Source organism: Anas platyrhynchos, chromosome 1 (assembly GCF_047663525.1).
Source record: "Anas platyrhynchos isolate ZD024472 breed Pekin duck chromosome 1, IASCAAS_PekinDuck_T2T, whole genome shotgun sequence".
Classification (NCBI taxonomy): Eukaryota; Metazoa; Chordata; class Aves; order Anseriformes; family Anatidae; genus Anas; species Anas platyrhynchos.
Genome location: NC_092587.1, coordinates 124,393,258 through 124,537,436, shown reverse-complemented (window position 1 = coordinate 124,537,436; position 144,179 = coordinate 124,393,258). Strand labels below are relative to the sequence as shown.

The 144,179-nt window shown below is 40.1% G+C and overlaps 1 protein-coding gene and 1 long non-coding RNA gene across 2 annotated transcripts; one reads left to right on the top strand and one right to left on the bottom strand.

Moving 5' to 3' along the window:
• The first annotated feature begins 24,052 nt into the window (after positions 1–24,052).
• On the top strand, positions 24,053–102,593 carry LOC140001380 (uncharacterized). The gene is made up of 5 exons (XM_072032834.1): positions 24,053–24,651; positions 26,129–26,236; positions 26,962–27,047; positions 60,319–60,379; positions 100,373–102,593. The coding sequence occupies exons 1-5, from the start codon at positions 24,053–24,055 to the stop codon at positions 100,416–100,418; spliced, it is 900 nt and encodes a 299-aa protein (XP_071888935.1). The 3' UTR covers positions 100,419–102,593.
• Positions 102,594–128,537: 25,944 nt separating this feature from the next.
• Positions 128,538–140,501, bottom strand: LOC113842251 (uncharacterized). Its single transcript, XR_005262259.2, has 3 exons — positions 139,337–140,501; positions 130,488–130,830; positions 128,538–129,109 (listed from the first exon to the last, which is right to left on the bottom strand). It is a non-coding gene; the product is annotated as an uncharacterized lncRNA (long non-coding RNA).
• Positions 140,502–144,179: the final 3,678 nt, after the last annotated feature.

Sequence of the window (144,179 nt, the reverse complement as noted above, 5' to 3'; positions counted from 1 at the left end):
CTCCCTGCCCTCTTTATACCTTGTTATCCCCCGTGGCCCAGGCTCTGACTTCCTTCCTTTTGAAAGCGTGTCAGGCTCGGGAACCCTGCAGGGACCTGAGTGCTGAGTGCTGGCGGCTGTCTTGTAGACGTGGGGCTGGACATCCCATCCCAAGCACTACAGGGCTGTAGCTTCCTGGAGGCTGTGAGACCACAAAGCAGTAAATGGGAGAAGCCTCCAATCACACCTTCTCAGGAAGAAGCGAGAAAATGAAGGATCGGTGTTTCGTTGTCGGCATTAACCAAGGAGAGAGGCCATACCTGCTGCGGGCAAGAACCTCATCATCCTACAGTGGTGCTCTGGTGGTGATCTTCCTTCTCTTTCCAGGGAGGACCTTGTCGGCAATATTATTTTCTCCATCTGACAGATGGAAGCAGCTTTTCTATTCATGTTTCCCATTGGAGCTTTTCAATAGAAGCTGCACAGGAGAGTCTGAAGAGTCCACCACTGTCACACCACAGACGCAGAGAAAGTAATGTGGGCTTGAAGAGCTTTTCAGGAGACTCTTGAGCCTGAACTTCATTGCCTCGGTACCTGTTGTGAATGAAAATGAAGAGCTGATAAGTCTTAATGAGACGGCTATTGCAGCAAAGGGAATTTAAATCCTAAGCATGTTTTGCCTCAGTAATATGCAAAATTTTCCATTTGGTCACTGGTCTTTTTGTTTCAGAACTGTTGTAGAAATGTAAATTAGGACTAGCAACAAACAGGCTTCTGTTCCTAAGTAGTTGCTGAAGTTATGGCCATCAGATGTGAGTTTTAATTATCATTGGGAGAATTGAATAACAACATTTTTTCTTTTGTTTCAGACTGTAATTATCTCATTTTACACCTTTACGGTCACTGCTTGTTTTTATGGGCAGACTTTGTGCAATCCCTCATAGTGTGTTAAAAAAGAAACAGAAATTATGAGCACCATAATTAGAACTGAAACTAGGAAAATATCTTCCTAATAAGTGCAGATATGATGAGTAATTATAATTTATGTTGGATTTCCTATGTCTCTGTGAGTTTAACAAACAAACAAACAAACAAACAAAAACAGGTCAACAACCCCATCCTTTCTTTCACTGAAACTCTCCCCTCCCCTCCTGGCTTCTGTGAACTGTGGCAACTCTAAGGGTGACTTAAGGGTGACTTAAGGGCAACTCTGGGCTGACTTCCACAGAAGAGAGAGGAAAGCAAGGTCTGGGCACTTTGTCTTTCTGCCTTCCACTTTCTCCTGTCCCATAGAAGTGATGCTTCCTATTGCTGCCCGCAGACCCCTGGTTCAAGGGGAAAAGGAACCCTGTGTTCCTGCTCAGCAGCTTGCAAGGATGCAATAACTGAGCTGGTGAATCAGAGGACCTAGTAAATGGGAACCCATAATGCTAAGTATGTTGTGGAGCTACAGGAAGCCAACACAGAGATGTTTGTCCCCAGATCCTCTTTCCAAGCATGTCCATCCACTCTTCCTGGCTGGTCTTGTAACCTACCTGTTTTCAAGATACTACAGAAGTGCTTTAAGCAATTATTATTAATAATAATAATAAAGAGACAGTTCTTTCAAAATTAAGTGTTTATGTTTGGGAGAGGGTGTGCAAGCTTTTTAAAAAAAAAAAAAAAAAATTGTAACTCAAGAGTTGTTTTACATTTTCCATCACTTGTCATGTAATTTGAGGTCTAGTGTTGCACTCAAGCAAAGGTTAAAGCTTAGAGGTTTGGGACCATCTGGTGGACCATCCACATGTTATCATTCTGTCCTTTCAGTGATGACTCAGACATCAAAGATTTTGTGCTTTTATGTTTTTTCTTTCTATTTGGCTTACATTGATATTAACGTACACATAAAAGTTAAGAAGTCAATAGATATAATATGTATCATTAGTATCTGTGTTGAATGATTTGTGAGATGAGTGCTTTTTCTCTGTCTTTCTCTCCTCCCCTGCATTTCCATGGAATAAGAAACTGGTAATATGCCTGAAAACCTCTTTCAAAATGTTGCTTCACAATCAGTAACTAGAAAGATCAGAATATTTCCTGAAAGTATGTGGTTTGCATAAGGTCACACTAAAGATCAAATGGAAAAATTGCACTGTGTACGAGTATAAATATATGGTTCTTTTGCCCACTAAGTCTGCTTTTTTGTCATTTTGAATATTTCCTGGCAAAAATCCTAATTATTATACCTTTCTGTACTTTAATATGCACACATCTGTATTTATATACTTACCCATATATGTAGTATGTGCAAAATACTTGCATTTTCAGATGTGATGGCAGCAGTTTAGTTACTTCAGAAAATTAACAGTAATAAAAAGTTGCATTTTTTTGGAAAAACAACAAATAGTGAATAAAGATTAGATTTTGAAAAACTATATAGAAAATACGCTGCTACAGTAAGCACTAGCTATTGTTCATCACAGCACTGTTGGGTAGTTGCCTACAGATGTGGAAGTGTGGCAGTTGTCCTTGAACACTACCAAGGCTTGCATGCTCCTACTTTTTCTCCAGATTGTTAATAGTGAACAAATGTTAACAATTGAACAAGAAGGTAAATAAAATAAATGGAATATCAGAATACCAGTCTTAATAATGCTTTGGAAGCTGTAGACCTACAATGTGTTGTCTGTTTTATAGTGTATCTGAAGTTCATCTGAAAGTTGGAAGGGTCTGCAGGAAGTCATCTACTATACCTAAGAGATAACAATGTAAATCAATTTTTGTGGCAATTAAGGTATGTGTGGTGAAAACAGAGATGCATGTTTAGATTAGTCAGTTATGCTAGGTATTATAGGCGCTGAAACTTTAAGAATTGATTGCCAAATTTGTTTTTATTCACATTCTGGGCAAATGTTTGGGAATGTGAGAAGAGTCATTAGCAGCACTTCTTTCAGCACATACCAGTGTAATGATTAGCAAAACATCTGAAAACATGCTATGCAGTCTTTTATAGAACTGGCTGCTCATTTGAGCCAATAATTTTGTCTTGCATTTTGTCATATTTTGTCTTTCCTCTGTTAAAACTATTCTAGTCTCCTAAAACAGCATTTTTCCACTTTTATTTTTTTTTTTTTTGGTCCTAACCCTTCACACTGGAGATTAAAATGAAATATATGATGGAACCATCAGCTCTCTGAATCAGCAGGAATATTCACACAGAGTTAATTGCACATCAAAGAAGCATTTTGAATGGTTATTGTAACCCCACAGCACTCTGGTGATTACAAAAAAATGCATTGACAGAAATCACCGTTATTCACAGTATTATCTTTTCTGTTTTGCTTATGGCAAGGCATAGGATTATAATTTATCATAGTTCACTTCTGAAGTCTGATGTTGTCATGTAAAGACAAGCAGAGCAGGTGTTGTTATGATGATTATTATTAACACTGTTATTGATATTGTTTATATATTAAAGCCTGTTTCAGAGAGTACCTACATGCATGCTTTAGTCCCATGGAGCTAAGAGAATCTCTGAGTTCTCCATGCTTGTTTAAATGTTATTCTAAACAGGGATGAACCTGAACATATGTTTAAGTGCTTCACTGAACTGGAGCCTACTAGAGATAGGAAAAGTCTCATTTTCTTCATGGGACAAACCTTTGTTCATTCCAGCTAGACCATGCAGGCATAAATCATGCTGAGCAACCAAAGAAGTATCTCCCTGCATAAATTCCTGGATTGCTTAAACTTAACACCTAATTACAGAGCTGGTGAACCTAGATACACTGAAGGCGGTTTGAAAGGCTGCCTGAAACATCATGGGCTGAGATGCCTTTGTCGGGAGCATTGTGCTGTGATGTGTAACGTGGGCAGATTCCTGTGGGATGTTGACAGTTTGTGGGAAATGAATGTAGGAGGAACTGGGTTACAAAGACCAGGCTTTTTTCTTTAATATTTTTTCTCTGTCATTGTACTGTTTGTGGGCTTGGGGATTTTTTGCTTGTATTGTGTTTTTTTTTTTTTTTTTTTTTTTTTTTTTTTGTGTGTGTTTTTTTTGTTTGTTTGTTTGTTTTTTTGTCTCTTTAGGGTAAGGGGAAGGAGGACCTTCTGGTTTGGAAAAATGTACCCAATAAATGCTGCATGTCATGAGTCACTTGTTCCTGAAGATTTGATACTACATGGTTCCTTCCTTCCCCAGAAGATGCTGGTTGATGCTCCTGAAAGCTATCGTGTTCATTTTTTGCTCATGGCATTTATATGGAGTGATAATCACTTGATAAGCCATGGATTTATGTAATAAATTAATTAGCTCTGCAGTGTTTCTTCAACTCTCTGCCTGCCAGTCTGTCTCCACTGGGACTTGTTCAGTTTTTCCAAACAGGTACAAATAGCTCTCAGTATTATTATTTTCTTATAAATCATTTGTAAGGAAAATGATTTCTCCTCTTCTCACCAGAAGGGGAAGCTTCCTTCCCTTTTATTCTGGCCTGAGGCATAGGGTGGATGAGATTTACTTGTCTCAGCAGTGGGTTCTCTGCATGCAAACACATAGAGTGTAAAGTTCAATAGCTTACAGCAATGAAAGGATAGAGCCAGAAGCTTTGTCATTGGAAAAGGGTGAATCTTACCTCCATGAATAACTCGTGACTCTTGTCTCTAATGTCAGCAGGGCATGAGATACCATATTTGAAATTGTAATGCCTTCAGGTATAGAAAAATAATTTTCATGCCACTCTTTCTCTTACTTCCCTTTTTCTCTTCTGTCTGTATTCTGGAAATGGCATATGGTATTAGATCGGGATCTGTTTAAGCTAAAGAAGGTACAGATAACATATTGACAATTATTTCTTGAACTTAATGAATCTGTATATTCAAATTTTCTTTATAAGGGTTCAGTCTATTTTAATCCTGCTAGAAGAAAGAGTTCCAGAGAATATATTTTTTTAATTTGTGTTGTATGAAAAAAATGCCGTCTTTTATCACTCCTTACAGATATTTATTGTGTAATACTTACACTTTCTGATTGAGAGAAATGTTGAGCAGGAGCACAGGATATTTAATTTGTATTAGAGTCATCATATTACAGCCTTAAGTATATTCCATTTTATTTTGTCTTTAAGTTAAATGGACTTAATCCTTCTTATATTTCCATATAGAAAATTCTTCATTCCTCTACTTATTTTAATTATTTTTATTTCATTCATCTCTGTTACTGTATCATCTCCTATAAATGTACTGACCAAAACTGAACGCGGCATCCCAATTGGCAGCATATTATTCATTTATGTATCACATTAAGCTTCTTATAATGTATTTTCCACCATATTTCTAATGCCTCATAATATATCATTTGCCTTTTTGTTGTGACATACTGTACATAAGTTTTTCTGCAGACCTGGAGTCACCCAGACCTTCTCCAGAGTGTCACAGTTTAAATGTCAGAAAAGTGTTTGCGACTTCCCAGTCACTGCTACTAGTGTTAGTCATTTTTTATTTAGCAGTTTGTGATGTGTTGCCATTCACCTGGTCTTGGTAGAGTCCCCCTCATGTTTCTTCCTCAATTTTGGCCAATACTTTGTGTGTGTATTCTGCAGATGCTTCCCCCTTAACCACTTAGGTTTTTCTTGGGATCATTCCCATCAACAGCACTGCTAAAAGACAGGAAACACACTGCCCCACTTTCTGCTAGGCCATCGAGATTGGTTGTTCTTACTCTTCATTTCACGCGTCTATGCTGTGCTCCAGCTGTTAGTGCAGAGCTGTTGCTGGAGCTCATGCAGGCACATCTGAACTGCCTTTGAACTTGTTAGCTCAGGTAAAGCTGGCAGCAGCAGGCAGTGTGGGAGGCTGTGAGCCCTCCTGGCTTGCACAGACTTCAGATAGGTAGCTGTGATGATCTCTGTGCTGATACACCTACCCTCCTGCAGTATGGGAGCTAGCTAGCCAGAAATGACGTACATTGCTCCTCAACCTTCAGATGCACCTCTGAGTGCAATTTGTTCATAGCCATCATATCTCAGTCAGGAAGAGGGTTTATCTGCCATTCCAGACTGACGCATGTGTTAAATAACCTTTCTGGAAAAAAATATTGTCACAGGTTTTGTGACAGTTCTCGTGTGTTCTAGCGACTGATGTGAATCCCTTGATTCCAGCTTTTATAGGCCTCCGTCTAACAAAATGCATCATCAGTTGTTCCGTATTAAGCTACTGTCAGAGGGATTTTTCCCACACTCAAATGCACATGCATACTCAGTGAAGGATCTCCGTGTACATACTTGACTGAAGAAATATGCTGTTTTGCAGGATGTAAGTCTTTACGTTTCAGTTTCTCAAAATCTGCTTTCTGTAGCATGTGGAGCAGATACAGATTCCTTGGTACAGTGCTATGAAGCCCACTTGCTGATATTTGGAAATGTTGGCTGTCCTATCTGTGTAAACTCAGGCCAAAGGAACATTCAGATTAAGCAACAATTTGAGCAAGTTTAAGAGGAAGGGAGAAAATACATGTCCAGTTAGTCACCAGAGGTACACACGTATGCATGAAGTAAATCCCCAACCTGTTTTAGTAATGCACTTAGTTACTGGAAATGCAACACGAGCTTACTTTCATGAGCAAGGATGAAAGAACTTGATTAACCTTTGTACAACATTTTCCACCCACACAAAAAAGTGACATCAGATGCCTCATATGGCAAAAAAAAACAAGTCAGCATTTGGGAGATTCCAGAGCAAGAGACAGAGATCCCTCCTTACCATTACTGAAGATTTTTCACTTAACTTGCTATGTGCTTTTTGTGGGTCACTAGAAACTCCTCTTTGTGGATCTTAATGACTGATGCAGAAAGACATCCCTTCAGCCCTGTACAGAAAGCACTTTCTGCGTACTATTTTATGTTAGTGTATGCAGTATGCAATAAGCCTTTTCCATTTAAACTGAGGAATATTGTACTCTCCCAAATGTTGCTGGTAAGACCATTAGCACCAAATAGGGATTGACATAAGGTCAGTCATTAGCCATTTCTTAAGGTTAGTTGTTAGTCATCAAGAAAGATCCTAAAGACTTTGGTGTAAGAATTTAAATGAGCATGAGTGGGACAGCGAAGTAAAGCATGGGGAGACATTGTGTACCTTTGTGCAGCATTGGGGTAGATTTCAGGCCACTTCAGTGCCACCTGCAAAGCACTGCAGGATTTCCAAAGTTCAAGCTTTCTAATCTTTGCAGAGCATCTCAGTGCTAATATTTTGTGTTACTTTCAAAACAGGTTGAGGCTCAGTTCCTGTGTGACCCAGCACGCAACAAGAAAGGATTTGGTTTGTATTGACATTTTTGACCTATGTGAACACAGATATTCCTCTTTCCTTTCTCCTGCCCCTCAAAGGTGTTTGAGAAATAAACTTTGAAGTCCTGGGAGAAGTAACATGTGCCTGTGAAGGGAGCAGGTGGGGGTGGCGGAGGTGGTGGAAGGAGTTCAGTTTGTCAACACAGGAGCCAGGAAGCCGGTTATTTATAACGTTTGTGGTGGAGAGGGGGCCAGCCCACGTGCTTTTAAAACTCATTTTAACTGCTTGCACGGTACAGTTAACTCTGCTGTTTGTAAACAAGTGTCACTTGCAGTCTTGGTTGATGGGGAGCGTGACAGGAGGCTGGTGGCTCGGTGAGTCCCTGCCTGGGCCTGGCACTGCCCCATGCCAGGGCCCAGTGTCAGCTGTGCTCCTGGGCAGGACTTTGCTGTCCCCTGGGGCAGCGCAGGCAGAGCCACACAGGACCTGTCCCTTCCTCAGAATTCAGAAATCCCTGATTGAAAATGTGGCTCTGACAGCACACAGCTGAAATTCTGAACTCATTCTTAAACCACAGAATAACTAATTTTTAGCTGGGTTTCATGACTCTTAACAAGGAGGAAGTTAATTGTGAGAGGCATATGACCATGAGACTATACTTGGCTGGACTGACTTCAAAAGAAGTAAATTTTGGGCACAAAAAGATTTGTAAAATCACTATTTCAGCACAGTCACATTTAGATTTTATTTTTTTCTTCTGTGTGGAGCTTATAGTGAGCTATTCTTGCTGCCTGAACAGCACTCAAAGTCCCATGATGCATGCATGACACGGACTTGACACTGCTGCTATATTCTTCAGTTCAACAGCTGTGTGAAGACTGTATCATCCTGAGCTAAGAAACTCAAAAAATAGCTTTATCTCAAGAGAGGGAGCCTATGCTTTAATGTTTTGCCATGCAAACTCAAATTGTGTACTTATATGTATATACACATATGTGCATACACATGAACAGATGCATATAAACACACTCGTGTTACATTGTTCAGTACAGTTTTGTTTTAATTACATTTTCTTATAGTCAAACAACAAAACAACAGCAATAACAAAAACCCACACATACATACATACGCAAAGAAGTCCTTCTCCATTTTTTTTTTTTTAATTTTTTTTACTTAAGGAGTGGGAAAAGATCTAAGCAGTTTAGACAACAGCACATCATTTGGAAGTCTGGCTCAACAGATGTGAAGCACATCAGCACAGAAGCTTCCCAGGCAGCATGAAGGAGAATTTCTGGGTGATACTTGGGCCCTGTCAGGGTTGGCAGGCTTTTTTCTACCAGCTACAGTGGAGACAGAATTTTTTCTCTTTCTGCAGAGCAGAAGCTAGGAACTAGAATAAATACCCAAGTACAGAACTGCAGGAATGTTCTGGTTTTAGTATTAGGGACCTGCTCTTGGCTCAGAAGATGGCAGAATGGACCAGAAAATAAATAATGGAACAAAAATCAGTGGTTATTTGATTGATTTCCTGGTGCTTCAGAGAAGATAGGAAATTATGATCAGCAGTAGCTCATACTTAACTTGATGGCAAGACTTACCTGAGCTTTCCCACACATAATATTGAGAGAATGCATTTGAAAACTTTTGCTCTCATTAAAACAAAACAACAAAACTAAACAAAACAGAGAACATCCATGAGAAAATTCAGAAAGGTAAATTTTGAAAGAAAAAAAGTTTAAAAGCAACAATCATTTAGAAAAGAACTATTAGAGGTCAAACACCTACGTACCCTAAAATTCAGGACACCATGAGCTCTTATAATACTACACGCAGTGATGAAAATTGCTGCATCCTCAGCAACATCATAAACTGTACTAGGTTACAATTATCAGAATTATAACTCTGGTATGGTGCTTAATGGAACTTAAAAGTTACAATTTGTATCCAATCTGTGAAGTCTTAAAAATATGGAAAGATTAAATGGATTTCCCATTTGTTTAACATGTGCATGAAAAATATATTTTCTAGCAAGCAACTTTGTTGCACTGCTCTAGTTAAGCAGACAGAACAGAAACCTATTTAGGGCTGCATAGAATGAGAAATATTTCTCATTTGTAATAATAATGTAATACTGTACAAACTTCCAGTACAGTCTTTAGTTTAGATTTTTAGTCAAATATTTATATTCACAGATAGAGACAATGTATAAGCAAAAACTGTCCTGGCCATACAAAATATAAAGATGGCATCTAGTAAATTGCATAGGTATAGAACCATAGAGTCATAGAATCATAGAGTATCCTGAGCTGGAAGGGACCCACAAGGATCCAACTCCTGGCTCCACACAGGACCACCCAGAAATCAGACCATATGTCCGAGAGCGTTGTCCAAATGCTTCTTGAATTCCGGCAGGCTTGGTATCAGAGCCCAACCTTTCTCATGGGGTGGTTCGTTTTTGGAATGTAGTGCAGCTCTTCCAAGTAGATTACAAACAATGTTTTCTCTGGGAAGCACAGGAGGCTTCTCTACCTTAATATTTTCCCACATTTATATCAGGCTAATCTCTCTGCTATGCTCTTGTGTTACCTAAAATAACTGACAGCAAACAATACCTTTTGGGTCTCCCACCTGTGGATTCTTGCTGATATTTTTACCCAGAATAAAATCAGGCAATCAAATCCCAGTACTTCCCTCTTGTTCAGTTGTAATAGTACAATTTTATACTCTTTATGTTTGATTGCAATTTCTTGGGATTTTACCTATGTTTTGAGCTATGATCGACGAGTGATAAATTGATATCATCTGCAGATACTGTCAGTCTAACGTATCACAATAGCTATGGCTAATTGTCCAAACTGATTGCAAACAAATGTATAGGAGTTATTTTCTGCAAATTTATTTTTAAATTTTACATAATTACCATGGACTAAAATATTGGTTAACTGACAAACAAATTAATTAAGACAAATGTCTCAAAACCATGATCTCTCTTCTAGGATAGGAAATGCTATAGGAAGGCTGGTAGTGGCTGAAACTTCATTACATTTGCAGAACTTATTGGTACTGCAAGTTTGTAATATTTTTTAGTCAATCCATTTCAAGCTAGTGTGTCCTTTCCATAATGAGTATGTATCCAAAACAGAAATCTGTGCTTCCTGAATTTCAGAAATATTTGGTTTCAAAATTCTGGTTCTATGTGCATTTTATGGACTTTGAATAGAATTGGATCAAAAATTCCAGATAGAAAAGTTTCAGTATGAGTGATTCATGTATGAAATTGCATACTAACATTGATCAGACTATGTTGCAAGTGTTGTGAAACTGGAATATTTGTTTTGAAATGGCACAGATACTGAAGCTGGAAAGCCTCAGCCACTTTTTTTTGGTTAACAAATTGTTTCTATCACTAAATAACTAATTTTTATATAATTTTTTTTTCTGTGCAAAATGTGTTCATGACTTATTAATGGAAAATTATGATTAGCCTCAAATTCATATTTTCTGATTTATATATTTGTAGGGCCAGAGGTGACATTTAATCAGAGAAGGAAGCAATCAGAGTTTTTCATTCTCAGCCTACCAACCCATGGTGCTACCCAAGTGCCCCGCAGAAGTCTCTCATGCACTAGTCAGCAACAAATGAGCTCATTAGATAGTTCTTCCTGCTAAAATAACCAGCTGATAACATCATATTTTAAAAAGAACAAACAATTCAACAATAATTTCTACAGCTATGAGAGTGTCCGCTATGTCAAGAGACTGTATCTACGATACACAATGGAAGTGAATTTAGGGAGAATTTAAACAAAAAGGAAACTATGTTGTGAAGAGGGACAATAAATGAGATCAAATGGAGCTGGGTCCATGAAGGCTGTCTCTCTGTAAATATGAAAAGAGGTTGTGAATGAAACTGAATTTCTCCAGGGCAGTTGGCTCCCCATGAGCAAGCACTGTGGGCTAACTGCTTTCAGACTGGGATTTTGCCAAAGTGCAGCACAGTGTGAAGAAGTTTAAGGCAGAATAAGCAAGTTAGGAGGCCAAACAGACTAAGAGAGTACTAGACATCTAGAAAGAGCATACTTTTTTTTTTTTTTTCTTTTTAATTTATTAGATGCTAGAAGACAGATTCTTTGTTCAAAATACACTGTGAAAGCAGACTTCAGCCATGCAGTGCTGGCATCTTCAGAAAGTCCTTGCCTAGATGTTAGTTGATTTTTAGTATCATACAAGTTGGGCACACAATGAGAAGTTGCAGAACACAGGCTAAAATACATAATTCAAAAGTCTTTATAAGGGTATATTAGGGCAACCTATACAGCACCCTGGTATTGCATGACCCAGCCTCACAAAAGACGCATGCAAACAAAACTTGCATGCAAAGTCCTTAGAAGGCAAACAGCACGTTAAACCACATCAAGGCCTATGTGAGCTACTTCTAAAATTTTAAGCAGCCTGCTGAAAGAGCAGTGGCAATCGTAAGAGAGACAGAAAGAGAAGATGTAATTGGCTAAAAATAATTTTACTAACAGAATGCTCTTTTGAACTACTTACTACAGCTTCATAGCAAGTGGTTTGCAATTTCAGGCTGTATTTAGCGAAGTGTTATTTGAAACAAACAAACAAAACAATGACACAAAACAAAACAAAAGGAAGAGCAGATATAATCCTCTGTCTATTAAGTATATATGACTGGGCCAGTAGTGTTACCAACTTTTGATCTTTTGGAAAAATGTAGAATGAATGCAAAGAGAGGGAGGGTGTGGAAAGGTGTCTGATGGTGTGTTACCGAACAAGTGGGAGGAGGTGAGAGTTGTTGTTATTAAGTTGTACTAATAAAGTAGTTACAAGAGTGATTTGCATCGCAGCAGACTCCTTCCTGAGCTAAAAGGAAGGAGAGACAGTCTCACCTGTAGCCCGTCAGCTCCCATTGTAGCTGCTGGGGGCTCTGGGATACAGGGCTGCTATCCGAGGTGAGATGCTGAAGATGAGATGCTTGGAGACATCACAGCAGCCTGGCTTCAGAACAAGCAGTAAGTTGCAGCAGTTTTAATTAGAAACTGTATTGTTTGAAAACCCCTGCAAGATGTTATCCATGGCTGATGTTAAGAGAAAGTAGAGAATTATGAGACAGACTCTCACATAAGGATTTTTTTTCATTAGTCCCTATGCAATCCCATGTCTTCAAAGAGTAGGTGTGCTATTTGTTTATTAGTTTTTATTATATTCAATGCAACCTATCTCACAGTGTCCCCTATTTTTATATTTCTGGTGTGACTCCATTATTTGTACTGAGAAAAAGTTCAATATATTGTAGAAGTTATTATAGGATGAATTATTAAATTTTCTTGTATAATATTTTAATAAATAATATCTAATGAGAAATATTAGATATAACTACTTTCACAGATGACTGGGGGGATGGCAAGCAATTTTGGCAGCTATGAAATGTTTGAGATTGTGATATATACAGGAACATTGAGGATTTTTTTAATACTAACCATGCAATACCTTGATTCAGACACAGTTTTGAAGTGAAGATCTGCAACAGTTGCAGCAATTTGTTGACACTGCATCTACCTACCAGCGTAGATGAAGTACTTTCTGTTTATAAATGTAGAATGACTATACAGATAAATGATATTTGCTTGTTGTGCAATTAAAAAGCTAATGTTGACATTTCAATTACCATCATTAGCCTTCAGTCAGAACACCCTACTGAGATGAATGTGAATGGCTTTCAACCACTCAGAGAAATCTTGCCTCAGGCTGTCTGAAGACTTGGGCATAATTCTGCATGCTGGGCTACTGTTCAGCTAACATTTGAAAGGCTGCTCCCATCACCACAAAAGGCAGAGTCTCCAATAGGATGTAAAGGATACTTTAGCTCACAGTACAATCCCAGTTTTTCGTACTGCAAAACAATTCCAAAATTTTCATGTGCTGAGAGCTGTAACAAACTGCGGTGTTCACTACATTTCTTCAAACAAGATCCACATTCCCCTGTTGCCAACCACTCCCCACTCTCACTAAAAACCTTCTCCTCTCTGCCTCTCCTGCACACCCTATTTCCAAACCTTCTTTGCTTCCACATCTCGAAATTATTGCTTCATATAGATGCAAGTTGCTGTCCACCAAATGAAGAGCCTGCTTTACTCATATGGACGTGAACTTCTGCAGTTGGGGCAGCAGGTGGGCACACAAACCAGCACCAGACCCACCCCAAATTAAGATGCAAGATGAACTCACCCCTGGATGCCAGTCACCTGCCACTTGTCCCTGCAGTGCCTCACATCTTCAGGATCCCTCCCCTGCTTCAGAGCCCTGTGCAAGGGTGCAGCTCCTGTGTCCTCCAGAGGCAGGACCTGATGCCTCTGCTGCATGGAGTGAGGCTGTGACAAGCTGCAGCCAGCAATGTTTGTCTCCTACTGGCAGCCCATAGCCTCCACCTCTCCGCTGTCCCATACCATGATGAGATGAATGTCCAAGATCAGGTCCCCTGGACAAGAAAATGCCTTGATAAAGATAGTAATTAAAGTGATGGAAGAACAGCCAACGGAGAAAAGAGAAAGTGGCACATCCAAAGCCAAGTTTGTAAAGACACACAGCTGACACCAGTCATCTAAATGTCCAGACGGATTGCCCAGCACATCAGAAAAGATTTATCAGGAAAAGTCAGGAAACACTGGTTACAAGAAGGGAGAATTTAGAACAGTTGAACCCTGTATGGGGAGAGATTATCATTGAGAGTCAGCTATCATTTATGTCATATGAGTTATCCAGACGGTGTATTGCTGGGTGAAGAGATGGCGAGTGGCTCCACATGAATCACTTGGGTTCTAGATAGCCTCCTTGGCTCCAGCTCAAAGGCAGATATGCATCAACGCCATAGGCATTTATATTGTGCTACCAATGCCTGTATGATCCCAGTGTATAAATTGTCCCATCCCCTGTTTCCTAGATAATAGAGAATTGATTTTAGTGCAGAATTACACTACAAGCTTTGTACTGGCATAACTGCCGGTGTGGAAGATCATATTCAAAGTCACAATAGACTTTTTTTTATTATTTTTTTCTCTCCCCTCTCTTTATCTTATGACTATTTTTCTCATTTTACAGTCTGGCAAAACTGATGCGTAAATAGTTTAGGTGACTTATACAAAGTCACTCTTCAGGAGACTATAAGTAAAAATATAGACTAAGTTGTCTGAATCCCTTTATAAGCAGTTTTTGTCTCGTGTTTTGGCCTGACTTAGTATCATCTCACATTCCAAGGACTTGTGAGCATATATTGTCTTAAACAATGCATGACAGTGGCTGTGTGACATTTGCCAGACCTCTGAAAACTTAATGCAGAAATCTAGTAGTGATTCTAATGTGCTTTTATGTACACATCAAATCAAATCTCACTTTGGTCTACAGTTGCATTCTAGTAAGTCAGGTTTATCCCTGTCATAACTCTGTTGGCTTTAATGAAGCAGCACCAGAAACTAGGCTTGTCCATGAAATGTTAAGGTAAGTTTCAGAAATACATTTTTTAGCCAATGTGCCACTACTCTCCACAGTGGATAAAATACATTACACATTACCTGGACATTGCATGAGACATAAACAGAGATAAACACCAACAATTTGAGTGCAATGTAGAAGAAAGTAAGGTTTTTATTCATCTGATTTCTTCATGTGCTGACAGATGTCAGCAAACTGGGTGCAAACTGTGTGTTTGAAACCATGGCCAGGCACATCCAAAAAGTAAGTAACATATAAAATGACAAAAAAAAAAAAAAAAAGAGAGAGAGAGAGAAAGGGAAAAAAAAAAACTAAAACACTGCTGGAGAGATTAAAAATACCTATTAAAAATTGATTAAATAAGAACACACATATTTAAAGTTCCTTTTTTACTTCTACCCTGCAGATAACAATAGAAAGATGAAACCATGCTTTTGGACCAGAATTCACTCTAAATCCAGGTGTATTTTTCTTCCAAATCCAACCTTAGTTTATGAGAAGATAGCAAAAAAAAATTCCTGTGAACAGTGTTTTTTCTATGCAAGGGAGGTCACTATGGCAGAAATTTCACAAGAACAGCTGGAATCATCGGATTTCCACCTTTCAGTTGGCTAGGGGCCAAAATGACCATTGATTTTTCACTTTCTGCTGGAGCCTGTAAATAATCTTTTTTTTTTTTTTTTTTTTTTCAATAGAAAAAAATAGTGTGTTACTAATTAGATGCAACAATGCTAGTCCTGATCAGATCAATTTTTGATTTTTTTCATCTTATCTATTAAGTATAGTCATGCCTACATCTTGCGCATTCAGCCTTACTTGAACTCAGATTAGATACAACTTTCTCATTTATTAATTTTTTCATTAAATGTACGGAGGATTTTTGTGTTATTATGAGCAGTAAAACAAAGCAATCAGTAAACAGGTTCAATTCCTCTATTTAAATACCTATAGAAAATAAGTTAAATAAAAAACATTTGACAGTGAATATGTCCAGTGGGAACATTTCCTTGTGTTTCACTTTATAGTGGCTAAACATTAAGTCAAGCCTTTAACTTGAATTTAATGTATTAAAGCAATTACAATCAAGGCACAAGGCTTTTTACTGGGAATTAATGACTGACTGGGAGAGTTGATGGGCCAATGTGAAGCTCAGGGACATTAACCTCAGCTAGTCATTAGTTTCCCTGAAAATTCTCTGTGCTGAAGTTGTTAGTGCTTTTTATAATCTTCTTATATATTAAATATATATAAACATTTTGCCCATCATCCAAGCAATTTTTGAAAGATACCACAGTAAGGAGACATTTAGGCAATAATGTTGTTTCCCTTGGCTTTTCTGATAAATTAAAAATGAACGGCAAAATTAAAAAAGAAACAAACCCAACCTATTTTAGAAGCAAAATATGAGATCCTTAAATGAACACTGGAAGGATTGTTGAAGAATGCCAGGACAATAATTCACAGACACAGACAGTGAGGCAGGCAGACAGCTTCTGCAGGCAGTGGCACTTGAGCAGCTGTGGTACTTGAGCATCTGTAGCAGAGCTGCTGGCAGCAATACATCTCCTCATTTCTTCCAGTGGTCCCACTAAATCAGATCACTGATGTCCCCTGCCCTGACACTCCTTGCCCTTGTTCATTGCTAGTACCTCACGTTTGTACATTTCCCCAGGAACAATTTGCCCCAAGACTCCTCCTGAATTAATTTTAACATTTGGAACAGAAAACGTTGATGGAAAATAACCACTTTCCAATTGCCAGCAGGTTGAGGGAAGTAAGCCTTCCCCTGTTGCTTGTAACTGGTGAGAAACACCAGGAGTGCTGGATTCCCAACTTTCATTCAGTTTTGGGCACTCCAGAACAGGAAAGACATGGACACACTGGAGAGAGTCCAGTGAAGGACCACAAAGATGATGAAGGACTGAAGCATCTCTCCTGTGAAGAAAGGCTGAGAGAGTTGGGACTAATCAGTCTGGGGAAGAGGATCGTGGGAATCTTTTCAAAGTCTATAAATACCTGAAGGGAGGGTGCAAAGAGTACAAAGCCCATCCTTTTTTCAGTGGTGTCCAATGACAGGGCGAGAGGCAATAGGCACTGTCTGGGACGTGGGAGGTTCCATCTGAACTTTAGGAACCACTTCTTTACTGTGCAAGCAACTGAGCCCTGGCCCCAAGAGGTTGTGGAGTCTGCCTGTTTGGCAGCCATCTGGGCATGGTCTTGGGCAACTGGCTCAAGCTGTCCTGGCTTATGAAGGGGGGTTGTACCAGATGACTTCCAGACTTCCAGAGGTCCCTTTCAACAGCCATTCTGTGATTCAGGGTCAAATGAGAGGTTTGAACACATAAAAGTTTATTTATCTGGATTTCTCTGGAAACCCTTGAGTAATGACCCAATTTCCAACATATTCTAGTTAGACAAAGGATCTGCATGTTGATAGACTCATGGGATTAGTTCCTAAGCTATTCCATTGAGTTTAAAACCAAAAAAGAACACTTGTGACCCTCGATTCTGACATGTGATATTGTGGTACTTTATATATAGCTTGACAGGCCATTTTTTGTGCATTATTAGTTATTATTAAGAATGTTCATTGCAGTAATATCTCAGGACCAATGGGGAATAGCATCCTATTGTGTTGAGGGCACTAAACAGACTGATGAGCATTTCTATGGTATTCACAGTCATTTCTTATGCCAGTTGAAACAATAAATAGATGATCCATAGAAACTACATGGAACTATAGAAAATACATATATATAGAGAGAGAGAAACTATAAGGAACAGAAATGGTGATGGCATTCTTTGTCCAGCTTTCATTTTCTGCCCTTGATGGTATTGATTTAACCTTTATGAAAATTAATCTCAGGAGAGGAACAAAGCCTGAAAATTTTACTTTTAAGGCTTGTAATTTCCAAGAGCAATTGCAAGCTGTTGCTCTTCCTGTGGGTGTTGGGTTTTTTGTTTGTTTTTAATGGATTGATTTTCTTATTTGATAAAGTGGTTACCAGCCAGTGCTGTCTAAGTCGGCCAACTTGTTATCAGGAGTCATACATTCATCTTATAATTGGCAATAAATTGTTCCATCTCCTACTGTAGCTTGTTTAAAAATCAGTCATTGTCACTAACAGCTGAAAACTCAGCATATGGAAATCCTGGAAAATGATGTTGAACATGGAGAAAATTTTATTCATCTTGATATTTTTGCACACTTGTGAAGTATTTGGGACTGATGTGTTCATGAGAAAATATAGGTGGTAAAATAATGTCAATCCTTTATTAGACCTAGTGACAAAATTATTCACTTCACTTGGGGAATACCCTCTATATTAACATATTTTAAATGTAACCATGTAACCCTTCAGCATGGAGAAACAAAGAAAAAAAAAACACAGACAAACATGATTGGGGAAGGGTCACTCTTTAATCTGAAGCCCAACTTCTATTTAGTACATGTTTTTCCATAGCTATGCTGATTTTCATCATTGATGCAGCCCTCACAAGCAAGCAAGGAAGTGGAGTGCAACCCTGGCTTGACCTGATCAGAAACAAAACAGGAGATACCACCTCCCTCATTGCTCCATTTTGGCCATGGTTAGGAAAGAGGAAGTTTAAAGAGGATCCTAAACCAAAAGCACCGGTACAGCCATTCAGCAGACACCAGGGAAGTTGTGACCCAAGTCATAATCTGAACTTTGTGGCTGATGCTTCCCTCTTGAAAGTGCTAAATTAAACTCTAAAGCCCAGAATGAGGCTGTATTGACAGAGAGGAAAAGACAATTCAGAAATATACTGTGTTGCCTGAAACAGTGGCAAATTATCCTGTATGAAACTATAAAAAGTTGTATCAGTGAACACACACGCACGCACACACCCCTTTCTCCCCCCTCCCTCCCCACCTTTTTTTTTCCTTTTTGGCACAACATGATATATTTGACAAAACATTTTCCACTAACCAAAATAATTGCCAGTGAGGAGGTTGTATTTTATCATTTGAGCTGCTATCCCAGCTGTTAGAGTTCTGTTGGCTCAGTGTTTGATATTTATTCATTTTTCTTAGAAGCATCAAATTCTCATCTTTGGAAGATGTTGACTGAATAGTGATAAGTATTTGGTACTCACACAACAAGTGACATCACTGCAATGCAGTTATGAGTTTCATAATCTGCAAGTTCAGAGCATTATTGCAGAAGGACATGGGGGTTTACTTATATCATACTGAACCATAAATAAGTTTTCCACTTGCTTATGTAAAACTTGTGAATTCTATAACTCTTTCCCCCCCTCCAAGATGCTTCACAATGCTTCCTCAGGCAGTTAACCATGTGATTATCCTATTCATTGCTATTATAAAATAATCAGTTAATCAATGTACATATTGCATGAAATGCTAGAAGGAGAGCCACTGACTTACAAACGGTTGGAAGACAGTCAGTCCATGAATTGGAGTGTTATAAGCTGTAATGACCGTAAAGAACTGGAAAGGGGGCCCTGTAACTCGTCTTCCATCTGGCAATGGAGTTGCTAAAGAACTGTACACAGGCAGAGAGAGATGTTTACAGAGAATTGCAATGACTCATTAGCATGGCAGCTATTTGGTTAACCAATTAAGAAATTATATTGATTTGCACAGCAGTTCTTAGAAACACAAGCCAGTTTTATTGCTGCTGCTTTTAATAAGCAATGATGTCTCAAACTAGGTCTGGTCTAGGGGAATGGTTGCATTAGAAAACCGATTAATGAGTGCAGAGATAAAAATTACTTTGTGTTGATGTGGACAAAAATGGACATAGTTCCTAGGGAGTTATGTGGTTGAGTCATGTGATCATGGACATCTAATTTTTCTAATCCATGGTTGTCTGCAGTCAATTTCTAAGTATTAAAAAATAGCAAAAAACAAACACAAACAAACAAACAAAAATAATCACTTCCTAGTTTGCTGGAAATTAGGTCTCTTATTTTAAATGAAAAATACAGTTCTTTGAAAACTTGTATTGGAATCTCCACATCAAGTGTATTGCTTTTTGGCTTCCTCTTGCAGATGGTTCCAGCATAACCCATGTATTTTCTGTGCAAAAAAAATAAAAATGATGTTAGATCTGCTGAAATCCAATGGAAGAAAAGCATGGTGAGGGTTTGAGCAAACCCATGATGAAGGCAGTTCTAAGCAATAATATTGATTCTATTATATACATTTAACAAGTTGCACTGATCATGAATCTCTTACATGTACTGCAAAGAAAACAGATGAGTAGAAGAGTTTTACCAAATGAATGTGTTTCCATGGAATTGACACTGACACTCTAGCCTTCCTTTGCTTCAGATGGATGTTTGCTAGTATGATCATATTCATTGTGAAGAGACCAGAAATAGTCAGTAGTGAATAAAGTGATATGAAGGAAAATCTCCCTCTTATTCTTGAATTGATAATTGGAGAATTTGCATCTCCAAAACAATGCATTTGGAAAGATTATTACAACATTAACTTGAAACAGCCAATTTCACTCATGCCAAGTCTCTTAAAATGCTGTTCACATTTTCAAAACATTTTATGAATAAATATGTCTTAGATATTCTTTTTCAAAGAAGCAGAAAAAGACTTTTGAGGGTCATTTTAATAGGAGGATGATAATTTAACCTGGGAGTAAAGATGAAATATGAGTGTTCGTTGTTGTTACATGCAATTGGTATTCATTCCCAGTGATTTCCAAAAAAGCAAATTCTTTGAGGGAGAACTCATTCTAGGGAGCTGATCAGCTGCCTTCTTCTGTTTTTTCGTTTGTTTGTTTGTTTTGTTTTTGGGTTTTTTTTTTGTTTGTTTGTTTGTTTTTTTGTTTTTTGTGTGTTTTGTTTTGTTTTTTTCCTAGTCATAGCTTAAAGCACAGATTTTATGGTGCCGTTTGCTTGGAAACAGTGTATGTTCAAAACACCTTCTATCCTTTGCAGAGGTCTGGCCATGCTTCTCCCACTACCACCATGTTATAGTTCCTTCCCACCACCAGTTAATTTCCCTCACTTTTCTGAATTCCATGTCAAGGAATTTGATCTCTTCTCCACTTCTGCTGTTCTGCAGAACTTTCACAGATGTTCAAAATATTTAAGTACCCTTATTGCACTGTGTTGATTTTCACTGTACATAGCAAATTGAAGCCTGAAATTAGGCTGCTTGTGATACATTTTGCAATGTGTAGTTAGTGCATAAGGGCTATTTAACACAGATTTCTCATTAGCATAATATTCTTGCATGTTAAATGTTTTATATGGCATTTCTGTAGCTACTATGGGCAATAAATAAAATGGCTTTCCCATGAGAAAATATTTTGCTGCTAAATGTAGTTATGAAGGTGCTTTAACTCCTTACTACTGTTCATAATCATCATGAGCTATCCTAGCTCTGACTTGTGTGTGCTATCTGTGAACATCAGAGCCCACTCTGTTATTCTTCCCCAAACAGCTGTTGGCTTTGTTATACCAAATTCTGATTTCCATCATATAGACTGACATCACTTCTTTGATGTTAAATTGATCAAAATTTGCTTCATCACCTCGCTAACTCTTCCAAGGGATTTTGCGTGTATACAAAGAAAACAAAGAACAAGCAAACAAACCAAAACCAAAACCAAAACCAAAAAAAAAAAAAAAAGAATAAAATAATAATAATAAAAAAAGATACTTTTCCAGAATTAGTTTTAAGAAATGACTTTGACACAGAGTGAGAGCTCTGTGCCAGTCATTCAGACTTGTTTAACCAAGAAGCAGAACAGGCTGAACAAAGAAGAAAGTGGCATTTAAGGTGACCTGCACTGCCCATGTTCTTCAAGGTGTAAACATACTTGGGCAGCAGCTGAAATAAGGAGTTGGTTGAGAAAAATGATAGGACAGAAAAGGTTTTGCATGGTCTGGCCTCAGACAGGAGGCGGGCTAGGTGGGACGAGATGTGGTAGATTAGACTCGCAGATACAAGATGGTGTTTAATAGGTTCTGGTGGAAGGAAAGAGAGAGATGATTTACCACCACATAAAGTAAATGGATGGTGTGTTGAGGTGTATCAGTAGGAGTACTGAGTCACAGCTCATCATCTGGAAAACTGGAAATTTTCAGTACTACAGCAACCCAGCAGTTGCTGTGTATATTCTGGGAGCAAGGAGAAAGTGACAAGTAATGCTTTTTGGAGCATATTGTAAAATAAGTGGGTTTTATCTTCTGGGTGTTCCCATCCTATAAGTTTTCCTGTCAGATTTGGGAGAACGACATTTCACTTTGCCTTTGGTTTGTCTCTGAATTATTGTAACAATGGAATTTATTCTTCCAAACCTGAGTTGCTAGGAGAAAAGGGTCGAGCTGTTTGGGAGGTGGGTGGGAAAGAGGAAGGGTGTGGGGGGAGAAGAAAAGGAAAGAGATTCTGTGCATGACAGATCTAATTTTTTGCATTTTGGGGCAAGTATGATAGCTTCTGATTAATATTCATTGTGAAGTGACCAAATGCTTGTTTTCTTGGTTTAAAAATCAGAATAAAGAGAACGTTTCTACTCTGGTGGGCTAGCTTAGCAGCTCTTAGCTAGCTTCTAGCAGCTTCATGCAAGACCTGACAGGAGTGATGACTTTTTTTTTTTTTTTCTAAAGGAACAACCTATGCAGTGGACATGCTTCAGTGAAAAAGACCAGAAATTTCTTCTAGAATTTTAATACAGTCGTAACAGTTATAGGAAAGACACCTGCAGACAAAACAGTATATTTGTGGAGGATTTAGTGGAAAATGACTTGTTTTTTCTAGACTGGAAGCATGTCAGTACTGTCTCTGTTGCTGATGCATTGTTTGAAGAGAGACAGTTCAACAAGCCAGTCCTTGTAAGCACTGACAGACCTTGTTGTAGGTAACTATGGAGTTTCAGGGTGCTATTTGTTGGTCAGTCACTCTTGTAATCTGCCAGTTATACTTAATCAAAATGTAGCTGAAGAGGCAAAAGTGGAAAACCTCTCCTTTTTAATATGTCTCGTATAATAATTTCAAGGAGCCAGAGGATAAACATTCAATCTAAAGATAGCACATTCATTATTACTTATTAGATGTAAAAGCTTGTGCTATATGTTTAACAACTGTCTTTGTATGTGGAGTTATGGAAACCAAATTGTAAATGTTCACATTGAGTTACTGTAAGAGTCTGCTGCTCGGATTGTTCCATTTCTGGAATGAAAGACCAGGAACTTTTTCTTGGTTGGAGTAGAGTCAAAATGCTTTTACTAAATGCATGTAACAATTCTTATCCTCATCTCTACAGGATTATTTATACTTTTTTGGGGTGCAAGCTTTTTTTGGTTTCGATCTTTTTGCATTAAGCACATCTGCACAGCTAGAATGTTTATTTGAGTAATTTTGTGAAATTAAATTGTTTAAGCTTTTTTCTGATAAGTACCTTTCTGTGTTGCTATTAAAAACACGTGCTACACTCGCTACTCCTACTACATACGGACTTCTGGTTTACTGCTCATTAAATATTCAGATAGTCTGGTGTCTCACTCTCCTCTTAAGAAGAGGAACTGAAAATAGCCTTAATTCTGCAAAAGACTAGACAAACGAAAGATTTTATTTTTGTAGTTTGCTTCTTAATACCACTAGACTACAGCGTGATACCATCGTTTGTGATGTCTGTGTGGATTTTGGTTTGCCTTGAGAAGTTTGGGGCCCCCAAATTTAGAATTAAAATAAAGTGTCTGGGAAAGGTAAAGGTTGTCTTGGCCAGAATGAAAGCTATTGCTGTGGAAAGAATGAAGGCAACAGATTTTTACTTTACCGATTTGAAAATAGCGTGGGTCAATATGACCGCATCACAGCACCGAACTCCTCCCAGCGCTCATGTAGCTTTGGTGGACTACTGGATCACACCAGCCTATTCTTTTAAGGTCAATGTCAGAGTGAAACCCATTTGATCAAAACAGATACAAGCCTAATGATTTAAATACGGAGGTTGTTTCCCAAATCTGAATACATCAGGCAGGAGCCAGAAAATGAGGGAATTATCAGCACGGGACAGGTTGCTCTTCTGTTAGCACAGGAGCTACGACAGCATGACAAGCTGAAGTTTTGCTGCAGTTTTAATTGCGATGCAGGCGTTTTTCCTAACACCCAACTCGCTGTATTTACCTGCCGGTTTTGCAGAATGTGCCAGCGCTTGGCATTTGCGAGCCCACCACCTCCCGCTAGGTCAACCCCCACCATCGGACGCCAGAGAGCCGCCAAGAACCGGGCTTCCAGCATATTCCTGGCTGCGCAAACTGCTTTTTTTTTTTTTAGCGGGCCCAGACGATGCGCCTCTTTCGGCTCCAGGGCAAGGGGCGGCGGGGCACCCGGGGCTCCTCAAGGGCAACCTGCGGGGGATCCGAGGAGCGGGCGGGGGGCGTGCCACGAACACGGGTGGGAGGCTGCCCCCTCGCGATCCGCGGCCCCCAGCGGGGCACATCCCCTGTGCCGCCCCCCCGGGGCGGTGCGGGGGCCGCGGACAGGTGTGGGCCGGCAGGGGGGCGGGCGGCGGGGCGGGGGCGGCCGGGTTTGTGTGTAGGCAGCCGGGCGGCGCTGCCCCCCGTGCGGCGGCGGCGGCGGCGGCGGCGGCGGCAGCGGGAGCCGCGGCCCCGCGATAAAAGGGAAGGGGCCGGGCGCTGCGCGCTGCGGCGGCACCAGCAGGGAAGGAGGGAGGGGACCGGGGAAGGAGCAGGAGGGTTGTGCCGAGAGAAGAGACACCGCCCGCCCGCCCGTCCGTCCGTCCATCCATCCTCCCGGAGGAATCCCGGTCGGCCCCCCCTTCTCCCTCCCGGCGGGAGGCGGCCGCGCATCGAGGAGGAGCCGCTGCCGCCGCCTCATCCATCCTGCGGCACCGGCCGGCGCTGCCAGGAGCCCGGCGAGCGCAGGTGGGTGGGTGGGCAGCAAGGGGAGCCCCTTGTCCCCAGCCCTCTTCGGCTGCTGGCTCCGGGTGTGGGGTTTGGGGAGGGGTCGCGGCGAGGGGCTGCGTGGGGTAGGGGGGGTGCCGGCTGCGGGGCGGCGCCCGGTGCGCACCTGAGCGGCCGCAGCCGGGCTGGGGGCCTGGGGGGGTCCCCTGGGGGTCCCCATGGCCGTCGGGGGCTGCGGTGGGTCCCCCTCGGGGCACCCCCGACGGGGGCAGCCGGATGGTTGCGTGGAAGCGGGGTGCGGGCAGGCGGCGGCGCTGGGCTTTTTTTTTTTTTTTAATTTTTTTTTTTTTTTAAAGAGCATCTTGTTCTTGGAAAATCGCGTTTAATTTCGCTTTCTATTCCAGTTTGTGATTTCGGGTAGAGGCTGTGATTATCGTTGACGTAGCGTAGTGTGCAGAGCGCTCCTTGATGGGCGCAGGTACGCGGGCAGCGGTAGTCACCCATGCGTTCGCTGTGGCGTGGTGAAATGAGTTAGTTTCCGTCTGTTAATGACTTGATAGCGTTTTTCCAAATAGATGTGTGCTGGGGAGTATTCGTGCGGGTGCTTCCAGAGAAGATATGAGCAATTCTTCACTGGAACAAGGGGGAGTACATGCGCATGTAGAAGCCAGTGTTCCCCCGGAGCTCGTATTCTGAAACTTCGCTTTCAGTGAAACCCCTGTTCTGAACGCTGAAAAGCTTTTTTTTTTTTTTTCCTTTTTTTTTTTTCTTCCAAGAAGACTTGAATTTTCTATTTTTATTTTTTTATTTTTTTTTTATTTTTTTATTTTTTTGCAAAGGATTAACGTGAGTGTTCTGGGTACTACGTGTTCAGTGTTGATGTAAGTGTTTAATTTGCCACAGTCTGTGGCGTATTGCTCAAACTGCAGTAAGCGTGGAATAAACGTAGTGCTTTTCATTACATAAAAAAGTTCAAGATCACTTTTACCTCTATGATACGTTCTTCCATACGTTAGCTTCTATTCGTATGCATTCTTTGCAACCTATGTAACAGCAACTGAACTCAGTGCGCAAATCATATTTGCAAAACTGTTCATTTTTCAGATGGAAGAACAAATCAAATTAGTTTTTGTATTTACCTAGCAGTTAAGTGCAGATGTTCTTGTATTCTGACTTGAGAAGTCACCTTGCTCTGTCAAGGTTATTGCCTGTCCACTAGCCAGCAAGGATAATGTAAAAATCTGTGAAGACCTTATCTGTCTTTGAGAGTTCTAAATGTTCTGTTGGGTTAACTGGAGTTGGGATTGTTTTATTTCCTGCCTTCCTGAAATTCATTAAGTAACAAATGACAAATAACTCAGTCCAAGGATTTTAACACCCTTTTTGTGAAAGGGAATGCTTTAGAATGGCTCTGTAGAGAAAAAAAGAGCGAGCAGAACAGTCATGGGAATAGGATTTGCAGCATTAAATATGGTTAATTTCTCTTCTATGACTACAGGTGGCAGTGTAGAAGCCAAGAACAAAAATTGGCAGAAATTATGTTCTGTATACAAGAAAATGAAGAGAGTGTACTCATGACTAAGCACAGGAACCTGGAAAACCACAGGTATGTAAAATGATTCATACAACTGCCTATAGTGCTCCCAGTATTTACTGTATTCCTATGTTCCTGGCACAATAGGTATTTCTGGACTAATGATCACTTCATGTATTCACAATAAGAGCCTAATCAAAATGCCATGGAAAAATCTATATTTGATTACTTAAAAAAATAATAATAATAATACTTTGAAGGCAGTATGCAAGGACAGGTGGGATTTTCAGACATTTATAGGTTATGTTAACTGTGAAGAATCATTATGATTGAGTTAATTTCCTTCTAAATAAATATATTTCATATTGATAAACATGGCAGTAATAGCCTGAAATATGCTTGAAGTGGTGAAACATCAGATACAATAGACAGTTTTCCACGTCTGTACCATTTTCTAATGAACACTGAAGAATCGAAAGCATGAGGAGAGTTATAGACATGTAATTAAAAAGACGTGATTTCAAATGATTGTCCAGTTGTGGTGCGTGTCATTGAGTGTTAAGTCTTCTGCAACTAAAAAGTTCTGTTGTTCATTCTTTAAAAATAAGAATTTAAAAGGCAGTACCTAATCAGAGCTCATGATTAGCTCTCATGCTTCAAAGCAAAGGGAAGTAGTAGGCTACCTGAGTAATTATTTTCTCATTAATTAGCAAAATTAGAGTACAGCAGAGCTTTTCTTGTATGTTTACATCATTGTGCACAGCTGGTAGAAATTAGTCCATGGGTCTGCATTCCAGGATTCCTGGGAAGCCATGGAGGATGGAACAAACTCAGAGCTGGAGCCTGAAGAGTTCTTGGAACTTGTGTATGGGAAGTTACCCTGGTAAGAAGTGTCAAAGTGCAACCATCACCGTGTTTGTTAATAAGTTTGTTCTTTTGCATTTGGCTATTCTTTCTCTACTCTAGGAAGGCATTCTCCCTAAATCTTAAATAGCTTCCAAGAGAACGTGGTTATACCACAGTGTTTACAGGTGACAGAGTCCCCTTGTGTCAGCTACCCTGCAGTAACTGGTTGTAGGTACTGTTTTAGTTATCCCTGATTGCAAAGTAAAAACACAGGTGCAGACAAAATGCTTTATTTCACTGTTAGAATGCACTAAGGTATGCATCCCGTTCAGTATAATCGATCAGCTGTCACCAACAAACCCTTAAATTCTGTAACCCTTGAGATTCTGTAATCTAAATCAAACAATTTTTTTTCCCCCAGTGATTGAAAAACATCCAGGTTATAATATTTTTTTGGGGCATCCAAGCCCTCAAGTTGTAAGCTCCTTGGGGGGGGGGGGGGGGGCTGTACTGGGGAATAGTGAGACCCTGATCTGTGAGTGGGGCTTGTGGGTGCTGTCAATGCCTTCAAAGTACTCCATGCCTTGGATAGAGTACCCTAAAGAGCTGACATAGTTACTAATTTCAATTTAAAAGAAAAAGTGAATGAATTTGTGTCTTCAGAGCTGTTCTGCAGGGAAGAGGAGTTCTAACCATCTTTGCCTGGCCATTACATTATTGCTCACCACTTGAGTGGGGATCCACTTAGGTAAAACTGGGGAGGAAAAAGCAAGCAGCACTAAGGTCTGTATGACCATGTAGTTTTTTATTATTACTTATTGAGCAAAACTTAGTTATATAAACTTATAAAGCTTATATGAATAGCCATGTTTAAGATGCCTGAACTGCTTGTGCAGTACAGGTCTAAGTGTACTTACAGCTTTGTTAAACATTGAGTTCATTAGTTTGCTCTAACATATTTAGAACAGAAAATGAAAATGTTATTGGTACAAAAATTTTATGGAGTCTTCCATTACATCAAGTGTTCACCAAAATATTAAATACAACTGGTAACTAAGCAGTGTGATGCTCAAGAGTTCAATCTAGAGACACTTCTCTATGCTAATTATGAAGTATTGACATAAATGAATGAAACTACTTGTTAAAGTGCCTTTTGCAGTGTTTAGCAGTTATGTGTTCACAGGATGATTCATAGCATTCAGCAAGTTGTGATGAGTTTCCCCAGTGTTACTGGAGATTACTAAGTATCTAATGTATTTGTACTGCAATGGGTTACTCTAAATTAAATTTGATGGTGGAAAAGAGAGGAGAACAATTTTCTATCAACTGAAAAATCAGGCCTATTTTATAGATCAGTTGATCAGTATTGAATTTGTCTTATTGTACAATACATTTTATACTTTACAATAAAATGTTTATTCATTTTGTCCATAAATACAGCAGTGTGTGTGGGGGGGAAAGCATCAAGACCCTTTGTTGCTGGAAGCTGTGTACACTATGTCAAGTCTGCTGTGTTGTTGGAGTTCTAACTGAAAGTAGGATTCATAGCAAGAAACCTGAATTTGGAATCTAAATGCGTAACAGCCAATTCTGAATCAGCAAGTTTTGGTTATATAGAACACTATAATGATTAGATGTTGGATGTATTTGTAAGTACTGCTCTCATTAAGGATACAGCAGATGCTATGTCTTAAACTGTCTTCTGATTCTGTTTTGAACTGAAAGTTGTGGCTGGTTTTATGTTCTGTCTTAAAACTGTGTAAACCTTTAAGCACAGTCCATCATTCCACAAGATCATAACAATCACACTATCATAACAATTGGTGTAATCCATTATCAGTTAACTGCCAATTGTGCTTTATAATCTATCTGGCAGTTATCAGAAATGTCTGTTAATGTTACCATGGCTTTACACAAGAGAAGTTAAAGTTTTACGCTTGTTAGTAGTTGTATAGGATTGTCTTGAAAAATTCTGTGTGACTGTACAAAATGCACTGGGCCTATGGACTAATGAGACTGAATGGCAGAAAGAAATGTATTTTTAATATTTATTTTGTGAAACATTAACAGGTATCAAGCAGTTCAGTATCAAAGGCAGATTTTTAGAAAACAACTAGGATGTCTATCAGGAAGGTGAGGATGATCTGAATCGGAGTCCCTGGGGGGAGATGCACAAAGTGGAAGCTTCAGATGGAGGACCTGAGAGTAAAACTGAAACACAAGGAATGTGTCTGAGGCCATTTAGCCTAGACACTTTGCCTTCTCATACTAATAAAGTAGCTACCATTTGCTAACTGGAGATCTGATATCATGTTCTTAATCTTAACATTATCAATACAGCTGTTGAATCAAAGGGATAGCTATGACACTTACCATAGCTGGAAGGGGCTCCTGTGAAAGTCACAACATGCTAAGTGCATGTGGAAATTAAAACCCCAGGCAGGTAGTCCCACAGCAATCTCTAGGCTGGATGCCACTGGACTTCGATGAGATGTAAATCCTAATGCAGGAGGATGTCAAACTTGTAAAGCAGAGATGATCCTGAAGTTACATTCTGTAGATGAGACCTTGCTCTCAGATGATGGCTAAATTTCCTTTTTCTCTAAGAATACCACTGCATGGTATTGTTCCTAGATGATAGGAGGGTATCTCCTGTTGTGATAAGAAGACTTAGTTTACTGGAGTACAACTAATGGGAGCAAATGATAAAATCCATTCTGGAACATCATGACCTTCTAACTGTATGCCAAAGTAGTTGACAAGCAAAAGGAGTCTAGACCATCTCCACCAGCTGGAGAAGTTGGTGGAGAAGTACTGGTGACAGCAAGGCTACTAAAATAGCTCTGGAAGCAAAATCTGAGTTGTCAGAAGGTTAAGAATAAAGACCTCTAAAGACCTCTGCAGCAGCATTCTGTACAGTAATCCCAGTACCCTGTATAAGAACAAGCAGAAAGGGCACACAGATCAAGAAGACCCAACTTCTTGGGCTGGAAGTCCATAACAATGCTATATGTAGGACAGACGTTGACAAAAGTCACGTGGTAAAGAGTGGAGAACTGCCTGAACGAATTCAGTCCTGTGTAGACAGGAGCCCAGAAGAATAAGCAGTCAGACCAAAACAGTTTCTATACAGCTGCTAGAAGACTAAAAGATTAAAATTGAGGTATGGAATACCTAGTTCTAAAGTGAGTTATTGACAGTATAGGTGTACCAGAGAGAAGGAAAGCTATCAGGATATTCATTAGCGGGTCATTGAAGAAGCCTGGGAAGATGGACAACCAAAAGAGTAAAATGCTTGCAGCTAACGTCAAAATTAAAGATACTGATTGGAGGCTCAGAACAAATGAATACCCCCTAGCAACTCCTTATCTGACTTTTTAAAAAAGTTTTTTTAAAAATAATTAGCATGGTTAAGCAGCTGAATAGAGCAGGCTGTAAGGAATGGAAAGATACCCTTCAAAAATGTGAAACTTGAGCAAATTAAGCATAAAACACATGGTGAAAATAGAAAAAGCCTGAGTGATTTGTAAAAGACAAAGAAGCTTGTCACAAATAATCTTTAAAAACTTCAGAAACAGGGAAACCATTGGGCTGGTAGATGATTAAGACCTAAAAGAGCTCAAAGAAGATTGTGTTGTATCAGGGAGGGTATGAGGTGTTTGTGTTCACTGTGCAGGAGCACTGGATGCGCTCAAGAGCTGTGGATCTCCCTGTATAAAAATGGTGAACTAGTGACTGTGGCATTAGCCTTACAATATTGCATTGGTACCAGTAAAGCTGAGGGTTTGCAAATGTAGTAGCAGTCCTTAAGGCTACCGGAAAGCTTATAGGAAAGAACGGGATGAGTACAACTGGCATTCATTCCAGCCAGCTTGCTAGTAATTATAACAGTTATAATTATTACAACATTGTAAGACCAGACCTTATGGATTCATGGACAAATTTGATTTATCAGGAAAGAGTCAGCACAACCTTTGTAGAGCTGCCTCATCAGTCTGAGTTCTTTGAAGACATTGAGACGGTGAGTAAGTGTGATCTAGCTGATGCAGTATGCTTAGGTTTCAGAAAGTCTTTTGAGAAGTACTTAGCAAAATGAAACTGCTATGACATAAGAGGAAAGGTCCGTCCTAGACTAATAATTGGTTAAAAAATAGGGTAGAAATAAATTATCTGTTTTCACAGTAGGGACAGCAAAAACGAAAGCCAGTTATGAAGAGCCAAGGAGGGATCTTGTGATACTTGTTAACTGGGAGTGAAGCAGTAGATGAAGCTGATATTGATAGGATGAAGTAATGCATGCAGGGGAGAACAATCCTAGTATTATTGAGTCTGTAAACTATTACCACTAAAGGAAGAGATTTTGTAGGGAGCTTGCCACAGTAAATCCAAGTATCACTTAAATGTTCAGAACAGGTAAAAAAAAAAAAAAAATAAGGAAGAATAGCTAACAAAACAGAAACCTGCTATGCCAGTCTATAAACTGTCATAGCTCATAAATTGCACCTCTGGGTGCAGTTCTGATCTTCATATTTAAAGGAAGGGAAGAGGGGGGGGATAAAAAGTGGGGAGATACTAAAACTAGAAATAGGTGGCAGTGATGATAAAGAGCAATTAAATAGATTAGTAATATTCAGCCTGGCAAAGAAACAGCTGAAGATGAAAATGAAAAAAGTCTATATAGAAGTATAATGGAAAACACAAATAGGGAATGCACATTAACTGTCTCATGTATTACAAGGCCCAGAGGGGATCAAATAAAATTTTCAAGTGACAGATTGAGAACAAAATAGTGTTTCTGTTGTTATTGTTGTTTTGTTTCCCCCCCCCCCCCACAGTGAATAATAGTTTAACTGTGAACCACTACAGATACTGGAAGTTTATCTGGGTTGGGTTTTCAGTGCAAAAGCTTAGAAGAACATAAGCCACAGTCTCTGAAAGTTAGAGAGGGGGAGGATCCTGTGTCCTGCCTGCTTTCCCTGTTTGATTGTGCTTCCATAAATATCTGCTCCCAACCTTTGCAAAAGATGCAATATGGGGGTTGGATGTATCTTTGGTTTGACTGAATATGGCAGTTGGTATGTAAAATAAAGACAAATAGCAGACTCCTAAAGAAAATGCTGACTGTATGCCAATCCTGATACATAACAGAATTATTGGTGAAGAAAATGTGTAGAGAAGAGTTTTTTTGTTTGGGGGGCAGGGGGACTAATAACTTCCCAAAGAAAAAAACACACACACACACACAAAACAGTTTTATTCTGAAACTGTAGCGGTCCTCATTATACCACATTGACAGCTGAAGTTTAGTGCCTATACTATATACTTGATAATCTTTGTTCCGAGTTGCTGTTGTGGTTTAACCTGTCTGGCAGCTAAACACCGCACAGCCTTTCGCTCACCCTCTCCCTTCCCTCTCTGGGATGGGGTAGAGAAATGGGAAAGTGAAGCCTGTGAGTTGAGATAAAGACAGTTTATTAAGACAGAAAAAATAATAACAATAATGATGATACTACTACTACTACTACTAATGTGTACAAACAAGTAATGCACAATGCAATTGCTTATCACCCGCTGATGACTGATGCCCAGCCTAACCCCGAGCAGTCCGGCCTTCCCACCCCGCCTAGCCATCTCTATCTATTGTTTAGCATGACGTCAGATGGTATGGAATAACCATTTGGCTAGTTTGGGTCACCTGTCCTGGGTCTGTCCCCTCCCAGCTCTTGCTGCACCCCCAACCTGCCCATTGGCAGGGCAGAGTGAGAAGCTGAGATGTCCTTGGCTTGGTGTAAGCACTGCTCTGCAACAATTAAAACATCAGCATGTTATCAGCACTCTTCTCATCCTAAGCCAAAACATAGCACCCTACCAGCTACTAGGAAGAAAATTAACTCTGTCCTAACTGAAACCAAGACAGTTGCCAATATTCAGCTTTAGTTCAGTGATTGTTCAAGGTATGTTGGGCCTCTGTTGCAGTTTATCTTCAGATGGACTGAGTTAAAAACTGAGCTGCAAAAAATAAAGCTTAAGTTAGAAAAGCTGGAGACAGTCTTATGCGCATAATAACATGAAAAAAAAATACAGGTTTTGAATCATGAATATGGAGGATAAAATCCCATTTCCTATTAATAGGGTGAGACTACACCTAGGTTCTTACCTTATCCAAGCATTCAAGGACTTTTAGTCAATAGAATACAATAGAGTTGGACTGAATGAGGACTTGGAGAAAATAGGTTATTAAGAATAAAGGATGACTTGACTGTTAGACGTGAAAACTGTATTTAAATATTAAAGGCATGTGAAAATTACAGAACAAGAATTATTTAGTAATTCAACCCAAGTAACAAAGTGAAACTAGGGAAGAAATAACATAATGGAAGAAAAGCCTCCCAGTGTTGAGCCCTATGAGCATATGTAAGCACAACTAGCAGAGAAGTGCAGAGCTGGAGCAAACACAGTACTGCAGGCCCTACGGAGTTACAGGAATAGATGCTGGTATGTATGCAAAGGCTAACTCTAGCCTTTATTAAAATTAGTCTTCTTGGATTCCTGTGGCTAGTCACAACAAACTAGCTTCTCTAGTGGGTGATACGGAGCACCCAAAGCCTGTTCTGCTCTCAGTTACCTTCTAGAGGAGTCTTTCTTTTCCACACAGGCAAGGGAGGCATAGACGACTGGCCTTGCTAAGTTGAAGTTGCCCTTTGAATACACCCATTCTGTATGCGAGTATGGGACCTGATTTTCTGAATGTTTTAATAGGTCACCTTTTTTTTCAGTGCTACTAGAATAAAAATACATAGGAAGACAATACTAGCTAAACCTATTTTTAAAGCTTTCGTGATGAAATGGATATTTCAGATTTCTTAAAATTCAGATTGTCCTGCAGTTTTCTATACTTACCTGACAGAGATAAGAGCCATATTAAAAATTAAAATAAAACATGTTTTTGTTTAAAAAAAGCAGAGATTTTTTTTTTCTTTTCTGGAATAAAAAGATGAATCACACAGGAGGAGATATGAAATTTTTTAAGCTACTGAAGTTAGGTAATAAAGCCTGTTTGAACAAAGGAATTCATTAATATATCCCACTAAACACCCCAACAAACCTTTTCTGTTTCTCAAGCATGGGAGAAAAATCTCATTAGCTTAGTTGTTTTAATGATCTCCTTGAATGCTTTTTAGTTTTCCTATATATTTAACAATAGCAAAACATACCTCAAACAGTCATTTTTTTTCCTTTTTAATTCCCTATAATAGAATATGATATCAAAAAAATAAAGTAAAAGAAAAAAATCTTATTTTCCCCTCTATTTGAAACTTTATGTTATAAGGTAATGATGCTGAACCACTGGCAGTGTGATATTAAAGGAGATTTTAGTCAGTACAGATGACAGTACGTTTTTTTTGTTTTTAAAGAGGTACATTATAAAACAGAATTTCACTAATACTGTACTCATGGGGTTAGACTTCCAAATTATTTAAAACTGTACTTTAAACCATAATGTGTGGTCTTAAACAGATAAGAGAACGCAGCAGCTAAGTACGCTCTCAAGCAGTATTTATCCCAATGTTATCTCAGGAAGCTGACACTACTGCGTATCATTTATTGGATGGAATCAGCTCTTTGGAAACTGCTTCAGTTAGATTTTTCTGATGCAAAGCCCTCTGAGAAGACAGGGTATGTAGTTAAGATTGTGAAACATCTGCGTATGAACCAAACCTTTTTTTATTTTCTTTTAAATAACAGCTAGACTTGTTTTTTTTATATATATATTTTTTGTATTTTTCCTTTCTTTATCCTTTTTTTTTTATGTTGTTTTGGAGAGGGTGCCTGGCTCTGCAGTTGTTCTCTAATGCCTCACAAATAGTTGATTGTATTTCTTAGTTTTCATCTGGATGGTTCTTACTGTTCCCGATAATTTAAGTGGTTGTGCACTCAATAATAATAATAATTCTGAAGTCAAAATGAAAGTCACATGCTGTCCTTGACTCAGATTTCAGTTACATGAAGTCTGTGTTGCTCACAAAAAAAGTTGTAAGCTCTTATGAAACCCTAGATAAAATGGAAGCCAGATCCCAAAGCAAAACAAAAAACTTACTTATCAGGTCTCTGCTGAGCCACTGACCAGGGACAGATGTACTTCTGACACTGCGTCCTATAGCCTTCAATCTTGCTAGTTCCTGAAAATGCAAAGAAATTCTAAGTCCACTAACTTAAGGGACTGAAACTGTCACAGATTGCTTTTTCTCCTTTCAGATGTGCCTTCTCTTCTGTTTTTTGTTTTTGTGTTGTTTTGTTGTTTTGTTTTGTTTTTGTTTAAAAAACTTCTCTGCAGTTTTACCACTAATCATCATCTAGATTCCCAGATACTATACTTTGTTGTTTATTTTGACCTATTTCTGTGTTTCCTGAAACTTGTAGATACGGTCTCACTCTTTCCTTTACTCCATGCACAAATAATTTCTAATTGGAATGAATATTTAACAGCATATGAAAGATCTAGACATAGCACTGACCCAAAACTTGTTATTTTGTGAAATTTAAAGAAGTTTTTACTTTGCTTGATACATGTGAAAAATCTGGGCTACCTTAAGTGGTAGTGTGCTGCATCAGTTTTCTGATGAGAAATGCCTTGTGAAGACTGTTTGGTTTTACAAATTTTACTTCACAAGATAAATGTGCATACAATCAATTATGGAGACCAAGCCAGTACTGTCAACTTCTTCACCCATGTTATCTCAGTTGCTTCCTGTTGTAGTCATTTGCTTGTTGAATTAGGAATTCGTTAAGGTGAAAGTTCCTGTGGAGTATGGTTAATATCCTTTTGAACAGGGGTGTTCTGTTGAGTGGTTCCTGATCTCTCAGACTGTAGTGTAAGTAGCTCACAAACTCTATTGCATGCTTGGTTTAATATAAATCGTCCCTGGGAACATGGTTGTTGGAAAAAGAAGTTGAGGATCTTCTGATTTCTCTGTATCAGTGTTGTAGCCAAAAGGTCAGTCATGGCTGTATTTGTTTTCTGTGATCATTTTCTGTGATCCGGTTCTTTGCTATACAGTTTATTCTGCATGTGTGGAAGGCAGGGTTGTTCACCCCACGGAGAATAGTCAGACTATTAGGCTACCATACGTAGAGATGTTGGCTTGTGTTGTGATTGTGCTGCAGTCATGAGGCTGTCCTTTCAGGAAAGCACTTCCCCATCTTTCCCTTCAGACTACTTGAAGAGATTCCTACTCATCTGCTGAAAGAATGAACACAGGTACCTGACTTCCAGAGGTGGTTTTGGATTCCGGATGGCAGGTCGGAGCAAGTCCCTAGCCTCTATAGCACAGGGTCAAAGCCGTAGAGGGATTTAAAGTCAGTGTCTGTACTTAGGGTTAGGTTGTTTCCATCTTTTTATGGGTACTCTGGATTGTCCTCTGAGGCCTAGTTCTCTTTGAGTTGGTATAAAATCAGATGTTTCTCAGAACTTTGCCATATGTCACATTTTAGCTATACATTTAGACTCCAATGTGCAAAAGTTTGTGAATTCCAGCATAGAGCCATTGAGTTTTCACGTGAAGTTAAGTGGGACATCATGACTAAGGTGAATGGAGATAAGTATGTAAATAAGACTCTTCAGGGTTTGAAGTCTTGGCGATTTCTGTAAAAGGTCTTTTTCATTTGCTCTGTGTATCTTTTTTTTTGTTTGTTTTCAGTACTCTTGAAACTGTTAAATCAGGACTAGTTTCTTTTGGATGAAAACCACAGCTCTATTATTGAGAGAATCTTCTATTTAAAATTCTAACTTTCAAGTTTGAGCTCCAGCATTGTCCTACAAAGCCAAAAAATAATTTCAAGAATTTCTTGCAAAAAGATCTTGTGAATCTTTTCTTTCACAATGTTTTCCAGTGAAAAGTACTTTCTTTTTTTTTTTTTTTTTAATTTGAACCATCTTTTCTCCCTCTCTCTTCCCTCTTCCTTCCCTCTTCCCCCTCTTTTTTTTTTTTTTCTTGTTACAGACAGAACCTGGGAAATTTCAACCTAATAAAGGTACTGCTTTACGTTTGTAGGACTAGGGCATGGAGGAGAGTGGTAGTGGTGCTCATAATGAGTTTTGAAATGTTTAGTAGGTAGTAGTCATTTCAAGAAGTCTGCTTATAAGTCCTTGATTCTGCAAGTCATAGAAAGCTTGTATGAACTTGAAGCCAGGTGGACTACTTACTTATTAAATACCTTGCTGAGTTGTTCATAAAGCATGAGTGGTTCAATAATTACTTTGATTTCATTTTAACAATTCAAATTAGAAGAAAGTTTTGTCCCATAGAAATTCCATTTTCATTTACTTCTCATTAATTATTACCTAAGAACATAGCAAACCTATAAATGATATAAAGTTGCGAAGCTGAAAAATTATTAGGGACTTAGAATTAAACTTAGCTGTGAGGTTTTTAGGTAGTGGTATAGTGTAAACAGTGAAGTTTAAGAAAAATATGTAACCATTATCAAATGCATAGATAGTAGGTGACTTGATGACAGGTGGTAGTTGGGTAAGAATTTTAATGCTAGCAGTAGAGGTTAAGTTGTGCAGTGGGAAGGAAAAGCTCATACCCATATTTTACATTTACCAGGTACTTCACAGTTAATGCAGTCTGTGACAAAAGTTGATCAAAAGGCATACAAAATATAAACAAAAGGGAAAAGAGACCAGGCAAGATACGATGACAGAATACTTAGATATAAAAAATGTTGTTTTACCAGTATTTTTTTCAAGTGAGTCTCATTACACAATTCCAGTTTTTTCATCTGAAAACTGTTGCCTGCTCTCTGAGTTCTTTTTTCTGTTACTCCCTGGTGGTCATGCTCTGTCAAAATATGTCCATCTAATTGACCAAATTTGAACTAGGGAGTACTTTTTATTTTATTCAGAAAATGCTATGGGTCTTCACCCTTAAGGGGTTTTTATTTTTATTTTATATTTTATACATAAGTGTATAAATCAAAATCAAAGATGCAAAGCTTCATCACTTAGACCAAGTGTTTATTAAACAGAACAGGACTTCCCTTGGATGATGGCTGTTCATTTTCTTGATTATGCGATGAATCAAATGTTGCTGTGTTGTTGTTGAAATTCTTAGGTATTTCTGTTGCCTGCTCTAGTCTCAAATGTTCTTTTACCGTTTCCATTGCCAGCATGTATTAATCCAAGACCCTTATAAGGAAGCTTCTATTCTATTATTTTAAGAAACTAGTTAGACCATTACCATTTAGAAACACTTAAGTTTTCCACCAACTCTACCAATAAAGATGCTTGTTCTACATGGCAGCTTGAATAAGTGATTTCCTTCTGTTCCAAGGCTGTGTCACTTTACTGTGTTGATGTGATCCCCTCCCTGCCCCCCCTTCTTCTCTAACTTTCAGTATCTACTTTTCAATATTAAAATGTTCATTATTGTCCCTCTCTAATAAATTTATTTATGTTACCACTTTGTCAGGCTAGACTTCTTCCCCTTGCTTTTAGGTGGCATTATTTTTTGTTTGAGTTTTAGTTGAATGGCATTACCTTTGACTTTGGTGAGGCATTCACAAAGGCTAACTTGAGCCTAGTAGGAATATTGACTGTGTTTCTTCTCTGGCTAAAGGAAAATGAATGGGATTTCTAGGGCAATTCTGTGTTTCCAAATTAGACTTTTTTTTTTTTTGAAGTGTCCTCCAAAGAAAGCCACAGCTTTTACAGAAGGTACCAGCTTAAGTAATACCCTCTACTGTTTCTTCAGTCCTATAAATGAAGGGTAAATGCTCCTTTCTAATTCTTGTAGCTGCAGCAAAACTGGATTTGATGGCCACTGGTGAAGAACTAGATGCATGGTTGCTGGATTTATCAGAACAGGAGAAATAAGAGGAACACTTGAGAATTATGATTTATTTTTTTATTGAGTTACAGGGCATATGTATTCATGTTGTTTTGAACTGTGTGTAATTGATACAGAATATACCTTACTTTAGTGATTGACTTTAGTTTCAGTTTATAGTGACTGTTGGAAATTAAAGAATGCAAATAGTTTAGCAGGGGGGTTCTCAGGGTGGCTGTCGCGTAACTGAACTACAGATACTTGGTGGCTGGTGTCACTAGCTTCATAATGTAGAAATTACCTTTTATCACAGTGCTGAAAAATTCATCCTGTTTTGGTACGTAGAAAGTTGTACTTCTGTCTTACCTGAATTGAGCAGTCTTCTGAAGCTGGTACATGGATTAAAATATTATGTGCTGTTACAAACCTGTCACTAATGAACTGAACTCATTTTAACATGGTTCAGTTCTTGGACTATATCCCCATCCTTGTTCTTGCAATGGAAAAAGTTGAGAATGCTACCAAAAAAAGGCTAGCATTGAGATCTCAGAGGCCTTCATACTCATCCCTTCATGTGTGTTTGCATAATGTCTGTTTATAGGCTATTATTAAATCATTGATTATAATATGATACTAAGGTTATATATGATCTTTCACAATGCATAAGTTCTGGGGCTTTTTGAATAAAATAGTATCTCTGCTCTAAAATAGCTTATTGTAGAATCATAAATACTGGACAACAGACGAAGCCCTTGCTGTGCGCTCTTTTACCTTCTCTTGGTTCATTAATTCAGAAAATTTACCTCAAATATATATGTCTGTGTATTCTAAAGATGAATTCCAAGCCTGAATTTGTAACACTTCTGTTATTTGTATCTCATAGAATTCCCACAGAAACCTGTTATTGAAATCTGATTAATAAGTTGGCTAAATTAATAGCATTTCTCAGGTTTTAATGAGAGTAGGTTTAATATTTGTAATTCTTGACTTTGGTATTCTGTTACTTATTTTTTTTTCCCCAATACTTCCACATATGTTTTCGTTTTCTTTTTTATGTTTTCATTTTCTACATTAAGTTTTGTACATATACTGGGAGAGGATTGAGGGTGGTGGAAGTATGGAAAGATCTGCAGAGAAGCAATACCTTGTGAGTTAGAGAATTAAATTGTTTATTTAATGTTAGTAATTTGCTTAATGCTATACCCAAAGTCTAGGTGGTGAAAGAAGACTTGGGGAATTCCTTTAAAAAGTGATACCAGAGTAGGAAAGAATGTTAACAGACAGTGATTAATTACTTATTGCAAGAGGGGAGCTTTTTGTATCTCTTCTTGGTTTGAGATGAGTTGCCGTATATTGAGAAGACAGAGACTGGCAAAAGACTTTCCTGTCTTACTAAGTTTTGAGATCAGGAAATAACTAAATTTACCATGGGGAGTTTACCTAACTAACCACAACCTTTTACTAATATGTTCATTTTGTCCTCACATACAAATTTTGAAATAAAAATGCCAGCACACATGTGTCACTGATGGGAAGTAAAAGGCAATATTTTGGTCATAATTGGTAGGAGGCGAGACTGACGTTCACATGAATTTTCCCCAATTGCAGGATGAGTACAAAATATTTCATAGAAAAATAAATTATTTCTAAAAAAATCTGTCATCCTGGCATTTGGAAATGCTTGTGCTTTCCTAGTCTTAATGTTTTGTCTTTAAAAGTGGTTTTCTAAAAAGTAGGAAATACTTCATTTGTTTGAAACGTTCAATGTTTTCTTTTGATTTCAGTCTCCAGCTAAAAACCTAAGACAGCCCTCAGACTCTTGTTTTCAAAGTCAGAAATACCGTTACACTCTTTTAAAAACCCCTCTGCACATCACAGGACATGGAATTTGCTCAGCGATGATTCTGCTGTGCTCCCTATCTTGCAAAGAATTAAGGGGTTGACAGAGAATCTATCACTTTGCCTAGCACTCTGTTAAGGCAGTTGATTATTCTTACTGATAATTTTTACAGTTTTAACTCCTTCAGTCACACTTGGAGATGCTTCATTTTTACCCCTTTAATCATTAATGGCTTTTCCTATGTCTTCTCCAACTTCTTTTTTTTTGGCATCTTTTTACATACAGTTCAGATGTCTGCTTTACAGTATTGTTCTCACCAGACATTGAAAAAGCAAGATTGGCAAGTGGTTTTCTGTTAGGTGTCTAGGGATGGCCCTAATCATTTTTTTTGCTATAACATTGTTTGCAAGGCACATGTGAAATGACTTCTTCAGTGACCTAGGACATTCATGAAGATAGCCGTGGTCCGGGTTATGGTCCCAGGCTTCAGACATGCACTGACATTGCATTCACATTGTATTTTTTGCCTTCACTATGTGTTGTGTATGCAGTTGAGAATTTGGGGAAATACCATGTCTGACTGGCGATAAGTCTTCTGATAAGATGGTATCTGAGTCTAATGGCGCTTCTTTAGCTCTGATTTTACTGAAGGAACATTAAGAGTAAGAAAACTGTCTGATATTTTATGTTCTTTAAATCCTTGCATTTTGTAATGATTAAAAAGTTAGTCAATTACATGTATGCTTACTCACATTTAACATTACACTTAATTAAGTCAGTGAACCGTACAATTGTGCAATTAAGTCAGTGAACTGTACTTTTCTCTTCTATGAGGGAAAAACTAGAAAAAAAAATTACTTTTTTATTATTTTTAACAAACTTCAAAAGGCTGTTAGGAACTCCCCTGTTCCCATTTTGCCCCTTTGAAGTCTACTTACTGTCTTTTCATTAAGTTTGATTTTTTTGTTGTTGTGCTTTTTATCCCCTAAGAAGATAGAGGATACTCACTCAGGCTACTGTCACTTTCTTTCTTTTGTGATCTTCAGCATCCTAAGGTCACCTATCTGGGGTGCCTTTGCTACAGCGGTACAGGAATTAGCCTGGCTGGGTGATGGCAAAGGCAGGTTTATGGCACGGGGGTTGGAACTAGATGACCTTTAAGGTCCATTCCAACCCAAGCCATCTTTGTTTTCAGCCTTTGGGGAGTGAGGGTAGAGATGCAAAGCAAGAAATTAGTCTTATCAGTGGGAGCTGTGAAGGGACAGACAATGCATAGCAGGGGGCTGTCATGCAGGACATATTCAGGCAAAATGGTGCAGAGTGGCACTAAACAAGGCAAAAGGCATTAAAATTTGATATGGCATGGAATTGCAATAGTGTTGTCATGGTATGGTGGGTCTTCATCTCATCTCATATACATGTAGTCCGTTAGTGTGTATGCAGAAGGCTGGGCCATGTGCAATGGATGAGGAGCAGTTACATTTCTGTCAACCTAAAGGCTGCATAGATTGCCCAGCTATAGATAAACTAAATTTTTAGAAGAGAGGGCAGTGGGAATGACAACAAATTATGGAGCATATACAACAACTGTTGCAGCGTTACATCAAGATAAAAGATGCATGCTAGGATTGAGTTATGCTACCTTGAGTTTTTGAGAGTTAAGTGTACAGCATACTAAAACTCAAAACTAAAAATGGAGTTGGGGTGTGAAAGCTCAGGCATTGTTACGACTGAAGTGAGGTCTATCTAGAGGAGTGTATAGGCCTCTGAAAACAGAAAACCAGAAGATAGTGAAAGGGTGCTCCAGATAAAATGCTGTAGACAGTCTTTATATGTGGAAAAATTGTAAACATCTTGATATTTTTCTGTACAAAAAAAAAAAAAAAAAAAAAAGAGTTTCTTTCAGAGCTAAATGTTTAAATTCATAAAAACTGGGGGATCACATGTATCACATACGTCATGAAAAATAGGGGAACAATGTAGTTCTGCACAGCTATTCCAAAAGTTTCTTTTCTTTTTGTGTTCCCTAGTACATGCTAAAAATATTTTCAATATCTTAACATCTGCATTACTATGAAAAATGGTATGTCTTTGTTGCCGTTCTTGCATTACATTTTGTTCTATGCTCTCTTCATTTGGGACGTGAAGTCATGTTCTTTTGTCAGTTGTGTACCTAATTGCCCTGACTCTCATACTGCACTGTGCACCACTTGGAAGAGGTTGTTTCTTTTGTTCTGCCTCAAAAGAAATTTACTCTGTATCTTGGGAATATGGAGTTAGTTGATTGTGAAAGCGTCTTCTGATTGGCAGAGAGGGGTGAGAGATAGGGAGCAAAGCCTTTCTACGTAGAAAACATGAGGCTGAAGACAGGCTGGATGTGAGTGTATTTTGCATACTACTTTGTATTAGTGCATCTAATCTTAAATGCATCAGTATGTCCTATTGATGTCCCCTGCAGCATGGGATGCATGGGTAAGGCCATGCCCCTGACAGGCTAATGAGCACCGTGTGTTGGAAGAAGGTGCTTGAGTGAAGGTGGGCTGTAGTTCTGATGTGTGTCTTAAGTAGAGGAAGCAAAGCAGGCAAAAAATAGGACTGTGATTGCTGTGAACACAAGAAAGGGAAGAGAAAAGTTAAGACAGAGTGGTAATGGGGCCAAGATAGTAGCAGGTGAGGGTACAGCTGGAGGAGGTCATTAGCTGTTGGATGCTGCTGCTTTCCAGTACATTGCCTGGAACACCAGATGCATTTATTTTTTTCTGTCCAAGCTGGGGCACTGGAAAAGATGATGCCCACAAACTGTTGTTAGTTACTCAAATGACTCAAGCAACAGAGCTGAATGATAATGCTCTGACTTTGACAACTGCACTGCTGAAAGACAATAGGTTGCCACACAAATGAATTTTACTGCCTGGTTTGATTCCTCACCACCTCGTCTCCACCCCCCTTTAAATCTGTAGAAATTCTGCAAGTACAGAATGCACTTTAAAAGAAATGTTAAGGGGTCGGAGACAGGCAGACAGAACAGGGGCATGCTAAAACTGAGGTTGCATGTTACTTCAGTTTTGCTTTCTTGGATGTATGTGTTGTTGTAAAATATTCTATTAAATGGCAACTTTCGTAGTTATTTCTCCCCTCCCCTCTACCCCAAAAGAAACATGCCTGTGACAAAAAGGTGTTTATGGGATGAATGAGAGATATGTAAGGGATTAGATGATCACAAATATTCCGGAGTTGGTTTGCTTGGACAAGAATGCATTCAGCTGCCCTAGGCAACCCCCTTCTCCCAGGGGTTCCTGTTGACTGCCTCCATCTGCAGCTCCCATCTTCTGGGCAATAGCACTCATACCAACAGCTGCCTCTGGGGTTTACATATGTTTAATGTTCTCACTCAGAAAACTGCTTGTGGTATGGGTTTCCCTTTTTTGTACCCTTGCTGTAAGCCAGCAGCATAGCAGCAGTTCCAGGCTTCATACAAGCTTCCTATGTGTTTCAAAAGAGGTGCTGGGCCGTGCGGACAGCCTTCATTTATCATTTTGAAGTAGCCAGTATCCCACTAATGGTGCATACACTGTACTTTTGGGAACATCTCATCTCTAAATTTCTTCTTGTCACAAGAGCAGGAAAGTGTGAATGACATAGGGCATTGGACAAGGACAAGGGAGGGTCTCATGGCTAAGACATCAGGTGGTATGAGAGGGAACTGAATTCTGTCACTGTTGCCTGTACCGGTGTTTTTGTATGAAGCTGTTGTTTTGTGGCAAACGTCTAAAATGCTGGTGTACGTCTTATTTTTTGGATTTCCAAGTCAAATCCAGGAGCCACGTGGTCTTTTAAAGCTAGGTTCAGATGACTTGCGGTAAGAAATTCAGTATAAGTCACAACCCCTACTACAGAGTAGTAGGCAGTGAAACTTAACTGTTGAATCGATGACATGAGACTGGAAAAATCCAACAACCGAGACTGGGAATTGTTTAGTGTTTGAATTTGCAATAGCAAGTCAAACACAACTTACTGGGATGCTCCACATCCCAATTTTTGATGTTCTCCAGAGAGCAATGTGCTTAGAGAGAAGTGTTTGAAACCAAAAAAAAAAAACAAACAAAAAAAACCCAACAATAGATATGTCAGTTAATCTATAGCTCTTTTCTATATTAAGTTAGTTTTAAATAGCATTAAAGGCTCAATTTAGCAGAGCACTTAGTAAGGCATCTAACTGCATATTTGAATTGAGGCCAGGATTGATAAACTTGGATACTGTGTGATAATACATTCTAATATGATTGCTGAATCCACAATGGTTAATGTGTATGTCCCAGACATGGCTGTGCTTTGTTTCTGCTGATACTTGTTTTTTTTTTTTTGTAACTTTCAGAGCCAATTTATTTGTGGGTTTGGGTAAGGAGTAGTTCATGCATTTCCAGAAAGAATGGGGTGCAAATGATTATTTTTTTTAAAGTAATGAATTTATAAGTAAAGGATATTCTCTAATTTACCCGAATATCTGAGATGTGTCTCAGAGCTCAAGCTTGTTTTGTTTCCTTTAGCGCTCTTTTGTTCAATGGTTATTGTATCATTTGTTGTCTCCATACAAGATTGTTACAGAAGCCTGGAGAGGGTGTTCTGAGAGCTCAGAGACCTGTAAAGGAAAGAATTCCTTTAGGTAGAGTAGCATTAAAACAATACTTATTCTTAATTTATGGGAACGCATTAAAATTGTGTCTGAAGGGTCACTGTAATAAGGTCTTTACCTCATTACAAAAATAAGAGACTGACTGTTTTAAAACAAAACACAACGATGTTAAGAGAAGATTTTCACGGCTTCCAAAAGATAGTAGATTTATGGGCAGTTATCTTCTAAAAGGAGGGGATGAACTTTAAAATTCACTAAAGCCAAAACATGAATGAAGAAGAAGAAAGGGAAAATAGTGCAAGGAATAAGGAGTGTAAAGAACGACTAGTATATAGAACAGGTACATAAAATATTAACAAAAATTTTTGAAGTCTTGCTAAAGTCATTTCAACCCAAGCTATCCTAAAGAGAAACAAAATAATAAGATACATTGCTTTCACCTGACTTTCCAGTAGAAAAGTATTGACTTCCATTTCTATTTCCTTTAAATTCCTGTGAAAGTTTTTCAAGTTATTTCATTGTGGCTTGGCTAGAGCACCTTGGCTAAATGCTATTTAAAAAATCTTGTAAAATCTTTCATAAATGTATAGGAAAGTAAAATATATATATATATCCTTGGATTATGGACTGTTATAATTTCGAAAGTTCAGATTAATCTCAGCGGCTTTGTTCCTTCTACTTCTCTATGTAAATCAAAGGAAGACTCAACTGAATGCTGTGCTTTCTCTGCATGGGCACGATGGCTTCTCGAAAAGGAATATCTTTAGGATGTGAGAAAGCAACAAAAATATTTACATTCAAAACAAAACAGCATTTACAGTAAGGAAGAGTGTATTTGATTATTTAAGCATAAAATATAAATGTACTTGTTAATAGACCTATGAAATAAATACTTTCAGAAAGTACTTGGTGGTGTAGAATGTAGAATACACTGTATTGCCATAAAACTAAATAAAGCAAGTAATATTTGGTTTTCATAATACATTTGACCAACATATTAAAAAACATGGTTTGAATTAAAATTTAATAAATCTATTACCTTTGTATTTGGGGGGGGGAGGGGGAATGAAGTTGTTTCCATTTTACTTGTAGTTTATGATCTCCAGTTGAAGGATTCTATCTGGAAATCCTCCCATAAATCAAGCATAAACATTGATAAAGTACAAAATAGTATTTTACTGTACAGTGATAGGGCACTTTTCTACTCTGCTAGTTATAACAGCCTTAATTTTGAGGCTTTCTGGGGACAAAATTACCATTTCTTTGCTGTATTTCTGGTGATCATTTAGTGATCATAGCTAAATCATAAGAAACAGTAATTTCAAATTTTCACCTTTTCTTTAAAATGAAAACCTAAGTAAGTTTTATGAAGATTACTTTTAAATACCTATCTCTGCTAGGCAAAATACAAAAATAACATAGTATAATTTTCTTTTGTCCTTTCTTTTTGTAGGAGTTATTATAAAAGTAATTATATCAGCTAAATTCCTTTCCTCTTCCAAACCTAGACGTATGTTTAATTTCTCTGCATCTATAAAGACTTAACTCTTTTTTTAAAACCAGCAGGCAACAATGACTTAAAGAATTTTCTCATCAAGGATATAATCTTATATTCCTATATTGACCCATCTGGATAGAATATATTCCTCTAGTGTTTAATCCCACTGGCTGTTAGTTGTAGGAAAATCATGTTAATGGATAGATGATGCATCAGTAAGATAGAATGTGCCTTAACCCAACAATATGACAAAAAACACTAAGTACAGAGTAGTAATCTGTAGACACTATCCTCCTGAAAGAATCTTTCTATAAAATTATTTTTCAGTACCATTTCTTTTTGTAGCATTTCAGACTCAGAAAAACTTAGGTAGCTGATATTGGCTTAGTGAGTAAATTTTATTGTATTGTATTGTATTGTATTGTATTTTATTTTATTTTATTTTATTTTAATTTACTTTTACCAATTCTAATATATATATTTAAGGCCATTTGAATGTTTGTTTAATATTTATCAAATTTCCTGTATATATCTATATGTTTTTATGTATACACATGTATCTCATGATTTGATATATACATACACTCACACACACAAATGATCCCCCATAGAGAGAGAGAGATACACACATATAGAAAACATGTGGGGTGTGTATATATACTTATCTAATTTCCTCTGATTGTTTCCATCCATCGTTATTGAGACAAAATGCGTTTTCTTCAATGGCAATGCCTCTCTCAGTAGATTAATTATGAATGTACTTGTCATGTGTATGTAATTCCTTTTGCGGAACTACCCCTACAGAGCACATACTGAGGGAATATTGATGGGTATTTCAGATCAACAAATAGAGTGAAGATAGTATTTTGAAACAGAAGCCAGTGACAAAAGTCTTACTGACTCTAGTGGAATGAGAAGGGAGGTGGGAGAGGGATGAGCAATAATACACTAATATGTTAATTCAGCGTTGCCACCAATTATATCTTGTGCTGCTTCACCATGATATAGTAACTGTATGGTAGTGTTCAGCTTATAAAAATAATTCAATTAGTAGCCAAGTATAGATAAATCTGAAAATATATTAGTGCTTTTGTTGTGAATTTTTGCAGCAAGTTAAAATACTATTAGAAAGGTGTCCAATAGAATTGACCACTGTTAGTTTTAAAGGCTTTTATGAGTTTGTTGTAATGTGCTTTTACTTTTTTTTCTGAAAAAAAAAAAAAAAAGTGTCTCAGTTGTAGATTCTACAGTAACGTAGTGATCAAGAAGGATATTCGTAGTCAGCTCAGAGCAGAGAATCTGCATGGTATTACAGGAGGAAGAGTAGTGAAATAGTATGTGGAGTCTGGGGCTGCATGACTTGAACATACTGTGCTTCTGATGCACATCCTTCTGCAAAGAACTACACAGACATGACTGCTTCTGTGTGTAGAGTTAAGAAGTTAGGTACAGGACTATGCTCAGCCCTCTGTAGTCTCATAGTTGTCAAATCCTTCAGTGTGCACATGGTCTTCCATGGTCTGTGTGAGTGCTTAAATGTCAAAATTAAAGGATATGTTTAAAGTCTTGCAAAACCTGTACTGTCTGCAATGCTGTAGTCCATCTGGTCAAGTGTTAAAGGTAGAGCTGGTACTGCTGTGCATGACTTAAACTAAAAACAGGGTAAATCTGAAGTGTGAACCCAGTGTTTTGTTGCAAGTTCAAAGAATAATAGGGAGTTGTTGTAAAACTGCATATTGGTTTTTATCTAAGTAGAGACTGATGTGTTGCTCTGTGGAAAATGACAAAGGCAGACATTAGATGTTGATATTCGAGATGCTAGTGTTTGTGATATTAGAATGTCATATACAGTAGCATTACAATTTTAAATGCAACTTATTCAGAACATATGTATTAATCTTGTTTTGAAAATGTACAGCTTAATATATAGTAGTTTAGATACGGTAATTTTGCTAAGAGTTGCCAAGAAGAAGTTGATAGTTTGGAACAAGGATTGCTGTGGTTGCTATGTGCAAAAGCCTAGAACAAGCCAGTGGGAAATAATACCAGGGTGGGAAAGTATTGCTATGGTTACAGAGTATTTTCTTTAAAGGAGAGGTGGATAGCTCAGTAAGAATCACTGAAACTTAGGTAATATTGTATTATACAGGAAGTAAAAAGACTGAAAGTTAATAATTGTCTTGTGCACTTAATGGCATTTTGTTAGTTTCCAGCAAAGAGGGATTTAATTAATGCAGGAATAATTTGTGAAAGCTTTGTTACAAAAATATACTTGGCTTTTTTTTTTTTTTTTTTTTTTTTCCAGTGGAATGCCAGCACAATATCTTGCATATTTTGGCTCCATCTCTTTGTTTTTAAAACAAAAACTTTTTTTTTTCTTTTGGTGAAGTGGATTAAGAGTTCTTTCAAAAAGAATAAAAGTGAAATTATACAAAAATAATTCATGTAAACTCTTGTCATCTTTTCAGTATACTAAAAACTGTAAAATAACTACATTTTTGAAAAAAAAAAGTAATACAAAATGAATACAAAATACAATAACATTGTAGTATATAGTAAAAATCTGCTTGAAGTGGTGCTATAAATCTGAACTGTAAAATTCATCTACCAAACATTTTCTTTAATTATAGACACCCTGTAGAACTTAATTACAAACACCTCTGTTGATTTGATCCTGAAAAGCAGGAAGCAGAAGACCATTAAATAGTTCAGAATTCCTGTTTTGATTTTTGGGAAGACCCTCTCCTCTTCCTCCTGTGTTTATGAAGAGGTACTGCATGAAGCATCTGCTGACCTGCCACCTGTCCTCTAGGACCAAAAGGAAACTGTGACAAGTGGCTTACTCTTTTTTTCCTGGCTACTGCACTACATTTGTCCATCACTCTCTAATAGTGATACATCTGAGAGCTGGCTTGTTTGACAGCATTTGTAAGCCCATTGCTGTAGTTCACTTGAATCTAGCTGATACAAGTTCAGGACAAGCTGATTGCATGTTCAGGACAGAACTCCTTAGCTGCACAATAGCACTGAAGTTCTACACCTGGCCCTGGCTAATGTGCCAGTGTCATTCCTCCTCCATGCTGGAGGGCACAGAGCAGAATTGATCGTGCTGGGGATAAAGGTTGGAAAGAGGCTGGGATAGACTATCTTTGCTCATGGGAGCCTGCTCTCTGTTAGACTGAAACTCCATCGCACCACACACATTGTCCATGCCACAGCTCTATCTTCGGCACATTTGTTGAAAGTAAGAAGAGGGAGGACTTAAATTGTCAAGTGAAAAATATTCAGCTATTTCTGACTGTTTTCCATAGTTTTAGTGCCATTTTTACTGTGCTATAAGATAGGGATCTTGGAGGTGAGGGATTTCCCTCTTACTTTGCTTTTGACAAGCATACCTAAACATGGAAATGATCTGTTGAACCTAGTAGTACAGATACTGGCTATTGCAACTAGATCAAAGAACCTCATTTATGATAGTTTTACAACTTTGCTAGATCCTGACTTGTATGCAGAGAACATAAAAGATGCACTGTAAAGTACACACAGGTTATACTCAGGGTCCTGAGTGTATTGGGGCTGGAGTTTATCTGTATAAGAACAGTGAGACAAGGATCCTAGGGACAGGAGTTCTGGAGAAAGATGTGAGATGGAGGACATGCAACTATTACAACTAAGATCAACTGAGATGAGTGTCACTCAGGCAGGTAGATAGGAAATATAAGCAAGAAGTCCCAAGAAGGGAATGAGAACTCAAATTTAGAAACCTGTGGGACTAGAAACTGGAATGGAATGAGGAGCTGGAGACAGTGGGAGAGCATGACCATGGTGAGGGCCAGTGCTCAGTTTCTTAAGAGTGAAAGAAGAAAAACTATCGTAAGGCAAAAATGAAGGGTGTAAAAGCAGAAACATCAAAGTTGAGGAAATAAGTCGAAAGTTGTGTGCCATTCAAGTTGTGTGTCCCTCCATTAGTACAAATGATAGAGGTCTATAAAATATGGATCCTAGAGTTCTGTGTTGCGGTCACGCCACTCTCCAGTGAACGTATTCTACACATTTACCGAAGGCTTTAAAAATATACTGAATAAAAATACATTGAATAATAAGGTAGTAAATCAGGTGCTGAAAAATTATCCAAAGTCAGAATTAATTTTGGCAATGCTATCTTAGTTCATTGAAATTCTGATTATATAGCCATGGCAGAGAATCTAATTACACATTCACATTATATTTATTCCACGAGACTTCCTCCTCCACTCACTACATCAGGTGGATTTGCATGGGGATGAATCAAATTTGACAGCTACAGACCCTGAAAGCTGTGTGGTGAATGTGGAAAGTTTGCAGGGAACAGATGGTTTAAGAGAAAGGCAACTGAATGCTGCCCAGGAGAAGTGGACACTATTCCTGCTTCTGACACAGAGGTCTGAGAGACATCCACCGTCAAGTCCCTCACCACTTCTGAAAAGCTGGCTTCTCTAACACGTTTATGAACTGTTTTCTGCGTCTGTGTTTGAATATTGGCAGTGCTAGGCAGTCTTTTCCCTTCAGTGAGGTCAGTGGTAGCTGCACTTTGAAGATCTCTGACTCCTGGCTGGAGACAGCTTAATCAGAGATGATTGCCTCTGAACTGAGTCTTTGGAAGGTGTTGTTGTAATGATGGCTGAGGGGTTTTTGAAACAAGCCTATGAAGAAGTTTGTCTCTCAAAAATGGAGTGGAATAGGATACAGCAGTCTATGGCCATGTGGTAAATAGCAAAATAAACCAAAATATCATTTTGCTTATTGAACAAACAGTTAATGATGTGGACTGAATGGGATGGAGCTGTATGAGGAAAACAAAACAAAACAAAAATAGGTTTTGAATAATGACTGAAGACTGTATCATGCTGTGTGCAAACATAAAGGAGGATGGACTTCAGGTTGCACAAGTGTCCTTTAGCCCAGTCCTGAGTACCTTTTGCCTTTTGAGTGCTCAGCTTCACACTGTTTAAGGAAGTTTTCTGTCCATTGAACATTTTTAGATGTACTGCTGTTTCACAGACCTGCATGCATTTTACCTTGTAAATGGTTCCATAAAAACACTGAGTAACTGGAAATATTAATCCATGGATAAAGTTTAACTGACATAACTTGTTCTAAAGTGTTCTAAAAAGCTGGTCACCTGGCAAATCTGTGTGTACCTCCATCTTAGTAACAACCTGAAAGACAGATTTAGAAAGTAATTGAGATAATCTCTGTAAATTTCATGGTCTTCAGTCCTATTGTTAGGTGCAATGGACATTATATTTAAAGACTAGCATAAGCAAATTTTACAATCCATAGGACTGAAAGCTCTTCTGCCTTCTTCCTGTCTTGTTCTTGTTCTACACCCTTGCTTAAAAGCTGGCTTTCATTCAGTTTGCCAGGGTTCCTCCCTTTCTTTTGTTTTCCTCTGATTCTCAAATTAAACAGGACTTGATTTAACTAGTGACATGCTATTGAAAAAGTTCGGCTTCTAGCCATGAAAACTGTGAACAAGCTATTTGAATTTTAATTAATGCCTCACATTTGTAGAGGGTAAGTTTTTGAAATAAGCTGTTGAAACTTTTCAGAGGCAAAAATTAATGGCAGTTTCTTGATGACCAGGGAACTTGAACTATTAATTTATGTTAAAAAAAAAAAAAAGACAAAAAACATTTTTTTATATTACGTAACATGCTTTTTTTTTTTTTTTTTCTTCTTCTTTGATACAGCACGAACAAAAGCAAGTGTAGTTCTTGTGCAGAATAGCCATAACTTTCGTCTAGCAAGTCCAGAGGCTGGGGTGCTTGATTTCTGGTCATCAGTCACTGTCTGTGGTCTTAAGTTTTTGATGTAGTATATAATCATGGTGAGCTAACACAAAACAAGTGCAATAGGTAGGGAGCTCCTGAAATGCACCTTCTTCACATGATGGGAATCATAGCATGACTTTTAATTTTGAGTATAATCATTGCTTGAGATTCCATAACAAAATACCAGTATGGTGAAAAATGACAAGCAGATGTTCCTACAAACATAAAACAGGATTTTAAAATTTAGAGGACATTGGAAAAGACAAGAGGAAAATGCAAGCCCTGGCAATGTAATTATTTTTGTTGGACAGATTCTATGAAATCTCATTGGTGTTATGAGATGTGGGTGTGGGACCCTTTTATGTTTTGTCTGATTTGCTTATGATGCAAGTTTTTGAAGGGTTCTGAGTAAACTTTGTGCTACAGGAGAAGACTCTAGGTCTCCTAGTTTACTTCCCTTATTAGGTAGTAGAAAGATGGCCTATATTGGCCCCTTTTCCTTGTTGAGCTATAGATTCTAGTCTATTGCTCAAGATAATTGTTCTTGCTTTGCTATAGGACACGTATACACTTGGGTGAATAAACAGACTTTGTTGTCCTTTTTGAAGGAAAGGATTGCTGCAGTAAGGAGAAAAGGAAGAAATTGTTTAGAAATTGGGGCATGGAGTTTGAGTGTACTAGGCTCTTCTTCCCTGTCATGCTTGGCTTCTGTCTTCTTTGAACTATTTTGTTCTTGTTTCACAACACAAAGGGACTGAGCGTTGCTTTACACACACATATCACCCAATTTATTTAACTATGGGCATGGACACGAGTCACGTGTCATTGGGGGTGCTTAGGATGGGACTGAGTCGCCTAAATGTCATTGTTTAGTGCTCTTTGAGGTGCTGTAGCACCTGCATTGGGAAGGCAGGTCTGGTGCAGAGCTTGAGCCCTCTGGAATTTGGAGGACTGCCTGCAGGAGACCAGGTGAGACACAGGGTATTTCAAACAGGATCACAGCGGCCTATTGGAGGAACTGAATCACACCCAAAATGTCTGAAGAAAATTTATTGTTACCATTTTTCTGTCACTGGAGTTGTTTGTTTTGTAACTAGCTAGCAGTAGATTTGGCAGTAGATTGTCTGATAATGAGACCCAAAAGGAAGTACTTTGTACTTCCTTTAGCTTCCTATGACAGTTTGACACTTCAGAAACTGCAATATGATGCTATAAGTTCATCAAACTCAGCAAGTGGTGTTGCTGCTTCTGTTCTGTTTAAAAGGACCACAAAACCATCCTAGAAACACATACCTGAACAAAGTATTTAAATATATAAAAGTTGTATGTATTTTTTTCTAAGTTCTCTATTCCATGCCCACTCTAACAAAACACTGAAAAACTGTGGAAGTTAGACAATAAAAAAGATAATAAAAAGAGCTGTCATTAAAATCTTACCTTTTCTACTCCAGGAAATAGTTCTGGTATTTGAGAGAGAAAGAAAGAGTACTGAACCTAGGATTTCCTGTCAAGGAGGAAAAGTAAACCTTAGTATATGAAGTCCAGCTTGCTGGTTAAAAGTAAGAAATAATGATGTTAATGAAAGCAGTGTGCACATTAGTCAAAGTATGCAATTTTTTATAACTTCTTGGAAGACCTGTGTATCTGAAAGACCTACATGAAGAAGTGCAAAGTCCAGCACCTGGGGAGGAACAGCCCCAGCTACCAGTACACATTAGATCAAAAGCAGCTTTTGCAGAAAAGGATCTAGGGGTCCTGGTGGACACCAAGTTGAACACAAGCCAGCAATGTGCTCTTGCTGAAAAGCAAGCCAATGGTATCCTGCACAGCATTAGGAGCAGTATTGCCAGCAGGTGGAGGGACATGAACCTTCCTCTCTACTCAGCATTGGTGAGGCCATACCTGGAGTGCTGGGTCCAGTTCTGGGCTCCCCAGTACGAGACAGGCATGGTTATATTGCAGAGAGTTCAGCAAACATCCACAAAGATGAATAAGGAAGTGACTCACCTACTGGCCACAAGTTGAGCCTGGGAAGATTTGGGTTAGGTATCAGGAAAAAAATTTTCTCTCAGAGTGGTCAGGCACTGGAACGGTGTGCCCAGGGAGGTGGTAGAGTCACCATCCCTTGTGGTGTTCAAGAAGCTCCTGGACAAGGTGCTACGAGATATGATTTAGTAGCTTAGTGGGTAGTATTGGTGATGGGAGAACAGTTGGACTAGATGATCTTGTAGGTCCTTCCCAACCTTGTGTTTCCATGATTCTATGATTCTGTGACTCCCATAGGTTCTGAGAGAGCTGAGATTGTTCAGCCTGGAGAAGAGAAAGCTCAGGGGGATCTTATTAATATCTATAAACACCTGAATGGAGGGTGCAAGGAAGACAGAGCCAGGCTCTTTTCAGTGGTACCCAGTGTCAGGACAGGAGGCAGTGGGCACAATCCAGAACACAGGAGGCTCTCTCTGAACATCAAGAAGTACTTCTTTACTGTGAGGGTGACCGAGCCCTGCATGGGTTGTCCCGAAAGGCTGTGGAGTCTGCCTCCTTGGTTGGAGACATTCAAAAGTCACTGGGACATGAACCAAAAGTCACATGGACATGGACATATGCCTCTAAGCAGTCCTGCTTGAGCAGGGGCTAGTTGACCTCCAGAGAACTCTTCCAGCATCAACCACTCTGTGATTCTGCAGTCTTGTGGTTGTGGTGGGACACCTCCTCTACCATATTTCTTACTATAAAAGTGGTGGAAGCTACCGTTCTATTGTCTTTCACTACTGTTGCACCTGTCCATTTAGCCCTTGAAATTTCTTCTAAAAATTGTTAATAAAAGTTTTCTTATTTCTTTTAAAACTCTTAGATAATTGTTGTACTGTCCCTCTGCAGTATTGAAAAGCCTCTGTATAGTTCCTGTATTTGTGCTGCATTGCACAGTCTACATGATTCTCATGCTTGCTGATAGAAAAAAAATAACTAGTATTCCAGAACAGTAGGACATAAGTCTACCCAATTTATAGACTCTTAGAAAACAATTACAAAATGATTTGATGTAGATCAAAAATCAAAACTCTCTGAATGTATCTAAGCTCCTAGATACAAATTTGTGTATGCTGTCTGACCTGACTTTCAGGCATACTGTGATCAGATGGATTATTCTTGGATGTTCTTTTCCATCTGATTTCTTTAACTTTTTCTTTCACGCTTGAATATACACACCAAAGTAATGATAAGTTAATGTTTATATACAATCATATGCATTCTTGTTTAGAACCATAAAGTAGTTTTGAGGCAGTCATGCACTGACCAATGAACTAGTTTGATCACTATTATTGTACCACTTGATACAATACTGCTCTCTCTTCCCATCCAGCTTTCCTTGCTTGTCTACACAGCAAAATGCTGATTACAATTCCTTCTGCTAGGAAATTTTGCCCTGCTCATGGACATAAGACTTTTCACTTTTTTTTTTTTTTAGCTTACCTCCAGATAGGAATAGTGATAATCTTTCTCCTGACACTTTTTTTTTTTTTTCTGAAATTAGTTAAATGATACTGTTTGTTGTCCAGAACACCTGTGTTTAGGTAGTGACTCAGTAAACTGGATTCCCAGGGGAAGGTTGCTGGTTTGGTGGACACACTCATGATATCAACAGAGATTTTTTCCTATGTGTTGATTCAAGATAGCTATTTTGAAGAAGATAAACTTCAAAATGTTCATAACGTTTCTTATTTTTATTGCTTTTATTTTGTCACTATATAAAAAAGTGAACTTTCATGCCATCTCCACAAGAGCGTTCATAACCATTTTGTGCTTTCTCCTCCCCTTTCTTCCTGCCACAAATTGTCAAACCATTAATAGTTATTTGTTCTGAAATAGTTTATTAGTTACAGTAAACCTGCACACTGTAAGCTGGGCTATATTAATTATATCTTAATAGCCAATCGTGGTGTGTCGTTTTTTTTTTTTTAACATTTGTTTTGTAGTCCAGTTCTTTTCACAGTTCCTTGGGGACTGCAAACTAAAAATATGTTTAACTGCACAGATTGTTCTGGTTGCTAAAGACCATTTCCTTATTCCTGTAAGGACTTGCGGTGGGAGCAGCTCTGAGTTGAACGAAGGGCAAATTTTTGGCAGAAGCCTTCCAGCTAATACCAGATCAGGAGAGCATCTTTCTCAAGTAGATGCTGTTGGAATAAAAAAAATGCCCTTTTGAGAATTAGAAGTTTGAAAGCCACAATCAGAGAAGTAGCTATCAAGGCTCTGCAAGAAAGCTGAATAATTCAAAAATAAAAATCTCAGGAGCATCAGTAAGCTGACTAGTGACAGTGTCTGGTCTTGCAAAATTGCACCTAATATTATCGCTCCACTCATGTTCCACTGGGGGCATACTTTTGTATACCAGTATTAATAGGCTTGCTATCATATAATCAGTAAAATTGTTGCAGTGAGAGCCTTGGAATTTGAGTTCATCCCAATAGTGTAAAATACCTAAAAGGAGAATGGGATCCATGTATGTAAGGATATTTAGAATGGATTTTGCTTAACATCATAAAACATCATCACTCGGGCAAAATGACTTAGAGATAAAGAACCGAATTTCTTGTAATTTCTTGTTTTAAGAATTTGGCTTTTTTTTCTTGTTTTATTTACAGAAATTGAATTTATTTGTTTTAAGAAAGAGATGTTCAAGTGAAATCTGAGAATTTTATTGATGCTAGTGTACTTGTTTTTAATACATCTTGAAAAGTATGAAAATGTATTTTATAAATAAATCTCCTTCCAGTCATAGTATGTGCTTTTCCTGCAGCATATGAAACATGATCAGATGTACTTTGCTATTCTAACCCAAATTCCTTTAAAAATGTTATTCAGAGCCTTAGTTTGTAAATTATTCTGATGTAAAGTTGGGTTAGTGGATCACATTGTTTCCCCTTTCCCTGCAGAAAATACCTGTGCACCACAAATATTTGTTCTGTTTTGTCTTTTTTTTTTTTTTTTTTTTTTTTTGGGGGGGGGGGGGGAGGGAGACTAGAACTGGTTTTTACTTGCAGAACTATTAAACATTATGATGCTTTTTAGTATAATGCTGTAAAGCAAGGAAGTTGTTCTTTTTGTTTGACACACGACTGTTAACCAGGAGTTGTAGCTCTGTTCTTGGCTGTCTCTAAGCCTTCCTGTGTGACTTGGAGAAAATCATTTAGACTTCTTGAAGTTTTAAGTTCTGCAGCTGTAAGCAAGAGAAAAGTAAGTTCTGCAAGAGCTCACTAATGAGGCCTTTTAGTTCACGAGTGTTGTCATGAAACTTTGGGATCCTGAAAAGGAAGGTCCCAAATAAAGGCAAAGGACATAACTGTTGTCTTCTTCCTTGTCAAGATTTGAAAGCACAGTTTAGAGAAGCCTCTTGAAATTCTGTTTCATTCACCCTTTAATAGATCCATCAAATATAAACACTTTTTTCTCTCCCCCCCCCCCCCCCTCCGGCTCTCTTTCAGCTTCACTTCTTACTCCTGAGGAAAATCTACTAAAACTGGTCCATGGGTTTCTGCTAATTACTACTGTATGCCATTTTAGAAAAATGAAGAATTGAAGAATAGTTAAGTAGTTGGAGGAGCTGTGCAGTAAAAGGGGTAGCTTTTGGACAATTCATGAAATAGTCGGTGTCTTTTAATGGTAGGGTAGTCCCTCTGCTCATGAATTATTCATTTTAATGCTTTTGTTATAATGGCGACAGTGTTCAGTCTCTGAGGCTGTTCTGGATAGCCTTCCTCTGCTGAAATACTGCACAGCAGCAGCTACCGTTTGTTTTTTAAACTAATACATCTAAGTCAGTAACATATTGAGTAAATGTATTTTCATGATCAAGAAAATGAGAAAAGGGGAAGAAAAACAACATTATAACTAAGAGGGTCTGTTTTGCTCAAGGGTTTGGTTAGTTTACTTTTCTGGGAGCTATTTAGGGAAGTCATTTAGAATAAATATTTTTACTGATTATTGTATTTAGTATTAAATGCAAAATAGATCTGTAGCAATAACACACATTAGCGTCTTTGCTCTGTATAGCACTGCAATAAAAGGCAGTTTAAAAACAATCATTGTTCATAAACACATTAAGTTTTTCTTAAAACTAATGTTTAAAGATCTCTTTGAAACTTTTTTTTTTTTTAAGATGAAACATAACATAACCACATAACCCACACAGAAAATGTATATGAGTCATGTGCATGCAGAAATAAAAGTTTCTTTGTGGTATCTGGTATCAGTCTTTCATTAAAGCATGGACTTTCCTAAACAGAAATTCCAGTGCAAATGGTTCAGGGTTCTCAGCTCCCCCCTTCCCCCCGCCTCCCTACCCTTTTCTGGTGCTGACTTCAGCCGGTGCGCCTAGCAGGGCGCATTAGGGACCGTCCCTGTGCAGAGCGGGGAATTTGGGGCTGGGGACTACGTGGTACTGGTTTCAATGGACAGAAGCGAGTGCACAAGCACAGCATGCTCTCTGTATAACGCAGTGTAAAACGTGGTGTTTTCTCCTAAGCCATATACATACTCCTAAAATGCCTTCAAGCAACAGATAAGTGTGTGTGTGTGGAGGGGAGGACGGAAGCAGCGAGCGGATAGATGAACGATTAGGTCATTTGGATTTGGAATGAGGGTTTTTTACACTGAGCTCTCTCCTCGTTCCTGGCTGATCAGATTCTCTACACACACGGGGAGCTGAAACTGCGTCAGTAGAGAAAAGAAAACTCCATAGATGGATATAGTGGCAGAACTATAGGGAGTATCAAAGAGGAGAAAAGTTTGAATTGAAAGTATATGTGGTTTAGGGGAATCTGAATCACGCAGTATTACTTTCGCTTTTTCTAGGCTTCTATTTCCTACGAATAAACCATCAGGGAGATAGAAGTTCTGATTTAGATAATGTCTTGCAGTCTTTGGAATAACGCATTCTGCGGGAGGGGGAGTCCTTGCTGTAAAGGTCACGCTCCACGAGCTGAGAGCCTTCCCCGCTGCCCGCACTCACAGCATTTCTTCTGCGAATGTCAGCTGGGGGGCTGTCCCTGAGAATTTTTCCTAGGTTTAGGTGGGTACACCATGGAAAATGGAAGCAACGATAGGAACCCCTCCTTTCCTTTTTCCTGTAGCTCTGCTCAGACCATTCTCTGTTAGCATGGTAGTGGTACAAAGTGTGTGGTCTTTCAGCTCTGACTAATGCATTTTGTGCTGTGTGACTGAAAATGCCTCATAGCCTGCCAGGGCTGACTGAGGGCTGTGGAATGTGGTGCCTTTTCTCTGTTTCTCTGATTTTTTTTTTCTTTCTTTCTTTTTTTCCTTTTTTTTTTTCTTTTTTTTTTTTTTTTTTTCAGAGAAGTGTGTAGGCAGTCTGTTGAGAAACCTCAAGATGCAGGGGAAATGCTTGCATGTTGTGGAATGTGGCTTCCCCTGGGAGACCCCCGCCAGGCAGGCAGTGAATGAGCAGGGCTGGAGAATGAGAAAGGGAGGAGGTCGGAGGCAGAGAGAGATAGGAAAGAGTGAGAGAGGAGGAAGGAAGGAGGTGGAAACGGAGGGGCCCGTTTCCCTTTTTCTGAAGCAATGACAGCTGGTTCTGTCCTGACTCACATGACAAAGTGCTGTGGAGAGCAGTGCTTGAGCTTGAAGCCAGCCAGCAGGCATGGTCAGCTGATTTTATTTTCTTTTTTTCCAGACTTTGGTCAGCTGATCTGCAGTGACTGGTCAGCCCACCAAGAAGGTACCTCAGCACGCAGGTAAGAGAGAAGCTGAACACTCTTACAAGAATGCAGCTGGGGGCAGGGGGTGCAAATAGCCCTAACATTGCTTGAATAGTTTAGAAAAAATGCTCCGGGTTTGCTTTGGTGTGTAATACTATGATTGTCCTTTCAATGCTACTAGTGCTATTCAGTCTTGTTCTCTCTCTCTTTTTTTTTTTTTTTTCCTTCAATCTGTCTTTAATTACAATTGGTGCAAAAGCTTTATTGGAAAAAAGACCTATTGTGTGTTGCTAAATATAGACCTGGGGATTGCATGAATGTTGCTTTCTTACTTTTTGAATAAAATAACTTTCCGTAATTTAAGTGTGTCAAACTCATATTTAGAGGGGAATTCCCAAATACTTAAACTATGAGTCATAAAAAGTTAAAGTACCAGTACAACAGCTTAGGATAAAAACTCTGTTCAGTCATGGGTAGCTGCTTTCATATGTGTTGGTAGTCTTAAAAAAACAGAGGTGTGCAAAAGCTGGAGCATTTTTAACTCTGCTGACCAGAACCCAAAACATGCAGAGCGTGGGCTAAACATATGATTTGAGAGGAACATTGTTAGAATGCTCTCAGTTTCATGCATGTTTTCTTTCATTGTTTGTATCTAAAAACTTGGTGATAGTCTTATGTCCTGAGGGTGTTTCAAAGGACTCTGACTCCCTAATTACTTTATATGATGGGAAAAAAAAAAAAAAAAAAAGGAGAACCGAAAATAATTACACTTACTGCAAATAAGTGAAAAAATTACAAAATAAAAATACCTACTGGGCATTACAGTTCAAAGTGTCTTTCAGCTGGTTGTATGCCTGCCTATCATGCCACACTCCTTCTCTTTAAACATCACTATGTAATGCAGCTTCCTTACCATTACTTCTCTTTATTGAAAGATCTCAGATACTCTCTGAAAGCTGGAATGTCTTGTGCTGAAAGATGCATTCATGAGTTTTTAAGATGAAAATGTTGGCCAAATGTTCCCAGCTCCGACATGTAGCTCTGAAAAACTCTTTTTGTTCTGAGGTTGAAGATTTTATTTTGACAACTTGTTGCAGAAATGTTCATATTTTGCTAGTAACCTTATTCTTGTCTACTATTCTGCATTATTTAAATAAAAACTATTTGAAATTTGCTTTTTTCTATCAGCATGTGCAGTGTCTCATAAGATTCATGTGCTGTACTCAGTAGGGATGAAGGTGGATGACTTTCCAACTGCTTTTCATTTCATGCTCTTTTCTCTTCAATAAAAACATCCCTGCTCGTATTGCCTTATAACAGCCAATGCTCAGATGAACTTAGCTTTTATCTAGGGGAAGGAGAACCTAGAACAGGGTAGTAGGATAGATAGGTGGAAGACTCTTTCTCTTGACCCCAGTGGACCTTTATCATCTGCAAGCCTGAGGAAACACCCAACTTCAAGTGACCAAATGAAAGGATAATTACAAGAAGCATAGGAAGCATCAAACAGGTAGATAGTGGTAATAGTGTATTTACAGAAATGGATACGGCTGTGAAGTTGGCTTTTGTACTAGGTCATGGTGCAGGGAACATTCTTGGGTTTCAGGTTGTCTCTGGCAAGTTGAACAGTAACAGGTAACACAGGCAGGGAAGGGGATGGTCCTGTGCCTGAGGAACTATGGTTTCATATAGGGTCATTAGGGAGAAAAGAGTTATCAAGTCTGAAAATACCCCAAGATCATTTAAGCTGTTCCACGTGGTCTTCACCTTAAGCGATCTTTTATGAATGGGTGCAAATTTTCTTATGTTTCATGGTGTTGTCCTTAGGGGAATTCCTGGCAGGTGGGCTTGTCCAGGGCTGTGTGCTTCAGAAGTACCATTGGTACATGCACATAAACAAGGCAGTTCGTATCTTACATGTGTGCACTGCTGTAACAACAGGAGAGAGGAGCAGATGTATAGAGCTGAAATAGGTAAATATAAAACTACTTCAGAGAGTACTGATTTCTTTTCCTCATTTTTTTTTAATCTACTTAAAACTGGATAGTCACTAGAGACTGTTTTTTCTTTTTCTTTTTCATTCCCTTTTCTTTCTTTCTTTCTTTCTTTCTTTCTTTCTTTCTTTCTTTCTTTCTTTCTTTCTTTCTTTCTTTCTTATGGGTTTATCAGTTGTCTGTGAGCACTAGCATGTTTTACTTCTGGCAAAGTTGCTTGTCTAGTTCAAATATGTATCAGAGATAGGAAATACTTTAATTTCAGGCATACTTCTGCCTTTTCATTTCTGCTTTTAATATGTTTGCATCTGAAGAGAGGGGTTTGTTTGAAATATTTCAGGTGCAGTTCTTCAAATTTCCATTTATTGATGTTAGAATATCTCTTTCAAATAACTTCTGACTTGTGAGCAGTTTAGGTCATGTTTATTTAACCCTAGGTTTGCCTAATGATCATTATTGCCTTGAAGCTAAGTAGGAAAAAATAAATAGCTTACCTGCAAATAAGGAACTGATTCCATGTATATGGCATTATAAAGAATAGTTGTATTTAGTTTTCCTTAGAGTAGTGGAAGAAAAATCAAGAGTATAATAGCTCTGCTGAGTAAACGTACAGGAAAATGACCTCTTTACACCTTTAAATAAAGAGACGTTCATTTTCAGAAATAAATCAATTTAAGAATCTCAAGAAAAATCTTGGGGGAATGAATAGATAATGACATTATTTTAATGAGATATTTAATACGAGTTTTTTTACTGTATCATGTCTCATAGTTTGTTTTTATTAATATTGGAGAATGAAGACAGCAGTTTGGGGAGGTTCTACTACTAGGTAAAGGGCAGATCTTGCTTTAGTAGGACCTCTATACATGTTTTTCAGGGCTTTATTTAACTCCAAAACAGCTGTTATTTCAGCGTGGTATCCCATTTTGTTTCAGTGGGACGCTGTGGTAGTTGTTTAAAAAACAGACCCTTCTTTCTCCTCTTCCCTAGCTATTAGCGGGCTTACAAGTACAAACATCACAAATCTAGTATAGGATTTTCAAGTCCTCGTTACTAGTTATTGCTGGAAACGCTTGGCTTTGCCTGAGGAGCCGGCGGATCCCCGGCCGGGCGCTCTCTCTCCCGAGTGTCCCGCAGCCTTTGCCGGCAGAAGCGCGACTCCCCCTGCCGGGGGCTCCCGGCGCTGCGGCGCCCCGCGGCCGGCGGCCTCGGCCGGGCTGCCCCGAGAGCGAGCGCCCCGTTCTGGACATCGCACCGCTTCTTCCACGAGGGCCGGGCGGCTACAGGCAGCCCCGGGGCCAACAAGACCGTTTCTGAGGTTTCTCGCTTTCCCCCGGTATGTCACGCCTGTTTTCCGTAGGAGCGCGGTTTGTATAATGCAATACGCAGCAAGTGGCGAGGAGTCGTGTGCGGAGAAAACGCTAAGCAGAATCCACCTCCTTGAGAAAGGGGATCTATTCCCGAAACGAAGAAAGGAGGCTCTTGAGAAGTCTATATTTACTGAAATGCGACGTTCCTATTAGCAAACCAAATTTAGTTGCAATGCAAAAGTATACCAGCAGAAATGCGTGTTGTAAAGTTGCCAGAACATACTGGACTATAACAAAATGTTATAAATAGCTAAAGCTTCCCAAATGAAGTGTTTCGCATTAGTATTTGACATCAATATAAGTGAGCTATTTCCCAAATCAATTTTGCCTTACCTTTTAGCAGCTGAGAAGAAAAAAAGCAATTCACTTATGGCTATATGCATTGATAAAAATAATAAGCTTCTGAAATAGTCATGAGCTCTGACACTTAATCGCTATTTACGAGGAATGATTATTCGGAAGCTAAAGTCCTGCCACAACATGCTTATATTTCAATTGAAAGCTGTCATTGCAGCATGTGCTCTAAACCTCAGTTACAGACTGAATATACTGTAGGTTCATCCTGGAAAAGGAATAAACAAGAAGCTATATATGATGTTAAAATGCCTCTGTACTTTCAGAGCATCCTAAGAAGAAAGTGGATACTCTATAAAAAGCAAGAGCTAAATGTATGGAATTGCTTGCATGGGACTTGTCCCTGGCAGCTTCCCATCATTTCCACCTGCCACCACATGGACCGCTTAGACCGGTGACAGCAGACTGCACTGTTCAGATTCTAATGAGAAGGGTTGTTCTGAGCTTAAACACAGAAGATGCTATACCAAAAATCATAAATATCCTGTATTATACAATGACTATAGACAATGAAGTATGGAAAGACTTAGTAAGTGATATTAATGATGTGCAAATTCTTCAGCAAAATCAGGGCTCAATACTTGTTTGTGGAACGCAAAAACTGAGAGAAATTAAGAAGAACTTAAGCTGCGATTTAAGTGAGGCAAACTGGATGTTGATATGGTTTTGTCCTGCTCAGATCATAGATAGCCTTATGGTGAATCACCTTTTCTGAGGAATTTGTGGGCGCGTGTGTTTCTTTTAATAGTGTTATGTTTTGTCACTTATAACGGGAGCATGTGGGTAAGCCCCAAAATGGTGACCTGCCATTGGGGTTGGTGACAAGAATAATCAGAAAGTCCTCATTTGGGGTGCTTTCCCAAGTGCCGTGTTCCAAACTCTTTAGCATTACTGCGTATTCTGAGCTCATATTTAGTTTGTTATTCAATTAAAATTCATACCAACAGAAGCAACATATTATGACAAGTTAATATAGTTTGTACTGTGCAGTGCCACTGCTCAAGATGTTGTTTTCCTAAGGATTTCTTTTCCTTAAAAAAAATAAAGGCCTGTTTTTATTGCAGATCTGTTCTGTCATAGTAATCATGTCTCAAGAGCCACTTTTCCAAATGTTTTCTCCTTATTTATGTAATTATTAAATATCTGAGTGTGCACTGAGTGATAGAAAAGTTTTAATCTTCTTAACATCTACATTTTGTCTGTGATACACATTCATTGTTCTTTTCCAAATAAGACTGCCTGCTGCTTAAGAGCTAGGAACTGAGTAGGAACTGTTGATCTTCCGAATAACCTCTCTAGTATTATTCTCTCTCAACCTACAGGAAGCTTGCACATGATGAGAGGCCAGATCTGAAGTGTTGCAATAAATCTTGCAAATAGGCAATTATGGTTTTAATTGTATTTTAATCCAGGCATGCTCAAACTGTACAGTTGAGTCTGAGTGATGGCTACATGAGAGCTCTCGTTGGCTACTTTATGCGGAAACTTTATAGGACAGTGTATTTTTCTAAAGAATGTTGAAGGAATTCATTTCATTAAATGTAAAGGTTCTATATGATGGATTCTTCACTGAGTGCTGTTGTAAGTTGTCTTTAATATGTTACGAAGCAGCCTTCGCCATAACCCAACCTGTTTGCTTTCTCACCAAAATCCTCTTATTTTGAGGAAGGAGGAGCCATCCAGCTAAAGCTTTTCGCCAAACTTTTTGCACAGTGACCATGCAAGCTGTTGTCTTAGATGGGACGTATGTTACATGCTGAGGCTGACTATTTGCCTTAATGCCCGGGCAGCACAGCCCGAGTTTCTATCGCCTAATGCAGCGGGTTTTTCAAGCAGGGCGGATTTCAGGATGCAGGGTGTGTGGAGTGCGTGGGCAGCGGCTCTTAAACGGCAGTGGGTGGAGATTACAGCATTTCATCTGCTTTTCCTCCGACACCTTTTAAAGATACAGCCCACGATGTTGTCTGGGGGTTTGTGCCAATTGCTGCTAGAGTAATCTTGCATTCAATCTGAAAATGTACAGCTCGCCTCGGTGTAAAAATAGGAGTAAGTTCTGAGCAAAATCTAAGGTTCTCCTCATTAAGCCCAGCTCCCATGCAGGGTTGAAGAATTTCTTTGGTCAAACACTTCTGATTTCACATTTTCTGTGTACAAATTTATATAAAAGTACTTTCTGGAAGCAGAGCCTTGTAAGTAGCATCTCGGGGTAAGAATTGTTCTTTTTAGTCTCGGCCAAGGTGAAGAGAGATGTCTTTCTTCCCCTATTGATTTTTCTTAGCTCTCATTCTGTCTTGCCACAGCTATGAATGTATTCTGTGTTCAGTATTTTTGCAAGCATTTGGCTCAAAAGTGGTGAACAGCTTGTTGTTACTGGTGCCTGCTTCCCCCTGAAGCACATAGCATTTTTTTAATTTAAAGGAATAACAAGAATTTGCCTCTAACCAGTAGAAAACATTTGCCTATTTAAACTTCTCCTTTCATTCTAAAAGTACAAAATAATATTAATTGACTGCTATTCATTCTTTTTGTTCTGTAAAAACCTCAGAAGCTGCTACAGATAAAATGCTTGTCAATTTATTCAGTGCTAGAACTGCCTGAGTTTGAGAAAATACAGGCATACAGTGAGTTGTGGTATTCAGGTTATTTTGTTTTCCCTTTTTCTTCGGGTTAGTCTTCAAGTAATGATGTCCAGTTAGTCAGCTACTGGGTGGACAGGCTGAACAGATTCCAACTTTATAAATGTTAAAGCACATTATGACCAGCCTTGAGCAATAATGGATGACAGTATAACATTCAATCAGAGAGGATGCCTGAACAATTCCAGTACGACTGTGCTATGTATTTTTAGGGGAGGACATAGGCATTCCTCAAGAACAGGAATGAATTTTGTAAATGCAAAAAGCTGCTGCAGGAATGCAACTTTGTCTTTCCAAGGAAAACAATGGGCAAAGTTTAGAGATGGCTTCTCCTTCTAACAAGTACCTCAATATTTATAACACCCTATCTTCATTTTGAGATCTGTGGGCTTCCTACTTCTGAAAAAAATGTTACCTTTAGTCTTCGGCCATTTTGTAAACATTGCCATATTCAAAAATTGAACCCTGTTCTGGATCTTCAACTCGAAAAGTGAAGCAGTTCTAGATTAATACTTACAAAACTGAATGAGGCAGCACCAATCCTGTAATCCTGTAAATGTTGAGTTGTTAGGAATCATACATATTATATGTATGGGCCCCTTGCTAATTTAAGCAGAAACTTTGTCTCTTAAAATTATTTTAATTTTTAAAGGAAAACATAGGCACTTATGAACCTATGGCAATACTGTTCATCTCCTCTTTATTTCTTAATATAATTACTTAACACATGCATTTGACATTTGGAAACTTTAACTGAAATTAGTCTCTCTTAAATGTGTGTGTCACTAAGTTTTAAATGGGCTGCAGTGTGTTTGTTTCATGTAGTGGAGGAGGAGGGGAAGTAACATTTGAAAGTTATCATCGCTTGCCTGGAAGTACACAAATGCTACCATATGTCTGGAGGTTTTGCATCATTTATTAAGATGAGAAAATAACCTAGTTGTTCATCCTTTGGCTAAGACTAAAAAATATATATATATAAAAATGAAGAATTATTTCTCTGAGAACAGTGTCATGCAGTCTGTTCAGTGTCTGTGAGGTAAGAGTGATCAGCATTTACTCTAGACAAAGTATTGCAGAATAGCAGTTCCCTGCTTACCGGATTTTCAGGTATTTTTAAGCTACTGTGTGAGCAGTTATACTTTGATGTACAAGCACCACTTGTCCCTCAGCCTTGAGTAAGCAGACATTTTAAAATAAGTTTGTTATAGTATATTTTTATTCTAACGTGCTTCTGAAAAGAGTTTATTTGTGGAGGTGTTTAAGTGGTTAGCTGTCCTGGACTTAAATGCAGGGCAGCTAAAGCTTGTAGGAAATCAAAGATTACTGAGTGTTTATTGCCAAACTTTGCTGCGTTCTGAACCATTGAAGGACTACTTCAGGGCAGAAAGGTGGAAACAGATCTCTTTTTCTAACTAAATGTGTAATCTTTCTTTATGTGTGGATTTTTGAACCAGTAGCCAGCACACCCTTTACAGCCACTGGTGTGAGTGAGAACAAAGTGTTGGTTCTGCATGTACAGCATCAGTCTGAATTTGGATTTAGCTTTGGGAGGGGTTTAACTGAAGAAATTCCCTTATTAAAGGGAACTGATTTGGGGACTGGGGGAAGGGGACATTTCACTAACAGTTGTGATGATGTCCTTCACATGAAGGAAGGAAGATACGTTGGTTGCTCTTAGTCTGCTCTTGAAGGGTTTAGCAACTGTTTGCACATGATTTCCCAATGGAGGTCTGTGAATGAAATCTTTAGGCAGTTGAGCAAACAGGGATCTTGACGGGGATGAGAGCTTTGATGGGAAGTTACTAAGGTGGCACTTTTGAGAGTACTAGCCAGACAAATGTTTCAAGGATTGTACATAGTTCCCAGTAGCTTAAGGAATTACTCAGGTTTGTCAATTTAATTGCCATAATACTTGTGGCATGGCTCCCTTTAAAAACAAAGGTGGGTGCATAAGGGAAAGAAAAAGGGGATAGGAAGAAGGGAAGTCATTCTGGCAAACCAGTTAGTTATTTCTGGAATTTTCTTTTGTCTTTAGTTGCTGCTCTACTGTTCACTCTCCTAAATGCACACGCATCCCATACTGATCCTTCTTCTCCATCCACAGCTTGACAGGACTTCTATAAGACTGTTTAAAAATTGTCCCTGTGTAGTAGGAGTGATATTCAGAGCAGGGATGTTATCTTCTAGTGCCATTCTTGCCAAGAATCTCCTTGAGAAAACCAATAAGCGAGGACCCGGCCAATGCAGCCTCTAAAAGTGGTGTTTGCAGAGCAGATAGCATAAGGATAAGGCAATCTCTGCTCTTTCCCTAAGTCTTTCCTAGCTGGTTATTCTGGCTTACAGCAGAAGATACAATATAGCTAGTGTGCTTTTTGTTTGGAAATGAAGATTTTTGTTTGTTCGTTTTTGGTTTGGTTTGGTTTTCCCATGTGTGTGCAAAATAGCTCTTCAAGACATCATTTGTGGTTGCTTTTTGTTAGCGAAGAGGATCTACCAAAGCATATTTTTATCCACGGTCATGTGTCGTAGCAGTCAACGTATAAAACGGTAAGATGAACCCAGAGCTGGCTATTCAGGCAGATAACAGTGGGTCACTATTGTTCCTGGTTAAGTGCCTGATTGCTAGGCAGATCTGGGTCACTTGGAAGCTCTGTTTTTGATGCCTGGTTGTCATAGGGATCTGGGTTGTTTGTGGTAGCTGAGGACCACAGACACTGGGAAGCTAGGTGTTTCAGCTCTGTGCCAGAGAAGGCTGGCTGTGGCTCGGATTAAGTTTATGTGTACATCTCTTTTCTAGGTGAAGCCTGCTTGGGAGTTCTCTGAGCCTGGCTCCCCACATTTTGTTGGGCAACTTCTTGCAGGGTGATTGTGGTGGTTCTTTTGAAGGCTTGTGTGACACGCTGGGGTTTCAGACAGCTGTATTATAGATCCGGCTCTGCTTCACTGCTTTGTAAGATTTGTGTTGGCAGTGTTGGTCAACGTTTTTCAGGGATGCTCTGTGATGCACAGCTGTTCAAACTGCCTCTCGTGTGCCCTGTGGGGAGGAACCAGTTGGATCCTTGACTTCCCATCTGTCTTCCAGTTGGGGTACTCTCAAAATGTCTCTGATTGTGTACAGTCAAGGAATTCAGCCTTGATGCAGTCACTGGTAATATGGATAGTGAAAATGCAGCCCTGCTTAGCAGGATGTGACTACTGTTAGTTAACTGGTCATATCACACAACACTGGGGTACCCTCTAGTTACTCGTTAATGCAATCTGTTTGCAGTCCAAAATATGCTGCTCAATGAAAGAACTGATGTATTACTTTGGGGGACACACAATCCTACCTCCTAACCCTGTAAATTGTGTGTATAAAGGCCATTTAGGAAGGGGACTTCCTTCTGGGTTCCCTGATAGCACTAAGAGCAGTGTTCCCAAGGACTTAAATGTGTCCGTAATCTCAAAGGGACTCCAGAATTACCTGCTGTATTAAGGAGAAGAATGGATGAAGAGAGGAGAGGAAACCTGCTTTTATTTTTGATGCAACATGAAGATCATTCTCATCTGCTTTTGGCAAGTGAGAACACTGTGTAGATCTGGAAATAAAGTTTATTTAAATTGTCCTAATTAAAAGCAGCATGCTTATCATTAGTAATGTTTTGATCTAATATTCAATATTGAGCTAGAATTGAATTTTGTCTTTTGGGAAGAAGATTTACCTCAACGGCTCTCCCCTTCTCATTGCTACTGTTCTATTTTTTTTTTTCAGGTTGAAAATCTTTTGAACTCTATTTTTAATGAAAAGTATCAAAAACATTTTTTATCCATTATTCCTGCAGTCCATGCAAAATTAGTGGTGTGTTGTCAAAGTCATACAGAGTTTGTTCATTGTAACAAAAAAATCAAAAGTAACTATAAGGCACCCCTACATTTCACATGACTCCAGAGACTGAGGAATTCTTTGTTGGCATGTCTAGCAATGTAGCGTTTTTCAACCTTTTGGGCAAGGGAGTTTCACAAGGTGTGTTTTTTGTATTTTTTTTCCCTTAGTTACAGAGCTTGATTTGTTTGAACTTTAATAGTTGGGATAGAAAAGGGTGACAAGCTACATCCCATTTTTCAGCCTAGAGAACTTATACAGAATTACTACTTGCAAATTTTAAATGATGTTTAGATTGTTAAAGAACAAAGTGATTAAATTACATGATTTGGATCCTCTGAAGTTCTTCTAAAGGTCTGAGTATTATTTGGTTTCAGTATGCTTGCTTTAGTGTGTTGGTTAGGGCTTTTCATAAACAAAATACAAACATTATCTTTATTACTCACAGTGCTGCTGCATACTTGCGGTTTAGATTTTGCCAACTATTTGCAATGTATAGCCACAGACTCTGTCTGGGTGGCAGAAAACAAAAACAAAGTCTTTCTGTTCATATCATGACTTGTTTTTTAAATTAGGAACATTAATGTATCATTAGGTAGAGAGGTAAGAGTATGCCTGTGTATGTGTGACTCTTCTATAGTCTGAAGTGTCAGAAAACCACATCAGAATAGACTTACATGCATCTTATTAGCTGTAAGCACCCGCAGCATGATTAATGCTCTACAAGAGAGACAGACAAGACTGTCTCAGCCCCAGTTAGCTTACAGTCTACAGTGATAAAACTTGTCTTGTAATTCAGGAGGTGGGAAATTAATTTTGTGTTTATTATTATTGTGACCCTCCTCTGGGTGTAATTCTGGGGTATAGAGCCACTGTACATATGTGAATTGGCCTGCAGTGGCTTCGTTAATCCATGCAAATCAAACTCCTCCTCTGTCAGCTGTGTATAAGGCACAAGATCAGAATTGCCTCTCTTCTATTTTCAGACCTCTACTGGAACATGCCTTAAAACAGTTTTGAAATAACAAGTTTCAGCAATCATAGGCTTATTTAAATGTCTGCATGTGCATCCATTCTGTACCCACTAAAAACATCATAGTCCTGGACTGCCTTTTAAAGTCAGCAGGGCAGGAAAAAATGTGCAGTGAAGGGCAAGCAATAGGGTGTACCCAAGTCTGTACTATGCCTATGAGTTCTGAAGGGGGGAAAAAAGCTCCATATTTCACTGTGAGTTTGATACTGTATTATATTCTTGTCTACCACTGCAATTTCCTCACGGTCAACCTTCCCATACGTTTCTGTCATTAGACTGGAGAAACAAAATAGATAATCGCAAATGTTTGTGCTTAGCTTTTTTTGATCATGCTCCCATCCCATGCTTAAAATTATATTTGCAAGTTTTGGCCTTTTCAAATGGAATTTCCTACCAGTTTTTCTTGAACTATTTCAGCAATTCTAGTAACGTACAGGATGTGTTACTTTTTTGAAAGCAAAACAGAATTTCAGTTTTCAAATGCTACTTTCAGAAATGTCTATTTAGCCAATAAAGTAAATAAGTGTTAGCAATGCTATCTTCTAATTGAAAGCTGCTAAGTTTACAGGTTTTCTACCAAAACCTGTAGTATTTAGATCAATTCCTAATGATTTTCCCAAGCACATTAGTATATTTTTTCTGTATTTGTATAAAACTTGATTTCCATCCTTAGTACGATTTTTTTTTTTTAATTTTAATTTTATTTTATTTTATTTTATTTTTTGTAGCCACTATGACTCCATTTTGAATAGTTAAGAACAGCAGGTAGCAAAGATACTTTCTTTTTCTAGCAAATACTCTAAAGCCTTGTAGCTAAAATATACCAAAGCTCTCATATTATTAAAAATCTGATGAGTTTCTGTTACCTAGGTGGGGAAGGTTCCAGATTAGTGGCTGGGAAGACAGCTGCTCTGAACTATATTCCAATAGAGTGATTGTTGTCAAAGTGTTCTTTTTATTTCTGGAGCTATTTGTTTAAAACCTAAAAGAAATGGCTGCTATTTGCTGTGGAAAGCTAGGAATTAAGTTTAACAAGTAGCATATATCCTCTAGAGTAAAGTCACCAGTCCTACTAAACTCTGCCATTATGTGCCAAAATAAGGAGGAGCAGCAGTTAAGGAGTTTGGCTTATGCACAGTAGTTGAGAAATAATTTAACGAGAAATGTAAAAAAAATCTGTGATAATCTATGCTGTTGAGTTATAAAATGACCACTGTTGAAGCACAGATATGGTGAAGATGTTGGTTAAGATTCTTGAATGAGGGATATTCAGTATCTTCTCTGACTTCTAGAAACGTGCATCTTGTTGCTCCTCGTAGGCTAGTCTTCATTGCAAGTAAAAACTATAAATAGGAAATATCAGTGGTTTTTGTTTTGGGCAAAGTGGGGGAGAATTGTCCTTCCTTGAGAATGTGAATATAAAGAAAAATGTTCTTGTACGTTGATTATATTGCCAGATCAGTAAGTGCTGGTGGCTACAGAGTGGCACCGATCTTCCTGCAGGGCTTCAGATCTTGTGTTGGAGAGTTTCTATCCCTGCATTTTCAGAGTGATTCAAGCAGATGCTGTAGTCAATTAGTCAATTAATTCTTCATTCCTGGGTGTTTCGTTGGAAAGCATCTTCTGAGTTCAGTTGTTCTCTTTTGCATATGTGTCTTGCGCATGAGGCCCATCCAGCAGGAGAGTCAAAGGAATTGTCAGAGGGCATCGGCTGCAAAACTTTTAGACCACCTGTGGTTTGTCTGCTCATCTCTAGAGCGAACGTTTCCTTTCAGTTTTTAAGTGATGTGTTTTTTTTCTTGAAGACCTCTTGGAGATGTTGAGAGAAACAAAGTGGGCTGGCACGTTGGCACAAACACAGCTAGGGTGGCGTCAGCGGGCAGCAGGCAGGAACCTGTCTCCGCAACCACAGCTCCTGCCAGAGCAGTGAACTTCAGCTGGTGTAAGAGCAGAGTGAGCTAAGACATTGCTCCTGAGCGGGTGTTGGCTTCCTGTTCACAGGCCAGTTTGAATGGCAATTGTAAAAGACACGCATGTTTTTCCTCGTGGGACTTGGCTCTGGTTACCCAAGAGATCTTCTGCTTTCTTCCTTCCCCCAGCATGCCACTGGGACATCGCAGAAGCTGCGGAGTTCTCATCAGAAACAAGCTTGTGTCTGTCTGGGAATCACATCCCTAAGGCTCGTGGTTCGTCAGTCAGCTGACTTCCAGAGCACACTGGATACACATCCTTCCTACACAGAGTTTTGCTGGGCACGTGCGAGAGAATTACTATGGGAGAGATCTGGAGCTGTTTAGAGGGAGGAATTGATTCCAAATGATGTCTTGCTTTAGGTTTATGGTGTTTTTCAGACAATGAATTAAAAACTGTTTTCTCCATACTAGAGACTTGAAGGCAGCGGGTCTCTATGTTTTTAGTTATCAGAATTGGTGGTTTCTTACTTGATGTAGAGAAACATATGTCCTTGGTTATCTAGCTAATAATTAATAATGCTTGTGTTTTTTTTCCATGTATCTACGTTGGCCTCTTCAGTTTTATATTGTGAGCCCCTTCTGTTTTTTTCAGTAACACATACTTGAATGATTATTCCAAAGTGCAAAAAGTCCAGTGTCTAGCACACGCTTTTCCAATACTTCATCGCACTCTCTCAGGAAAAGACAATTAAAGGGATATTGAGTATTTTTTCTGCTTGCATTTTCATTAAAAGGTTTGTGTTTACTAGAAGGCCAGTGTGTCTGTGCTAAAGCATGTCTTCATGTGCTTTCATCCTCCAGCTAGCTGCAACTGACAAAATTACATGTGGTCTAATACCTACTTTTCATTATTAGCAGCAGTCTGCTTACAACTGGAGCAAAAGGGCATCTGACAGATTAAGCTTGATTTTGTTTAAAGACGCTAATCTCATTGCAATAGGAAAAAATGAAAACGAAGAGGAAGGAAACTGAAAGGTTTTAACTTGAGAGGTTTTTTTAATGAATTATATTGATTAACAGAATTGCTACATCTAATGGCAGAAACTTTTTAGAAGAAGGCACTAATTGTAATTAATTTTTAGTCTGTGCCACATATTTGATGATAGCTCTGATTCATGCTATTATATTCTCTCTCTTCCTTCACCCACAGCAAAACAAATTTAATTTGATTCATACCCTTAAGGAAAAAAACTCAAAATTACTCACATGGTTATGATTCAGCTCTTGGCATAAAACCCTGTCCTCCTCCATCCTCCCCTTCTCCCACCCAAACCACCCCCACCCTCACCCACTGTATATTTATGTCACTGTAGTCTGAAAAAGTTGAGTAGCTCTTTAAAAACAGAGCAAATGAAATCCTTCTTCAAGCTGCTGTATTACTTATGTTGATATGAGTCTAATAAGACTTCCTTTTCACAAGTGGTATGGAGGCAGCAGCAGTACTCTGTTTTTCATGTTACTTTAGCAGACAACAGTACTGTGTTAATCTTGAGAGGTGGTTGCTTTTTAGCAGTTTAGCAAAGCTACCGCAAGCGATGCTAAAATTGCACAAGTTGTTGGATTCATGAATCTGCCTTTCCAAAAAAAGATTTTTAAGGAAACCAAATATAGGGACTCTGGTTGAAATGAAGTACCCCAGAAGAGTTCATCTTAACATTGTTTTTGTCTTTCTCTTAATTAGTCTTAATGACCTCATTTTCAGATGTTAACAGCCTTTTCCCCAAGAAGAGATAAAAGCTGAAAGCTGCATTGCTTTGATTACATAAGTATATAGCAGTGTGTCCTGTTTCGTACAGCGTGTGTCAGATACCTCTCTCTCTATGGGTGATTGGCAATCTCCTGCCTTAACCTCCCACTGGAGGAATGAGTGGTAGGATTCTGCTCACCGTTGTATCTCATGAGCTGTCATTTGCAAGAGCTGAATGCTGAACACAGCTTAAGTTCTGCGATCAGATACTAGCATCATTCAAAAGAGATATTTTGTACATGAAAAGATGTTTATGGAGATCTGGTATTTAGAGGTGATGCAGTCCAACAATCCCAGTGGAAATTAGGAGCAGCTCAGTACCTCTGAAAGCTGACACGTGTGTTTATGTATATAACGCTGAACACAGAGGACTTCATGCACACTGATGCAATCACAGTATGTCACAGTATGTACCACAACTTGCATAAGTTGGTGGGAAAGAGTATTTTTAACGAGGCACGCTAATGCAACCCTTCCACTCTTACTGAAAGAGACAAATAGGTGATACTCTAAAGGCAGAAACCAAAGCAAGAGGGAAAGGAAAAAAAAAAAAAAAAAAAAAAGGAATTTCAGAGCCTAGATCACTTATTTACCCAGAAGTGATTAACTTGTTAGTTAAATGATGCATGTTTCATTAGTTCTGTGAAAAGAGAAAATTAATTTCCTCCCCCTCCCCTTAACAACCTCTGTTTCTGTATATGTACTGTATAGGAGCTATGTGGATCTGCACACGTCTAAGGTTTCAGCGACACTTGGTGCTTCCCTGTGGGCTGGGCTGCCCCTCTCTGGGTGAGAAGGGGCTTTCAGTGCAATTAGCATGACAGCATGAAGGATGCTGTCAGTTTGCTGTGGAGTTCACTCCTTCAGGGAAGCATGAAAGATGAACCATCTGCTGTTCTCCCAGTCCTGAAGTGACTTCCGTATTTTGAGTCCTGGCCACAAAGTGTCGGCACAAATGAACTCAACCTGGAGAGGGAAGAGTGGTCACCCTGTGACCACTGGTGTGGCCTCTCCCTTTCCTGCACTGTTGCTTTGTGCACTGTGCCAACTGTATAGCTTGGATTGTCACACTCACAAGGAAACAGGAGTTCCTAAGGTGTGGTAGGTACCTTAGCCTTTTGGCAACACTGTGGGGCACTGAAACGTCAGCTGGATCAGACCTTCTTGCCTTTGTGGTCAACTGGATAGCCCTTGCATCCAATACCAATGACGAGCTTCTTAAAAGGAGTCAGTATACCCCTCACTTGTGGACCAAGGCACAACAGTGAGAAAGTAAAAAAAGGCAAAAATAGGGAAACTTCCCTATTGGAAGAGGAGAATTGCTGAGCATGGCAGGAAACAGGCTCAGCTGGAACAATGGAGAAAGGCAAGGTCTGCTGAGGAAATAGTCAAAAAAGAAAAACGTAAGGGAAGACTTGGGCATTTATGTTTGTGAGGGTGCATGGAGTAGGATAAAGAGAACTGTGCCTTCTCTCTCTCACATTCCTCATTCTCCCCCTTGCTGGAGTAACTAGCTTTCTGTGTTGAAATGAAGTATTTCTCTCCCGGCAAGTACAGCAGACAGAATCCAGCTGAACTTCAGTCATGCTTGCACAGCCAAGCTACTGAAATTCGAACACCCTCGCCAGCAGTGCAGTGATGCACCTTCCTGCGTTCCTTTCCTGTGGTAGGACAAAAGTCTCAGTTTCTGACTCTAATCCCTCTAATGAAGGCTAAAATGCTGCTACCATGGAATATACTGACTTTACAGAAAAATCTTTCTTGACAATGAGGTCAACAATGCAAGCACGTCTTTTTCCATTAGGCACCAGCTGCTATCATTTTTGAATGCTATGTTTTAGCCATATAGATGGTGACTGGAGATCATCCAGCTCAGCACTGGTTGGAATGAGATGCACAGTGTGCTCTAGGACATGTGTGTGGGACAGGGAGCCAGAAGTTCCTCAGATGCAGCTTAGTTCCTGTTGGAAACTTCTGTGATGTTGGTCAAGCCACTTACGTACTACTGCTGGCCTCTGTTTTCTCATTTTTCTAAAGGAGACCAAAGTCTACTGTTTCACAGGGATCTTACAAGGATTTACCTTAAAATATACTTTAATGGTTAATCAGCTTTTCCATTATGGAGTACTTAGGTTATTTGGCTGGCTTCAGACACACAAGCTCACACAAATGCTATACATAGAATACTTTTGTGGAATATTTTGTGTTTGGCTCATCTGAGTCATGGTTTCCATTCAAAAAGAATAGTGAAATAATTCAATTGTTTTAATTTTCACGAAGAACCTCATAATAAATGCTTTCAGAAGAACTGGGAAACAATGTGTGATAAAATCATTAAGCTTATGTAGCTTATCAGGGTTGAAGGTGGAGTTGAAGGCATATATATGCTGTCTACCAACAAGTTGCAGAATGAAAAACTGAGGGCAGTTATGGTATAGCACACGAAAAGGAAAAGAACAGTCAAGTAAAGAGAGGACAATACTGATCATTTGATGTTATGCCAACAGTTGGCCCCAAATAAGTTTAGGATGGAAATTTAGAAGACAATTCCAAACCATTAGAAGCAACTTCTGGAATGACTTAGTTGCAGGAGCTGAGGAGAAGCCGCAGCTTTTAAGATGAAGATAGGGTCACTTCCAAAAAATCATCAGAGGGGTACTTGCTGGTTTGCTTTCCAGTCCCTAATTTCTTCAGCTATACCTGTTGTCCTAGGTGTCGTCCTTAATTCTGTTATCTATAATTAAAGTTCTGGTCAGAATGGGCAGCGCATCTCACATTTTTAATGTTAATAGAAAACCCATGGCCTTTTAGAGACATTTATTCACTGTCCCTCAAGAAGATGGAAGATGTAACTCTTGATACGATAACCTGACTACCTGTTACTTAAAATCACTTGCCTTCTTAAAGCTCATGACAGGATAAAGACTACAATTTTGAAGTATTCCAAAGTATTGCTTTATTTTACTCAAATCACTTTAATCAAAACCAAAAAAATACCATCTAAATGAATTAAACATATGATCCTTTTCTTATAAAAAATTGTGATAGATGAAAAACCGATACTGAGTTTTATACACACACAGCATGAGTGTGAAATTTTTATTAGGTCATCTGCCTTTAATTAAAACATTTTTTGTTATGCTCGTGCTATTCTAGGATAGGATGTTTTTGTCATTTTATGGTTTCATTGGGCTATGGAATATTCCAAACAATTTGAAAATGTGGTTAGATTAGTTTTCCCTTGGGTTTGACCTCAGTAAACTTATCTTGCGGTAAAACTAGATGGCTTTGCTTTCGTTGTGTTTATTACCTCAAGACAGTTGTGTGTTTAATTGATATAACATGAAAAGGGGAGTTAGGGGGTGTTTTCTGTCCTGTCGTTTTTTTTTCCCCCTACCCCAGAGCTGAGCTTTGAGTCATTCCTCCACGAGGTCCTACTCCCCGTCGCTGAAGAGGCCTGTTGTTCTGTGGCACAGGAGGGTGGGGGAGAGGCGACTTGAGTCATCTTGAATGGTTTGCCCTGGCATACATTTCCTGCCCATAAATTGGGATTGGCAAGGCTCGTCCGTGGCAGGCAGCCTCGCAGTTGTTCCAGTTTTGCCTCGAACAGCGTTTCCTGCAGCCGCGTGATGCGCGCGGCCCTATGCGTGTCTTTAGGGTGCACAAATGGAGATGAAGGCAGCTTGGTCGCACGCCTTGAGCGAGCGCCGAGGGCGCTCGAAGGCGTTGGCCCGTGTGCCGTGAGGGTTTGCGGGCAGGCGAGGATTTTAATATTGCTTGTAAGTTAGAGCCTGTTCCTTAGATACCATTCAACCCTTCTTGGAGCAATTCCGGCAAAATAAAAGACGCCAAGCGTTAGTTAGCACGGGTGCGTTTTGGCAAATCCTTCCTGGCAAGAAGGGCTGGTAGCCACCGATTGTTTAATGCTTTGGGGCGAGAAATAATTCAATTTGTTATTGATTCACATGGAAAAAAAAAAAGTTTTTCGCAGCAATGCCAGCTTTTGCTTAGAAAACCATTCCCAGCTTATACGTTTCAAAAATAATAATAAGGGGAAATTAATAATAATAATAATAAGCTTTTGCACTTAGGGAGCAGGGGTCCTCCCCGCAGCCAGCCAGAGAGGGAGGTGCGCGTTTTCACGTGTTTCCACGTGTTTTCCCCTTTTTCCCCCAGCAGCGAGCGCCTCGGCGGGGGGAGAGAGCGCGGCGCTGGCCTCGCTGGCAGCGGCACGAAGCGGAGCCGAGCCGAGCCGAGCGCGCTGTGTGCCAGACATTCCTCTCGTTCGCTCGGCTGCTGGCCGGTCCTGAATGCGTCCGTGTCTGCGTGAGGCGAGGGAGTTTCCTGCTTTAAATCACCAGCAGGCTCCGGCTGGGCGTTCCCGCTCTCTCTCGCGCTCGCTGCCCTTTTTTTTTTTTTTTTTTTTTTTTTTTTTTTTCTTCCCCCCTCAATGAGTTGTCCTTTGTGTAACCCCGCTAATTCAGAAAAATTCTCCGCGGTAATTGGAACTGCCCCGTCACGTGGCCGCCGCCCGCTGATTGGGCGCCCTTAATTGGCGGGTCGCTATAAGAGGCGCGGGGCGGCGGCGGCGGGCGCGCAGCGGCCCCGCTCCCGGTCCTGGCGGTGCTGCCTCGCGGCACCGGGGCGGGGGAAAAGCTCCGGTAGCGAGCCGGTACGGGACGAATTTGGGGGGGCCCGCACCCCCGGTGGGGCCCCGGGAGCCGGCTGTCATCAGGAAATGGCTCCACTGGGTGAGTGGGGAGGAGGGAGAGGGAGAGGAGGGAGGGAGCGCACCTGGGGAGAGGGGGGCGCAGCGCCTCCCCCTCGCTGCTTTTCTTTTTTTTTTTCTTTTTCCTTTTTTTTCTTTTTTTTTGGTGGCGGGGGAAGTTTTGTAGGGACTTGTAGGAAGCCCGGCTGGCCTGGGGGGAGCCCGGCACGCGTGGCCGTAGAAGCCGCCCGTTGCGCGTTTTATGCGCGGGGGCGCAGCCGGGTGTGTTTGGGGGGGGGGGGGTCGGGGCGGGTTTTATCCGCATGGGGACCCGTGGGTTGGGGTGTGCAGCCGGGCACAGCCCCCTGCTGTTCGCGGCTCCCCCGGGACTCGCATCCCGCCGGGGGCAGGATCGGGGCGCGATGGGGGCGAGCTCCGGGGTGGCGCTTTGGGCTCGGCTCCCGCATCCCATGCGGGCTCAGGAACCGGCTCGCTGCGTTGGAAGTGTAAACGGGAAGGCGTCTTTCAATCCGGTTTTGAGCGCGGGAGCTGTTGCTGCGGGAGCTGCCCCGAAATGGGGGCAGATGGGGAGCAGGCGTACCTGTAACGCAGCGCAGACCTTGCCTCTCGCTGGGTAAAGCGGAGAGCGAATATATTATCGTCTGCAAGCCGTAACTCGCGCTTCAAATCTGTTAAGATTTGTGAGTTTTATTTTTACTTTCTTTTTGAGCTGTAACTTCTTCAAGATGCGTTCAGGAAAGCACTTGGGTGGCAGGTTAAATGAGAGCATGCTCTGGGTGACACTCCTGGTTTTCTTGGTTTTAAAGCTCTTGGTTTAAGTGCCCTCGATTCCCCTGATAAAGTTTTTTTTTTTTTTAAAAAAAAGGGGGGGGGGTAACTACTTAGTGAACTACTTAGTGTTGAGATTACATTTCTGCTCTGAAGTTTGTCTTAATTGTTCAAAGGCCTTTCTCTCTTTCCTAATACAATTTTCGGAAGCTCTTTGAACAATGCTTTATATAAAAATAGAGCTCAAGGTTGCCGTGTAGCTAAATTTATAGTAAAAACGAGTAGGAAACGTCTAATAAGAGAAGCAATAAAAAGAATAGATTTCAAGATAAGCGTGTCTTCTAAAGGCACCGTGCCTTAGCAAATGGGGAAGAGTGCAACCCGACTTCTGCTATCAAAGTCTCCTTCTTAGCTAAGGTGTGGCTCGCACCACCTGAGGAAAAGGCTCTTTTCAGTCTTGAGCAAACTGCTCTGAGGTCCTGTGATCGTCTTGGGGCTGGGGAGCAGCTCTCTGCAGCTGGGTACGTTTTTACTTATAGATTTACCAATTAAAATTCCAGAGGAAGAATTCATAAGGTTAGCATTCTTGCCAGAGGTCCCCCCTCCCTTCCCCTCACCCTCCCGAAAATACAAAGCACATACTACTCTGCTTGAATATCCAAAGCTTGAGAAAATACAACTCTAATGGATTTGTCATATCTTAATAAAATGATTAGCAACCTCCCACTGGGGTTCACTCACCTGTTTTGAAATACTTGTACGAGGTGAAGAGTGACTGATTTAAGCATAAACTGAAATTTCAGGAATTAAACAAACATGTTCCAGTCTAATTCTGTTTAGATCATGTCTGTTACTTGTATTTTGGTTTGTGTCATACTGTTGACTGTTCCAGTTTATTCATTTAAAAAAAAAATCATACGTTTTGTAGTATATGATCTCATGCAAAACCACATTTTGCGCTAATTCTGTTAGTATGTTTTTGCTGTCTTTTTGTGAACATATGTAATGAAAACGTTTGTTCTGAAAGGAAAGCATTTGGAATCAGAAAATGCTGGGAGGGGGAAGAACCTGAAAAGAAAACTGTTATGGGCAGAACTTGCAATATATCGTAATGGCTATTTTCAATAATTATTGCAAGTGTGGTGGTGCTTCTTCACTAATGCAGAGAAGGGCAGATATGGGAAATAAGTAAAACTGGCTTTTTGTATGTCAGCAGTTATAGTTTGCGTCAGCTGGCATCCCAAATACTGAAAGGACTACGTGGCTGGGTGGCTTCTGTCCCTAGTTTAGAGCTGTTTGGTAGTGATGCAGTAGTCGATTGAGTCCGTAAAATGTTTTGTTTATGTGGATGGCAAGAGGGTGCGAACATGTGGAGAGTGCTTGCCTCTAGGATACAACACTATTGAGTAGTGCTACCCTGAACTGTCAGATAAAAGCAAATTCTGCACTGGTTATTAATTTTGATTTAATATCAATACTCTTATGTGCCACGTTGCTCCTTGTTCACACGTACACCCTGGGTGTAAATTTTTTTCCAACCAAAACATTTTTCAGGTCATGGATATCAGAAATCCTTCTAATAGTTGCGATGACTTACGGAAACTTCCAATGCGTGGTGTGTGACACCTCCCGCCCCCAGAGCATCTTGAACTGGTTAGATTATATAAGTCAATTCAATGTCTGAATAGACTTTTTTCCCCACTAAGATGTTGGGGTGGGGGAGGCATTTTGTCAAGTACGATGGTTTATCATTTCTTAGAACATTATTCATTTTTCTTCCTAGGAATTATTCTTGGGTTAGCAGTTATAACTCCAGATACCTGTAATTCGGGGAAAGCTTTCAATAGGCAAGGACACTTGCTTGCAGTCCCTGAAGATGTTATGTTTATTATTATTTAGTGAGAAGGAAGAATGAGTTGCCCCTTAGCGTGCTTGCCTTGACTGTAGTTCTTTGAGCTGTAAGATCTTTTCCTCTTTATGTTCTTCTGCCTTTGCTGAAGTTTGAAAACTGGATTCTTGACGTGGAAGTCATGCTATATAAATGCAGAAACATTTTGTTCACCCAGCTGTAACTTTAGTACTGCAGATGGTTCTTCTGCACCTATAACTGTTAGAAATGCAGTGTAATATGACTGCAGTAGTTCTCCCAGGGGGGCAATCAGGCTATTACGTCTGCCTTGATTTGTTCTTACAAATAACTTTCCAGCTCTTGCTGTGATAAGTAGAACTGATGTTACTTGTTTGCTTGGGGTTTGTGAGATAGAGAGAGCACCTTTCAAAACACGTGTAAGACATGGCACATGCATAGACTCGTGATAGGCTGTTAATATTGCTGTTAGTATCTTATAGGAAATTCTCTGCACAATGAAAGTGAAGCGTAAGATACTAGATGAGGGGTAGACTGAGGTGGAATATATGTCTAAATACTTCTGTCTCTTGCTAGATAAATGTGATTACAGCAGCTTCAGTTGATAATGTCAAAGCATCATCATTAACTTGCTTCTATGAATATCGTGTATTGTTCCCAAGGTTGATAAGCAGTATAGATTTAAGTATGTGATACATAGGTACAAATAGCAGAAGTCATCCGTATCTCAGAAGATCAGCAGTTACAGGACAGAAGATGAAGCTTCTCTTATGACTGAGATTAATGAAGCAAAGCTTAGGAATTAATTCACTCAAGAAATGGTACATAATGGTTGCATGTTTTTGAAGCTGATCACGGACTGATAACCTACAAATGCAAGGCATGAAAATGAAGGAACTACATGGCATAAAAGAGGTTCTTTGGAGGACCATCACCCTGCCCTGAGGGTTAAGTGAATTGTTTTTAAGCAAATCCTGGTGGCTGTATCTCTAATTTGTTCTTAAAGATACCTGACAGAGGAGTATGATGCAGCTCTGCAAGAAAGCTTGCCTTCTGTTGGTCTGCCTAAAAATAAAGCCACTGCCTAACATGGCTATTCCTAGTGATAAGTTTGAACTGCAACCAGTTGCCCAAGGAGAAGGGACTGTACCCTGTTTTCAAGCTGCTGTACTTACGTGCTGGTATATTCCCCCACTGTCTTGAACTTAATCATCTTGTTGCCTGAATAGAGCTCAGACCTGCTGAAATCAGCTAAGATAATGATAATCACCAGGAAAAGGTGGGACTAGGCATGGCTCACAGGAGGGCACTGTCTGCTGTCTCCTAGAAATAATTCTGTTTCTAGAGAGTGAGATTTCTTTCTAAAGGTAAAAAATTTCACCCTTGAGTGATGATGGTACAGAACAGCTGGATAACAAGCATCTTTGTTTAGGGAAGAAATGGTAGCTGTTCTTCAGAGAAAGTATGCTATACTATGCATTATATCATGGGGTATTGAACCAGGTAAACTGATGATCTAACACAACAGAAAAACTAGGAAAAAAACAAGGCAATACTTTCCTGAGATGGGAATACATACTTTTTGTATACCACCTTTCAGATTCTTAACCTATTCCAAAAATGTTCTTTCTTCATTAGACTGCATTATGGTTGATCTCTTCTCATGCTCATTCAAGAAACAAGTTTTCTAGGCCAGCAGTTCTGTTGCAGTTCTTGCTTTTATCTTAGCTATGGCACCAAGAAGACATGCTTTTACCCTATATGTTTATAATATAATAAACTTCTGTCTTTATTGACATCCAGCCATGCCAAGCTCTCAGTAGTGCACATGTCCATGTTGATAACTTCTTGGTGTTTCCAAAGGTCTTTGTAGGCGGGGTGTATGTGTGTGCAAAAGGTCTGAATGCATAGATGCTTATTCATGCTACCGTGGCACATGCTTGCATTTAATGTCAGACAGTGATGCTACTCCCCTGGTGAATCTGCAGCCTGGAGTTGTTCTCTGAATAATGTGAAGTTAATGTCAACAGCTTGAAAAGAATTATGTTGGTCGTCTTCGTGGTAATTCTGAACTACATCTTTACAATAACCGTGCCCATTGCATGTGAGCATCTTCCTGAGGACTGTTGGTTTCCTCCTTACACATTTGCTTGTGTTACTGAAATGTTGTGCTCTGCAGTTATTAGGTGATGAGATTTATCTGTTTCATAATCATCTTGCACCAGATGTTTCATTTTTCTTCACTGTCAGAAATATCCACTATAAATAGGTGCATAGTGCTGTGCAGCTTTGTAGCTGTCTTGGTCATGGTGAAACTGTTTATAAATCAGTGCTCATTTTAAGAGCAACATCTGGTCTAAATTTTGCAGCCAGCTGTTCACACCTTAAGGAAAACGTCACAGGTCTGGATGACTTGTGAATAATTAAATATTTGTATTCTACTAATCTTTTGCTGCCCTTGCCTAGCAAGTGTGTGGTTGGGCGATAAACATGAAATGGTTTCTACTAGCAAATGTTGCCTGTATCTTCACTTGAAAATACTTGGAGTTGTTGTGGTTTTGAGGGGCCTGTTTTGCTTTGTCTTCTTAATTTGCATTGGGGGGGTGAGGGGGAGGGGAACAGAAGTTAAACAAAACAAAACTTTACATAACACCATTGAAAACATTTAAAAACAGACTTATTGTGTACAAACATTAAGAAAGTATCTCACTTCAGATTTCAGGCTTAGTTGAAAGCTATGATCTTGTGATAAGGAAGGCTCAGCATTCAGAGGTATGCTTTACAGGATGGGAATTCAAATGCTTTGAATGGGAGATGGTCATGTGAACATGAACGTAGATAACATGAATGTAGATAACATTCCTGGTTTTGTATAAAAGGGGCAGAAGGGGTGTCTGAAAAATTCAAGAATGTGATGGAATGGTACACTTAGCTGTTCTGATCACTTCATTTTTTTTTAAGATGCCTCCTAATTATTTGTTGTTGGTTTTTTTGAGCTATTTCCTTAAGTTAGTTAACTTATATGAGGATTAAGCTTCCAAGCAAATCTTGCAAGTTGGTAAGGTTCTGACCAAATTTACTAGTGAATAAGATGAAAACCTTTGCATGGGAGGGAGCCGTACTTAGCATCAACAAATTCCTACCTCTTCAAGCTTTTGGCCTTAGCTAAGTTTCAGAATGAATTTATATATAATGAGGTATAATAAGTAAATACTCATCATTAATGGCTCTGTCTGTAGTACCACTAATCACTTATCAGTGCACAATTCTTTCTGAATTGGTTAAATTTAAGTATATTTTCCAAAGCTTGAGGGTGTTTCCTTAGGTACTTGGTAGGGCACTGACTTCTCGAGAATTAAATGAGTAATAGCGTGTTCTGCTGGTTACTGTGTGCTCTGAGTGTGTGTACTAGTATTAATCAATTTGCATTGTGGTTACTAATGAGCCTCAGGAATGAAGTGTCCACACTTGACGTAGACCCCATTGAATGAAAAACCGAGTGAAGCTTGTTGTCAGTAATCGCAGCGTTTCCAACTTATCTCTAGCGACAGCAAGGCTAGCCTCTGGGGTGCCAGCTTCCTGAGCGAGCAGGTACCTGGGGCACAAAACAGGTGGGCAAAATGCCTGATCCCACCGGTGAGGTTTCGTGGTGGGCAGCCAGAGCAGCCGAGCTGCTGCTGCAGCTGAGCTGGAGCTGTGGCTGGGAGAGCTCTGCCCCTCCGACCAAATTCCTCAGGGGAGGAAGGAGTGCATGGGAGGCCTCCCTCCCCGCAAGCAGCTGTGGAATGAGGATGAAATCCAATGTTTACTCTTTCTTCCGGAAACTATAGGAAACGCAGCGCTCACGTACATTGCATAATAGTGTTTGCAGTTGTGATAGGGAGAGCCCAAATAGGATGCAGGGAGAATGTGATATTGGAAACTCTGTGAGGGGAAAAACTGCAGTAAGGGCTACAAAACTGCTTTGTCAGGGAACTGCCCTGCTCCTTGCTTAAGGGAATCTTTCTTCCGGTTTCTGAGCATCCTTAAAAGGTTTTTGACCTTCAGTTAGTAGGTGCCTGCTAAGCTGTGCTGCAGTGCAGTGTCATTAACACTTGGAAGTAATTGTCATTGTGAGCAGACAAGACGTGCCTCGTGGCTGGGGTGGGGAACTGGAAGTCAAGTGACTGGTTGGTTTCCAGTCTGCTGCCTGATGTGGGCGATCTTCTGGTGGGAGTTGTATGTGATTTATTTTTCTTTAAGGGTGTTGCTCACTTCAAGCCCACCAATTGTTTGGTATTCTGCACTGTTGTCACATCCAGGGATACAACTTGACTTTGCACTGGCTGAACTTCTGAAAGGTTGGAATGGTTGATACCCAAGCGCATGGTATCTTCATGTATGTCTCTAGAACATAAAAATGCTACACGCACTTGGTCAAACAGGTGCAGTATGAGCGAGACTCCTAATTGTCATTGCTTCACCTCAGTGATCACCTGCCTTTCTGGAATGACTCAAACTGTTAATTGAGAAATTAACAGTTAAACAGGTCTTGCTAAGAACTTCTGTAATACTGCAGCTGGAGCTAGGGATGGCAAAATCTCACTTCATGTTCAGAAAACCAGAGTGCTTTCTGACAATGGGTTTGAGGCTGTGGAAGGAATGAACCTCTGGGTCTGTCTGAAATGCACGTAGTGTTAGAGAAAGTATACTGATGTCAGGAGGATGCTTGAGGTTGCAGCTGCCTTGTGGGTTTCGTTTGGCCACTTTCGGTAGGCAGAATGACATGGAAAAATGGCTCGCTTCTGAGTATGAAATGTGACATCTTTTAGTGGTTACGTTCATAACAGCAGCACAGTTACTATTGGGAGGTACCTTTTCAAGTAATAAAACTGAGATGTACCACTTCTTTGTCTTGTGATGAAAATGACTCTACCCTATGTAGATGTTTCTTTCTTGGAAATGTGTTGTAGTAGCACTACTATAGCAAAGATTGCTCTGGAAAAGATAAAATATTGGGCTGTATGTAGAAAAGGAGTGCAGAAGATGGCATATTTGAGTAAAACTCTTAATTGCCTCTTGACTCTCAAGTGGCAGGTCTTCTCAGATGAAGCTAGCAGATGCTCTGTGCCTATCTGTTCTGTTAGGGAGGGGAAAAAAGCTTTGTTAACAACCTGAGTGGTGTGTCTTCCCAAAAAGTTTCTGCCTGAAGAGTTGCATTTTGTTGCCAGAGTGCCCCTTGATAAGGAGTAATGTTAGGGACTGTGGCTGGCTTGGTTTGGGTAGTTTTAATATCACTTTGCTACCTGAAAATTGGTCAACTGAAGCTTTCTAATTTCTTGGCTGAAGCTGAGTAAATAATCCTGTGGTAGAGGAGCAGTATGCAATACTACAGAAGTGCACATCGATTAAAAAGTGCCTAGATATGGGCAGGGAAGCTTAGTCAAATATTCCTTTAGGGAGGAAAAAGAAAATACTTGTATGCTGTAGATAAAGCTGCTGCTTTGTGACACCTTGGAGAGCCAAAACTATTTGGAAAACTTCATGAGATGTCAGGTTAACTTTTTTTAATGACAGTGTTCAGTTCAGGAAGCCAGTTGTTAGACATGTGCAGCAAAGGTGTTAATGGATACATGTATTCTGAATAGTTTGGTTCTGCAGTCAGGCTGCAGTTGTTTTTCTTTCTGGAATCCAGTATTTACCTTCCTAATTTGTTTGGTGCAGAGCTGCTTCTTTGGCATCTTGTCTATATATGCAATTTTATGGAATTTAGTGGGCTTTTTGGGACATGCTGGTAATAAAAATTGTTAAATCGTTTAGACACCTTGATTTAAAAACAACACACCCACTTCATTGTGATGCTATTCAGGGAAATGATTCAGTGCAGTTTCGGTGGGTTTAAACAATGGCTTAGTGGCACACCTATTTTGTAGAAAGCTGACTTTTTAAATGGGATGCCTGTTTTCTGCAAGTCTATACATAGCTAAGAGCCCTACACTGATACTAGGTACTACGCATGTCCTTCTGTACAGAGCCTCCTTCACTGCACACTGTTTTCCCATGCATTGAAGATTTAGTGAATTGGATTTATTGGAGTGATTTGTTGGATGCCAAGTTTAATTTTCTGAACTGTTTTATCATGCCATAAAACATACCTAGGAAAGAGCCAATTCACACACAGTGTATGTGTAGTCACTCCATTTGTAATGGTACATTTGATCTCTTTTTACATGCTACGCACAGGTTGTGATACCAACGCTAGCTCATTTGTCTTTACCTTTTTATTCATGGCTAGTTTGAGTTGCAAATAGTAAAATACACTCATGTTTTTAAGTCCTGCACATAAACTTGTGTTCAGAAGCAGTAGAGCTGATACTGACAGTAAGCAGCAGTCTGTGGCGATAAAGATAGATTGTGAAAACACCTTCAAGCTGAGTGCTGGTGTGTCAATACAAAATTTCTAGCTGTAGTCTCTCAAATACAATGTGAATCTTGATGGCTTTATTTCTGCCCACGTGCATTTTAGGCACACACTTGAGTGAGTGTGCAGTGGATGGGTACTGTACAAATGAGTCAGTTCCTGTTCCTTTGGCTGAAGCTTCGTTAGGAGTTCTCAAAAAAGTATTTCAGAATGTGGATGTGGTCAACATAGTCATTTTCCAGGCATCTTGAAGGAAACCCACATCAACTGTGAAAGTGAACTTTGAACTCCTCTGTCCTGCCACTAACAGACCTAGAGCCCTGCTGGGTGGGAATGCTGGTTTGCATCGGTTTACATCTTTACTCACAGTTTGCACTTCTTGCACTTGAGATTAAGTGCTCAGCTATTTTTCAGGAGAATTTCCAATGATGCTTTTGTGTGTGACTGATTCACTGCTTCACTGGTGGTACATCAGATAGACGTGTAGTTAGAAACAGCTTCTGACAAATTCGAAGCCACATCTAATTGTTCAGCACATATTTAAGTAATGCCGAAAGTGGTTAAACTCACTAGGATCTGTAGTGTTATTTCTCTGTTGTTATGGCAAGATGTGGTACAAAACACTTTACTCCCACTATACCTCCTAGGATTTAATATGTACCTTTAGCTGAATAAGTTCTTCTGGAGGCATCAATTATTAAAAGGGATCTTTTTTTTTTTCTTTTGGGATGTCAGATGGATTATTTTCACTGAAAATGCCTTGTACTCTAAATCTTTGCCTTTTTAGAATGTCATCTTTTTAAACATCTTTCCAGTTGTCTGACTAATGCAGTGGGTTTTTTTGTAGATATAGTACTTGCGATTATGTACGCATCATGCAGGCTATGAATATACCAGGATTTGAGCTCTGGAGTTATCTCAAAAATGACTGTTTTAATACATTTCCTCTAGTCATTGGTATGTGCAACTCTACCATCGAATTGTTATCTTGTGCTGATGTTTGTATTCATGTAGCTCATTGGATTTCCCCATCGGTTACCCAGTGATGCTGCATGAGGCATTCTGCCAACAAAATGAAGAAACTTCCTGACAGCCTTTCGAAGGCTACTCTAGTGATATGGTAAAGCAAATACTTGACTCCTCAAGTCTGTAAGTGGCAATGTACGCTTCCTTCAGAAGCAAATGCTTCTATGCAGATGATAGGAAAATGTTTTCAATGTGTTAGAAAACATAAGTTCCAGGTCTCTTACCTGGAACCCTGTGCATCAAGTATAGGGTGGTAATTGTGCTGTATAGGCATGAACTACAAAGAGTGGCAAAGCAGTGCTATCCATAACTCAAAAGGTAGTAAATGACTCCAAGTGTAAGGCTGAATGTGTTAAAGTGTTTTTTGACAGACTGCAGTAAAGAAATTGTTTCATGCCTTATTTCACATGTCCACAGTAGTTGTTGTGAATATTTTATGGACAGAGAAATGAAGAGAAATAAGACAACCTGAGTTGATGATGCTATAAGCAGACGTAGAGCAGAAAGTCAAGAGTACCCATCTTCTTGCTGCCTGTCAGAAGCATTCACATGCATATTCCCCCCACACACACACCTTTGGAAAAGTGAGGATTAATGATGCTGGCAGTCTGACAATATTTCATGGTGTTATTGCTGTGCATTACAAAATATCAGGCGTATCTAAACTTTACTGGATGGATTATCGGGACAAATTCATCTGGTGGTTTTTGAAATGTTCTTTCATAGTTTGAATTTCTTTGTTAGTATACTACAAAGACATCTTCAGTCTTTCTTCTCTTCCTCTGATATTAAGAATGAAAGTATACAGTGTGAGATCTGAATTTTAATATGGCCAAATTTAAGTTGTCTTACTGTCATCTTGATCTGTAATTTTTTCTTCCAAAATTAAATTTAATTAGAAGAATGTGTAAGATTCATTCCTGTGAGTGTTTTAACAGTTCACTTTGCAGTAAATGGCTTTCGTTCTTTTATTCAGGTAACCTTGCTTTAGCTAATTCACTGTGAGTGAATCTGGAACTCTCCATCACTTGTCTTCTGGGCTTAACACAAAGGTTACCAGCAACATCTAAACACATGTCTATAGGTATACCTCTGCCAGCATGTCTTGCAGTAGTAGAGAGGAGGCCTCGCTCATTAAACCACGTCTGTTCTGAATTACAGTCTTCATTCATAATATTGATGGAATGCACACATGAAGTGGTCAGTCTGCATCCCATGCTTAGTAATTCATATTTGCTCTCAAGTTGCTTCTGAGTTTTTTGTGCTTTTGAAGTGCTTATAGCATTCAGGCATGCAATATGTTTGTCTTCCCAGTGGGATATTTTATTGGTCATCCTCATGGCCCTGCTTGGATGTTTCTTTTTCTTTAAAAAAAAAAAAAAGACTACATTCAGAGTACACTCTGCCATCACTTTTTTTTTCTATTACCAAAGACAGAAAATGAGGAAATTTTGGGATACAAACTTGAGTTGGAACAGGCCTGATTTTAAATCCAAGTGTTAAACAGTTGAGTTTAATAGTGCCTAATAAGTGCGCATTGCAGTAAATCAAATTAGATGAAGTAGGTCAGGTATAGCCCATGTTCCTATAACATAGCCTTTAGTGATAGTCTGTTTTGAGTTTTTGCGTTTTTCCTAAGTATGTGTTAGGAATTGGGAATGCCAGCTTCTCAGCAGAGCTCTTGATGGTTTTCAGTTGGAGACTGAAGGTCTTTGTGTATACCGTGGGCATCTCACCCACCCTTGCAACGCTGCTTATTCAGACCAGTTTGGGAGTCCTCATGAGAAGCTCCAGTAAGAACTGCTGTTTTAATGCAACGTTTATAACTCAAAACAGCTTCTTGTATGGCAGAATGAATTAACTTACCTGCCATTGCATGCTACAGCACTGAAGCGTTTCTCTCAAAGTTTCAGTAGTCGATATTGCTTAATATATTAAACATGCAGCTCAAAACTGAGAGCACTTTGGCATTGTTCTCTGTTCTGTCATAACCAAAATCTAATAGTAATTTAAATATTTAATCTTGTGTGGATTGCTGATATTTCATACTGCTAAAGATTTTACTTTGAATCTTTTCAAATACCCCAGGGTATGCTAGTCCACATTCATTCCTCAGTACTGTGCCATCTCTGCCAGCCCTGAATTAAATCTTTATTCTAAGATCATCTTAGCCAAAGTTATATTGCTTCCTATTTGTTTGTCTTACTTGGAGGGTTGTATGTATTATTTAATTTGAATATTCCTGAGGGTTCTGGAGTTTTTCTATCCCAGTCAACGGAGTACTCTATAGCTACTTTGTAGTTCTTTACAGCTATATTTTATATAATGGTCCTTAGTTATTTTGTCCTTTTTTGTTGTTGTTGGAGATGGCCTAAAACCAGTTCACACTATGGGAAAAACTAGAAAATAATCTTGGCAAGATTCTGAGTAGATAAAATGGTCAGGAGATTATATCTGCTGTGGGAGACGATTCTCCAGCTGGTTTCTCCTCTCCTGTTTCATGGTAGTTATATCACTTGCACAAGATATTTCCACAAGTTCATGCTTCTTCCGGGTTCCATATTTCCCTTTCTGAGAAAGGAGTAAAGTAAAAGCTAAACACATAATCTGTTCCGTATTACAATATGGTCATATATACTTTTTGACCTATTAAGTTTGTGGCTTTATGGTTTTTCTTCGGTATCCTGTTCATCTACTTCTAGTATTGGCTGTTAAACTATGCCAAAGTCATCTTTGTATGTCACAAGTAACCTTTAATTTATCAACAGTAGCGGTAGCGATGTCAGCATCTCTCGCATCCTTGAGACCTGTTCTGGACTTTCCTGCTTTTTTACCTTAATTATTGTGACCCTTTGTAAAAACTTCCTGATTGCAATCAGTATGTACAGACTGCTTTTACACTGCAATAAGGGGAAGCAGCCCCTTATTTGCTGATCTCTTCATTATGGGTGTGATGCCAAGCATGAGAGGTCATCCTGGCTTTGACTTCCACGTGTCACTCAGATGTTTATAACCTCATTAAGTAACTCACTGATGGCCCATGTAGTACTGTCCCAGATCTAAATAGATCCTTCTGCTTAACTATATCATTAGGATGGCTCTGACATCCATCTCTCTCCCCTGTCAGTGCACTTGTTTGTCCATGTTTACCTGATCTCATCACTCCAGTGCAAGTGTGTGTTTGTGTATTTATGTATACGGGAAGGTACAGAGGGATCTTCATTTAAATGGTTGTTTCAGTAAGACATAATCTTTGTTTTCCTATGGAGTCTCAGTCTGTGTCTTAAAAATCCTCAGCTTGTTAATTTGTAAAGCTGGAAGTGTGACTTCTACCACAATGTGCCTGGGAATACCAACTTGGAGTAAGAAGTGTAGTAGCTTTAGAAGCATTTATCAGCTTTGACACTGCTGTATTCCTTCTTACACCACAGTTCCTGCTTTCACTTAAGTTAAATACGGAATATTGCACACCTAGTGCTGTGCAGGTTTGTGTTTGTAACCTGCATGTGACTTGCTGGTGTGTATTACTTCATCCAGATTTAATTAACAGTGGTAAATATATTAGCACTGGGCTCTGTAGAGTAAGAATCTATTTTAGGAAGTTTCTTAGTAACAGTAACATTGTACCTGTTGCTTGTTGTCTAAGCATACTTCTGCTTGCCATTTATGGTCTGAAGGAAGCAAAGTCATGTGAGCAGTGGGAGAGACATACACATTTAGGTCTCTGTGGCATAGTAGCATGCTGTTGTCATGTGATAATCTTCAGGCGAGATAAAATGTGTCACTGGCTTTCAGATTTATTTTGTAAAGATTTTTATTAACACTTCAGAACAGCGATCCTTTTTAATGTTGTTGAGAAGCTTGATCTTGTACATAACTTGGAGAATAGTTATTCAGAGCTGCAATTGTGGTTTAATTTCAAAGTTTCAGGAGATCTTAACTTGTTGCGTCTGCTGTAATGGGAGTTGTGCTCCCATTTCCAGCATTGTAAGTACTTGAATATTCCTGTATACTCATCATTCATGTCTGTCTTAAATTGTCTGCTTAAAATGTATCTTTCATTGAAGTTGTAGAGTCTACATTTTCATAATGTACATGTGAGTAACATAACACTCAGCCCTTCCCAATGCATTGTGTAACTTGCCTTGTGTTTCCAGGAAAAAAAAAAAGCTTGTTGTGTAAGATAAGAGGTGTGAAATTTTGTGTGGACATGTTTTCCTTCTCATTCAAGTGAGGATTGTCTTAGCACTTGCTGGGGAGAAGGAAAGTGGCTGTTGCCATACTGCCTGCCTTGGGGATCAAGTCCAGCTTAACTCATAAGGCAAGACACTGTCTAAACTATGTCTGTAGTTCAGGTTCCCTGTCTTGAAGGTTCACAATTGGTCTGTAGTTCATATTTAAGTAGTTATTATATCTTTTTTCCTGAGCTTAGATAGGTCTGCCTGGGGGACAGAGTTGGTTTTCCTATAAGAATAGTAAGGTCATGGGAAATAGTTAAAGTTGGTTTACAGCATAAATGTAGTGAACATCATATTGCAGCTGAAAATGTGCTGGAGGAGTTACCTCTTCCAGTTGAGTTCACTTGACAGTAAGGTAATTAGGAGGAGAGGGTGGGGAACAGGACAGCAAATAATTAATATTCACCACCCTCCTATTGCGTGTGAGGGTGTGATACAGAAGCAGGTGGCTTTGTAGCGTCATCTCCATAATTGAATAATCAAGTGCCTTTATTGCAAAGTTCAAGTAACACATGAATGCTGTTGTTCTCCTCTGAAGTAAGCAGTAACTGCGCTTGGAAGAGTAATTATCCTTAAAGTAGGTCCTTGAGGACTACACAGAAGGATCGTACTGTCAGAGTTGGGAATTTAATCTTAAAAATTGTTGCTGTTCAGCTTGCCTTCAGATGCGTGGATCAAACTTGTCTCATCCCTGATATGCTTTCACTTATACACTAGGTTCCAATTCAGTGATATTTTCTTCCCCTAGTATTCTCTGTGCAGAGATACCATGAGTGAATGACGGCATTATGAAAGATGAAGGCCCGTGTTTTCCACAAAGACTAGATACTTTGCAAGTTTGAACCATATAGTAGTTTAAATTGAATTGCATATTGGGGAGTAGTTGAGCTTTTAGAGCCCAAGCATCAAAGACTATGTCCTGTTAGGGGTATTGGGAAAGGCTTGTCTGAATAAACTTAGCTGCCATCAGAGTTGAGTGGTGTTTGGTCTTTTTTTAATCTGAGCTGAATCATATCTGCACTAAAAATATAGTGTTGTGCTTAACCCATCTAGTTTCTGCTCATGTTTCAGTTGAATTGCTAGTCAAATTGTTAATATCTGGCATACTGGGGGTGTGCTGTTGCAAGGTGCATGCACGCAGTAAAAATATTTAAGCTAGCTAATGATCTGATGAAGTAATTCTCTGACACTGTTGAATCTTGCTTAGCATCTCTACTACAACAACATCGATGTGCTATGAGCATCAGCTATTTGCCTCTTAATGGCTGGGTGGGCCTCTTTTCGTGCAGGCAATATACCCCGATGTGCACCCGTCATATGCATGCACAGTGTGTCTGGCGAACGTATGGAGCAGACACGGGGGCTGCAGACAGTCTGTGACTCACACCTTGCGTAGGTCTGGCTTAGGGAGAGGAGCTCAAGGGGTACACGGGTTGGCGGGGGGGATGGGGAGGGTTTGTTTTTTTTTACGTTCCCACCCCGCCTCTTTCCTGCTTTGGCAATCTCCTGCCTTATGCTTCAAAATGCTGGTTTTGAGTCCACACAAGCAGATCTAGCTGGTGGTGTTTCTGTAATGCTGCGTCTACTGCCGGTGTGCAGAAAAGCTGCCTTCTGTACTCCCAAAGAGCCGAGCTGAAATGCTCTGGCAAGCTGTCTGACACTGTGCTCCTAAACAGAGACTTCATTGGCAATGTTTGCTGCTGCTTATATAAACTAACTTACTACAGTTTGGTGAACAAGTTAATTCAGTTTTTCGTATTATTGCCATCCAGTGGACAGTTGCAACTTACAGGGGTGTGAGTCCTTAAAAACAATAGATGATAATTGAGTACTACTTGCTTGCAGAATACCATGGTCCTGATGCAGATGTTACAGAAGGGAGTATTATTACTTCTTAGCGTATGGATGCATATAGTTTAAGAACCTTAATTCATGGTTATACGCTTCCATGGTAACTTTATACCTCTCTTCAAAGGTATAGGCTCAGATAATCCATTAACTTCAGGGGATGTTTAATTCCATATGAAACAAATTTTATTTATGCCTATGTAACTGATTATTTTGAGTTGATCTGTTTGTGGTTTTGGTTTTTTTTTTGCATACTATAAGAGAATAAGTCTTTACAGCACCCCTTATGGATTTTACTGTGAAGCCAGTTATCTACTTGCTTCAAATCCTTCAAAGACTGTTCATGAAGTCAACTCAGAAATAGGTTCTGGTTAAAGGTAACTGTGTTTTAATTGCTGATAAATGCAGCTTTAAAAACAAGCTAGTTACTTGGCCTCTGAGAATGCAAGTGGTTTTGCCTGTAGGAAGTTGTTTTAGAAGACTGTGCCAAGTGTATACCTCCCTAGGCTTGCTCATACTAGTATTCTCTGGTGGAGCAATTTAAAAAATGTCTTGGGCAGGATTTTCGTAAATCTTTGCAGCCCAATCGGAGCTTCACTTAATGGAGCAATGTATAAATAGTGCGGAGAGTCAAGTGACCATCAGCTGGTCTGAATGGGTTTGACCAATGCAGTCACAGGGTCTGAGGTATGCAGAAGCTGGGATCACTGGAAACATGCTTTGCTGCAGAGATATCCTGGCTCTGGTGTAATTATGTAACTGCAGAGGAATTTATGTGCGTAAGAATGTGTTTTAATTAGACACCTGTATTTAATGTTGGTTTCACCTTCTGTATCATTACCTTGGGTTTAAAAAAAAAAAAGTTGTACATTACTTTTCTACAGAGTTACTGCCTTGGTTAACTTTTTCATTAAGTAGTGCATATTGCAATGCATAGCTGAACTCCACAATTACACATTTCCTTTGTAAGGAGTATGCTTACTCAGTTGAAACAATGCACTGAGTTGTTTCACTGAATTCAGAACTTAAGACATAATGGCTATTTGCCTAAGTTCATATTAGGTAATTAAAAGTTCTTGGCATGCTTGTTGAATGCTGAAATTCCATTGTATTGTGCATTAAGTATGGAGAAATATTTCTTAAACTGCAGTGCCAGTGCACTGACATGCAAGTTTTTGGCTGTCCCTGGTGATGACTTTATTAAGACTCGGTGAAACTGTCAGCTCTAAACTTGCAGAGATAATGACTTGCTTTCTGTCTGGGAAGTTCTTGGACCTAATATCTAGGTAACAACTGCTTTCTGTAAAGCATCCCCTGCTACACGTCTGAGTATTACAATATGGATCTTAAGCAAACTAGTAAAAGGCACCTATTTCTTTTTGTTTGTCCACTTGATACCTGTGGCAGCATTGTCCAGAACGTTATTTTTTTTCCAAATGCAATAATGTCATGGGAAGAACTATTGTTCAAAACCAGGGTACTGGTATTTCCCTCCCTACCTTCTGTGCTCTTTATACTGAGTAGCTATCTCCCTTTCTCATTACAGAATTCAACACCTGCCAGTGCCATCTCTATTCTTCTAATGTATTAGTCCATGATGTGAATCACTTCTGCTGCAATGTTGATTGATAAGGACCTGTTTGTTCTGTTTCCTGTCAATTCAACAGCTATGATTTTGATTTTTAAAAAAGCAGTTGCTGGCTTCATTCAAATTGGAAAAAGTACAGTGCTGTATGTTTCAGTATCTTTCTTGCCTTGGCTGATCGATCTACTTAAAGAACATTGTCATATTAAACATATATTGATTTAGCAAGTACAGGTAGGAGTATGTTAGGCAGCGATTCACAAATGTTCTTGTCAGCTGCCTTTGGATCTGATGCATAGCATACATCCAGTAGTATTTTTCAAATTTTGACCTCGTGGGGCCAGGTTGGCTCTTATATTTTTGGCAATAAACCTTTGTATTAGTACAGTTCACTAGTGTCAAGCATCACCTGTTCATATTATAGATGACAGGTGGTGGATTCTTCTAAATAACTTGGTGTTTCTTCCTTTCCACATGGCGATGAGAGTCCTGTTTGCACAAATATAAAACCCAGGCACTGCTCAGTTGGCTGTGAGGATTCATGGCCCAGGCTTGTACATGTGGAGTGGGTCCACAGTGCTACAGGAAAGAGCTCCTGCATCTATGAGGTGGCCACAAACCTCTCATCCCTGCAAGAGCCCTTAATGTGAATTGATGCTACCCATTGTCTCTTGGGGCACTCGGTGACCTTTTCCTATACTGCATACACTTGCATACCCTGCTTCTTTAGCAGTCTGGGGGTGGTTAGGAAATGCCACCCTGTGGCTGCCCTGCAGCAAAGTCTGCCCTAGAAGGAGAGTTGTACAGGCTCAAGGTGCTGCTCCTTCCCTCATTTCACTTACTGGTGGCTTACCTTTAAGGGGCCTGGCTAAAACTTGAGAATGACCGAATAGCTAACAATATAATGAAAACTCTTTTCCTAGTTGATTCAAATGCTCTTTCCCCATATGATATATGATAGAGATGAGTCTTGCTTCTTGCAATCTGTTGGGCTGTAACTGAGGGGAAAGCTGGAAGTGTTGCTCTGGCAGTGGGAATGGTTAGCCCAAGGCTGTGTCATGGTGAAGATCCAATAGAAGATTGTGGGCTTTTTTAGGTGGCTGTGAGAGGGTGGCTTGTCTTGAGGTGGATTGAAGGCAGGGAAGTATCATGAAGGCATAGGCTATGAAAGGAAGAAGTGGAGAGGTTGCAGTAAATGAATTGTGCAGATCAAAGTTGTCCAGCAGAAATCTCATTATTTGTTTCTTGAGCTTTGGTGCTGCTGCTCTTGTGCTTCAGGTAGCGTTACGTACCCACTGCTGGCAAACTGCTGTTAGTTGTACAAAGTCTGAAGGTTAGCAGAGGTACTGGTATGGGGATCAGATAATGTTGATTCATGCTTAATAAATGCTGTCTGTGAAAATGTATTGTGGAGAAATTCAGCATGATGTGCATGCATCTCCTGTGCTGCTTTTACAGTGGGAATGTAACAGCAACCACTCCTTTCCAGAAAGAAGTACTTGATAGCAAGCTGTTCCAGTTAATTGCTTTTCAATAGACCAGTCCATAACCACTGATATTGTTGCTATAGTCTGGTCAAACATTAATGGTAAAACTGTTGTAAACGATTAAATGATTAAAAATGTGTAGATAAACTCTTGCAGTCAGTTATGATTCTGCATTTTAAAAAAAGGCAGCAAAACACTTAGCGGGCCAACGACTGTTAAAAATATTGTCATTAAAATTGAAAGTCTCACTAGTTCCCAAATGTTTTAATTAAATATTTAACAAGCTTTTCTAATTTGACCATTTTTTGGTTGTCTTTATTGATACTGACCTTGCCATGTAAAATCTTAGTACTTAATTTCTGGAGTTCTTCAAGTATATTTTAGTCACCACTGGAAGGTCAAGTTAGACATATATCTATTCAGACTACTTTCAGATCTGCTACACTATAGTATAACAGGTTCAGCTCTGAAAAGAGTTAGAATTCTTTCAGTTGACACCAGAGACAAAAGATTTAAAATCTGTATATTCAGGAGTTTTTTATGCACAGACTCAAAACCCTGATCTCTAATAGAGTTAACTCTAAGTATCTCCCCTTCTCTGCTATATTATGTAGGAATTGTACTTTCCTTACTGCAATGTGGGATATATTTCACCATTTCAGGATTACCTCTGTGCCTTTACCCTTCGATATACCTAATGCTGTTCCTGACAGGGTGAGAACAGCCTGTGTTGTTTTTTTTGTTTTGCTTTTTAAATTCACAACTTGTACTATATTGAGGATTAAGGAGGGACTTGAGGTGACTTTGGTTCTACTATTAGTCTACTTCAAATTTGTGTGCGTTTCTTGTTATCTGCTTTTGGCTCTTTGCTAATACATGAGGATGAAAACAGGTTATTTCAGATTAATGTTGCAGGAACACCCTGTGAATGCTTGTTAATTATAAAAGCTAATGACTGCATACCTGAAGTAATTCTGTCCTGGCAAGGCACTTTTCTGTTTACTATACACAGATCTCTTGTAGAACATTAACTGTAGAAAATTCTATATAAGAAGGCTTATCTACAGAAATGTTTCTTATACTGATTTTTTTTCTAATTGTTTCTGCAGGTCATGTTGGACTAATGCTGTGGATCGGTCAGCCCAGAACTTGTAGCTGCTCATCAATCGCTCAGTAGTCAGTGTAGATTCTGTCTTTACAATCAGCAGCTACATCTGGCTACTGGGTCTCTGATGACATCTCGTATCTTCTCTCTAGACTTTTTGTTGGATTTTTATCATCTCTCCTAGGTGCAGAGCAAGTTCACAGTGCTAACAAGTTAACATCTGAGGTGTGGCCCCAACCAAGTAAAGGATTGGATATCTCATGGATCTACCTCACAGTGGGAATCAGATTAAATACCTGGATATTGTGTATTGGGAAGCAGCAATGTTTTCCATAGCCTATTCTTGGGGCTTGTAGTAGTTGAACTGGTTGATTATTTGCAAATTTGAGCTTAAAAAAACAACAAACACACACAATCTGGACTTCATTTTTCTGAATGAAGAATCTTTAACCTACCCTAACCAAAGGACAAATGTTAAAAAAAGGCATCTTGGCTGATTGTGTGACAATATATATGTATTAAGGGAAGAGATGTACTGTGAACTGTGGTGTGCACAGCTTCTGTTTATCACTTGTATGGGAAGACTGTCCAGGTTTGGGGCATGAACCTGGCATACAATGTAGATTTCTGTGTTTGTTAAGCAACAGCTACATTGTCTGCTGGGTTTCCAGCTGCCTGGAAATACAAAGTGGAGGGTTATCTACGTTTTGCTGGTTTTTGGTCAAGCTGTCTCTCATAATCTTGTATGAGGAAAACAATGCAATTGAAGTCCAGTGGCTGCCTGACTTCTTGTTCCAACTCAAGGGATCCAGCTGGTTTCAGCTAGAGCTAGTAACCAGAGTGGGCCTGAAACTAGTTAGGAAAAAGATTCCAGGGGACTGAAGCATTGCAGACACCTGAGTCTGGGTGGCTATCAAATGAAAACTAATGCATGCTGCATGCATAACTACCAGTTTGCCTTAGTGGTGGTACTTCACTTTTTTTTCCCCCACTTCAGAGAGCATTTCATGTATGTGTGTATATATATGTGTGTGTGTGTGTGCGCTCTACAGTTAGGGAATCCTTGTTGGTGAAGAAAGCAGTGGGGAGCTCTTCATAGGTCTCTTTTTTTTTTTTTTTTTTTCAAATGAGCAGTACAGGTAGCATGGCTTATATACACAGTGCCTAGAAATAATTGGGGAGTATGAGCTAATGGCTTGACTGATACCAGCTGGATCCCTTGATTACTGAGCTGCACCAAAACTAGGATGCTTCACTTATGTACTGAATGCAGTGACAAAACAGGCAGCTTCAATTTGGGAAGATTTGGCCTGGAATAGCAGTCCTGTCATACCTGGACTGCAGTCACAGTAGCAAGTATGGAAGCTTGTACAGTGTATGGCTTTACTGCTAACCCTTCAGTGGCATGCTTGGTGTCACTTTGACCATGGACATTGGAAGTGTTATGATGGTCAGTCAAGCAGTGAAGAAATGTATGATTTGGTTAAAATTAAGCCCATCTATCTGAATTATTGATAGGTTATTAAAGATCAGCAGAGAATTATTTTTTTATTTGAATAGTAATACTTCAAGAGGCAGAAGGATTCCTAAGTGCTTATATTTAAAACTGTTTTTTGTTAAAAACAAATAAAAATGATGGTGGAAAGAATTGTGTCTTTCTATTTGCTGTCTTAAACTAGGTTTCTACTGAGCCTTATAGGACCTAGTGAACATAAAGCTGCTAGTTACTAAATCTATTGTAGATGGTCCCTGAATATTTTATCAGCCTAACTTTGTTCAATAAATAAACATTCACCTTTTTGCATTTCTGTTTTAAATAAAAATGCACAGATACTTGTCAACAGACATTATTTTGGGCAAATAATCATTCCTCATTGAAACATCTACATTGTCTATATACCTTTGAAAACTGCTTGTTAAGATTGAACAAGTTTGTCCTCTACTTCACATGTTTTCTTCAGTGCCAGCCTGTTAGCATCTAGGTCTCTGACATTGTAAAATTGGTGAGAACTTAGATCTGTGGTGTTTTTTTTTTTTTTATTACTTTATAATTGTACTTTCTCAGTGCTGTTATTGATTTTTCACTCCATATAGCCTCCTTCTGAATCTCTAAATCTTGACAAGTATATGCACAATATTCATAAAATTGGTAATACAGAGCTCTGCAATGTTTCTGTGGTTTGTTTAGCTTCAATAGGATTAAAAAATCAGCAGTTTTTATTGTTGCTTTGTTTGTGCTTATTGTTGTTCAACTCAGCTTTTCAGGATTCATGTCAGAATAAGGTAATTCTGCCTCAACTGACCATACAGAAAGCACTGTATAGCAATTCAAACACAGATCACTAATGTTCAACATCAAGCCCCCTCTCCTATTCAGTTTCACTTCCCCACTGCGTTTCAGTTAAACTTAAAATGTTGAAATCCCCTTTGTGGGCAGGTACTTCTGGTTCCTCTTATTTTTTTTCTGTCATGCTACTTGCTTTTATATACAGACACCTTCTAAAACAAAGAAAAACTGCTACCTTATTCTGAGTTTTTTTTGTTATTTTCAGTGTCTAGTATAGCTAATGGAATCATGTAAAAATGGTTACTCATTTTACCATGCTGTTTATTATAGATCTTTGTTCTTCCTTCTATATGGATTCTGGTGGAACTGGCACAAATACCTATCCTTCCCTCTCTCCAGCTGAGGGTACCATTACTATTACTACTCCCGATTAAACTCACAGCAGCTTGAAGTTCTTTTAACTTCAGTGGAAGAAACCAGGTCCTGTGACATACCACTTCTCAAGCATTTGTTTTGAGTTTCTATGTTCTTTGAGCTTTCACTTCCAACAGTAATGTTGGCCATACTTACATGATGCTCTTGTACTGTGATGTTCACAAGTGCAAGGCCTGCAGTCACCACAGATGTAGACTGACTAGTGTGCCCTTTATTTCTGAGGGGGGAATATGAGATGAGTCTAGAGCTGTCCATCTCACTAAAGCATCTCTGAAGCCAGGTCAGGGCAGTAAATAGTGTTCATTACTGGAATACTCAGCTGTATCCAAAAGGCAGGGTTTAGAATTTGGGGTTGATTTTTTTTTCCTGTACAATTCACTAAGCAGATAAGAACTAAGTGCCAGTTGGATCTGTTTGCTGGAAAAATAGGCCAGAGAAGTTTGAAGTACTTTCACCTTGTATTTTCTTCTGCCTGAGTTCATGTAATACCTTCCCACTCTGATATTTCTTCCTCTCTTGACTCTTAACTTTATATCTGTTTAAATCTTGATTCTAGGAAGAACAATACTTCTACTTTATAGCTCTGAATAACTACTAGGAAAGCCTCACTGCTTACTATTTCTCTGTTCTGTGAAGAATATCTCAACTCTTGAAGAATTATTTTCTTAGCTATGCATGTTCTTTCTCTGCAAATCAAGATTCAAAGGACACATCTAGTCTGACTTATGCACTTAACAGCATATGGTGCCATACCAATACATGGTAGTGACAAATATATTCTGTAAGGTTCTTCAAAAAAAAAAAAAAAGACTGATTAAGCTTTTAGTACTGCTGTAACAAAATCAAAGTATAGTTTTATTATTTAGAAGAAACTCACTATGGAATAGTGCAGATGACCAGAACCCAACCCCCAGCTCCCTTTGTCTGGGGCTGCTTTCCACTGTTCCCACAGTCCATAGTGATAGCCAGGGTTGCCCCTTCCCACATGCAGAATCTGGCACTTGCTCTTGTTAAACTTTATGTGGTTGGTGATTGTCCAGCTCTAATTTGTCAAGATCTCTACAAGTCCCCTCAACCTTTGATGGAGTCAACAACTCCTCTCAATTTAGTGTCATCTGCAAACTTAGGCAAAATACCTTCTAGTCCTACATTCAAGTCATTAAAGTGGGGATTTTACATTTATGAAGCATTTACAGACATACTTATGAAAATAGGAAGGCACAGAGTTTTAAAGCAATCTCTTAGAAACTCAGCCACCTTTTCTTTCCTTCAGACTGAGGAAGTACTTTTCCAATGGCTTAGATATCGCTGGGACTCCTCATCAGGCATATTGTCTAAACAATATACATATTCTAGTGGTAGCTTAAGGAAGATGAGAAAATAGCAATTTTAAGAAAGTGGCACACAGTTGCATGTCGTGTGATAGTTGCTGACCACATATATAGTAGTGAGTTTCATTTCAAAAGGCTTTGCAGCATGGTTGCTGCTGCTCATACTTATTAAACAACTTTATCCTTTCAAGTTGGTATTTTTTCTAGCTACTCCTAAAGTTTTGTTCTGTAGGTTGCTAAGTAACACCCGCACACACTAAATCTTCCATTTACTTTGAATGCCACTCTTCCATGCAAAACACCTTTCCAAAATTAGTGTCTGTCAAGCTCCTGAAAGGTAGTGGTGCTGTAATTCAAGTCAATCATGTTGCCTGCAGTAGGTGTTAATTCTCCCATCTGAAGGCATTTGCAGAATCACTAATATGGTGAATCTGATTCTTTTTAGCTACAATAAAGCAGCATCTTCTGAAACACTTAAACACTAATTCTGGAAAGAGAAGTAAATTGCAAGGACTTACCTAAAACTTTTTTTTTTTCATGAAGGTGATACCTCTTAAAGCTTTGATTTGTTTAACATGTAGAGAGGTGGGCTGAATGACTAGGTAGTATAGTTTTCCTATGCCCCGGGGCTGGCCAACCAATGCCTGACACCGGGCATAGATGCTGAGGGTTATAGGGAGTGGGGATATACAAGGGAACAGGTTGATGAAGAGTAGTTATGAGAAACTTTCAATTTCTTTAGATCCCTTCTATGGTAAAAGGGTTCTATTCCTTCCCTTGCACGTCTCCAGAAATTCAGTGTACTGTTCAGCTTGATGTATTTGCTACGTGAGGCAGTTTGGGTATTTTTCTTCCTTGGTACACCTGTGCTTGTTCCCTAGTTGTTCATACAGTATAGACAGATGAGCTGTGCCTATTTTTGGAACACTACCAGAAGCTGAACAGGATGTCATCTCTGCTGAGACCAGGAGTTGCTGTTACTTTCCTTGAGCATGTCTTCTCTGTTCCATGGAGAGATCACTTGGGTGATAAAACCATAAAGAAGTCTATCTTGTAGGCTTGCATAGAGTACTGAGATAACTGTATAATTGCATTCTTTCCAAAATGTCCACATAAAGACATTAAAACCACAGCAGCACAGCCAAGAATACCTCAGCTGTGTAGCTGCAACATTTCAATAAGCAAAAAAATGAATGAATGTAAAAGTAAACAGACCCCACCACTGCCTTTTGTCTACTTTGGTAAGCCTAGGCAGCTACTGCAAAGCACAGTGGTGGTATTTGTCATGGTTACTGCAGAGCTGATTCATTAACTGTAGGATTAGGAGTTGTGACAACTCTTTCTAATGTCTCTCTATTTACCTTGCTATATATATGTACACTGAGAGAGAGGTGTGAAAGAAAGTTGTGCGGGTTGTTGAATAGCCTATCTGTGCACTTTGCAGAAGGTTCTCAATTTTTTCTGCCAGTTAGTCCTGGGTCTGACAACTTCCTGAGGGGTGTTAACTTTTTCTACTGATAGATAGTTAGCTGTTCTTAGCTATCAACATAGCTTATGCCAGTTCTGTATAATACATTTTGGGCTGTCTTTAGAGTTTTTATACTAATGCATGTTAAGTTGTTAAACCAAACTAGCATGGATGTTCAATTACACTTAGTTAACAGTCTGTAGCTTACTTGATGCAATAAGCAAAAATAAAACTAAAATCCTAGGGTGGTTGCTCTACGTGACAGCAACATGGAAGTTGCTGGAGTTCCCTGAACAATAAAGGATGTCAGTCATGCTCTGTGTAACCCACTGGTTGTGTAAGCAGTCTCCCCTGAAATTTTTATACCTTTATCGAAGGCTGATAGCAGCTCATTTTTTTCATCACCTACAATGGATAAGGATGAAAAAAGGACTTTGGGTAGTGATTAAAAGTTATTTCATAAGCCAAATTTTCATAGAGGATTTTAACCTTGAGTGAACTTCCTAGTAATGTAGAAAGACATGGATTTACATGGTGGGATCGGCTGCCAAGCTTCTGGGTTTCTTTGTGTTTAATAGTGTTACAAAAAACAAAACCCTCCCAGTGGCCAAACTCCCTTCAGTTCTCTCCTAACAAGGACAGCGTGATTTAATGTGCTCTCTTGGATCCAAGCTTCTGCTGTGTTGTGGGACCACAAAAGAAAGTTGCTGTCTAGAATATGTGTTCTAAGTGTGTGGTATCTTCATCTGCTTTGTAACATCCCTCTTTTGTGGCTGGGGAATTGAGGCATAGTGAAATGAAGGGCTAGCCTTTTCCTTGTCCCCATGTGAAAATCAGGTTTGAATGGAAGTATACAAAATGCTGGGTCTCTTCAGTGGCTTCTCAGCCCTGAGGGAAGGAAGGCACTTTGACAAAATATGTAGAGAAGTGAAAGTGAGTTTGTTGTTTATAATAAAAAGAAGTTGGGAGGAGGACGGGGAAAGGATCTGAGTTTTGGAAAGCTTTGGATACTGAATAGAACAGTACCTTAATGCTACTGCCTATATAAATTTGAGTACAACTCAAGGAAGTGGGAGACCCAAATTCAGTTTCCTTTTTGCATTACCTGCAGATTGCCCTGACCCCTCTTTTATACTGCTTAGTAGCAGCAGGATGCTTTCCTTTATTAAAGTGGTGTTGCTCTGCCTCAAAGAAATATAAGTTCATATATCCAAAGAGTAAAAACATAACTGTGGTTTGGTGGTCAAAGCACACGTGACTGAAATAGAGGTTGGCTTGAGGCAGAAAACCTGCTCCCCAGGACTGCCAGGAATGTTGTGTTAGAGTTGTTGGCTCTAGAAGCCGTAGGAGCAGGATAGTTACAATGGCATTTTGCTCTCAGTAACTCGCCTCCTCCTCATAGCACATTTTGTTTTCACCTCCGTAGGGTGGCCAGGTGAGCTTGGTCCTAGTATTTGTAAAAATAAAGTGCTCAGGACTGTGACCTTTCTTCTGCCTCCTCATGGTCCTCTGAACTTTGATTGGACTAGGCAGGGAGTAGTAAAGTGGGAGTATGCCCATCCCTCAACATCTGGGAGGTACAAGAGCTTGAACCTGAAAATTCATCAGGTTTGGAGTCAATTAAAAGAACTAAATGAACAAGAATAATTATTTTGCAAGTTCCTTGTGCACTATGGTGTTGAAAAAAAAAAATGATATAAAGAAAGTTTTGAACATAGCAGATAGTTTTGCAGGATGTTCTCATATGCAGCTGATGCCTTGACTGCAGATGACTGTGACCTTGGTTTAATGGGGTCTGTTGTACAAAAACAAGTGCCTATGCAGGTATTCATGATATGTAGTACTACTAGAACAAGAATATAAGGTCCCTCAGAAAGGGATTTAACCACAGATACAGACTTCCTTGAATGCTGTGTTGACATTCATTGTTTATCTGCTCAGACTAGTCATATTTGGAAACACTGTTCTATTCTGACATATGACTTTTCCCAGGAGCAGCAAGACTCACAACTAAGATTTCACAATAAAGAAAATTCTGTTTCTCTTTGTGGGAATGTTATAGTAAATCCATGACAACTCATTTGGCACACAAATGTTTTGTTTTCAGCAAGAATTTCCCCATCAACACCATCTCTACACATTTTTGATGTGTATCCTTGTGTTGGGGTTTTGTTTTGTTTGACTTCTTTTTTTTTTTCCCCCTCAGGAGGGTGGGAGAGGACCATTTTGCTTTTAGCCCCCTGGCCATCTACTTAGAAACAATGCAATAGGTATGAGGAACCCAAGTCCAGGCTTGTGCATTTCTGTGTCACCACCAGCCGTGGAGTTGTTCCTAATTTATGACCACCTGAACAAGTTCGGCATCAGGCCCTTAGGATCTGTTTGGCTGGTGCTGCACTGAAATTACACATCCTGCTCCAGGCGAAGGGTGGGCACGATGCAAAATATTGAGGTGGCACAAACACATGGGCAATAGCTTAAATAGAAGGTAGCAATTTCAAACCTGCATGGCTGGAAAGGTGGAGGTATCTGCAGTTACCAGTGAGGCCATGAAGGATCAGACACCAGTGTCGTTCCCTGGCTCAGTGCTGGTGGCGTGAGTGCAGGATACATCTAGAAGTCAGGGTTACTTCTGGAGGTTGCACTTCATATGTCTGATCCTTTTGGAGATTTTGACTTTTTTTTTTTTTTTAACCATAGTGTGTAGTTCTTAAGTACAAATTCTTCTTATTCTATTACATCAGATCTTTTTCCAACGTACCAAGCTAATTAACCTGATTACAATAAGTAACACTAGGGATGGCAGTTAGGGTTTTTTTGATGTTTGTTTATTTATTTTGCAACCTTCCCTGGAGTTACAGGGGATATTCTGAGCAGGATAATGTATATGGTGAAATCTTCAATCTTGGAACTGGAAGAAGTGCCTACTTCTACCTTCAAAGAAACATGGAGTAAGAAAGGAGGTTTTCAAGGATGTGAATTTGTGAGCAGAGAAAATAGAACCATAGTGGCATTGCCAACACCTCTCAAAACTTTCCAAAAAAGCTGGTCGGCTAGCCTTAGTCTGAATGCGTTTGCTGCGTGTTGCTGAAACTATAGTTCAGGTTATGTTGCTGTTACTATTATAAAACCTAGGAAGTGGGTGTTTATAAATGCAGTCAACATTCCCACTGAGCAAAAACTGGCCTTATAAGGGAGTTGTCCCAACAGCGAGAAGGATTATTTAAAGCAAAAGAAAACGCTGAATTTCTGCTGTTCAGAAAAAGAAAAAGGAAGCAAAACCAGGGATGGAATTTTAAAATGTTCCCCACGCAAAAATTTATTTATTTATTTATTTATTTATTTATTTATTTTAATGTGGTTTTTATCCAAAAGATACTCAGTTGTTCCAATGATAATTTGTGATGGAAAATGAGTTAATTGCCTCATTTGCTTATGTAATTAACTGGTTTTGTGTAATTAGGAAAAAAATTACATTAGCACATCAGCAGCACCACAATGTCACCACTATTCTGCTACTCACCAAAGTCAAGATTAGGCTCTTCAAAGTTCATTTGCACCTCTCTTAAGGTTCAGTGAACCTTAAGTTTTGCTGTAGCACAAGCATGAGATGACAGTCAGTACTGTGAGGGGATACCATGCTTGGAGTGAGAAGTGCTTGATCGTGGCCAGGGTGGAAGGCAGGAGGTGGTGGGCATGGACAGACCTACACGCCTGCTGAGAGAGGTGCCTCCAAAAAGAGGTAGCCATAAAGCAAGCTTTACTAAGTCATAGCTCTAACATTGGCGCGGACTACAAAATGATCCATACCATACCCAGGGGTGGTATTTTATTATCCTGCTTCAGACCTGGCCGCAGTTAACATCATTAATAAAGCCACACACTTTGCAGGCATCATCACTTTCCATGTCATCTATTCCTCTTCTTCCAGGTTTGATGCTTTCTGTCCCTTCTAATCTTTCTCTTGTGTTTTCCCCACACAAGGAGAAAGAAGTTCCTTAAGAGGAACTTGCTGTCATCAGAAAGTGAAGCTGCCGCTGGGCTTTCTAATTCGTGATTGGAATTTCTCCTTCCTCCCCCAGCTGCTGCTTATCACAAGATGCTTCCACTTTCTGTCTGCTTCTCCTGGGTTCCTTGACAAATTGGGTGCGTTCAGAAAAATCAAGTGCAATGTTCCAATTGCATGGGTGCAGTTGTGCATGTATTTCTCAATCCAGCTATTGGTAATGTGCAAGTACCGTGGGACAGGAAGAAGCTGAGGCACATGTGCCCAGGATATATAGCACTCAAGTCCTGTATATTCTGTGCCTTAAAATCCCAGCACCTGTAGTCTTCCTAACAAAAGGTCTTCTCTAAAGTGAAACTTCAAAATAAAAATGTGCTTTGAGCCCTTGGGATTGTAAAGCATGAACATGCCTTTTTCCCCTGAAAGAGAGATATGAGACAAAGCAAAACAAAACAAAACCTATGAACTATCACAACATATTTAAAAATGAATTGGAAAACATAGGGAGACAAAGAAATGAGCCACGATTTTTGCAAAGCTTGCTGCAGTGTTGAAGGGCTGCAGTCAGACCATTTGTACTACACAGTGTGAAGTGCATGCTGGGTTCCTTGTGGTTGTGGTCACAAATCTCACTCCCATACCCTACCTCCTATCATTTCAAATTGTGCTTGCCAATGAAACTTTCCCCAAAAAAGTTTACCCCCCAAAAGAAGGGAGCATAGCCATCTGTACTCACTAGGGTAAGCAGGGTATTCCGCAGGGCCAGCTCCAGTACCAAGTCACTACTAGAGTAAGCCCTCCACATATTTCAGCCTTGTTGCAGTCTTGTTGTGCTGTGGCTTGCAGTTCACAATGCAGGATGGGTCTAGCAGACAGGACAAAAACAAAGTGAAATGTACCCAGGATTACGAAGATGACCTAGGTAAACTGCTAAAGCTATTTGGATGCACCATTTTGCTGTGCCATCACGGTGCTACCTGGCTACAGAGTGACGTACAGGTTGGGCCAACCTGAAGGAGCAAAAAAGAACATTTGTGCCTGCGCACTGAGGTTTCTGATCATGCTGTTTAAGTTTCTTTTTTTTTTTCTTTTCTTTTTTCTTTATTTTTTCCCCTGCTAGTCTGTATATCACAACAGATCATCATGTTCGTTGTTCCCCCCAAAGCTGTGAGAATAAGTAGTGGGAAGCGAAAGGATATCGTCAAGCAGAGAAAAAGTCACAGGCAAGAAATATAGAGCTCTGAGAATATTTTCTCCATTGAATATTCAAAGTGGGGACATTAAGGTGGAGGGTTTGGGGGAGGACTGCAAATTTCCTGTAGTAACTCACAAGGGGTGAGGCTGGAACTGCTACATCGTTTTTGCTCTTTTATGATCAATTGTGATGTAAATGCTGATGGCTGCTTAACAGGCAAAACAAAGTAGGGAAATGATGAGTCATATGTACTCATAGCTTGTCTGAACAAGTAATGTGCAAGTCAAGTTTCACTTAAGTGCAGCAGAAGTTTTCCCAAAGGACTGCTGTCACAAGGCAGGGCAGTGGGAAGCTGACGAGGGTTTTGGAACAGCATCTGCGAAGCCCTCAGCAGATGGTTTTCATGATACCAGGACGGTCCAGCCTCAGTGCTGATTGTCTTATCGATACCAAAATTCACATGATGTTAGCCTTCACTAGAGTATGTTGTGAAACATAGGGTGGAATTTTTTTCTATTACTCTTTAAGGACACGATCAGATTTCTCCTGATGTGGGAGAATATATCCTCCCTACGGAGAGAAAACACCTACAGCTCTGGCAGCAAGAAGAACTGGCTGCCTGCCCTTCCAATCTGAGAGGTTTAACAAGGATTCAGGCTCCCTGCCCTCACATGAGACACCTCAGTAGCCTTTCGGCTCCAGTGACTGCAGATCAGATTGCAAAAGCACTCTTAACATTTGCCTTTCAAAGCCTGGACTATATTATGTCTCTATTGATTATTTTATATGGTATTGCAATACTTTACATTTATTTCCTTCAGTAAAAGGATCTTCTTCATCAGCAGAATGCTTTCATTCTCCACAACAGGAGGGATATTTAGCAATTAAATATACAGTGCTTGTTGTCAGTTTGGTAGCAGAAGTTCTGATGGCTTCATCACACGCAGGAATGAAACCCAAAGTGCATGCAAATCACCGCAGGTATCTAGAGTGAAGCAGTATGAATGCAAACTGTAACCTCCACAGCAAGCACATCCACCTGCAGTTTGGAAATGTTGGCCCTTTTCTCCCCAGCTGCTCTGAAGGCTGAAGTGAAGCCTGGTCCAAGCTGGAAAGTTATTGAAATAGATACATGGGGGATAAATCGTGGCTGCTTAAACCAGGGTGGGGAGACCAATTTCAGAAAGCGAGGTGCTGTGTGTTTGTGTACAGTGAAGGTACAATCCTTTGAAACTGTGCAGTGCAAAGGGTGCAGCTAGGAATGCACTGCAAAGGGAACAAGAACCTAGGTTTGCAGTTTGGAAAATTACCCTTTGAGTAAGTAATCCTGTTCCCAGTTCAGAATTAAAATACCCTTCCTGTTCGTGCAGTGCTGCAGGCTGGCACAGTTGGCAAGGAAGGGTTTCTCTTTCAGTTGACTCTAGGTTTAGGTAATAAGAGGAATACGCCTAAGTACAGCTTCTCTTCACAAAAGGCCTTTTTGCACGTGGTTTATTAAAGAGTTGCCTCATCGTTTGAACACTGTACAGTTACATGTTTTTGTGAATGCCACCTAGTGTGAGGAGCCATTTGAAGTGCATTTTTTACCTAGGTTTTGGTAAATGTGTGTTGGGCATCTGCTGTCACTCCCAGAAAATCGTTTTGTATTTAATCACCTGGCTAATAAAAATGAGAGGTCTAATTCAGATCTGGCTTATAGCTGGTGACGTGCATCGGTAGGAGCATTACTTGTGGGAGTGTGGCCATGGGGGTCGACAAACCCCACGGTTGGTGATAACATAGGACAGTTAAGGATGAGACCATCAGGAATGTAAAGAGTTTAGAGGAAACAAAGAAGGGTGATTCAGGAGACGCCTTGCTGTCTCGGGTTGCTTGTTCTCCAGCCGTTAAGGCATGGAAGTTGCTGGGTGTTTGCTGTTGCCGGGCAAAGTTGTTTGACCAATGAAAGTACTGCTGTGGGGCGATTTTTATAAGAAGGGAGCCTGTCCTCGATAAGAGATTTATGTTATGTTATATTTATGTTATGTTATGTTATCTCATGTCCTCAATATGAGAGCTGAAGTTATGTCATCAATAAAGAAGTAGCAGTTACTGATCCTAAAAGAGCCCTGGTGTCCATGTGGTCGTTACACCACAATTACTGACTTCAGGCTTTTATTTACTTCTGATTATGTTACTAATGAAAATTTTAATACTAGTTAATGAAGGCAGATGCCAGATAAAATGGCTGGAAATGTTGTATTATTCAGTTAACAGGGCTTCAGTGAGTCAGACAAAAGCTGCTGCTGCTGGGACAACTTGGGCAAATTTGGTTGAAGAACCCGTGGAGGTTTAGATGCACCCAGTGGCACCAAGCAAGCATGCACACCCAGCTAGCATCGGCCAGCAAAACGCTAGGGCACACGAGTGGTAGGGAGGAGCCCTGACCCACATGTGAAAATTTATTTGAACAGGCATTTTGTCAGATGGAACTGCGGTGTTGACTGTGGTACAAGACACTGGTTTTGAAAAGGGGAGGAATAATCCAAAGGGCAGCTGATCGCCAGGTGAAACGGGAACTGTGCAGCAAAGGAGCTCAGCCACCAGTGTGCACGTGTCTGACACTGAAGAGTTCTCCAGAAAAATTGTGGAGATCAATGTCTAAGCAGTCCTGTTCATGATGCATGAGGTGCTTATGAAGGAAACCAATTCTTTTGCTGTATTCAGCCAGATGTGTGGAACAATCCGTCAGATTTAGAGTGAACTGTTGAACTGATTAAACACAAATGTAATTAGCTCTTTCTCTTTAGCTCGATGCTTATCATTTTAAATAATGAGGAAGCAGAAAAGAGTTCTAGCGAAAAACTACTGCGTTACACTTGTGAAAAATGCACTGTTGTTCTGTTTATAGCCTGCTCTTTAGCTGTAATCATGAGCAACCAATAGGGAACTTCATCATCAGCAAAGCTAAATAAGAACAACCTAGTCATTGTGCCTTAACAGTTTGCTTATTGCTGTAAAAACACAAAGTGCTTATATTTATTTATAAAGGACCTAGAGTGCACTACAGGCTCCTGTGACTAAAGGAGCTGTCCTCCAGTGTAATTTAAACTTCCTTGCTCATTCATAACCACAACCACAAGGTTAAACTGACCTTCTCTGTTCTTCTAAGTTTCATCCCTGAAAAATGCACTGAACTTCCACTCCTGCCAAAACTAAGGATGTGCTCTTCACATCAGTTTCAAGGCCAATATAGAACCCTGTCCCAGGTACATGACTAAGTCTTAGTCATGTAAACAGAAGTTTTTTCATCTTCAGTAAGTTACTATCCTTCCTTCTCTCACCATTTATTTCATAGATTTCTCTCTTGGAAACTAGATCCTAGTAGTATGAAAATCAGCATAGCAGCCTCAGTCCTTTCAGATGGCACTCAAAACACTCAAAAAATAAAAAGTTTGACAGAGATACATTGTCCTCAAACCACTACAGTAATGAAGCAGAGCATCATACAAGCTGTCAGAGCAGACCTTGTGAAGGGAGCTGAGAACTCCCAAAAGAAGGCTTCATGAGTGGCTCCAGGTTCCTTCACTGTGCTTTCCCCTGGGAAACACCAGTTCAGGTGTACCTGGCCCAATACAGCATTTTTTCTGTGATAAGTGGTTAAAAAAAAAAAAAAAAAAAAAAAAGTGTTTAGAAAAGCCCCCCAAAAAAGAGGTTTTAAATTTGGGATTTGGCAAATAGTGCTCTGATTTCTTACTCTTGAAACACTGTTCTGTAGGACTAGTGTCAGAGGTTCCCTACTAAATCAGTCTCCTGAATGACAGGATCGAGGTGCAAATGAAAGTTAGGTACTGATGGAGTTTAAGCCCTGAGTAAAAGTCATATCTGTCTGTACAAACAGGTATAGATGTCCTTAGTGAAGAAGCTACTATACCATCTGCACTGACCCATCTCATCTCATGGCTGTCACGCAGAAAGGGGAAATATCCCCGTGACAAACAGACACATAGTACTTATTTTCCAGCCCAGTGATGTAATACTTTTTTTCAGACACTATTACACTGAGTTTCTCTTTCTTGAGTTTCTCTTTCCTTCAGAAGAAACAGAAACTTAGTAAGTGCTGCAAAGCACAGTCAGTCAATGCCTGGACTGCATCCAGTGTACTCAAATATGTAAGTATGCATGGGAGAAATGGCTTGATTATTCAAAAGTCCAGCCCTATAGAATATAAAGGAAAAATATCATCTGGTATTTTGGATCTTAATTCTTCCTTATTTACTCTCAGTCCTTTAGCCTGATTGTTTAAACGCATGTTAAACTAAGTGTGAAATGTATTTATCTGTCTCATTACGCCACCAATTTAGTGTCAAGAGGAAATTCATTGTATCAAAGACAAACTCTTCATGTTTTTCTAAAATAATCTCCAGCAAAAGTGTAATTCACCACCATTCACAGAAATGAAGAAATGAAAAAAATTGTGCTGGAAACTTGAAGTGCCAAATACCTATGTTGGCAAATTCTGGTCTATGACTTACAATTAAAGCATGTACAAGTTATTGGTGATTAAATGGTCTTGAATTATCTCCAAGCATCTGTTTCCTTAGAAGATACTGCATATATGTCTCTCAGTAAAAGACAGCACAAACAGCATTCACAGCACCAACCCTACCCTATTCTTCCAAAATTGCTCTCTCAAAGTAAGTGAGCAACAGGATTGTTTTTCATTCCTCATCTTTCTGATGAAGAAATTTCACCAGCCAATTTCATAGGTAAAGCAATTAATGCTACCACAGAAGGGACAGCAGGGACCATTCCAAAAACACAATCTAGCTATGGATGCAATAGGTCCATTTACCATCTTCATATTTGGTATTAAAGAGGACAGGTAAGGCAGAAGGCAAAACATGGTCCTGCATCTTCACTTCTCATCTCATCTCACAACTGAATATTTGTCTACATTTAGAGAATCCAAATCCTCTTGGCAATTCATGCTCCATCTAGCACCTTGCCTGCTAAGGTGCTGCTGCAGTCTGCACCAGCAGACAGCTTGACGTAGCTACTCCACATTACAAGAGTATCAAGATGAAGCTGTGAAAGCTTCAGCATGAGCTGCCACTAAGGTATAATGCAAATAATTTGCATTTCTATTGTGAATGCTGTATTAAAAGTCCATGCTAGTGAATGTTCACTATGGCTATTATCACTGCTAGCTGGCATAGATATGCTATTCCTTCATTTTTCTATGTAGATGACTTCTTTCCACATCTCCCTTCCTCCCACTGGCCCTTCCATAAGGCAGTAGGATTTTGTCACACTCTTTTTCTCCCCATCCTCACGTTTTTTCTCAAAAATTCTCATAACAGGGAGTAGGGAGGGTGCTGACAGTGTGACACCATCTGTTTAGCAATCCCAGCTCAGTTTCCAAGAGCCCACCTGAAATGCATGGTTACTCCCAGTCCTTCCTCCTGCTGGAGCACTGGCTGAGCGAGCCACCTTTCTTCTTGCTGGTGTCAGTGGCCACAGCCTCCCTGCACAGGGAGAAAGTTTTGTTTCACAGCTGTCACTTGCAGAAACTCTGTCAACTTCTACAGAGCCAAAATTGCACCCAGGATCCCCCTGCTTCCCCCATGACGTACTGCGTAAGTACACATGTAACCCCAACATGGGCAAAGGACTGGTTAGAGCAGCAGGAGACTGTGGTCAAACCTGCTTTCCCCAACCCCAAGACAGACTTCATGTGCTACAGTGATGTAGCTGGGTCTTGTGTAGTGTGATCTAGGGCATCAAGAGCAGAGCACACGGTGCAGATAAGCAGCTGAACCAAAGCTGGATGTAGCCATCCTGGTAGTGGGATGGGGGCGATAGAAGATGAGGGCCGTGCAGCTGCTACCACAACATGTGCCTGAGGAAGTGTGCAATGCATTGAGTAGTGTTAGCTGAGAGCTGGGGCTCCTCAGTTATTCAGCCTACACAGCGTAAAATAAACCCCAGAGACATGTAATATGACCTTTGCTAGGGAAGGAAAGGAGAAAATCAATAACAACAAACCCCCCCACATGCTAAATACCTTCTACAGCCCAGCAAAGTGCACTATTGAACTGACCCACCGACCACAGCCAAACAAATCTCCCATCGCTGGGCACCATTTCATTCTGAAAAATGACTGCTCCTTGTCATTTATGCCCAAATATCCTTCCTTCCCCTTAATGCTCTGTTATTGGCTTCATCTTTTGCCACCTTATACCATGAAAAGCAAGCAGGAAAAAATAAATCTCAGGGGAAAGTTAATAGCATGTTTTGCTAATTAGGAGGTGTTGCTGATAGTGTTAGCCCCACATAATGACTACTGACCCGTTCAGATATATTTTCAAATGCTCTTTCCTTTTTGGTGTTGGCTTGTTCTGCAGCTTCGGATTAAGCAGTTGCCTTCAAGCCTTCATTTTAAAGCATGCGTTGCACTCACCCATCTGGCAACTTTATGTTGTATAAAACAAGGGAGTGCACAGTATGTGGCATAAATTACAGACAAGAAGAATGCAAAGGCACAGCATGTAGGGTAAATTAAAGCAAGCATTCTTCATGGCCCATAGCAGAGAAGGACAGAGCAATTTTGCATCATAAATGCTGGAAAAACATGTGTTTTAAAATAAGAATTTAAAAAATAAATAAAAAAAGATATGCCTTCAGAGGCAGGCAGCCTGTTCCTAGTGGCAGCAGCAACCATGCAAGACCACATAAAGAAATAAAGCCAGGGATAATGCTAGATAACAAGAGGTAACAGATTGCAGTAGGAGGACAAAGAAAGAATCCAAATGCTAAGATGGAGCAAGCCCCAGTGGACTTTTAAAAACAAGAGTGCAAATTGAAAATGAAAGGAGCAGAAAGCACACAAAGACCTGAGAATAGAAACCATGTTGGTCTTTTATTTTCATGGTATGAATGTACGCAATGCACACCTTTTGTTAGTAACACAGCACGTAACACCAAATCATTTGTGACTGGTATCTATAGACCATGGCCTGGTGAACTCAGCATAGCCCTGGAACCAGGAACCTCGAGTTCTTGCTCTGAAGATCCAGAAATACTGACCATCCCACACCACTCTCCAGACACCATGTGGGCACTTATGTATATGTGTGTACACACACACGAATACATAGATGAGGAGTGGGACAAATTGGGTTCTTGAGCAAACTCTGCCTGCTAAATGCTTGTGCCAAAGCATTTTCTCTATGCCTGAGCTGCCCACTCCCTTGTATCCTACTTATTGTTGTAGGGAAGGGACTGATCCTGGCTTCAGAGCTCTTCCTGAAGTGTTCTGCTGTCACCAGGCAGCTGGGGCAGGTGAGGTTTGCAGAACACCAGAGCAAGGGGCATAGTTCAGAGTGATGTGGTTGCATGGAGCTGTGATGCTGCATGTTGTACTTTCTCCTGTTCAACACTGACCTTGTAGATATGATGCATCCTCTCCATACGTGCTTCCGTGGCGGCTTATGCCAACCCATGCCAGGGCTGTTGCACTCCCACTGTCCTGCCATGACCCTTCCCTGCCATTACCCTTCCCTCGTGCCAGCGTTGGTGCTTGTATTGCTGCACCGTGAGTCACTTCAGGGAGCTGTTAAATTAACCTTACCAAAAAAGTTGACTAGTTTATCATAGATCCTACTCTTCTCCTTGTCATGAAGCAGGAACTTAGGCCACCTAAGCCCAGCAAGCCAATATAAACCAGAGAATGGGCAATCAGTGGTCTGGACTGGAGGTGTGGGACCACGGTGACTTCAGTTTAGATGAGGTTGAGCTACCACAGAACGGTTCTCTGGCTCTGTTTTTCTTTCCCACCCTGAACTGTTTTTGTCAATTTAGAGTATGTTTTTCTCAAGGCAGGGAGTGTTTCCCATTATGTATTTGCGCATTGCCTAGCAAGTTGGAACCCTGATCTGAGGTGGAAACTTGAGGCCCCACCATAGTACAAATAATAAATGTAACACAGTGAAGAACAGATGCATTCACATATGGTGTATTATAATTCAGACAAATAAAAATTCTTATGTTGTATGTTAAAATCATTCTATATGTGCTACAGTTAGCATAAAACTGAAAACAAAAACAAAACTGTGAAGAGTCGAAGCATCTAAGGGTGCATACCCTACTTCTGTGTCCACAGATACAGACTCTTCTGTGTCCATTCCTCATTGCCAAGGAAGTGATCACGCAACAGTAAAAGTCCTGTAACTTTGCTAGTTCCCTAGTTGTGCTGTCATCAACATTAATTTCAGAATTCTGTTCCAGCCTAAGCAGGCATTTCCCCACCAGCCAGTCCCTCAACTACATATATACACATACAAGACTGTATATAAAATGTCTACAACATCTTCATTTTGCATAACTTCAGAGACCACACCATTTTTTGTATTTTCAAGAATGTGGTCCTTACTGGCAATGTCATCCCAGGACAGTTTGTGTTTCATTACCGCTGGACTGGGGATAGGGATTATTCTGACAGAGGGTATTTTTTCCTAAGCTGTACTGGCATTGATAATAATAGCAGCAACAGCTATTTGCAAAGAGGAAAGTTATTTGTGGCAATCTCTGGAATATCATATTATTTAACTCTTTTGGAGGAGAAACTTTCAGATAAAAGAACTCATGATTTTTTAAAGAGTTGTAGCTACATAGGAATTCTAAGCTGAATTTTAACATAAGTCAGGATCTCATAGGGTGACAGGTAGAAAAAAAAATCATAAAACATGTCTTCAATAAGTTTTCTTAAAGTCAGACTAATTCCTACTTTACCATGTCAATTTTCAGAAAATTCATTCTGTACATAGTAACTAAATGCTGTAATTTTTGGAAGGTTCTTTTATATGCTTCAGAGTTACGAAATTGTTTCATTCCTGTTTTAGGAATGAAATTCATATCAGTCTATAAAGTCATAATAATTAACATTCATAGTCTTAGCAAGGCAATCTTTCAAAAGTATAATGCATTTAAGGAAGAAAAATATACATACACACACTGGATACACCAGAACCAGAATTTCTGAATTCCCGATTCTAAGATTTACCAATTTGTATCCTTGCACTAATCAGTGAAGCACTGAGAAAAGAAAAAGAAGTCTGGACAACTGCCAGAAGTGCATCACAAGGAAACATAAATCAAGGCCCTAGTCCCCTCTGCCACACACATTAGTGACTTAACTTTAAATTGAAGTGAACCTTTTACAAGAACAACAATGACAACAACAACAACAACAAAAGCAATCCTTGAAATTGTTTTACTAGCAGCTCTTTATCTCATTTTTTCTTTCCTTTGTAAATAAAGGAAACATGGTCCAAGCAACATAGTTTTTGGAACCAGAGATCTTATATATAGTTTCTACTTCATTAATAGATTTGAAAAACGTACAAAATTTAATATACATAGAATGGATTTGTAGTGCCAACCAAAAGTCATCACTTCCCACTGGATGTTGCCCACAGGCAGTACATTTATTTAATAGATATGTGTATTTGACTTCTTTTTGCACAAAAATAGACACAAAAATTAACATTTCTTTATCAGTGTCAGCTGTCTGCTTAAGATATCTGGTCTAGCACTGAGTTGCCAAACATTGTTCATACAGGGGATCATGACTAGTGCTTGGACTTAAGCATCGATGCTAGGAACTTGACAATAAAACAGAGCTGAAAACATATAATATTTATTCATTTAAATCATACTGTTTTGTTGTTGTTTTTTTTTTTTTGTTTGTTTGTTTGTTTGTTTGTTTTGTTTGTTTGTTTTTGTTTTTTTCCAATACAGTGAAAATTTGTGGGATTAAGTAAATGAAGAATAGGGCCAGACTCTCTAGCCAGTGTACAAACTCAAAAGTTTATTTAGGTTGGTGGAGCAGTGCCAGTTTACAACAGTTAAGGAACTGATCCCCACAATCTTTTTCCTTTCAAAACAGTCAGAATTAACCAAGATAAATTCCTCACTCCTAAGATACTAGTTGCCTGAGGAAATATTTTGAAAGGATTCTTGCCCAAAAGGTGAACATCTCAAAAACTAACTTCTGGGACATATTTGAACTATTATTAGAATTGCTGAACATCTTATTTGAGTATATCCTGCATCCTATGTGAAAAACTATGCAGCCTACAGCTGGTTTGTACTTTTGGAACTGCTTACTTTTCCAGTAAAGCATGCACTATTGGAAGTGCTACTGTGCTATGCTAAATTTATTTTTTTCCTGGATTCTAACACACAAAACCTGGCAGCTTTACCTCAAAGAAGGACCTCAGGTTCACCAAAGGCAGCAGTCTTTGTGAGCCTTGGCTCAGCTTGATCTGGGGAACACCCTGGTCAGCACCTCAGGCCTCTCTGGTCTCACCAGTACTATGTCAGTACAAATGTCCATGAACAGCTCACTGAAGGCCAACAGACATCAACCTCCTTGATTTAGAGGAATTCCTTGTGGACAGCAGATCTGATCAGGCCCAATGTCACCTTCTTCCTCAGTCTCCCAACAGTGAATAGTGGGATGGGTTAGCGAGTGGGCAGGGTGAAAAAAACAAAACAAAACAAAACAACAACAACAAACAGATCATACTCTGCTCTGCAAATGCCTGGCCTTTCTCTTTATTTACATATTGTAGAACAGGGCAAGAAAACTTATGTATGGACAAGGGGCACATGAGAACAGACATACTTCTGAGACTCATCTTCTGACTTCTGGTACTCTCTTATGCTGCTTACTCCCTCCAAAACCATACGTCAGCTCTTACTGTAGCGCTCCATACAGCTCTATTCTCTTTTCTTCACATCTCTCTGCACTGCTGTTTGGGCGTCCTTAGTCTTGCAGTAAAGACTATCACCACCCACTATCACACCCTTCTCTGATCTTCTCACAACCATCCTTCTATAACAAGAAGTACATAGTGTCTCATGTGGTTCCAGTTCCCATTGATCCTCCAGGGGCCTTTATATATTAAAAATATATATATATATCAATTTCTCCAATGTTCTTAACTCACTCCCTTGTCTTGCAGCCCTTTTTGGACTCAGCATTAATCACCATGAAAAAAAAAAAAAAGCAACAAAACTTTGTCCGGACCTTTTCTTCCATGTGCACACAGCCAGCAGAGTTGCTCAGTGCTTGGGATCTGGTTCATTTGGTGAACTCCTAGTGAGTCACCAGGAGTACATGCTGCTATGCTCTGAAGGCATCTCAGCCACGGGCTGACCTGCTCCAGCCCTGCATAACTGGGGGGTCTCATGGGACAACAGCGGATGAGTCCACAGTCATGGGGTCGGTGGCATAGGGTTAGCTAGAAGGGGATGAAGCTTGGCAGAGCTTCTGCTCCTCTGCTCCACAAGTGGCAGCACTGAGAGGAGCACTGGCTGGGCACTGAGCAGCCCCGTTGGCCCTGGGGTTGCACTTTGGTTTACACCTGCACATGCAAGGACAGAGCCAGTCTGTGAGCAGCAGAGCAAAGGGCCTGAACTTGTGCACATTGAGAGGGCAGGAGGAAGAGGGTGTGTGTACGGGGAGAGGTTGTTTCCAGGTGAAAAAAGTGCTCATAACCATGGTTATGTATTCATTCACATGTGGATCTGTAGCAGCAGAGAGAGACCAGCTTGTTCACTAGAACTGACAGAAAAGTTTTCAGATTTTGATTTCAGGATTTTATTTTTTTTCCTGAAGATACCTCACTGCTTCTTGACCCATTCACAGAGTAACTGAACTATTTCTTTTCCAAGGTAGCACTTTGAGAAAAGCCTTTCTGTGAATTTTTATGGTATTTTTCTACTAGTTGTGGTATTCACAGATGTTAAGGGAGGTGGGAGTGAGCAGGCCCTCTAAATCCATAATCACTGTATGCAGTTACATTAATGAATGTCACCATTGATAAGTACTGTATGTTATATAACCAACCAAACATTACCCAAACACAGAGCATTTTTATATGACCCATCAGAGCTATAAGGAGACATTTTGGTGCCGGGAGTATGTCCTCCACTCCCCACTCCAGCCTGCAATTTCCCAGCTAGAAAGCTCCTTCTGGGCACCACTGCTGCCTACAGATCCTAATCTTCTCTTGCAACCACAGTGGCAAAAGCCTGTACAAATTCTTTTTTGCAGGTACTTATTGTGTGGCAGAGGATATCTGAGGCATCTTCCAAATCCAAACAATCAAATTTGAAGTCAAGGGGAGATTTGCCAACAGCTGTTCAAAAATTGGGCTCGAGCCCTCATCTGAGAGACAGATGAATAAAAAATGCAACAGACATCACTGCTGAAAATAGATAACTTCTAATTCCCACAGATCTCTCTTTGTAGTTTAAAATAAGCCTTTCTGCATTAAGACTACAGTTTTCAAAACAACAAAATTAAAAAAACAAATGTTCCTTCCGAGTGTTGTTTCAATTACATTTCCATGAGTGTACACACTTTTGATGTGTGAATCTTCCCATTAGATTCAGATTAGTTTGGTTTGGACACCATTGATGAGGCATACCCTGAACAGTGGCAGTGGGATTAGACCTCTCATATTTACATCCAAGGGACCAAAGGAAATGAGTCAGCAAATTGGCAAGGTCCCGTTTGATTGCAAAATTGCTGAACATTGTCAGTCCTTGGGATTCAGTACCTATCCCCATGCCTTTCAGCTCCATATCAGTCTGCTAAACATTCGTGGTTTCAGGATCATGAATAAGCAGGTATTTTGTATTATGCCTGCCACTCCAACACAGGGCTTTTTACATGGGCCATATGTGCATTTTAGGGACTAGCTGTTGGTTATTATTAAGAATATTTATTACTCAAGTGATCAAATCAGCTGCTGCCCAGAAGCATTAAATTTAGGTAATGGACTGATGTTACTTGGGCTTTTTGAGTTAAAACAGGCACTGCAAAGGTTGTTCTGGACATAGAGAAACTTGTTGAGGAAATCAGAAGAAAGTAAACTGAAGGGGAAAGATTTAGAGTAGCCTTTCAAGAACCAGCAAATCATCTTAATTGTTTTGATGCATTTTTTTTTTTAAGTGAAAAGGACTCTATTATTGTGCTGCCTGTGGCTAGGCTTGATGGTTCACGAGTTTTCTTTTACTTCCACTTCTGACTTCTACCTTGGGTGCACTTTAAGCCTACTTGGTGCAGCATGAAACACAAAACAGGCTAAGGTGGACTAAGCATTTATTTTGCTTCTTTTCTTCATGTGCACCTTTAAAGTTCTTCATCTGCTATGGGCAGCAAGTGTGAACCATATCTGAAAAACTAAAATGATAGCGTGGAAATAATACATGTTCTCAGGGACAACGTAAAGAGCAGGAACACAAACTCAAGACACAAATCTCAATAGCATTGAGTGGTCTAGAACTAGTTTTGTAAAAATGCATTTCATCTAGCATAAATGCACTAAAAGCTACTGTTTTTAGTATTATTTACTACTCCCCCCATCAAGTACATACTGCTTTACTGATCATGGAATTTGACTATGTGAGGAAAGTAAGTTTGCTTTATGGAAGCCATGGCAATAGCCCCTGTATTTCGGATCAACCACTCTCCATTTTTTTGACATCCAGCCTCTCCCATTGTACTATGGCTAAAAGAGGTTGGAAATCTATTCTTATGTGATTTTGCTACTGATTTGGGTTGGAACAGGATCTCATCCTAAGCATGCCCACAGTCTGGCAGCCTATACAGTCTGTGCATCTGGGGCTTACACCTGCCCTGGCTCTGAGGGAGTTAAAAATGTATACAAAGAAACAAAAAGAGCTGCTTAAAATTTGATTTCCAGTGCAAGTCATCGTTTACCATATGGTAAGGTATTTATCCCAACTACATGTTGTTCAGTAAATCATAGGGTTTTGCAGGGGGCGGGGGGGGGAAGGAAGGGGGTTGTTGTTTTGATTTTGAAGTTCTGTACAGCAAACTGTCTCTGTAAATTGCTGTCACTGCAATGGCTGTGAAACAATCTGCTGTGTAAGTCTGATTGGAAGAAGTCACCAGAAGCACTGCCCTTTTTCCTTTCTCTCCCCACACCCTTGCAGTGCAGATGGCAAATACAATTGTCCTTCAAGGCTGGGTTGGACACCGGGAGTTTTCATGTGCAGCAGTGCCTTACCTGATCTGCAAGCAGACAAGACCTATCAAACCAGGCACAGGAAATAAAGACATACAGCTACTACTAGTATTTTCAACTTCATTGCTACTTTCAGCTGTGAAAAGCAAGTTTGCCTTGTAATAGGCATCTCAAGTTGCCAGAAAGGCGAATATCCAAAATACACCCACTGACCACCTCTATGGGGCTTTATGTTGTTGTTTGTCATTTATTTCTGGGGCTGGTACTAATTTTCAGTTCGTCATCCTTTGACTCAGAAATTCTTCCTCTTCAAAAAGGATGTATCTCCCTGCCGACCATGGAAAAAATGTGGCATGCAATTCAATCCTTTCCTGATAGCACCGGAGACGAGGAGAGGGCAAGTTAGAACACCATGATGAGGAAGTTCTGTCATTTCCAGAAGGAAGCATGATTCACTGCGCAGAGCATTTTTGGGAGCCTGAATCAGAGCTGTCGAGGAAGTCAGTTCTTGGACAGTTTAATGTTTAGTTTAACTGTGACTTTACCGGTGAGATGTGTGCCTCTCCCCACAGGCAGCGGGTACAACAAGATCAGATTATGTGCTGCTGAGGAGCAGGCAAGAGGAGTGCCAAGGAAGTGGCTTTCAAATGCTTCAGACAAAATGAGAAGTGCCCCAGAAAATCTGCCCTTAAATGTCATGGCAAAGCAGAGCTCTCCGAAAACAGATTTAAAGGAGAAATACTCTCACACACTCTTCCCGAGCACAGTGCCGGCAGTGGGAGGGACCTGCAGGGTGGCCATAAGGAGCCTGCAAGGGGAGGGCTGAGCTGGGCTCCTTCCCAAAAGGTCTGGAATTAGTGCACTAGCGGAGAGATGGCTTCATTAGTCACGGCACAGACCTGCTAAGTTAAGCCCTCCACAGAAAGAATGAGTTATGTGCTAGCTGCCAACAGGCTGCAGGATAAATTCAAGTTGTTGTTTTTAATCGCCCGTTGTACCCTACAAGGATCATGATTTGATTAATGTAGTTCCCCCCCGCACACACGCCCTCACACACATGCCATATTGCAGGAAACAGGATTCGACTGGAGCATCTTCCCTGTCTCTTTTGCCTCCCCACCTTCCATTCTCCCCCACAGAAAAGACAAGGACTTATTGGCAAAGTGCTGTACATCTGTGAAAGGTCCTGGGATTGGGAACTCAGCCTATTCTTGGTCTACCACAGGTTGACAGCGCTGTCCATCCTGGAGCGTGCAGCCAACTACGCCTTTTCTCCCCAGGCACAGTTTTGTAAAGTGTGGGGAGAAGGAAATCTGTGTTATTGTATGTGATGGTTAGCAGACTGTTGGTTTGTCTGCGTTTCCAGAGGCACATGTATATGACTGGGGTTGAGCAGAGGGAGCAGGCTGCTAAGGTATTTACTGTACAGAAGTACACACAAGCACCCAAAGCATAGTACTGGAGGGTGGTGCTTATGGCCTGTACACTTAATTAAATAGAAGCCGTCCTTCATCCTCGCTCTTGGCACTCTGTTGCACAGGAACTTAATGTTTCTGGCTTCACGGAGAAGGAAGGGCTGAGTATTAGGGAGAGGCAGAGTTCCTATAGGATGTGAGAGGAGAACGGGATACAGGGAGCATGCCTACGCATCCCTCAAAGACGTCACTGTATACGGGAGCCAAAAGGTAAGGGAGTGGGTTTGCTGACTATGACACACGGTGGGAGGAGATCTGAGACACAAAGGAGTCATGGGTGTGAACCAGGAAACAAGCCCGTGCCCACCCAGCTTTTTTGTTTGCTTGAGGAGGATGTAAAATATGCTTACACCACTTGTGCTCCAGCTCCGAGCGCTAATTGTTAACAATAAAAGGTCACCAGAAAACAATTGCTGGGAACCAGAATTACACCAGGGGCCTGGGTAATGCGATCACTCCTTCACAGGAGAATGCCATCCTGTCGGGAGTGGGCTACAGGGCGATCCTCAGCATGACGCGCCGGGTCAGGCTAGGAAGGGAGGTACACAGCTGTATCAGGCAGCCTTCCCCTCCAGCTCCCTGCTCCCAGGCGGACACACACACACGCCAAGCAGACTCTTTCAAGCTAATTTATTCCTTACTGGAGGGAGTTTAAATATTGTAGGGAGGTTAAATGTTTTTTTTTTTCTTTTTTTTTTTCTGGAGTTGCAGGGAGTGGCAACAGGTTTGGGTTTGCACAGGAGGGCGACCACCACCATCTGGGTGGGATGGGTGAAGCGGAAGGCTGCTAGCACAGCCCAAGGGATGAGGAGGGAGGTACCTCTCAAATATCTTAATTCCTTCCCAAAATACGTTCGTGGCTCAGTCAAGGGTGTGAGTACTGCTCAGGAAGAAATTTCCACGCTAGCATTACATTCATCTGTGTGAGCACCAGAAACAGCAGCAGGGGCTGAAAAATCTGGCCAGCATGCTGGGTAAGTACTTAGGCAACCCAGCCCACCCCAGCTCTGCGCTGTTCATGGCTTTCTGGTTACCACTGCTGAGCCAGCTGCTGTGTAAAGCTACCTTGTGTGTGTCTGTGTGTCTGGTCAGCCCACCATGGGCTGCTTTGTGGGCATCTCATTACTTAAACCTTCAGGACTGAGCAAAGTCAAAGAATGGTGAGAGATGCTCATAGACTGTGTCCACCCTTCATATCCAACTCCATATCCATACTATATCCATATTGTCAGGGAGAGAGAACACAGATCATGGGATAGATTCTTGTGAAAAACAGTCATTAGGGGAATGTGCACAAATATTTTCCCTTTCTTTAGTGGCTGCACATGCGTGATCCCCCCCATTCAATTTTGAAGGTGTTCTCTTTAGTGCTGGGGCCTAAGTCTGTTGAAAAGCCGCTGCTGAAAAATGGTTTTCCAAAAAATACTTAAACTGTAGAAACTGGTGAGGATGTAATGCTCTGCAGAGAAAGGAAGAGTTGACCAAGTAGGTATTCTCTAGATGCTCAGAAGAGATAAGGTTCTCAAGAAATCCACAGAATTAGCATGCAGTATAGCAAGATGGGTAACAAGCTCTCATGCGTCTGAAGGGCACTGTGAGAGAGGTTAGGTGATTTCTGTGAGGAGAACTTGCTGAATTCTCAGTCCTTCCCACGCGCTGTTCCCCCAGTGTGAAGGCTTTGTTTTGTGTAGACAAGGACAGCTCAATGAGTGCTGTGGTGCATCATCTCATCCTGTGTGGCCGTGAGATCTAGGAGCGAAAAGGGGAAGGTAAGTGGATTGGTTGAGATGACAGCAAGATTAGTTTGGGGCCAGGTTTTCACTGAAACACCATCATTGTAAAAAGTGGAGGCAAAAGACCTGTAGTTCCCTTTGAGGGGGTGCCATGTATGTGCTAGAAGCTTTTGGAGCATGTCTGGGCATCATACACATGCTGCTTACAGGACATTCAGTCTGAGGGCTGTGATATGCCCAGTACTGTACTAGAAAATAAATTCAGGAGCTGCAAGACTCTGGGTGACACTGTTATTTTGACTCTCCATGAATCTGGCCCCATTGGGTTTAGTTTGTTCACAGCATATAAGGAAGACACAGGCTGTCTGGGGAGGGTCTAAGGCATTGTAGCAATCACCACAGCTACAGCAGACATTACCTGTGAGGGGAAGACTGGAAAAAATGGTATTTGCTTACTGTAAGGAAAAGGAGATGGAGGGGATACTAAGAATGTCTTTAATTACCTAAAGGGTTTCTGCAAATAGCAGAGGAATACATCTATAGTACATCTATGCTCAGACTGTGGTGAGCTGGGTAGGTAGGAAAAAGCTTAAATTAGAATGTAGAAGATTCTTATTAGACACCAAGGGGAAAATGAACAAACAAACAAAAGAAAACAAACAAACAAACAAAAACAACTCACCAACTTTCATTATAGTAGGACTGTGAGGCCTTATAATGGGTTGTCTAGATGGGGAAATTCTGGAGTCTTCAGCACTGGATGTTTCTAAGAGTAGGAAAACAAAAGCCAGTAAGGACAAGGATGTAGCTGATGCTACCACAGATAACCTCCTGAATTCTTTCCAGGTGGTATACAAGTACTACAGTGAAGAACAGAGAAAATCTACTTTTCAAGTTGTCATTCATTCATTCATTCATTCCCATTTCTGCCTGCATTACTTTTCATTCAAACAACATTAAAATTCACAAAACCATTCACCTGTTTATGTATGGTTGTATAATAAAACATGTGAGTTAGGAAAGAGAGGATTTTGTGAAAATAAGAGATGTGAAAATTTTGTCCTTTATTATGAAGACCAAACCCTGATTTTTCATAGAGCAGGTCTGATTTTGTTCATTTCTTCTTAGCAAGCACAATTAATGGTTAATGTTTTCTGTAAAATAGAGCTTCTATTATTGAAAAAAAAAAAAATAAATATCATTTTACAGCACTCAGTGCTCAGCCTATAAAGTTTAAAAGCTGTATGAGGAGTTTTGCATTTTGAAACATTTACTTTTTGGAGAACTATAAAGATGAGTCTTAATGCCCAGATTTCTGAATCAATAAAAACACTCAAATGTCTTTGTCAGCAGGGTAGTGAAACTGAAGCCAAAATGCCACTAAACAAAAGATAAAAGCTTGGATAAAATGCCCTAGCCTTTACTGGCATTTCTTAGGAGTGCTGCCACTGAATATAGAGATACCAGCAAAAAGTGAGTCCTGCCACCATTTCTTGCCAGTAGGCACAGCAGGTGAAATGCGCCCTAAATTGGCCAGTTAAAGGTAGGGCAGTATTTGTTATGGGCACTGGGGGATTGTAGAACTTACTTTTGATGAGGAGATATTTATGGCAGCAAGTGTAACTTATTGTTATGTTTAAGGTTGAATTCCATCTTCTGTCATAATTCCTACCTTCTTCTCCTCTCTACTACATTTCACCTGCTCAGAACTTTTGGAAGTAATTCCATTTGTGATAAGGTTGTCATGTTTGCTATTACCACGGAAGTGATTTGCCATAAGACGAATCCATGATAGATTGAATAACCTTTATCTTTTTTAATTATTTGAATAGCCATTAGCTGTAATTAGAAATACAGCACTGGCATAGGTCAGGACTAACAAACTGTACTCCAGAGGAATCGGGCCTCAGGAATCAGGACCTTCAGATGCTCAGCTGGATCTGTAAGGGTCCCCTGCCCTTTTATGTGCTCAAGGTCCACAGTTGCAATAGAGATCTCAGTGAGTAAACTCAAACTGGAAGAAAAAACCTCCACAGTTCACATTAGTAAAAGTATTGATGCCCTAGAAAGCACTGTGACTATGGATTTGAAATCTCAGGCTTCCCTGTCCCAGAGGAGCTTGTGCATGTGTGTGTCCTGTTAACCTGTTAGGTTTTGTCCAGAGAAATGATGCCCCATTCTGATGGTGTTTGTAAATCCTGCAGTCTTGGATACCTTCATGTCAAAGCACCTAGGACAAAGGAGATTAAGCATGATGATGAAACAAAGCTTGAAGTAATCACAGGAGGAAGTACAGACATTCAGATTTGGCTGTAGGTGCTATGGGGTATGCTCACCAAAAGCAGCCTTGGCATTCAAGCACTGTGACTGGAGAAAAGCCCTTTCAGTACCTGCAGAGCTGGACTTTCAGTGAAGCGTAGGAATCCCACACACAGCAGAGACATCAGTGCTCAAAACCTCACAGCCAGGTCTATGCAGAACCAGGCCCTATTAAAAATAAATGCGTTTTTAGATAGAATGTTAAGTTCTTGGCTATCATAAAGAGCCTGAAACTTTCCAAGAGATTTCAGGAGCCTGAAGGGAAATAAATTGCTAGATTGGTAGCAGCAATGGTCTACATCATAAGCAGTTATTGTAAGATTAGTGTCCTTCCTGGGAAAGGGGGCTAGGGATTTCAGAATGTATCTAACAAACATGCAAATGTGTGTAGACATCTATATCTCAGTGTTACCTGTAAGTGGAAAACAGCCTAGCCAAATTCCCTTCCTCAGGGCATAGCTTGCCAAGTGCTCTGCCTGTCCCATCACGTGTGCAAATTTTCACTGTCAAACAAGAACTTTCTCTGGCTGGAAAGCAGTAACGGGTAATGCAGAGCATGCCAGCGTATGTCAGCAGTATTACTCCCTTGGCACTGCTCCTCCCTGTTAATTGTAGAGTAGAAAACGTTCTTCTTCAGGCTTTTCCTCTAACTACCCCAGTGCAAGAGCCAGAAACCGTGGACATTTGTGGAGGGAATTTGGCAGCTGAAATGCATGGAAGCCTGGCTCAGGCTTGAGCATTTCCAAGAGCAGCATCTGAACCCCTGGTTAACTTCCTGACTGATCTTCTGCCTCAAACAGGAGGCCAACCATGATAAGTGCACCAAACATAAGGGGGGAGGGCTGTGCAGAGGCTTGGACATTTCTTCTAGTTTTAAAAATAGCAGAGAAAATCCAAAGCACATTGGCAGACTGCATGTAACTTTGAGACTCAACTGGAAAGTGCCTCCTACTGATGATTGTCTTGCAGATTTTTCCCTGGGTTGGTTTTCTGCCTGTCCCAGCAGCAAAGCCACAGCTGCAACCTCACTTACACAAATGGGTGAATTTAGAGCTCAAACATGAGTGCATTTCTGGTGCACAGTGAAGAGTTCTCTGTCTTGATTTACAGGGGCATCTGTGTTAATACTCTTGTGATGTTTGCAAAGTCAGTTGGTGATTTGCTTGTATGGAAGAGACAGGAGTGGTGCATGTGCAATTTTCCTTGTTTCATCCTTTAGAAGCAACCTTGTTCTGGCTTTCCAAAAGAAAAGGAGAAAAAGGTCCTCTTAAGATTACCTCTCAGCTGTGCCAGTGTGTGTGTGCGTATCTATATGGGAGGTGTGCATGTATATGTGTAGAGGAGAGACTTTCCTTCAGCGATGAATGGAAGTTCAGTCTGCTCTGACCCGCAGGCTAGAGATGACTGCAAATTTATCAGGTTCTTCTAAAGCAGGGGGCAGAATGTTATTCCCGTAGTCCGTTGCTGCACAGGGCTCCTACATCCCAACCCTTGTACGTCCTTTACCACCAAAGTGTCTGAGCAGAAAAACGTCGCAAGGCTTTTGTAGTTTGTTTGGGACCGGGGTCAATCACTTTTCCTGCTCACCAACACCCTATACATACACAGATGAAAATATGCTAGTATTTGTATAAACCGTATCGATCACACACCATCTAGCACATCCTTTATACGAAAATAACCCAATTCTGTGTTGATTCACTATTTCTCCCTTCATCACGGGGACGGATGACATTTTCTGAAGGATAAAAACAAATTATTTTGCAATTGGGAAATTAATGGCATCAGATAAAAACTCTTGGTTGAACAACTGATTTCTCCTATCTTTTTTCTGCTCTTTCTTTCCATTACTATTTTCCCCATCATTACTGTCTAACGGTGAGAGGAGGAACATAATAATAATAATAATAATAAATAATAATAATAATTAATAACAATAATGTGCTGATATCCAAGAAGTACATTGGTTCCTGAGACTCTTCAGCAGAGGTAAAATCTAAGCTGATGTTTCCTGCCGTGACAAGGTAGCAAGGAGGTGTGCTACAGGAAGAAAATGATCTTTTTTACAAAAATAACCTTGTCAAAGACAACTTTATTACCAGACACAAACACAGGGAGTTAAAAAGTTCTTTAAAGAATAGTCAGGTGCAGGACAGAAGGATGAAGCCAGTACTTAAAAGCATTCCTCCAAAATGTGGCAAATAGATTCCGAATTCTGATCATGTCTGGAGCGTCAGCAGGTGACTAATTCATCTGCAGCATGGGAAGAAGACCTTTTAATGATGTCCATACATAGGACACACCACTACTTGCAGGAAACACTGGCATACTTCAGTCACTTGGCAATTCTCATCAGGCCGTGAAGGTATGTTAGTCGTGCTCATAGTAACAAAGTTTTTGATATCTGCTTTACAGTAAGCAATGAAGCCTTTGTGTCTCAGAGATACACTCCCCCTTACAGATGTCGTGCAAAGAGTGAGAGAGACTGTAATATCTTAAATTTTATTCCAGGTTTGCTTGATAAGTGGGCGGCAATAGTTAGAGGCCAATTTGTGCTTTTCCGTCATGCTGTCTAGACATATTTGCAAGCACTGCTTTGCCTTTAAGAGGAAAGGGTATATCATATATTATACAATAATAGGTTATTTTTACTTGTAATGCATTAAGAGGCTGTTTTCAATCAGACACCATTTGATATGAGGGTATGTTCTGGACAATAAATGGAAAAAGTGGAGCATATCCTTTTTTCACACAGCAGACAATACCCATACTTTCCATATAGACAGGAAACGGCTTAGGTTTATATATAGAAATACAGTATGTTTTGTATGCATACATAATGTATTGATTTATCAAAAAACTATCACTGTATAATTGGTTGAAGCTGCAAAATTAATCCACACCCATGTAAATATTTAATATGCGGCATGAAAAAGACACATCTGGGAACTTTAAGAGAGGTCCCTTCCCATCAGACATGACGTGGGTGGCATGGAGGTCATGTGCTGTTCAGCAGGCTCTCAGAGCCACCAAATCCGCTCTGTTCAGTGTCTGTGTGTCATAACAGATGGTGCCATCTGCCTCCCACGGGATCTCATAGGTTCATCTCTTCACCTCATCCTCAGCCCACCAGTCCTCAGAGGGCACCAGCTCTTTGTTCTTACTGGCACTGCAACCAGTGGAGCTGGGTCCAGGACCTGATTTACCTTAGGGCTATGGGGGTCCCCAGTCCCATTCCCACCAGCTGCCTAGAATCTCTTTTGGCTGGGGCTGTCCATCACCCTCTCCTCTCCTGGCATCTGAAGGAGGTGCCCTGCATTTCTCAGGAGCTGTACAACTCCATAGCACAGCAAACTTCTACAAGGTCACACGTTGCTCATGGCCACCCTTTCCCTGGGGGAGAGGGAAATAAAATCATTTTCATGGGAGGCTGGCAGTACCCAGGCAGCAGCTCAAATTTCTTTTGTTTTATTTTTTCTATCTGCCTCTCTCTGCACCTGTGGTTTCCTGAGGACATGGATGTTGGCACAGCAGTGAGCTGCACTCAGCATGCTGGAGCCCAGGCAACATAAGCAGCTGGAGAACCTCTGCTTCATCACTACGGCTCTGCAGTTTGACCGAGCTGACTCACTTCTTGACTCTAGCTTCCTGCAGAAGATATTTGGCTTGTTGGAAGATGTTTTGCCACGAGGCTGGGAGACCTGGGGTTAGGAAGGCAAGGAGTTATGTGTTTAAACCTATGCTCATTTCAATTTGGATGAATTCCTGCTCACCAGACGATGATCCACAGCCAGGCGTTGTGGTCAGATTATTTAGTACGTTAGCAAAGTGAATTTGATGGACACAGTCACCAGCTGGACTGTGATCTGATAAGGCTGTCTCAGAGAGGACACAGTAATAGCCCAGAACAAATACATTTGTTTCTTTCTGGCGGTGTAAACAGATCTGTGTTTACTTTGTTCCAAAGGGCTTTCTTCCTGTGCTATCAACATGTAATCTTTCACTTGACTTAATAAGTGTTGAATTTTGTTTGTTTGCTTGTTTTTACATATGTTAAAAGACTTAATGGGATTCTTCAGTTCTGTCATTCACTTCATGCTGGTAACAAGCATCGCCAGTGTCTCTTTTTAGGTTTCTCAAGCCCCACATAGTCTTCTTGCCCTTTTTAATATATCATTTTTTTAATTTTTTATTTATTTATTTATTTTTAGGAAGTGAGGAAAAAGTGCAGTGAGAGTACTAGGCTCCTTCCAATTGCAACCTTTAATGGCTATAGTAGGCAAAGTTTCACAAACCCTGTTACTGATAAGAAAATAAATCCTTCTCTACCAGGAAGCTGTGGCGTGAGGACTGAAATACTCTCTAAGCCATAAAAGTTCAGCTTGGAGTGAGGAGAACTCCAGCCGTCACCTTGCATATTTCATTTGTTACAGGCCATCTGTGTGCATCATCAGGGATCTCAGGAAAATATTACTCAGCTGTCTTTTATCTCTGTCTAGCCGAGCTGGAGCGTGGGTAGCAGAACACAAAGTAACAGGTTCCTAACTTCAGTCTGATGATAAAAGGTGTTTGTAACCTAATAGAAGCACATGTTTGTATCGATTAATAATACATGGCTGCGACCCGCCAAATAAGCTGTGCATGGAGCGTATTTTGGAAAACAAGTAATGAGGCTCTTCCTTCCTAATCAGCTCTTTATTACTTGTTGAAGTGGAATGTGAGAGCAGAAAGTAAAGCTCAGGTATCAAAAAGAAGTGGTGATGACGGGTTGAGGGGGGTCACTTGTGAAAACAGTGGAAATCAAATCAATTAGGCCTGTCAGCTGGAAAACATCATGGGGAATTAACGCTTGTTTCTCTGGATTCCTGCAGCCTGCATGAAAGCGCAGGAAAATTGTATTCGGGTGACAAAGTACTATATGAAAATTGTGATTTAACTGATAATAGAAAAGGGTTATGTAAGACATATCCACTGACAGATCAAATAAGTAAATAGGATAAAACTTTAAAAACAGCAATATACTTCTAATCTTCAGAAGCAAATGCATCTGCACACCCCACCAGACAGAGGTGAAGGTACCACCCCTGTACCTTTCAGGACTCGTAAGAACTAGAGACTGTTGGGGCTCTACTGAAAAGGGCAAGATTTTGCCTGGTTGCTATGAAACTGAAATTATTGCTGGTGGCATAAATTTAATGCACGTGCAAAAAAAAAAAAAAAAAAAAATCAAGGGAATATTTGGATCAGGGCTACAAAGCAAGGAAATTTCAAAGGAAGGGGCACTCAGGAATTTTTGGGTCTCAACCTCATTTCTAGTTTGTTTTCTTTCAAAGCTGAAATGTACCAAATAGGCCTTCCCTGTACTACACAAGAGTTTTTTTTTTTATTATTATATTTATATATGTATATATATATATTTTTTTTCATATCACACTCCAGGACAGCAAAGATAGTGCCAGGGCAGCTACAACCACAGCTTCTGCTGGATCAGTGCCCAGCTGAGGAAAGCAGGAATTCAGGACTTCAGTCTGCAAAGCCTCTGACTAAACTCATTAAAGCTTGGACATGAATATTAAGCAATGACTTGCATTTGCCCCTGTCCCCTCTCCTTCCTGAGCTCTGGCAAAAGCCTGGGGATATTCCTAGCCCCAGCTTTGGGCTGTTCTCCTGCACTGACCCAGGCTACACAAGATACAGGACAGATTACCTGTGCACAAATTCATGCCAGGAGGGTTAATTTCACAGGTGCTTTTAATTACTGTTTAATTCACCTAGGTTCTACTGAAAGACCCCCAAAATCTGAGAACTATTATAAGAATACATAACCCCAAGAAGTATCAAGGATCAAAATGTTTCAACCTATTTCACCTGTACTAAAATAGAAGGGGTTTGTAGATTACTTTTTCATTGTCCCCAGGTAGACATGCTCCTATTCTTGTGTTATATGCTGACTACGCACACAGGTTCTTGGCACACACCATGGTTTTTACAGTGCACAATTTTTAATGAAATTAGAAAAAGAAGCAATTTCAAATGACAGGAATAAATTAAAGGAATGGCTTCAAGGTACAACAACTGATTGCTCAGTACTTCTCATTCAGAGGGAAGTACCCCTCTGAAAACAGAGAAACTATTTCTTCTGACCATCTGGAAGCTGTGAATCCCTGTCCAGAATTTCAAGTGCTGTGGCTATCTGTGGCTGAGTTATCATGTTTATATAACCATATAATTTTTTAAATTTTTTTTTTGCTTTATACTTGGGTGAAATAATAAAAGAGACTGGTGTTTAACTTTTTATTATTCCAGGCTTCAGAAAACCCTGGTCACTCCAGTTTTCACATATTTTATTTTATGGTGCAGTTGGGATACTATGTCAACCAACTTACACATTTCAATGCACATAAAATATAATAAAGCAGGGGCTAACCTGCGGTCCTTTGCAGATCAGTGATGAGGAAGGTGTGGAAAGCTATTTGGAGCTCCCTACTCACCCCTGTTAACACGTGTGTTTCCTTAAGGAAGTGGTGATTACACCTTGTTGTCGGCAGTGCAAAGCTTAGCATATCTTTATATTTTCACTATGGAAGAAGGGAATTTCTTCTTGCTTCTGTGGGCAGCCAGCCAGTGAAAGGTGATGGGAAATACATGACATCCTGTTCTTCCTACCTTTCATCTTTCCTGTTCACAGACACATTTTGAGCGTGACATGCAGGTGTAATTAAAAACAGGTTGATGCCATGCACAGCTCAGCAGATGCATGTAATATTCACCTGCTGTGAATCCATGTACATTGGCTTTTATGAAACAGCGAGACATTTGCAAATTGCCTGTTGTAACTGCAATAATATCAGTATAAGAACAAAACATATTGTGTAACTTTCACTAGCAGAGATCAGCTCAATGGCTAATACTTTTCTCACTAGTACTCAAAGTAATGTCATGCTAACTATTCATACTGATGTTTTTCCAGTGAAGTTAATAGTATTGAAGTAGTGCATTTCAGACTTGCTACAAAACAAAATCAACCAAACAAAACAAAGCAAAAACCCCAACACGTCTTTTCCTGCATTTCCTGGGCATGCTGTTCCTGTAAGGCAGCAAAGCACCATTTGCTTTCTCCAGCCAGCAATGGAGGCTGGGGATGGAAAGGACTGGTACATTGGTCATCCTTCTTTGCCATATTTTTTGAGAGACATCTCTAAGGAGAAGGTGGTCAGCCTACTCACTTGAATCACATACTTGGCATACTTAACGCAGCTGTCATACCTTCTCTTCCCTAAGGGAGACAAAAGCGGAGAGGGAGATGCAGGCAGGAGGCACACACACTGCGAGCTGCCTCACTGTGCCCTGCTGTGAGCCAGGAGGGGAGGCTAGGTGGGGATAGACACCAGAAGCGGCAGAGATCAGAGACTAGGGTGGTAAAATTTGATGGCAGCAGATCTTCCAACTGCAGTACTTCACATACATGCCACACTGGCTCATCCCTGGCAACTGGGAAGAAAAAGTACAGTTTAAAAAAGCTCCTTCTCTTGTCATCTGCCTCACCAGCAGCTCAGGCAGGTTGTGTTGCTCTCAACCCTGGAGCAACATTGGCCGCTGAACTCCTCTCTGCTTTAGTTTAGCGATCCCAGACCATGAGTAGGAGCAGCCATTCACCTCAAATGAGTGCAGCATCATAAATCTGTTCAGCTGCACATTTTAGCTCCGCAGTGTCAGACAGGCATAATTAGAGCTCCAGAGTCCAAGTGCCACCCCACCAGTCTTACAGCAGTGCATTTGCCCACGCTTTACATGAGTCATCTGGTGGGAGAGGAGAATTAGGCCCAACATGTCTGGGCTGAAGTGATGACTTAATCAAACTGCTCCTTCCAGCTCTGACAAGTGTCTCTTTATGCTCCTTGGTGTTTAGCTTGGAGTTGCCAGTTGGGATTTTTCACACCTGTAGGTTATTTAAGCCCTTATTCTGCTGTAGCTCTTGAATTTAAGACAATAAATGCGTCCTTTGGAGCAGTATTAGGTGAGGAAGACATATATGCTCAGGTGACTAAAATAAATGAATGATCTGTGCTGTGATACATTTGTAACTGCTTTCCAAATCCGAACAGCTGCCCGTGAACTTCCAGCTCTGAAAACTGCTGTTAAATACTGTGATGAGCACCTAGTTTAGTCCTCAAAGTATTCAGAGCATTTACTGTCAGGTCTTCATGCAAGTAAAATTTATATATTAGTACTCCCAAGAATGATCACATACACTGACTGTGATCATCAAGAATAGTTAATGAGAAGAAAGGAATGACTTCAGTTTAACGCCATCACACCTGACTTCAGCCTACTTGACAGAGAGGAAATTGGAAAATATTTACAGAATTAAAATTCTAAAAATAAGTAGGAAGCTATCAGTGGAAAAAAAGGCAGGCAAGACAAGTGGATCTCCTCCTTGTAAGAGGACATTGCCATGCTTGAAAAGTGGAGTTACAAACTAACCCAAAAATATTTAAGCCAATAGAGAAGGTACAATGGGTTTATTAAGGTTTTATCTATAGGTAAGCAGAATAGGAAATATTTTAGGGAGTAGAAATTATTTGAGCTTTGTTAATCATTCATTTTCAAAAATCCTGACTTCCAGAAGTTTAAAGTTAGCTAAAGAATAAGCAATTGTATCTATTTGAATTACCTTACTTCTGACACAGTAGAGCTTCCATTGTCACCTGCAGCAAAAGCCTAACATTGCTGTCTTCCATTCTCAGCTGTAACAATTCAAACCAATTTTTCCAAAAAAAAATAAAAAATGAAAGTAACACAGTACATATTATCTTGTTATAGATCTTGTGTTAAGGCATCTCATTCAGAAAGTTGTGATCCCTACTGCTTTCCATCAGTGTCCTGCTCATCTCACTTGCACTATCAAGATAAATGCTGTTTAGAGGCATATGGTCAGACCTTACATTTAAACAGGCTGTAATCTCTATGGCCAGAGATACCATAAATAATTGAAATACCAGAGAATAAATAGTTTCACTAACCATGTTCTGCCTTAACTAATCAGAGCATCTGGTAGATCCACGTACATTTAATTAATTTGCTGTTTGTTTGTTCCTTTGCATAATTAACTATTTAATTTCGCTGCCCCCCATATTTGCTCACTAATTATTTATTCCTTGCTAACTCATTGATCAGCTGCTTGCAGCTCCCTCTTGCTTTTCTGACCACCATGTTTATCCTTCACTCTATTTGTATCAGCCGTTTTCATATCTTCCCAATTTTCATTCCTCCCCTTGTCTTTCTTTCCAGCCTGGTCAGGGTGCAGCAGCCACCCTGCAGTGCAGTGCCCAAGGCTAGGCACAGTGTTTGGGCACTGGAGAGAGTGGGGACATTGCTGATGGGGCAAAAGCTATCTGAAGAGTAATGATGCCTGGATACACTACTGTTTTGGTTGCAAATAGTTCATTTAAAGATATTAAGACAAGTGCAGCTGGACTGGGGAGAGGTGTTTTTGGACAAGTACAGCTCATATTTGTTTGAAACTGGAAGGGTTTTGATGACTTGGAGACTTGCTGTCCCTAAGACAGAAGCTGCTCACCAGCTAGAGTGTTCAACCTGCCATTCGCATTTTATGGCATCCCGCAGGTTGCTGAAAACAATGCTATATGCACAACAGCAAAAACAATCCAGGAAATTAGAACCCGTGGGTATACCCAAATCTTTATAGTCTCAAATAAGTAACTAATGCCTAGAACACAAATTGTTCCTCTCCACTGAGAGCTGGTGTGATCCTTACCCAACATGGGCTCCCTTAATTCTCCCAGAAGTCTTTAAAGCTACTTAACCATAGCATTTGGGATATATTTTATTCTCGCAAGCAGCTTTTTTGACCTTGCACTGCATGCAGCAGCCCGTTCAGTCAGTGAGAGTTTGGAGTGTGATGGTGGCTCTGAATTCAGCCTTCTCATGTGAGACTCTCATCATCTAAGTATAGCCGGTAGGTTTTATTTCTGGGAAGGCTTGTTTGGATTTCCGTCTGCTCCACTCTCCTCTGGTTTAGATTTCTCGTCTGAATGCTGTCCAGGAGCCAGTGCTTACGCTACCATTCACCATATCACTTTTTGCTAATTGCTCCCATATTTGGAGCAGTCACGTGTGCCAAATTGCTAAATTGTGACTGCACTTTCCGGCAGCTACTAGAATCTCCCAAAAGAGGCAATTAAGACGCCAAACAGTGCAAAGGGAGGAAAGCTGGCTGTAAGAGGCTCTCAGGGTCATCCAGCATTCTTTCAAAAATGTATTTCTTGTGCGTCGGTTCTTTTTAAAGAAAGGAATAGTTTCACGGTTAATTTTTTCTCTTACTTTCAGCAGGGTAAAGGACTGTTTCAGATAGTCATTACCTGAGACTGTCAGTCCGTGCTCACTTTGACTGCTGGCACGGGAGCTGCAGCTGTGCCTCAATGGCAGCTCAGCAAAGGACCAAAGCAGACACTTGGTTTCACATGTGGCCTCAGAGTACGCTGTACATGTCTTGGAGATAAGAATGTAATTGTGTGTCTTGATGAGTAAAAGCCCAGGATTCTGGAAGTAGCTTGGAAACACTTGACTCAACTGAGGAAAGCCAAAGCAATTTTCCTTGAGATTGCTCCTACAGGTACGTATTGTTTTTGGAAAGGGGGCTTAGGTAAATAGATCACTAAAGCTCTGAAATGCAGATCAAAACTGGACCCTGATCCCTAAAATCTTCCACGGAACCTGCCTTCCCAAAACATTGACAAGATACAGGTTTTTGTTCTTACCACCCCCAAAAATTTAAAAAAAAAACTTTAATTTGGTATTCTAGGTGTCAGCAGGTGAATGTGTCAGGACTCAAGCAGATGACATTTCCTGAAACCCAAAGGCTTGTGACTGAAGGAGCATCATTTACAGTATAGTTTTAGAAATTAGTTCAAATGATCAGGTCATACAGGAATTAAGTTGGCTTATGTATAGCAAAGGAACTCGTGGGAAGAAAGAGGAAGAAAAGCTTTCTGCACTGTGCTGATGAGAATCACAGAGAAACTCCACATTCAGCCCCGTACATACTCAGTGGCTTGGGGAAATCATCTATGAGCCCCATGTAATCTGTGCACCCAGGCTGGCTCATGTTTCCTTTGCTCTCCAGAGCAACCTCCACTGGCTTAGAGGGAACCTGGACACCAAAAGTTGAGATGTTCTTGTGCCTTAAATGTCTACTGAGTGCATCACTATGCACAAAACTTCACTCATGTTACACCTGGACACATTTTTTTGGACATGCATCTTCCATTTGAAAACCAGAAGGATGAGAAATCCTTCTGGGTATTTGGAGGGGAAAGGGGAGGACAGGGTTTGAGGATGAAGCTTTTGCAGCTTCAGGATCCTTGAACTAGTCCTGCAGTGGGGTCAAGCACTTCTTTCTTTCTCAAGAGTTTGCTTTTATGCTGTGTTATATTTACCCAGGCATTTTCCTAGACACAGGGAACAGCTCAGCCCTGATAGCAGCCGTATCCAAGACAAATTGTTCAGTGCTGGGTAAAGAGTTCAATAAAACCTCAACAGCTCTTGTTTTGCACCTTGGCAAAATAATAAGTGTCTCAATTTCCCTGGAGATGGGAATAGTAATAGAAAGTCTTCCCATGAAGATGAAGAAAACCTTAAGAAGAAAGGAGAAAAAGCCTTTTTTCAGCTGAAGTATCTCACCTGTGTGTCTTGAAAACCAGTATTAGGGAGTACCTCACAGCCTGGGCAAGTGCTCGACCAAAAAGGTGAGGAGCTGCAAGGGTCAGGCTGCAGAAATTCTCAGATGTCAGCCTGCAGGTGCAGGCCACCCTCAGTGGGCAGCCAAAATCACCAAAGGGAAAATCAGAATGAAGTGGCTGAGGTGGAAAGCAGCAGCCTGGGTGTGCAACCTACATTGAAACTGGGTCTGTGCCCGGTGGGATGCCACATCCTTTGGGAGCCGTCACGGCCACTGAGACCTTTGTTTCTACTTGCCCTGCTGTGGGAATACTGAGGAGAGAGAGAGATAAGCATGCATTATATATCTGTGTCCATCTCCATGGTTTGGACAGGTTTTCTCCCATTTCTTTACCCCAATTCATCCCAGTACCCCATCACTTCCATTTCTGGCTCACTTTTCCCCTTTTCTCCCTCATTCTATCTGCAGGTTTCTTCCTTGACTGCTGCTTGGCACCAGCAATTCAGGGCAGGTGAATTTCTGAACTTTTCAGGAGAAAACGGCCGCAGGCCCTGAGCCAGGGCCCTCTCACCTCTGGCTGCACTCCCTCCCAGCCGGGTCTCTGGTGTGTGCAGGGGGGAGCAGCAAAATTAAATGCTTCAAGCTCTGAGACATTTTCTGTCCACATTGCAGGCCAAGCCTGTTGGATTTGGACCAGAGCGGCCACTTTAGTGGAGGCAGATGTATCTGTGGAGGGAACAAAAGTAGGGAAGATTCAGTGTGTGCTGTTTTCCCAGCAAAAAACAATAATGCTAGGTAATTCCTTTTCTCCTATAGGCTGTACCTTGTCCTGCTTGCATGGAAAATGGCATTGTCCTGTAAGCAAGGAGCAGCAATTGCCTGCAAAAAGCGCTCTCTGTACTAACACCACTCTACTTCAGGTTTTCCTCTCGGGGGGCAGGTTACTCTGAAGGAAGTAGCAAGGCAAGCCCGGTGTCAGGTGGAATAGCTGAAATTCCTCAAGTTTCTTTTTGCCAGGGTTTCAAGCTGTGAAAGACACATGATCTCCACTGCTCCAGCCTATAACTGAGGATTTTCCCCAACAAAGATGAATAGTTAGCTGTGCAATTTTATTTTAGCACTTTTTTTTTTTTTTCTACCTCTGCCAGAAGCCATGGTGAATTCTGAGTTAAATCATTATTAGGGGCAGTGTTTGGAAGCAATAACCTCAGATGGGGTTTATCAAAAGGAATCCATTAGTCCTCATCCTCAAGAACTGACTTGGACTATGATCACCTTTAGAGAAAAAATACAAAGAGTTGGAATTCTGGCTCCTTTTCTGCCATTCACATTGTCATAGTATCCCTTGAAAGCAGGGGCTGAGGTGCAGTGTTCTCAGCCTCCTTACTGCTGCATGTGGTCACAGTCAGGGGCCAGAAACAAGAATCCTGTGAATCTCTCTTATATGCCTGTTGCAAGAGCTGCGTCCATTTTCATGTCGAGAGCTAATGAAGTTTAAGTACTGAGCAGCTTCATGCTGAGACTTGCTGGTTTGACAGAAGTAGACAAGATGGAGAAAGAAGAAGCTCTGCTCCTTGCTACACAAATGATTTGCTAATCACCCAGCCAAGTCCATCAGAGGTTTCTGGTTTAACTGAAGAGCTATTGCCATTTACGGAGAAAAAGAGAGCTATCAATAATCTGTGGGAAGGGGGTGTGTGCAGTCGAAACCACTTCTTAAATAAAATTAGGGATCAACAGCCTTTGGAGAGGGGGTAAGAAGATTTAAATTTGAAAGAAAACTGTAGGAGGCACCAAAGGAACACAGTGCAAATAA

What these genes read in the sequence shown, in the direction of transcription:
- LOC140001380 (XM_072032834.1), top strand. Translation starts at nt 24,053, where the DNA reads ATGCGCCTCTTTCGGCTCCAGGGCAAGGGGCGGCGGGGCACCCGGGGC. An exon ending in AGGAACCTGGAAAACCACAG is followed by an intron (nt 26,237 to 26,961) that starts GTATGTAAAATG and finishes TCTGCATTCCAG; the next exon opens with GATTCCTGGGAAGCCATGGA. An exon ending in GTGTATGGGAAGTTACCCTG is followed by an intron (nt 27,048 to 60,318) that starts GTAAGAAGTGTC and finishes CTTTTTTTCCAG; the next exon opens with ACTTTGGTCAGCTGATCTGC.